Source organism: Crinia signifera, chromosome 6, assembly GCF_055691185.1.
Source record: "Crinia signifera chromosome 6, ASM5569118v1, whole genome shotgun sequence".
Classification (NCBI taxonomy): domain Eukaryota; kingdom Metazoa; phylum Chordata; class Amphibia; order Anura; family Myobatrachidae; genus Crinia; species Crinia signifera.
The window spans coordinates 229062541-229168287 of record NC_139222.1 but is presented as its reverse complement, the minus strand read 5'-3'; the positions used below and the strand labels follow the sequence as shown (position 1 = coordinate 229168287).

At 45.0% G+C, this 105747-nt stretch overlaps 1 protein-coding gene across 2 annotated transcripts; it reads left to right on the top strand.

Moving 5' to 3' along the window:
* Positions 1 to 15524: 15524 nt before the first annotated feature.
* PAPSS2 (3'-phosphoadenosine 5'-phosphosulfate synthase 2) lies at positions 15525 to 105394 on the top strand. 2 transcript variants are annotated; one of them, XM_083149066.1, is made up of 13 exons: positions 15525 to 15681; positions 63444 to 63561; positions 64947 to 65182; positions 67038 to 67176; positions 69276 to 69394; positions 72449 to 72562; positions 73796 to 73907; positions 74950 to 74991; positions 76801 to 77006; positions 81369 to 81504; positions 92606 to 92874; positions 95033 to 95262; positions 103593 to 105394. In XM_083149066.1, exons 1-13 carry the CDS (start codon positions 15670 to 15672, stop codon positions 103732 to 103734), a joined length of 1875 nt encoding a protein of 624 aa, XP_083005192.1. In that variant the 5' UTR covers positions 15525 to 15669; the 3' UTR covers positions 103735 to 105394. The 2 variants fall into 2 exon arrangements, with proteins under 2 accessions (XP_083005192.1, XP_083005193.1); XM_083149067.1 differs by lacking the exon at positions 74950 to 74991.
* The last annotated feature ends 353 nt before the right edge of the window (positions 105395 to 105747 follow it).

The following is a 105747-nucleotide window of genomic DNA, read 5'->3' as shown; positions in this document are numbered from 1 at the left end:
AGACGCATGAAGTGCCCCAGAGGCTGCATGACATCACACACACATGCTGCGACCAAGAACATGAGCAGGGGGCATTCAGTCATGTGCGAGCGCTTCATTGTGGGGCAAATCGCTCGCACTTTAGCGATGTGCCAGGTAGGTGGGCTTGTCCTGTACTGGGCAGCCCCTAGCAGGCTTACACCACTAGAGGTTCTCTTTAAATAGGAGGGCACCCAGGACAGCTGGTCTTGGAGTCAGGTTGGAGGGATGGAAAGAGAGATGCGGTTGATTGTATAAATACACATATATACATTTATACACACACACATACATAATATATGTATACACATACCCTAAACACACAAACACACACACATCTATATATACCGTATATTCAGGGGAGCCCGAACGGATTTATGTTGGGGGGGGCCAAGATATAATTTTAATTTGGCACCCCTTAAATTGCTATATGCCCCCTCTCCCATCTCCCAGAGAGAATGCTAGGAGATAGTGACACAGGGGAGAGGTAGAGGGTAAGGCAATGGGTGACAGTGAGAGGGCAATGGGTGTAGCCAGAAAGTGGCTGATGCCAGGGGTAAGCAGTAGGGGAAGTAGAGGAGGATGGTGAGAAGCAGTCAGTGACAGGTAGAGATATTAAGAAATGGAGAGGCAGTGGGTTAGTGGGAGAGGCAAAGGGTGATGGTAGAGAGGAACAGGGAGAGACAGAGGGTGATGTGGTTGGTAGAGAGAGGCCGAGGTGTTGGAAATATATGGTGTCTGAAATATAGTGGGCAACAGAGAGGAAGTGGGTGACAGGGCGTAGGAAAGGGTGACACCGAGATAGAGTATGACAGGGAGTTAGTGGGTGCCCGATGAAGCAGCGGGTGATGTTGGTGGCAGAGAGAGGGAAAGAGTGAAGAGGAGAGGGTGACAGGAAGATAGTGAGTGACAAGGAGAGGGTAAGGGTGACATGGTGATAGCAGGTGACAAGGGTGACACAGAGAGGGAAAGGGTGACAATGGAGAGGGTAAGGGTGACATGGAGAGGGCAAGGGAGACAGAGAGGGTAAGGGTGACAACAGGGGGGGGGGGTAAGGGTCACAACAGGTGGGGGGTAAGGGTGACAAGGAAATAGTGAGTGACATGGATATGGTGGGGTGACACAGAGAGGAGAGGGATGACAGGGAGCTAGAGAATTCCCTTTCCCCCTCCATGTTAGCCACTAAGTTCAACACCTCTTCTCTCTTCTGCAGCAGCTAACAGCCCCCCCCCCCCTCCACGCTACAGGCATCCCACATCGGCACCGCTATTTCCAGGGCCTTACCTCCTGTGTCCTGCTTGTGCCTTGCTGCAGCATTTGGGCTGACTTTTTCCTCGTGGCCGGCCCGGCTCTGGCTGGGAGTCCCTCTGAGCTCTTAGGAGTGCCAGTCCGCCTCCTCCAGAGCCCGCGCTGTCATCTGCTGGAAGCGGAGCTGGTGACAGGAGTCCAGCCATCAATCAGTAGTAGCAGTAGCAGTAGTCAGCGTTGAAACAGTCTCTGCCAAGTAAGTCAGGACATAGTCCTGACTTACTTGGCAGAGACTGTTTCAACGCTGACTACCTGACTCCTCAGATGGCTATGCTCCTTGATAATGGTCCATGATTTGGACCGAAACGTCGGGGCTGTCATACATTGTACCCTTTTTGTCTCTCTTGGATTATGATGACTCTCTAATAAACTATTATTGACTACCTTGGATTTCACAAAATTTGTTTTGTGACTGGAGAGTGCTCTCCTTTCTGCTCCTTGCGTGCAGATACTTGGACTATTTTTGAGTGCAAGCCTCTTTGGCCTGCATTTTTGGTTGGGCACCCCACTGCTGTTCTTTTTGGGTGAGAGTGCGGTCATTCTGTGTGTATATATATATATATACACTATATATATATATATATATATATATATATATATATGTATGTATAGCTTGTAGAAAGAATTGAGGACACTCACCGGACTTTCAATTTGGATTTTCAATTCTATTTAATCCATCTCAATCCATCAAAGTATAAAGTGCAATGTGCATGACAGTGGGCCACAGGCCAATGTTTCGGTCCACCTTTGGACCTTTCTCAAGGCCCCCACTCTCACCTCCTAAAGTGCACTTTCTGATGTTCTTGATAAAAGTGCACGGGCACTGAAACGTTGACCACTACATGGGCATTCGTTGTGTTTTTTCAAAGTCTGAGAGTGCTGCCGTCCATACATCGCTACATATGCCCGACCGGTTCGGAGGGGTTATCACGGAAGGCACCGCGCAAGCTATAGTCCTCAGCACACAGAGGGGCAGATTTATTAAGCTTGGAGAAGAGGTAAACTGGAGATAAAGCGGAGAAAAGGTAAAAGAAGATAACGCATCAGCCAATCAACTCCCAACTGTCTTTTTCAAACACAGCTGATTGGCTGGTGCGTTATCTCCTTTTACCTTTTCTCCACTTTATCTCCAGTTTATCTCTTCTCCAAGCTTCATAAATCTGCCCCAGAGTGCCGGCCAGCACCAACAAGTTGTATATATATATGTACTCATGAAAAAAAAAATTTTTTATGATGGCGCTTTTTACCTCCAGTTGGCAGGCTGCGCTATGGGGGCGTCGTTAGCGCCAGCCTATGCCAACGCTTACATGATAAGTGTGGAGCGTGATATATTTTTTTCTTCTGAGTCCATTTCCCGTAATATCATATACTATTCAAGGTATATTGACGATATGATATTGATATGGCGAGGTGGCAGTGATACACTTGAGCAGGTTATCAAAGAGCAGAATGGTAGTGACAGTCCGGTGAAATTGACCCACAAGATCTCCAATACGTGTATAGAATTCTTGGATGTTAAAATTGAGAAACATGGCCAATCGCTTAAAACTAGCCTATTTGTAAAACCTACTGACTGTAACATTCTGCTACCCCCCTCCAGTTTCCATCCCCCTCCAGTGCAAAAAGGTTTACCACTATCACAATTCCTGAGAGTTAGGAGGATTTGTAATGAGGATGCAGAAGCGGAGAAACAACTTGACCTTATGATTGACAAGTTTGTAGTCAGAGGCTATGAAAGGTCACAATTACTTTCCATCAAACATAAAGTAATGAATAAAACAAGAGCCAGTGTTCTCCAGAAAAAACCCAAGAAAAGCATGGCCAATACACTAATATGGCCCACTAGGTATAATCCCTACAGCAATCAGGCTAGGGATGCGGTCAAAAAATATTGGCCCATCGTTAGTTCTGACCCTCAGCTTTCTTCGCTGAACTCTAAAAAAATTATGCCTACCTATTCTAGAGGTAAAAACCTGAGAGATTTTGTGGTCCATGCCGATGTGACAGATATGGGCAAAAAAACTACAGCCGGGTTTTGGGGTACTCCCAAACTTGGTTGTTTTAAGTGCACAGGTTGCACAACTTGTGGGTACATGCTCACGGGTAATGTCATTAAACATCCCTCTTTGCCCAAATCGTTTAAAATCTATCATCGGCTCACATGTACCTCTAGTTTTGTCATATATGCTTTAATTTGCCCGTGCGGCAAATATTATATTGGCAAAACTGACTGTCAATTTAAAACTAGGATGGCCCAGCACAGGCAGGCAATACGTGCAGCAGTTTTGTCTGGCAACAGTACACAACCGGTTGCTAGGCACTATGCTGAGGCCGGCCACTCCCCCACTGCTCTGAAACACATTATTATAGATCATGTCCCTCCGCTACGCCGTGGGGGCAATCGATCTAAATGTCTACTTCAGAAAGAATCCAAATGGATTTATTTGTTGGACTCATTAAGTCCAAGTGGTCTGAATGAGACCTTGGGTTTGAGTTGTTTTTTATAAACTTTTTTGTATGATCCTTTGTGCTTGATTGAGGACTTCTGCATATATCTTTCCCATGTCGTGTATAACAAGGTACTGCTTGCCAGTAGTTGTCTATATTAAATATACTGTTTTCCAGTTTTCAAGATGGTGGTGAAGGTTTCACGGGGTGACAACTTCCGGTGGCGACTCCGTCAGTGTGCGGCGTCCGCCCAGCGGGAGGATTCTTGGTGATGGTCTGCACTACAAATTGGTGAGTTTTTTAATGTAATATGCTGCCCTGACGAAAATATGAATAAATATTGAAACGTTGGCGTCTGAATAGGCTGTGAGTCAAGTTTCCTATGTGACTGAGTGCCGCCGCACCGACAAGATATTGCAGGATTCTCCTAGGCTGTTTGCCCGGAGGGCCCTACGGAAGGCACCAGACCCGTTTGTCCCTGTATGCAGTGAGTGCCAGGATTACAAAACTCTCTATATATATATATATATATATATATATATATATATATCTGGGGTACTTCTGTACTTTCACGGCGCCAGCATGGCGCCTCGCGTCAGAGTCCCCTTGCGGGGCTCGCTTCGCTCGCCCACGCTGCGGGCTCGGTGGCTCGCTACGCTCGCCACGCTAATTAAAATCAACTCCATGCCAACATGGATAGTGGAGGTATGAACTATCCATGTTGGCATGGCGTTAACTTAGTTTATTTTACTTAGTTAGTGGCGAGCATAACCCGGAAGTACGCGCGGCGCCATGCTGGCGCCGTGAAAGTAAAGAAGTACCATATCTGGTACTCCGACAAGCGGGGGGGGGGGGGAGCGGCACTCAACGGTCTTCAGTGATAATAATAGTAAATCACAGCAAGATGCAGCAAATCACGATCAACGTTTCGGTTTTATTTAACCTTTGTCAATAAAACCGAAACGTTGATCGTTATTTGCTGCATCTTGCTGTGAATTACTATTATTATCACTGAAGACCGTTGAGTGCCGCTCCCCCCCCCCCCCCCTGCTTGTCGGAGTACCAGATACATTGTGGCTGCCAAGCCGTCTGGAGGTGGCACCAGGGCATCTATCTTTCTGTGATTTGGAGTGCCGGATCATCCCTGTACTATATATATATATATATATATATATATATATATATATATATATATATATATATGATGGCTTTTAGCTTAATGGCCGGTATAACAGCAATGTTGCTGATATTGTCGAACTCATTACCAAGCATGAAAAATGGATGGTCATTGCCGGAGACATTGCTGCTACGCTGACTGTTGCGCTGTGCTTTTTATGATTTATTATTATTCATTAACAGTTTCTTATATAGCGCAGCATATTCTGTTTTTCAACATTGTAATATTATACAGCATATTAAAAAAAATTGCATAAGGGACTGATAAGGGTGGCCATTGTGCTGTTACATTCAAGCTAATATTTACAGGAATAAGGAAATAATCGTAGGTTTGAATCTTGCGATAAAACATTTTGAAGTGATGAATATGAAGTTACTCTGTGTGACTCATGCTTCCAGGTCAGAGTATCTACAAATGTTATCAAAGGGAGAGAGTCCCAGCTTTTGGAATATACCCTCAGAAAAACTCTATGTCAGACAGAACCTGAAATATCTGACTGGGAAGAGCAATTAACAGGCTTGGATGGGGACCACTGCTTTGAAGTCAGATATCTCCGGTTCCCAAGGGCCGATTTTTAAAATACTTGTACCCATGGAAAGAAGGGACCCTCAGCTTTCAGCATATGGCTTTTAGACTCATAGGGGGGTTTCTGGGTACTCATAAACCCCCCCTGCGTGCGCCACTGCTATAGCAATTTTTTAATAATAATTAAAGGTAGGAGGAGAGGGTATACTGTAAAGTGGGATGCCTCTGTTGGTCATTTATCAGCCGGCATCTTATCCTCTGGTCATGCATATTGAATCCAGTTAAGCAATGTGGTACTTATGTAGTACCAGGGCGCCCACGAAGCAATTTGCTTAGTGGGCTATTCTGCGTAAGGAAATTGCATCGCATCGCATGTCCCATTTTAGTACCATACGATGCGTGCGATACGATGCGATCTTCCTAAGTAATTTATTCACTGCTCTCTCGCCCTGGGCTTATTGCATCGCATGCCATTGCACCTGACCTGCGATTGCATGCGATTTTATCTGGTGCAATGTCATTAACTTTACTACACTGCAATGACATGCAATGCGATTTTTAGGCCCCCCACTATCCACACCATCCTGAAGTGTGGCGAGCGCAGCAATGCCCTCGAGACCTCCTGACCTTTTCATACCCCCACTATCCATGTTGGCGTCGAGTTGAGTTTATATAGTGTGGCGAGCGCAGCGAGCCACTGAGCCCGAAGCATGGCGAGCCCCGCGAAATTGCGTCCCTGTGTGAATTTGCGTTCGAGTGACTGAACCAGATCCTTAGGTAGGTCCAGATCCTTAGATCCTTAGGTAGGTCCTTAGTTTCAAGCAATCTGTTCAGTTCTAAATCATCTCCTAGATCGGTCCTACATCCATACACTATGCATTTGCTGAATTATACCAAAACAATGTGAACAACAAAGCGATGCACGGCTCTGCAGCGTCTCTATCGCCTCGCCAAACAGACTGTGCAGGCAAGGCAATTTACACTAAAAGCATCCTGCCCCAGTGTATTTAGCCATAGCTGTGGGAAAGAAGGGTGTACTTAGCCATCTATCTATGATGGCTTAACTACATCTTGATTATCATCTTGATTAGGACTCAGCTCAGTGAAAGTCACTGAGCCAAGTCCTTTGTGTATACTCCTTAAGAAATGTCTACCCGAAATACCCAATGAATTAAACTTCTGAAGAGCTCAGTTAAGTACCACAAATGAATACTGATGCAAGTGTGGCAGCAGCAGTGCAAATCACCAAATGACCCAAGTGTTTGTTAGACACCAGTGGTGAAAACCAGTGCTGACTTTCCATATGACTCTGGTAGGGAGGCTTTTCAGTCATAGGCAGCCAATATTTATACTGCAGATATCAATTTCTCCTGCTATTGATTTTATATGTAACATTCTCTATTGTGCCATGAGTTTAAAGTATGCCTGGCATCAAGGGCGTCTCAGCGGTTGACACTTGTGTGCAGTGCGCAACCCCACCATAGTGATAACATTGCCTGGTATATAAAACTTTAAAAGACATCTACTGCAGGAAAATTGTGTCCTCCAGGTGACAAAACAGAGCTCTTAGTGGTTTAATACTACTACTAATAATAATACTACTGTGAAACACCAGTTATTGGGTGACCTTAAAGCAGTAGGGTCATGCATTTCTTACCATGATCCTAAGTTTCTAGAGTTTGTTTCTTCTCTTAAGGCCCCCATATACTTGTGCGACTTCTCCAAGGGAAGACGTTGCACGTGATCTCCCTTAAACTGTACACCATATGCGGTCTTTTTACATACAATGGATTGTATGCAATCCCAGCAAGTGCTGTGTATTATGACAAATCCTTAGTGCAGCACTTGCGATGAGCATGGGACGGCACATGGGATCAGAATCGGAGATGGAACACATACGATTTGCATTTTTCACCCAACTTCTTGGCCCGTTCGGTAAAAAATCAGGTTAAAATGGCCCAAATCCAGAGGTGGGATTCAGCTGCTTCTCACCGGTTCTGCAGAACCGATACCTAATATACGATCAGTTCTGTAGAACCGTGTGCTAAGGAGCACCGCTGATGCTCACAAGGTCCTGTAAGGAGCTGTGACAGCCGGGCAGAGAGCTGTGTGCTGCCCGGCTGTAGTGTATGGATGTACACAGCAGGTCCGCGGGTATTTTCAATGCTACTGCTGGACCGCGAGCCAATAGGAGCTCGCGGTCTGGCAGCCAATAAGGAGCGGCAGTGGTGGCTCATTATTGGCTGCCGGGCCTCAAGCTCCTATTAGCTTGCGGTCCAGAGAGAGAATTCAAAATAGCCGCGGTCCTGCTTTCAGTATACAGCCGGGCAGCATGCAGCTCTCTGCCCAGCTGTTACAGTACCTTGTGAGCGGCAGTGGTACTTACACAATGCGTTTCACTCCCCCTTCACAATGAGCAATTTACTTCCCCTTGGTAACCAGCATGTATTCCCCCTTGACAACGAGCAATTTACTCCCCCTCCACAACCAGCTTGTATTTTCCCTTGTCAACGAGCATGAAGCCCCCTTGGCATCTAGCATGAAGCCCCTGGCATCCAGCATGAAGCCCCTGGCATCAAGCAAACCCCCCCCCCCCAGCAATGAACTTGTAGGTAAGTGGCACTTATGTTTCAAATATGTAATGGGCATCATGGTGTGCGGCATAATGTGTAACTGGCATCACGGTGTGTAGCACAATGTGTAATGGGTATTACGGTGTGTGGCCTTATGGGTAAATGGCATTACAGCGTGCGGCTTTATGCGCAATGGGCATTAGGACATAGAACCTGTTGTTAATTTATTTGAATCCCACCACTGCCCAAATCGTATACGTGTATGTAATTTTCCCTTCAGTCAGGGATTAAGGGCCTGATTCGCCTACAAGTGAAAATACATTCTTCTAATTGTCCTTTCCTAAACTGTATTATCCTTCCAAATTAAAATTTAATTCAAGGGAGATGCAACCAGGAATCGAATATGCACAAACCGGAAAAAAAGGGGAAAATATTCCTCTATGGGACACTCACGGACTGATTTTTTTTTAGGGATGCAAAAATACATAGAATAAAAATAAAAATATAACCTTTATACTATTTATTGTCAAAATTCATTAAATAACAACCTCATGTTATTGATGTACTACTATGCTTTTAATTGCGTTATGATGTACTACATGTTATGCAGTTTTCTTAAAAATAAATCATATAAAAATGTGTTGCAAAAAAAAAAAAACTCAACTAAGGCATACAATAGGGTTAAGCCTGTAATTATTTTTGGTCACAACATTATTTGCTAAGTTGTAATCACCTTTATCATAGAAACCTATGATAAAGCTGACAGCAAAACGCGTGTCAGGACTGCATATAGGTTTTTAGTGCAGATTATCTCTAACTGTATTTACAATTTGATAAATATGATAATAACTTAACACATAATGTTGTGACCAGAAATAACTACCAGCTAAACTGGGTGCTGTAGTACTCTGAGGTCTTTATAGCTCTTGCAGAAGTGCCCTGGATTGGTTGTCCAGGACCAATTCAAATCATTTGTGTCTCTCACCACAAACTGAATCTATGGATAACAGATAACCACAAATTACTTAATTTAATATGTTTTTTTGGCTTAGGCTTTTATGTTTTTTGGCTTAGGGGCAGGGCTCTTTCTTCCCAATATTGCTTGCAGTTCGACAGGTGGGAGGGCAGGCCAAAGGTCTTTGGCGGTGGATGGCAAGAAGTAAGCAGATACCATCAGGGTGACAGCAGCCAGAGGTCATTTCACTGCTTAGGGGGACTGTGAAAACAATTCTGGTACTCTACAGCACGCGATTCAAAAGATGTGGGAACCACTGTTTAGACGATGTTGTTATGATATGGTTTTGTTATATTGATATCAACATGCAGGGAAGGGGGCAACATATAATGATACATTTGTAACAGATCTCGGACCCCTTCAGTTCAAAGAATAAGATACCACTGAACAAAAACACAATTTACATCAATGCTACTTCTTTTACATTTATTGTTCTAATAAGAAGCTTTGATTACACAATAAATTCCAAACAAAAATTGTATTTCACAAAGGTGTATTTTAGGAATTGTTATATCCCCATGAGGTATGAGAAGTGCTATGGTCCGGCAGAATATAGGGACGTGTCACTCAAGTGTTAAGGTGCCCACACACTAGAACGATTTTTTGTCCGATTGTCCGATTTCCGATAAATCGTCTGATATATTGTCCTATGTTTACCGATAATCGGTCAAAAATCGGTCGATTTCGGTCCAATGCCCACTCCCGTGGATCTTTTGCTTAATCTTCTGATCTTACATGCTGCATGAAAGATCAGAAGATTTAACAAAAGATCCATAGGAACGCACATGGGATCTTAAGAAAAATCTTTGGTAAAGATGTGCGCTTGCCTGAAATCATTTGTCAAGGACAGACAAAAGATTTGAAGGCTAATTTATGCGCACATCTTATGATCGCAGATCCTTCTAGTGTGTGGGCACTTTTATGGTCCGGCAGGCGGTCTCCTGGTGGCTCCCGGGGTTGGGCACCACCATTGTGGCCTGGTCACATGATTACCAGTGACCAAAGCTAATTATAGTCTTTCCGTTTACATTCGATCATTGGCAACCCCTTCTAAAGTTGCCCACAAACTAGAAAGATCTGTGATCTTAAGCCTAATCTTAAGATTTCCCTTGAAATCCCTGTCAGTCTTGGACAAAATAATTTGTGCAAAGCATGCATTTTGACAAAGATTTATCTTCAGATTTCAGACCCCCTGAGTGGGTATGCCTGAGTGGTATGCCTGGAAATTTTCCTGCCTGAGCTGCGCTTCCTGCGCTGGCTCCCCCAGAAGATTTCCGTGCATTTCACTGACATGTAGGTGTGCACTGTCGTCACCCCCCACACACACACACATCGGTCATCCTATTGACTGCCACCCTCGCCACTGATTCCTTCGCTGATTGCTTGAAAGCCCAAACACCCAAACACAGAGTGCCCGAACACGCCCAAGCACTCCAATACCTGAGTGCTCGAGCGGGCCTGAATACCCGACCACCCGAATACCTGAGCACCCGAACAGCCAAGCGCTCCAAACATCAGAGCGCCCAAACATGCCTGAAAGTGCCCCAATCATCCGAATACCTGAGCATTCAGACATACTTATATGCAATCGAACACCTCAGCGCCTGAACTCAACGAACACCCAAGCACATCCTAACGTGCCCGAACTCAGTGGAACACCCAATCATGCGAACACAGCCTAACGCATCCTAGCAACTGAACTTCCAAATAACCGATTGCACAAATGCACCCGAGCATGTAAACATACCCAAACACCAGAGTGCCCTAACTTGCAAGGAACACTCTATTGTGTGAACCTGTCTGAACACCTGAATCCCTGAGCGCCCGAACATTGCCAAGCATGCCCAAAGTCGTCCAAACACCTGAGTGTGAGAACGCGCCTGAACACCCAAATCCCTGAGCATCTGAACTCGCTTGAGCATGTGAAAGTGCCTGTACTCACTTGAGCATGCAAATGCTCCCAAACACCCAAGCACGCAAATGCACCCAAACACCCGAATCCATGATCGCAGACCTAGCCCAAACACCTGATAATGTGAACACGCCCGAACGCACCCTAACACACAAATCCATGAGCACCCAAACTCTGTCAAATGCACGAATGTGCCCATCACCTGAGCGCATGAACGCAGCCGAGCGCACCATCTCCTAAATGCCCAATCATGCCATCAAAACCCACGTGCCTAAATATTTGAGCATCCAAATGCGCCTGAACACCCGAGTGCCCGAACACAGTCTGATGCATCTGGCCGCCCCCAACACCCTACTCCCAAATATTCGAACGCACAAAGGGCGGCGATGTATACATAGCCGCCCTTCGCGGCCCCCCCGCCGTGATGCCAGTGCATATGTACTAACATATGCGGCTGGCATCGCGGTGCGGTGACGGAGCCCCCTCGCGATACCTGTACTCTGGTGTGCGGGGGTCTCCGTCACCTCCCTGCCACCTGGCTCTCCCTCATGCCGGGGACAGCTAAGCAAGCCCCGGCGAAGGATGTCCGGCTGCTTCACTAGGGGGAGGAGGGGTTTACCTTCCAGGGTCCAGGAGGACCCTTCAGGAAGGTAAGCAAGAGGGGGGGTCGGCGAGGCAGCGGGTTTGCGTCAGCAGCGACGGGCGGCGAAAAGAAGCCCATAGGCCAGGGCCGGTGCAAGCCCTGTTAGCGCCCAAGGCGATCCCCCACCCGCCCGCCCTCTCTCCCCAACAGGCACTGATCGCCTGGGGGGGGGGCAGCGGATTGCCGCTACACTAGCTCCGGGGGGGTAGGTGGTGTGCCGCCGCTACAGGGTGCTGTCCAGCCAGGGGGGAGGGGGGGACTGCGAGCGCTGTCCAGCCGGGGGGGGGAGGGGGGGACTTCGGGCACTGTCCAGCCGGGAGGGACTGCGGGCACTGTCCAGCCGGGGGGAAGCTACAGGCAGCTAAGTGCTGACTATGTGGCGGGGGCTGGGGCGGCACCCACCCGCCGCCGAACACTGCCCCTGGCCTGGCTGCTGACGACCAGTCAGAGGCAGCAAGTTTTTTACGGGGGTTCCGGCGGGTAGGAGGAGGGATATAACTCACCAGAGTAGATCGATGTTGCTGCAGCTTCTCCTTCCTCCGGCTCTCCACTGCGGTAGCTGGCCTGCAGCTCACTACCGCCCTCCAGTGGCCTGCCATAGGCTTCTATAGGATATCGCCACCCAAAGGTGCGGTATCACCAATGCGGTATCATTTTTGATACATTGGAAAATGCTGTAAAACCGGGGTTTTACCTCATTTTCCGCTTGATACATCTCGCCCAAAGACTTAAATATCCAAGTCCCACAGACCTTCAGCTGTAACTTCTGATCTTCTATGCAGTAGGTAAGATCAAAAGATCAAGAGTGCGCATCGGATCAATTGCCCATTGGTCGAAAAATCGCTGTAGTGTGTGGGCACCTTAAGGGTTTAAGATACAGCTACAGGATTTCCTCCTCGATTGTACATTATCCTCTATAGCTTGATACATGAGTTCTGCTGCAGAATCACTGTTACTGAGCTATTACTGCCCCTCCAGTATCCAGTTAGCTATCTGGTCGCTACATGTGTCCAGCTGCTATCCAGTATCCTGCTGCAATCTGGTATCCAGTCGCAGCGTGGCATCCCCAGATTCATTTATTCCCCAAGTCGACTATCCTAATTTATTTTTGGCATCCCCGAATTCAGTGATTACCCAGTACTTTTCTGGCACCCCTGGATCCACTTACCGCATATACTCGAGTAAAAGTCGACCCGAATATAAGCCGAGGCACCTAATTTTACCCCAAAAACCTGGGAAAAATCATTGACCCGAGTATAAGCCTAGGGGAGGCTGTGGTGGCCCCTGAAAGGGTGGAAAGCTCAGGCTGCAGCTGTGTGAGGGGGACCCAAGGGGCCACAGTACCAAGGAACTGCACAGTAAGGGACCACATGGAGGAAGAAGGCATCCAGGCACGTGTGATAGCACGTCCAGCACCAGCGACAGAGGACCAGTACCCACTGAGGGTCCAGTATCAGGGACAGAGGAGAGGACACCTTACACCTTGAGGGACTAGAGGGGGTACCCAGCACCGGGACTAGAGGCAGACAGTGAGGGAGCAGTACCACAGTAGACCCCTGGGGCACAGGGCAGGGAGCAGAGCCCAGCTGGGGACAGTAGGTGGGTCAGTCCTCTCTATCTCCCTGACATAGGGATCAGCAGCACTAGGGGTGTGCTGTTTAACGCTTCCCGGCTGTCGCACATCCCGGCCCCACACTTCCGGCAGTGGCAGCTGCGTCCTCCCTTCTCTGTGTCCCTGCAATGTAACCCTCACTCAAGTATAAGCCGAGGTGGGATTTTTCAGCACAAAAAAATGTGTTGAAAAACTCGGCTTATACTCGAGTATATACGGTATTTGCCAAATTGGCTATTGTCAGTTATTCCGGTATCCCCGGAACCATTTATTATCCAGTGTTATTCCAGTTATATTGTCAAGTCGGTCATACTAAGTTGCTACGGCATTCTTGGTTCTGGTCTACAGTTCAAGCTCCTAGAGTCGCCAAATCTGAACCTGGTCTATAGCTACAGTAGTTGCCTTACTCTGCCTAATGGTGGGTACCACCTGCTTGCCAGATGCAGCAAAATATAAACTTCCTTGTGGCGGTCCCTGTGGAAGACCATTGGCAAGTTAAACTCTGCGCCTCTGTTTGGAAGTTTTGCCATCTTTCCATTAGTCTGGTCTATGCACAGACAATATATCTGGCCAGTTATTTAAAGAAAAAAGGGAGGGGAGCAGGGGATTGTTTGGCCCGCACCAATCTTTTTCATGGGAAGTTTACTTCCTTTCTACACCTAAAATATTGGTGTTTCCTGCTGTTTTAAGTTGTTGTATTTTCCCCCTGATGGTGCTCCCTGTCTCTAAACATACATAATCCAAAGAGAATCCTAGCACTCATAGGATTATATTTTTAGGCTTACTTGAAGAAAAATATGGTAAAAATGTACTTTTAATATGTTCCCATAAAACTTCCATGTATCAAAATGTAATTATTTTTAACAAAAATTAAAAATTCAAAGAAGTGCATCAAATTGTTGAAAACATATCTTTAAAAAAAAAAAGTTGTATACTGTTTGTTGATGGTGTCTTTTATTTATAAAAATGTATACATTATATAAATGATAAATTTATATAAATACAAATGCGTAAACTGCAAACATTGGGGAAGGGGCCGAATGCAGCCCGCTATTTGGTCTGAATAGCCCCATAGTGCATACATACTAGACGATATGCACAATAATACCGTTATTGTTATCATTATCGTGCATATCGTTTACAAATATTCTTTTAGTGTGTTTGTGCCTTTACTGTGTGCTCTAGGTTTTCATTTTATGTCTGTGTGACTATTGCTGATTTGTTGTATATCTTCTGTACCATGGGCTTGATTCAGACCCACTCGCTAAGCAGTGTTCTTTGGCTACCTAGCGAGCGCGTAAATGCCACCCACCTGGGGAGCGAACGCCCGCCCCCCCTTTGCAGACTGAATGCTTGCGCCAGCATGTGAATGGACGTGTGCACTGACACATCCATTTGCATGCCGGTGTAAAATCATTCGATGGTCGCCGACGGATATGGCCGAAATCGGGGCGGGCGCTGACGTCATGTAATATGTTGGCAGCCTGCCCCGTGCAGACTTTGACCAGCCTGCGATGCATGGGGACACCCAGCGGTTTTCTTCGCGCACCCACCATTTTCATGGGCACTCTTAAGAAATGCTGGCTGTTCCCATGCAATAGCCCCCTGCCCGTTCCTCTCTGTGCAAATGCCTCGGCCAGTGTGATACTCACTGAAGGCGTTCACGCCGATATGCGCAGACCCAAAATTCGCTTTTCAATGAGTACACCTGAATCACCCCCATGTGCATTGTTCATGATACCTGTAAAACATATTAATTCCTTATAAAAAAAAGACAGGGCTATATAAATAAAATGATTATTATTAATATAATGACACTTTTTTGGATAGAACAAAAAAGCCACCCTATATTTCACTTGCTAATTCGTGTTAAATAATGCCAGTTAAAGTTACGTTTGAATGAAATGTATCTCTGAATTCCTATAGCAGTTTCTGCACTTATTGCATTAGGCCAGGGGAATAACCAGCCCGTGAGTGCCCCACAGAGGAAACTCTTACTATTCCACACAGTGACACTGAGTAGATATTTCCCCAGTGGAAGGAATGGCAGTGCAGCCGTATCTATCTATGCTGCTGCTGCGGTCTGTTTGGGCAGAATGCATGGCTATAGTAGCTGGGACTGTAGGAGGAGACACGGTAGGGACTGGCCGTAGGAGAACAGACACCCACCCAGCCGCTCTGCAGCGCCCCCAGCCCCTCGCCCAACCACTCCGGCCACCGCTGCTGAATGTGTGGGCGGGGCCGGGGGAGAGGAGGCGAAAGGTTGGCGCAGGGACTTTGCTACGTGTCTCCCCGGGCGGCTATATACCTTCTCCTACTCCGGGAGTGCTGCACTCTCACAGGGCTCTCCTGCAATCACATCCTACCCCGGGGGTGCTGCACTCTCTCTGTCACACAGAGCACTGTCTCTCCAGCCAGCACATCCTGCTCCTGCCACTATGTCCAAGACGGTAGGGAAGTTTTTCTACAACTTTTCCATCAGATCTGCAGCTTCCCTGATCATCCTCTCCTATCCCATACATTGTAACAATAATACAGTGTGCACAGTCTCCTGTCATCTCTTCCTGTACCAGCAGCTTATTCCAGGGGAGTGAAACTCACTCCCCACAGCTGCTGCAGAACCTCTTTAATGCCTTAAGGTGTAGAGGGCGATGTGATGATGGACAGTTCTTTCTCCTGTCACCTCTGCAGCAGCTGCACTCTGAAATCTGTATTCTCTCAGGTAACTGTGTCAGCTACTCTCTCGCTCTCTGTGTCCTGTCTATACATTCCATTCATTGGGGAACCTGATTTGTATGAATGGTCATGTAAGCTTCCTGTAGTAGTATTATTATTATTATTAGTGTGTTCACACATTTATGTTACAGATCTGACAACATAGGTAAGTATCCGTATTATATCACACCTACATAATGACACCCTCTCTCATACTATTGGGGTCATTGTCATGCATGGGTGCTCATTGGCCAATATTGAAAACAGCCAACATATAATAACACCACTGGGCAATATTCAATGCTTTTTGCGAGCTGTGACAGCGAGCAGTGCTGACTGCTCGCTGTCACAGCTCGCACGGCCAGTATTCAACTGACCTCGCTGCACACGCCGTTTCCACCTCGTTGGGTTTTTACAGCAGCTTGGAAACGGCGTGTGCGGCCACCAAAACAGCAAAGCTTGCGGCTAAATGTAGCAGGCTCCCTGCAATTCCCCCAGATCGTTGAATACGGTGAGCGGCCGGCGCGGGGGTTAAACAGCGAGTGTCGCTTGTTTTCAGCGATCTTCGCCGTTTAAACCCCTCGACGGTCACATTGAATACGACCCTTAGAGGTAAGAGGGAGCACCCAGCAACATAGGGTTACAGTATTGATATTATAGTATGACTGACTACGTGTTCTTTTTAATGTTTAGTTCTTACTTGGTAATAAATACATACATAAATAATCATTAAATCATGCATTAGTTTATAAGTTAGTGATAGATGTCATATTTTGCTGCTACAGACTGACCTGGATAGTCTTCTAAGCAAATTATCCAAAATTAACACTGACTAAAAGTATTAATTTACAGATAAATAACCTTGCTGTAACTGAAGTATATTGAAACTGGTCAAACTGTTCACAACTAAATAAAATATGATAGAAGTGATGTTTAACCAGAATCATCCCACCACTCACTGTGGAGGAATGTCAATACATCTGTTTTGTGTGTTTCTCTGGAGTCTGACATGTATAGTCTGTGTATGTTGGGTGATTTCCTGGCTGATTCATCCTGACTTAACTTTAGGGCTGTATTTACAGTAATATAACACAAATTAATGTGTAGCACAACTCTGCTAAGAGGTGGAAGTATACAAATGGTTGATATTATATATAATTTTTCTGTAGTTTTGTTATTCACTATCCGCATTGTTTCTGAAAGTAAAAATACAGGATTACATATTGGTTTCATTAGTTACTGTACTTTCAATGCCAATACAACCATTGCATGTATACTGTATCTAGCACACACATAACCATTTCTATATGCCATTATTCGATGTACGGCATATATTGTAGGAACTCCAAAATATGGTTTGTGTTGTCATTGTCTTATAAAGGGCTGTCTTGTGATTTCAAAGAAAAAGAAATTGCTTAAAACAATGCTAATTTCTGTAATCTCTTCAGGCACATGGTACATTGTGATGTAGTAAATATTTGAATGGGAGATTGTGGTTATAGACAGAATGGAGAATTCTTACTATCTTATGACAGAATTCAAGATTAGTTTATATGTTAATATCTTAATATATATGTTAATATCTTGACCAATGTCAACTTAATTTAAAAACAAAACAAAAACTTCTGTGTCCATTCCGGTTGTTCCCTGTTCCACTAATAATGTAAAGTTTATATGCAAAGTGCATCCTGATTATCTGATTGTATATAACAATACATTGTGGAGACAGGGAGGCTGCTAAGACATTACTAAATAAAGAATGTCTTATCAGTATGCTGATATTATGTAATAGTATGTTTTCTTTAGATAACTAGCTAAGGTATATAAACAATTACCACGTGGATTTTTGCAAATAATGTGTAATACAAGTTGAGTATCCCATATCCGGATATCCCAAAACCGAAATACTCAGAAAACTAAAATGCTTGGGGTTCCAAGCGTTTCAAATAAGGGATACTCAACCTGTATATCTAATGGGGCCTACGGACGTAGAGATTTTGCTGAGCAATCTGAGCAATGCTAGATCGCTCAGTAAGATTGCTCAGCACACAACGCTGCGCAGCAATGTGTCAGCGATGTGTGCTGAGCGATCTTTCTCACCGGAGAACACTGGCCCTGACCAGCGATCTAAATAGATCTTAATCTGGATCTTAATCGCTATGGCCCCTACACACGGAGTGATCAAATTAAGTTAGATCACTTAAGGCCCCATACACTAGCCGATTTTGGTCAGATTTCAGCCAGATCAGTCGGATCTGGCCGAAATCGGACCAAAATCGGCTAGTTTTGATGTCCCCTCAGATCCGATGCGCGGTCCCGTGCGCATCGGATCTGCGTCGGGTGGTCGGACCTGCTGCACGTCCGACCACCCGACTTGGGACCTAGTGGGGCAGCGCGGCGGTAGAGGGAGCAGGGGGGGCTGGGGACGCTGCGGGGGACAAAGGCGGCATAGAGCCGGGCAGGGGGAGCCGGGAGCTGTCAGTACTGAATAAAAAAAAAAAAGCCCATACAATGAATGGGCGGCCTGTGATTTGCTGAGCGCTCTCTCAGCCAGTCAGCAGGCCGCCCATTCATTGTATAGGCTTTTTTTTCTAGCACTGACAATTCCCGGCTCCCTCTGCCCGGCTCTATGCCGCCTGTGTCCCCTGCAGTGTCCCCAGCCCCCCCTGCTCTGTAGCCCCCCCCTGCTCCCCGGGTTTTTTACATGTGATAAATCGAGACGATTTATCACATGTAAAAAATGGCACATCAAGTGCCAATCTAATCAAGCTCCCCCGGGGAAGCTCAGGGGGAAGTCGGGTGCGACTTGTCCTAAGGACAAGTAGCCCTAGTGTATGGGGGCCTTTAGAAAATGCTCTGAAATCGCCCGTGTGTAGGCCCCATTAGAACACAAGTTCTTCAAATACAATGTATCGGTGATGCAGGCGATTTGCCATCATGACTGTGCTAATATGTCGATTACACAACCCAACCAGTATCGGATTTTATATAGTGGCTGGCTTCACCCCCAGCGCCCTAGACCCTAGCAGCCATTGTTTGTGCTCAAGTGCTGGTCACGGTGTAAGTGCTGCAACACCACCCAACATTACTCTTACATTATGTATCTATTTTGCAATTCAATAAGGAAAATGCACAATGTTGAGTTACCATGTATTGTTGATGTGCACAATATACTGTACATTACCCTTGATGATAGCTACTTATCTCTAGTGCTCAATGGCTGCTTGTCTCTAGCACCTGATGGCTGCTTGTCTTTAGGGCATGGTGGATGCTTGTCTCTAGCGCCTGATGGCTGCTTGTCTTTAGGGCATGGTGGATACTTGTCTCTAGCAACTGATGGCTGCTTGTCTTTAGGGCATGGTGGATACTTGTCTCTTGTGTCTGGTGTATACTTGTCTGTGGTGCCTGATGGAGGCATATATCTAGTGCCTGATGAATGCTAATCTTTAGTAGAGGATGGCTTCTTCTCTTTAAGCATTTTGGCTGCTTCATTCTAGTACAGGGCTGGGCAATTGCGGCCCTCCAGATGTTGATGAACTACACATCCCAGGATGCTTTGCATTAGTATTGCAATGTGGCCATGCTGAAACTGATGCAAGGCATGCTGGGATGTGTAGTTCATCAACATCTGGAGGGCCGCAATTGCCCAGCCCTGTTCTAGTACTTGTTTGATGCTTTTCTCTAATGCATAGTTGCTGCTTGTCTCTGGTACATAATGTTTTTTTTTATCTTGATGGCTACTTGTTTCAAGTGCCTGATGGATGCTTGTCTCTAGGACAGGGGTGGGCAATAAGCGGCCCTCCAGCTGTTGATGAACTACACATCCCAGCATGCTTTGCATCTGTTTCAGCATGACCAAATAGCAAAACTAAGGCAAGGCATGCTGGGATGTGTAGTTCATCAACAGCTGGATGGCTGCTTATTGCGCACCCCTGCTCTAGAACCTGCTGGTTGCTGGTTTCTAGTATTGGCATGACGGCTCTTTCTCTCAAGTGCTTGGTTTCTGTTTGTTTCTTGCTCTTAATGGCTGCTTGTTTCTAGCTTTGGATGACTGCTTCTCTCTAGCACCACTAAACATTATGCAACACATTAGCAACAAATCACATTTTGACATACAGGCGGGAGGGGGGGTATTCAATTATGTCCGGATTGTTTGGCTGAAAAATCTGCACATACCTATTCAATGCGTTCATTTTCTGGCTTTTTTTTTTCGAAGTTCGAATCTGCATCGGCGATGGGTTTATTCTTTTTATCTATTGATTATTTGATCGCAGGCAACTGCTTTTTCTCTTATAGCAATCCATTTTGAATTAGGCCCATTTTTTTGGATCTTGTTTTTGATGGTCATATATGCTGGGGTACTGCAATTTGGCACATAGGGCCCCAAAATGAGATGACAATCACCTTTGTGCTTGCCTACACTGTATATCAGTAGTTGGGTCAGTGGGACATATTTTAAAGTTTTGTTACATCTAATGATAGGCAATCCTACTAGCGCCGCCTGTAGGGTAGTGTGACTTAGGGCCTTATTCTCGTTGATGCGGGCGGACCGCCGTATGTACGGTCCATACGAGCAAATACCGCGTGATTCCGCCCACAACACATCCGCACACGGACGGAGTGAGCACTCGACAATGGGGAGTGGCGTTCATATGAGCGTACGCTCCCGTGCACGGACGGTCCACAGCCTCATCGTTCAGAGACAGAACGCAGCTCCGATCAGAGGCGGTGGCGTACGCCCGAGCACAGGAGCGTACGCGTCACTTGTCTGGACCAGCAATTGGTCTGCTAATGTGAAAATTGGTAGAATCCAACTTCAAAGGGAAATAGAGCTGTGTAAATAATTTTTTTGAATTGTATGTTTGTGTTGCAGTGAAAAAGTTGACACATGTCAACTCCTATGAATTGTGTATCCTGTTTTCCTTAAAAGTACACTTGCATTAAGGGTGTAGATGGTTAAAAAGTTACTAAATGGACACATTGAAACATGTGTATTTGGATTAATACAACATAAAAAGAAACATACCTTAAAATGGTGAGAAGTGTAGAAAGAGAACCTTCCTATGTATTTCAGTGCTGTGTATGGCTTGCAGGTACTGAAACTAGTTATTTCACTAAATAGGCTGCAGTATTGGATAATATTGCAGTCAGGTGTATGTAATTCACTTGCATTTGGCGTTAATTAGCAGACCCAGGGTGTTCGTACTCCGGCGGAAACTGTAAGAGTGGTATTGAGCACTCTTTGGCGTCCCACTGTTTTGGGCCAAAAATGCACTGTGCGCTCGCCGAGCGAGGTGGTTGTCCCTCCGTGCATTTTTATTGCACACCCCCGTGTACGCCCAGTTTTGCCCACTTTTCTGGCCTCTCCCCGAAAAAGCCCACATCACGCCCACTGTGACCGTGCGCTTGCAGATAGGATTTTTTGCTCGGGAAGGTCCGTTCGTGCGCGGTGTGCTGTCGCCGCACATGCGCATTGCGAATGGTACGCATGCGCAGTTGAAAAAAAAAACCTCTGTACTGTGCGAACGCGGTCCGACCGAACCAACCAGAATAACCCCCTTAATAACAGAGTTTGCAAATGGTGGGCCGGAAGGGTAGGTGCCTCTAAGTGGGTGGGGGCTGTACAATAGATAAGAGTTGCAACTTCATGTCTCACTAACAAATCCTGAGCATCTTTATATATTAGGATGTTTGTCTATTAATTGGCAGTGTGGAATTTAGTTCCGAATATGGATCTTTGCAGCAATGACCAAAGCGCTGCCAGTAACATTCCATGAATCAGGTTGATGTGTGAACAGAACATCAGAACTCCGGGTGTGCAGAAGTAAGCTTTTAGACAAGGTGGGTCTGAGAAATGTTAATAACTGGCAGCTTCCCATAAAGGCTGTCTCCGTCTTTCATGCATCATACATGGCACAAAAGAGAGAAAACAGCGGTAACTACAAAGTAAGCAAATTAAGCTCCAGTACTTACAAAGGATTATTATAGCACAAAGGATAAAGATCAGTGTATACAAATAGGGTATATATGATGTTCCTTCTAGTGCAGGCATGTCCAAACTGTGGCCCTCCAGCTGTTGTGAAACTACACATCCCAGCATGCCTTGCCATAGTTTTCACATTCCCTATAGAAAAACTGTGGCGAGGCATGATGGGACTTGTAGTTTAACAACAGCTGGCGGGCCATAGCTTTGACAAGCCTGTTCTAGTGCATATGTGCCTACGCATGCACTATAGAATTTCAGGGTGATTGTGAGAAGCACTTTAGGGTAATTGTGAAAATAACATCTATAAGCCCTTATGTGTACTGCTACATCTCATGGGTGTGTCGTAGAAATTACATTCAAATGGAAATAAGCCCCGGTACTTGTTTCCTAGCACGGCGCCCAGATTTCCTACGTACGACACCGTAGGGAAATCACATCGCATGGGCCATTATAACGGCATGCGATGCAATGTGATTTTTTTAATATCATTTTTTTCTATGCTCATTGTACCCACAGCAGAGAGTGACACACCAGGGAGAAAGGAGGAACTGCAAGTGTTTTACAAGGAGCAGGGTGCTAGAATTAACACTAGGATATGTAAATAAAACAATTTATTAAAACAATAATGCAAATAGTGGAAAAAATGGAAAAAAGAAAAGGCAGTTGATAGAAATGGTACCATTAGCAGCAATTTTTGTCAATCTCTCACCCAGTAGTTTATAAAAAAAATTGCAGTAGTCTCCCGTACCTAGTTATGAACTTAATTCATGGGAATATCTAGTCCATATTATAGAACCTTGCCGTCGGTGGTCTCTGACACTCACCAGTTGTAGGACCTCTCTTTAATTTGGTGCTTGCATACAGCCTTGGAGCGGAGACAACAATCCTTGCTGGCAGGTAAGTGGTAGTGTAGCAAATGGGTCCCAAGGTCCGGGTAGATGGTGGAGTAATTGATAAAAACAAAAGTCCAGTTGTCCAATGGGTGATCTAGATTCCAAGCTGGAGGAGGCTGCAAGGAAGGTACTCAGTGGTACGGGTCACCGCATTTCTGTCTGCACACCCATGACCGGACCATGACAAACTAATGCTAATTGCGAAGCCCTGTTGCTGTCCAGTTACACCCATATAGCCACAAGTGGAAGTCCGGATAACTTCCATGATATACTGGATATCCCTGCAATAATAATATGACATATGTAAATATATCTCGTAAGTCACTTGACTCTATGACACATGCTGCAGTACGTCCTGGAAAAGTGGCTTCAAGGGAGGGGGGGGGGGGGGCATGACTTTATGGGAGGGCTGTGGTTTTGTGTGCTGAACCGCCATTTGTCAGCACTAGCAGGGTTTGGGAGGTGTGGGCTGCCCCTTAGGAGACCTGTGGCTGCAGGTGCTAGCTCCTGCACAGTAACAGGAGCCAGATGCGGCATGTAATGTTACAATGCAGCCCTAGACACCTGTCACTTAGCAGGAGCTGGCACTTTGGTGTCACCTCTCGGTAAATGTGACATTAGTGCTCATTAACATGGACAAAGTGATATTTGCCCTCCACTGATTCCCCCAACTACAATTTCAAGTGCACAGTGCTGGCGTTTTCTTAACACCAGCGGTCTTTTGAAGTAGTGTTTCAAAGAAAGAAAAATCCATCAAGTGAACCCAATACATTCATACAATACATATTGTTATTTTGTCTTATTACTACTACACTTGAGCCATATACTGTATTAACCATTATCCCAGCACCAAATCTGGAAAGTAGAGCTCTGTCCGATATGTTCGGGAGTGTCTGAGGAACCTGCGGGCGACTCTACAGCAGGGCTACTGGTTGCAGGGTGCTGTTCCAGGCAGGTGCCATAGGGCAAGGGCGACAGCTCCACCCGCACACTCCAGGGTACATCCCTGTAATAGCCAACCTGCTACTGTAGACTGACACTTAGACATTGAGGGCCTTATTTTGGTTCATTCTTTCTGACAAAATCCTTCTTAGATGGACAAAACCATGTGCACTGCAGGGGGGCAGATGTAACATGTGCAGAGAGAATTAGATTTGGGTGAGTAATTTTGTTTCTGTGCAGGGAAAATACTGACTGCTTTATTTTTACACTGCAATATAGATCTCACTTTGAAGTAAAACCCCACCCAAATCTAACTCTCTCTGCACATGTTACATCTGCCCCACCTGCAGTGCACATGGTTTTGCCCATCTAAGAAGGATTTTGTCAGAAAGAATGAACCAAAATAAGGCCCTGAGTCTTTATGTTTGACACAATATACCTATTTTCAATATCTCCTTAATGGTGGCATGTAGCGATGAGGGAATGCTGGGTAGTAAATGGGCAAAAGTTTAAATACGCCTGACCTGAACGGACATAACCCCTCCAGTTATATACATTAGGATTTAAATATGCAAAGTTTATTTATTTATTTACAGTTTCTTATATAGCGCAACAGATTCCTTTACAATAGTAGACAGTGATAAAACAAACTGGGTAACAACAGACAGACTTGGAGGTAGGAGGGCCCTGCTGCAAGCTTACAATCTATAGGGACATAGGAGGGAAACACAAGGACAGGCACCAGTAATAGCACAGCAGTCCCACCAAGTTACAAGTTCAGAATGGAAGCTATATGTACTAAGTGCCTCAAAGGGTTATGCTTATTGTGCAGTGTAGCCACTCCCAGTGATGTCATATGTAAGCTGGTAAAAGGAACAGTTAACATGACTCAGCTGAACAAGGCTTTTATAGTGTTTCCTTGTGAGAAATATGTAAGAGCAGTGAAGCAACTTTCTCAGTGTAAGAATCTGGTGTTTTAGCCTATAATGGAACAAAAAGATGGGCGTTTTGTTGCAGTGATAAAAATATGCTGTTGCCTTTTTGTTATAGAAACCTGTCTGTCCTCAAACAGCATATCGTATACAAAATGATGCATGTATAAACATACATACTGATATCATGGGGACAGCTGAAATGTAACTTACTGGATGCTGTTTTTTTCAGACACACCCAGAAAATGGCAGGTTACCGCCCTTAAACGTCGGTTTCCTGTCAGTCACACTGAGAGAGGATTACAATTACGATTCATATGCATTTTCTGTCGCTAATTCCCCACGCGCAATTGTTCCATAATTGCTAGATTTGCAAATTCTGTAATTAGCGCTCCGTGCTGAATTGCCCCTTTGTAAGGAGTCTGCTCCACAGATATGCTTTTCATATGAATAACGTGTACAGAGGAAGACATGGCCTATGTCCCCAGACAACTTGTATGTAATAGGAAACATTTTGATCAGGTTACATTTTGACTAGTGAGGAAAAGAGTCCCTGGACATAGATTAGAATGTACTGCAGTTGGGAAGTAACATCACGTTTATACTTTGCAGAATGCAACACTTTGGGGTGTATTCAATGATTTTTGCGAGCTGTGACAGCGAGCAGTGTTGGCTGCTCACTGTCACAGCTCGCAGGGTCAGAATACTGACCCCCTGCACACGCTTAGTTTTTGCAGTGAAAGGGAAACGGTATGTGTGGCTGCCAAAACAGCGAGGCTTGCGGCTAAATGCAGCGGGCTCCCTGCATTAGCCACGAGCCTCCCTGTTTGGGGGAATCCTCGCTGTCCTGTGACAGCGAGGATTTCCCCAGAATGTAGAATCGGATGCGCAGCCGTCGCGGGGCTTATACTGCGAGGATCGCTTGTTTTCAGCAATCCACGCCGTTTAACCCCCTCACCGGCTGCATTGGATATGGCCCTATATATGACAACAGTGAGTGTGGTATATTAGGTTGATATATTTGGTCGATGTCTAGATTGACACCAAAAGGTCAACATTCTCAAGTCGACAGTGGCAAAATTTGACACATAAAAAGTTGACACAAGAAAAAGTCAGCGTGAGGTTTTTTTTGTGTCAATGTCCACACCTGCTCGCCATGCTTCGAGCTACATGCTTTGCTCTGCTACCGCTGCTCTCAGTACACTTTGCTGTTCCCAATCATAGTCCACGTGGATGGTAAAGTATGAAATAGTTAAAAAATGGGTACTAGTTTCCTAGCAGGGCGCCCACGATTTTCAATCGTATGGCATCTTATGCATTGTATCCCATCGCATGCCATCTAGCCGCATGCGATGTGATGCAATTTTAAATTGTATAAGCAACCTAATGGGTGTTTTCAATGTTAAATGGCCCCCCTTATACGATTTTTAATTGTATAAGCACGCTAATAGGTGCTTACAATATTAAATGCACCCCCACGCCACCCAAAGTGTGGCGAGCGCAGCGAGCCCGCGAGGGGCGGCGGTACGTGTCCTCCAACCTTTTCCTACCCCCAGTATCCACGTCGGCGTGGAGTTGATTTTATATAGTGTGGCAAGAGCAGCGAGCCACCGAGCCCGAAGCGTGGGAAGCGCAGCGAGCCCCGCGAGGGGACGCGTATGACTTTTCATGTATTTTGCGTCCCCTCGCGGGGCTCGCTACGCTCGCCGCGCTTCGGGCTTGGTGGCTCGCTGCGCTTCTAAAATCAACTCCACGCCGACGTGGATAGTGGGGGTATGAAAAGGTCGGAGGACGCGAACCAATGGCGGGTTGGAAGATACATTTGCAGTGTGTACGCAACCTTACAGAATTATTATCTGAAACAGATTGCTAACATTTGGCTGGACGAGAGCTTAATAAACTGGACACAATTCCGTACTGTTACCAAACAGTGCTCAAGACAAAACAGTTCACAAATAGTCCATACAGCTCCTTTGTCAGAGAGGCGGTATTCACTTTATTTTTATTTTTTCTCCACGTGGTTGACATAGAGTCCATATAAAAAAATAAGAAATGCAGAATATGGTGGAATATGTATTCAAATCTCTATAGAAACAATAAATACAATAATAAAGTGTTTCCTATGGATGGCGTACTGTACTCACACGAAAGTGGAGTTAGTTTCACATAGAAAGGTATCTTTGGGATGTGAATATATGGGTGGCACACACAGCCACTAAGTGATATATTGATATAAAGGTTTATTTTCCAGAAAAGTAGCGGTATTTAACAGTATAACACCCAATGTTGATGAAATTGTAGAAGGAGGGGGCATACCCAACTTACAACCTTACTATCTGTGTAACTCCTATAGCGGTGGAGAGAATTGGGACCCTGGTGACTATTTGTTTATGCCTAAAAGTTATTGACACTCACAGGCAGTGTTCCCTCTAAGCTGTGCGCACGTGCGCGCGCACACAACTCGACGAGTGTGCGCACAGACATTACAACAGAGCGCACAAAGCAGCAGTGGTCTCTTTTTGCAGTTGTGGACTCAATTAATGTGTGTTTCACCCATTAACTACATTGTGGGCTGTGTTTTAAATGTTTAATACCATTTTGAAGTAAAGTTAACACAAATGCTGAACGTCATTTTCCAGTTATATATATGACGCACAAAAATTTAAATTTCCTTCCAAAGTTGCACAAACAGAATATTTTGCCGCACACAGCCTTCGTAAAATTAGAGGGAACATTGCTCACAGGGGACTCTTACCCCTTGAAAAAAGTTAAGTGTAGTTTTTTTCCATCCTTTTTGGCATAGACTATCCTCAGTGGTTATCTATCTGTATATGAGTTTTTATGGTCTATTTTAATGGGGTATATTAAAATACTTTTTAAGCGATTTTTATTCCTCCAGTTTATATGTTGAGTGATCCAGAATCGGCGGCAGTGTTTGTTATAGCAAGCTTTAGAACATCAATGCTTTTCCCAACCCTGCCATAAAAAAAAAATGTAGTTGAAAGGTCGTCATTACTCTGTTCTCTGCTTTATATGCTACATTCCTGTTTTCTTTTAGGACCATACAATATGTTTTGTTTGTCTCCCTTATATAGTATTAATGTCAAGTGCAAGTAGCTGAATTGCAGAACAACTACATCCAGGGCCACCGACAGGGGGGTCTGGGGGTTTTTGAGTCCTGGGCCCCACTGCTCTGACAGAGGGTAGGACCCTGGCAGCTCTATCCCCAGCACCCCTGCCCCTTCACTTAGCTTCCCCTTCTGCACTGCCGCTGAGCTGCAGCCGCCCGCACCGACGCCCCCTGCAGTGAGCCCGCCCGGCTCCGAATTGAGGTACACTGTGACTGCACCTGTAGGAAGCTGGTGGAACTCGGAGCCTCCACACAGGAAGGCCCCCCACACACACACAAACCGCGGCGTGACGTCATTATGAGGAGCAGCAGCCATGAACCTTGCCGCAGCACAGTACAGTCCAGCCGCCCCGGCCCGCCCTTCCTGCCCTTGCATGGACTGGTGTCTGACAGATGATTGAGAAGGTAATATGACTTGGGGGAACGAGGACCAGGGAGTGCTGTATTTATATGCCCACTTCCCACCAATGTTTATATATTTATATATCCACTGCCCACCGGGGGGGGGCTTCCTGTTTTGTGAGTCCTGGGCCCCACAATTTCTGATGGCAGCCCTGACTACATCCAAACACCCTGATCTTAAAGTGTCTGATCCTATAGCTGCCACGGTGCGGTGTCACCAAACTCTATATACTCACCCAGGAGCGTAACTAGAGGGGGGCTGGGGGGTCACACGCCCCGTGAGCTGGAGTGAGGGGGCATGAAATTGCCAGGCTAGGCACTATCTCTCCGGATAAAATGTGTGCAGCATATGCAGTGTGCCCCCCCCCCCCAAGACTCAGGGGCCTGTGTGCATCAAGCACACTGCACCCATTATAAATAAACTGCTTGTTCTTCATCTATGCAAAACTATATTTTGCATGGCGATGATGCGAAGAGTAGACTGGAACTAGAGTGGATGTGGACATTGTACGACAAGGTATGGGCCAAAACCAATTTGCCCTGTTAACTTTTCTACCAAATTTAAAAAAAACAGCAGATTGCAACTATGACCGATCGTTATTATAGGGCTATCCAATTATAGCCTGAGGCACACAAAGCATAATCCCAGATAAGTATCGTGTATAGGAACTAATTGGATAGCCCCGGCCTAATCCATTAGCTGTGGTATTGTTATTATGTCTATAAGTCACCATTAAATTACATTCTCTAATTATTAATTAATGGCCAAACTACATATATAAGGCAGCACTTCTAGGTTGCAAAAGGAGAGCAAATTTAATTCCACATTCCAGTTATGCGGACAGTAAAAATGGCTACTGACTACAGTTATTACTTAAGGTGCATTGAATTCACAATTTGTGCTTGCTAGGAAAGCCTCAGATATTCACACCTACACAGTATACAATTGTTTCTTCCAATCCTACTTATACCCCGTTCTCACTGCACTGCAAATTATCGGATCAAGCATTTTGACCCGGTAATTTGCCTTCAAACACGGATCATTTTCTAATGGTTGAAGAATTGGTAATATCAACCCAGTTTGTTCCATTCACACTTGAAAAAGCCCGGTATTGAAAGTAAATTACCGTAATGGTTGACCCTGGTAAAAGCCAGGTAGTAAACACTAGCAGTGTGAACATAGTAGTATCAATGATTAGATGGAGAAATTGTCCCTGTACAAGCTGCATAGATAGCTGTCCTCAGAGAGTACAGAGTGCAGAAATGCCTGGACTAAAATGTATCTAATCTCTTGTGCATGCTTCAAGTGCCAAAGTTGCTGCCAGAGATGTGCAAAACATCTGCCAAACATTCCATCGTTGCTCATAGCGAATGTTCTTGCCTTAGCACAGTTTAACAAAACTTTAATTTGTTGACTTCAGTGATAACTAAAGTGATTCATATTCCTCGACTTCGACCCTGGCATTTTTTTGCGGATATTTTGCACATCTCTCAAAGGGTTAAGGCCCATACCCACTAGGTGATTTGGGCTGAAAGTGGTTCATTTTTGGTGTTTTCAGCGACTTTTAGCTCAAAATCTGCTAATGTACAGTATATGGCCGGGAGGTGAGCGCTGATGCACGCTCCCGCATCATTGCCGACTGCCGCTGTCCGTTGTGCTTTTTTACCAGCTGAGTGAATGCACTTTTCCAGCCAGCAATTTTACACCATCGCTGTCCATACATGCTGGGCACAGAATGTCCAGTGTGTATTCACCTTTAGGGGTGTGTGTATGAAAGCATGGAGGGAGATACAGTGCACAGATTTAAAGTACTAAACAGTCAGCTTCTAGCTCTCAGTTTAAAAGCTGTGTTTGAAAAATAACAGCTAGGAGCTGATTGGCTGATACTTTATCTCTATCCATGCCTTTATATAAAAACACAAACAACAAACGCCCCTTTCCCTTAACTGCCAGACAATGATGGTTTGTACTTTTATGGACTAAGCATTGTAAATGTTTTCGGTTTATTAATTCATATGTACTGGGATAATGGATAAATACGCAGGAGAACTAAAGTGTACAATGCTCGGGCTATTTCAATTTCTGACTTATTTGTGTAATATTGCGAACATGTTTTATCGGATGAAAACATGGCGCAATAAAGCATTGTGTCGTATGAGCAGTTTAATTTTCACAGTGGTCGATACTGATGCTAAGTTGCATATTGCTGCATCATTTTTGTCATAGTTGACAGTAAAAGCCCGAGGGGTACAGGCCTGCCTATGAATCTTACCATTGGTCCCATGCTAGGTGCATATTGTCTGTAAGATGATGCTCTCCAATGTGATTGGACGGTATTCTATACTTACAGGCTGAGGCAGAACTCATCTGTAATGGATCCTGCATGAATCCTTGTGTGGATATTTGTCATATACAGAGCTATGTGCATCTATGCAGTCTCACTGAGTGCCCATATCCATACACCTGATTTAATTAGCCCGTACTTGCACAGCCACATGGTTAATGCAAGAGATTGGTCAGAAAACAGCCCTATCTCTGCATATGCTCAATACTCCATAGCCAGCATTTGCTGCCACATGCCCTCATTAAACTTTACCTCAGTGCCTTCTTAGCGGCATTGTGGTGCCTAGGCAAAGCAATGCACTGGGCCCCTACTTATGTAAAAAAAAAAATCCACCTGCTGTCAGCCATCCAGCAATTAGCATCTTAAAGTCAGTAACTGGTTGGCTGCAGGCTGGTACTGAATGTTTCCTGGCAGCTCTGATTTTGTGTAATTCACAGCCACAGCAGCTCGGGAGCAATCTCTACCAGCCTCACATGATACTCTGTAGGCACCAGCAAACCCCTGCTAGAAGGCCCTAGAGTTGTGGAGCCCTAGGGCAGCTGCCCAGTTTGCCCATGCATTAAGATAGCCCTGCTTTACCTTTATGTGAATACCCCATTTCCAGCTAGCTACACTCTGTCTGCCACAAGCGCAGATGTGACTGAGTGAAGTAGGGATTTACATGACAGGGTATTGTCTAATCGCTGTGCCCAATTAATCCCCCCAAAAATGACATAACTCTCTTGTTGGATAAAATTGGCCACAGCAGCCATATTTATTAAAACAATACAAATTTAACAATAATCAAAAACATTTCCCACGGAAGGTGGTCCCCGAGGCCCTCAATAAATCTATCCACACCTCTGAGCACTTCCAGGAGTTGTTACCCCCAGCCGATAGCGATTGGCTCGAGGGCACCAATTGTCAACACCCAGTGCTCATTAATTAAATCTCACCCAGGGGAGTCCAGCCCCCTCATGGGGCCCTCCCCGCCGCATAATTAAGCCTCAATGCCACTAACCTCGAGGACCCCCCTCCGCACAGGCCACTGTGACAAAACACAACCTAACAAATAAGTCTACCTAAAAACTGTAAAATTAGGGAGGGTGGGTGGGAGCTGTTAAGAAAAATCTCCCAGTGACCCCTATTTCCTGCCTGAACCCTGCTTATATACCCTTACAACACCCCGTTAAGCCCCTCCCCTTATGACCCTCTCCTTAGACACCCCTTCTATGACTGTCCAGCTAGTCAGCTCCCTACAAACCCTGTCAGGGGAGCCTCCCCCCAGGCTTTGCCTCCAGTCCAGCTCCTACATGACAGGGTATTGTCTAATCGCTGTGCCCAATTAATCCCCCCAAAAATGACATAACTCTCTTGTTGGATAAAATTGGCCACAGCAGCCATATTTATTAAAACAATACAAATTTAACAAGAATCAAAAACATTTCCCACGGAAGGTGGTCCCCGAGGCCCTCAATAAATCTATCCACACCTCTGAGCACTTCCAGGAGTTGTTACCCCCAGCCGATAGCGATTGGCTCGAGGGCACCAATTGTCAACACCCAGTGCTCATTAATTAAATCTCACCCAGGGGAGTCCAGCCCCCTCATGGGGCCCTCCCCGCCGCATAATTAAGCCTCAATGCCACTAACCTCGAGGACCCCCCTCCGCCACCAAGCACGGGGTTAAACCCTTGACCCCGAGCGACCCCCCCCACATCCGGAACGCTGTTTCTATCCCCTCTTGTAGTCCCAAAGACCACACATCTATCCCTACAGCGTTCAAGTGCACACCGTCACCTCTCCAAAAAGCACCGGCACCAGACTCGAGTTCCCTGTGCCTCACCACTACCGCGCCGTTTCTAGCCATAAAACGCCCAATTGCCCTGTTAACTTTTATCCTTGCCTTATTGATCTTGTCAGCCGACCTTGCATCCCTCCAATAACGGCGCGGCACAATATCCGACCAAACCGTGATTACCTCCGGAAACATTGCCCATAAACGTAGGAGATCAAACTTGATATCCCGTATCAACTCCCTAAATGGTCTGCTCCCGAGGTCATTCCCTCCCACATGCAACACTAATATGTCGGGAGCTCTATCGAGCCGAACAAAACGGTGAAATTCCTGTAACACTCCACTCCATACCATACCGCGTTTCCCCAGCCAGCGAACCAATGCCTCTTCTCTATCCAAACCTAGCTGGCGGCCGTTCGGTCTGACATCAGCCCGCAAAGCTCCCCAAAAGACATATGAATGTCCTAAAATCCAAATCAGGCACGGGGACTGCCCTAAAATAGAAAGGACACAGTCAGCCTCAAAAATCCCCTAAACGAACATAGGAGCGAAAACGAGACGATTCCCACCGCCCAATACGCTTAATTAACTCATCTCCAAATCCCATCCTAGCAGCCTCAGTTGCGGCCCCAATGCGGAAAGAGTGACCCGCGTATTCCTCCCCCTTGAGGCCCAACGTCCGCAGGACTGCTCTAAACACACTTGTGAACTGGAACCGTGATAAAAAGGATCCATTCGCATGCATCAGCAACGGATCCCTTTCCCTGCCCACTCTGACCTCCTTAAATATCCTTAGCCATGCTACCGGGCACATATCCGAGCCGGGTACGGAGAAGAGAACTACCTTCTTCCCCCTCCCTAATTGATCCGTCTTCGACCTCCTCACCACTAGCTCCACCCTATCCGAGTATAAATCCACATCCTCTCCTAACAAACCTCCCGGCCTGGAGACGCTTGGACTTACAAGCTCGCCAATCCGCAGTGCCCCGAAGAAGGCAAGCGAAAAGGCTACCCCGAACAACCTCTCCTTGAAATTGGAACTACAGACCTCCCCTAACTTTCTACCCATATTCTGCAACAGCTGGAAGGACACTGGCCTTCTCTGATCCTGTACTACGTGTCCTCTCCTCCAACCTTTCAAAGCTTGCGCAATCAGGAAATTCTTGGTGACGTCAGGCCTACCGCCTGCACGAAACCCAAAAGCCAAGCCCGCCATGCAGCGCGTGATTTTTGCCACTGACCAACCAATCTCCTTACAATGGCCTATATAAAGCAAGACAGCCAACTCGTCATCATCCTCCTTCAAACCTACTACCTCACGCCATTCTAGCCAGCTCCGCCATTCCTGATTGTATGCCGACCATGTATTCGGGGCCAAGGATTCCCTGATGAGCTGATCGACTACCCGTCCAGCAGAGCCCAGAGCCGACTCGGGAACCCGGTCCCCTCCCTGTCCGCCTCTGGTGCCAACTCCCGGAAACGTTCCCACTGTGAACGAGATAAAGAATCCGCAATGCCGTTAGAGACACCGGGGACGTGCCTAGCCACAACCCACAAATTCAAAGCCAGACATTCCAATACCAACTGCTGCAAAACGATGACCACTGGCGGTGAAGATGCCGACAATTGGTTAATAGCCATGACAACCCCCAGATTATCGCAGTGAAAACAAATCTTCCTGTCGCGGAATAGCTCACCCCAAACAACTACTGCAACCAAAATAGGAAATAACTCCAACAATGCTAAGTTTTTTACCAAGCCTCTCTGCACCCAAGACTCCGGCCACCTGCCCACACACCAATGTCCCTGGCAATAAGCCCCAAAACCGCCACTCCCAGCCGCGTCTGTGAACAGGTCTAGCTCAGTAGCGACGCACGTGTCTGACATCCACAACGCCCTGCCGTTGAAAGTTTCCAGAAAAGTTGCCCACACCCGCAAATCCCCTTTCAACTCACTACCTAGTCTGACAAAATGATGAGGAAGAACCACCCCTGCTGTCGCTGCTGCCAGTCTCCTGCTGAAAATGCGGCCCATTGGCATAATGCGACACGCAAAATTCAACTTACCCAGCAAAGACTGTAATTCCCGCAATCTAATTTTCTTCAACTGCAACGCCCTCCCCACCTCGGCCTTCAAACCCAGCAATTTTTCCTCGGGCAAACGGCACTCCATATTCACAGTATCAATGACAATACCCAAAAAACTGATCACAGTCACAAGGCCCTCCGTCTTACCTGGAGCAAGCGGGACTCCAAAATCCGCCGACACCCTTTCAACAGTCCTCAACAATAAGTCACATACTGTACACCGGTCCCCCCAGGACCAATACATAAGAAGTCATCTAGGTAATGAATAACTGAATTGCACCCAGAGACATCCTTAACCACCCACTCCAAAAAAGAACTAAAGGCCTCAAAATAAGCACACGACAAGGAGCAACCCATCGGTAAACATCGATCAACAAAAAACTTCCCATCCCAACAACAACCCAACAAACGCAAACTGGTTGGGTGAACTGGCAGCAATCGAAATGCCGATTCAATATCAGTCTTTGCCAACATGGCCCCATTCCCAAACCGCTTTACCCACTGAACAGCCGCGTCGAACGATGTATAAACCACCGAGCAGATGTCGGGGTCAATGCCATCATTGACCGACGCCCCTTTTGGAAAGGACAAATGGTGTATAAGCCGAAACTTGTTTGCCTCCTTTTTTGGCACCACCCCCAAAGGAGAGACTATCAAATCTGGCCATGGTGCCGCCTTAAAAGGTCCAGCCATACGACCCAGTTGCACCTCCTTAACCAGTTTTTCCTGCACCACTTCTGGATGCTCTCTAGCAGACTTCAAATTCCTCCTAAAACTCCCTGACACCTGCACGTCAGAAGGTATCTTAAAACCTTCCTTAAACCCCTCCTCCAACAAGGCGGCTGTCTGCTGATCAGGATACCTACGCAGATAGCCCAGCATCCTTTCCAGCCGAACTGGTGTCACCCCCTTTTGAACTACCGTCTCGTGACTTCCCTCTGAAGCATTTATTAGCACCATGGTTCCCTCCACATGAGGAACATTCATGCTTGAATTTGCATTTTGCCCCAAACCGGCATGACCCGTCATTAAAGGCAAAGCAGAGTCCCTTCTGCATGGCCGTCCCGCTTGTGGCCTCCCTCGGCCCCCCCCGTCCCCACGAAAGGGCTGCCCACTTTTTATGGGGGCCGTCACCTTTAACCATAAAGCAATATCTTTATGGTCCCAACGAATGTTGGGACGCACCGCCTTCCTCTGTCTAAATTGCTCGTCGTACCGGAGCCAAGCCAAACCCCCATACACCCGGTACGCCTCTCCTATCGCATCCATGTAACAAAATAAGCCTGAACAATTGTCAGGTGCCTTCTCCCCAATGACGCTAGCTAAAATAGCAAATGCTTGTAACCAATTCGTGAATGACCGCGGTATCAACCGGTACCGCCGCCGTTCCTCTTCCTCTTTTTTCTCCTCCTTGCGGGGCCTATCCAGATTAAAACGCTCTAAAGGGAGCAATGAAAATATATCCACGTATTCCCCATTCCAAATCTTCTCCCTCACCTCCTGCTTCAGGTGGGCCCCCAATGGCCCCTCAAAACATACGTAAACCTCCCCTTTTGCGGTGTCACTAAGCCTCCCACTCTCCTCCTGCGTCCCCACACTGCCCCCATCAGCCCCCGCACTACTGTTACTTTGCTCACCGCCGGATACCGGCACCCCGCTGCTCCCCGGCACCCCAATGCTAACCGGCACCCCACTGCTAACCGGCACCCCACTGCTAACCGGCACACTATTACTCACTGGCACACTAATGGTAGCTGGTGTGCCCGAATTCTGCGGCGCCCATGCTGCCGCCGGGGACGGCCCCGCCCCCTGCCGCAAACCCACCAACCAATCTGCAAAACCACTCAATAATTCAGTAAAGCCCCTACTCATTTCCCCTTGGAGGGCTAACCCTCCCCCCCCCTGACTCTGTGCTAAAGCATTAACAGACATAGAGACAGACTCACCAGGCTGCCTGGGGGCTGTGAACCCAGCAGCCGCAGGTCCAGTGTCCTGACGAGACCCAGCCAATGAAGAGGGACCAGGTATTTCTCCATCATCTGCTGACGCTGCCATCTCTCTTCTCCTGTCATCCCGACCCTCAGGTATAGCACCAGCCGGCGTGACCTCGTTGGAGGCGGAGCCAGCTGTGCGTCTCTCGCTCCGTGTACCAGGCCTGCGGTCCTCAGCCTGTACTTCTGCCCCCCTGGCACGACTCACCCCGCGCTGGGCAGCAGCATGCCCCGCATGCCCCGCCGCTCCAGGTCCAGTACCACGCACCGCCGGATCTTCTTGCACGTGGGGGGGGTCCCCCCCGCGCGGAGGGTTCCGCCTGCTGGTTGGATTCCTCCCAGACCTGGTCCTGCGGGCGGAAGGTGCCCGGCCCGCAGCCTGGCCTGGAGGGTCCCTGACGGGGCTCCTTGAACGGCGCTGAACCCTGGGGGACACAGATGGGCTGAAGCGCTCCGGAGGCCTGGACCTCCGAGGCCGTGCGCCCGCTGGAGCAGCCTCCTGCGTTGCTGCTCCCAGTCCCCCCAGCAGACCTGACATCTGCTGCTGCAGCCACTCAGCCCCTCTGGTGCCTGCTGCCTCCCTGAGGGCAGCCAGCGCTGCAGATACCTCAGCATCAGCGTTTGGGGAAGCCATGGGAGATGCAGTGCTGCTTAGCTGTTAAGAAAAATCTCCCAGTGACCCCTATTTCCTGCCTGAACCCTGCTTATATACCCTTACAACACCCCGTTAAGCCCCTCCCCCTTATGACCCTCTCCTTAGACACCCCTTCTATGACTGTCCAGCTAGTCAGCTCCCTACAAACCCTGTCAGGGGAGCCTCCCCCCAGGCTTTGCCTCCAGTCCAGCTCCTACATTACGCATAGATGCATGTGCTTGGCTACAGAGTATACACAGTGAGCCTGATACACATGTGGTCAGAGGAGGCATGGTAATACCCCAGGAGGTGTCTGATATACGTAGATGCATTGTGCTTGCATTAGTAATTTGGGCTGTGGCCTAGGACGGATGTGTGAAACTGTCCCCTGTGTTTAAGTTAGATAATTAGGGCAATTAAAACACCCCTTACATTGTAAAAAATGTGATGGCAACTCTTTTCCCATCCCAGGTATATATCAGATCTCACAAGCCAATCTTTAATGCTGAGTACACACTACATGATGTGTGTGACAGCAAGACTGTTAGAGATGGGACCCTGCGGTGATGCCGCGAGTGATGAGCAATGGGGGGGGGGGGGGTTGAAGCATATATATATAAACTTGGAGGATCAGCACTCAAGTTTGTTGAAGGTAGACGGGTGCAAGGTCCTTTTTTAATTGATAGAGAAACTTGATATACCAGGCAGTACTCCTATTAATAAAGTAAAGACAATTTATTTCATGTGACCAGAGTCAGCATAACCATATCCGGACTGGGATACAAATGATGGCAGAGTTAGAAGTTATAGAACATGGGGCACAATCATATTCACCAAGCCAGAGAATAGACTGCCGTTCTACTGTATTCTCTGGCTTGGTGAATATGATTGTGCCCCATGTTTTATAACTTCTAACTCTGCCATCATTTGTATCCCAGTCCGGATATGGTTATGCTGACTCTGGTCACATGAAATAAATTGTCTTTACTTTATTAATAGGAGTACTGCCTGGTATATCCTTTGGATATCAAGTTTCTCTCTCTCTTTCTCTCTCTCTCTCTCTCGCTCTCTCTCTGTATCCTTACAAATGTGTATAGACATATATTATCAGTGTTAAAGAACTCTTATTACACTGTTTTTATATATATACTGTATATAAAAAATTGACTTTGACTAGTTATTTATCCACGATATTGTGAACTATTACTGCTCTCAGTGTGTATTCAGTTTGGTTTTCACTTGAACTCAGTGGCGGAACTCCCGGAGGCAATGGAGTCATCTGCCGCCGGGCGCCAGCCTCAAAGGGGGCACTGGCTCCATTGCCTCCTGGGAGTCCAGCCGGAGAGTCCCCAGCCCCTGTGAAAAAGTGCCCCAGCACAAAGGACCTGCTAGCATTACTCGCTAGTGCTACTACCAATAGTAGCAGACAGTGCCCCGTCCATCCGTCCCACTCCCCTGTCCCCTCAGCAGTTATTGGCATTCGGCTGTGAGCCTCTGACGCACTCCCTGCCGCCGCCCCTCCCACATCTCGAGTCTCTCCACAGGTGGCTTCCCACTCCCCCAGCGCCTCTCGTCATGACACCGAGACTAGGTCCAGGACCTGTCAGCCCACCCCCAGCCATGATGATACCCAGCGGGGGATCAGGAACTGGCTGCTCCTCACTCCTTCCAACTCCACCGGCCGTGATGATTACCAACTCCCCCGTCCCTCCCAAACCGCGGATAATGATGAGCCCCAGCCAGCGGTGGGAACAGGAGTGGCGGCTCCCCTCTCTGTCCCTCCCCAGCGCCGGCTCCAGCGCAGATTGTGATGTTAAAGCAGCAGCCAAAGCTGAGATGCTGCAACGTGCGTGACCCTGACAAGTAATCCAAAGGTTGGTACTGCCATCACCCATCCCTAGCCCAGTGCCCCCCCCCATCTAGCAAGCCCAGTGCCCCTCCCCCATCTAGCCATCCCAGTGCCCCTCCCCCTGTAACTTTAACCCTCTGTGTAAGCTTAGCTAGTGGTCTTGCTTTCTACTGTGTCATGATGGCTCCACACTATATATATATATATATATATATATATATATATATATATATAACCCCCCCCCCCCATACAATTCCTGCTATGAAACAAAGAGGTGCAAGGAGTGAGAGGTGTAGGGTGAGAGGTCGAAGGAGATGGGGGGTGAAGGAAGGAGAGGTGCAGGGGAGGTGGGAATGAGAGGTGACAGAAAGGTGCGGGGAAGGAAGGAGTAAGAGGGGCAGTGGTAACAGGGAGATGGAGAGGTGAACAGAGTGAGAGATGCAGTGGCGACAGGGCTTGGAGGTGGTGGAGTGAGAGGTGTAGGGTTGAACAGTCGATGGTGAGGTGGAGGGGTAACAGACGGAGGTAGAGGAGCAAGGAAGGAGGGAGTAAGAGTAAGTTAAACTATGAATATATGCTGAAGTCAGTGGCACAGTAGCATATTGCATTATCTATAATAAAGTGTGTGGGGGGGGGGGCAACATTCATCTTGCCTCCGGGCACCTGGGACGAACTTACGCCACTGCTTGAACTGATATTTTGAACATTTTTAAAATGAGATATAACAGTCTGATTCCCTGGGAGTGATCTGGCAGATCTCATTATTTACAATGGCTGGATTGGAGAGAGATTTTATTTCATGTTAGTATAATGCCCCCTTGTTTCCTGGGGATTGCCTGGGTACATGAGCTATATTGTACTTCAACAATACGGAGGCTATAAAAAGAAAAAAAAAGTATTCACATACTTTGGCATTTTGTGTAATTTTATTTTATTTCATTATGGATTTACTTGTTTCTATGTAACAACTATCAAAACAAAACACTAATACATATTTAAAGCTACATTGATGACATAAGTATTTAGGTCTCTTAATTATCTATATATTTATATATTTAGCTATATTAAAATAAAATACACCTAAATCATACTTAAGGTCCATAAACCCTGGGTGATTATGCCCAGCGTGTATGGACAGCACTGACCGCTGGGGGGATGGCCGCTCAGTGCATACACACTGAGCGGTGTCCCTCCTGCCTGGCAGGGTAGTCGACGGCTTTTCATAGCGTAGCGTTATGCAAAGCCGTCCTCTAAGCTGCTCATCTTCTGGTGATCATCAACAGATGAGTGTCTTTCCCGGCAATGATGCGGGAGTGAGCAGCAGTGCTCACCGCTCATTGCCGGTCCATACACACTGGGCAGCTTTGAGCTGAAAGCCACTCAAACTTGCTGTTTTGAGTGTCTTTCAACACAAAGTCGCTCAGTGTGTATGGGCCTCTACAGTACCTACTTTGTAAGATTTTTCTCTGGAAGAAGTCCAGAGAAGGGACACTGCAGGGCTATTCATGGGGTGGGGCATGAATGATCTCATCAGTAGACCCCACCCCCATTATAGGAAAACACCTGTGACTTGCGGGTCTGTGTTGAGGGGGCAGAGCCAGCCAGTTACCCCTGCCCCTTCCCTGCAGCTCCTGTGATTTCCAGTGAGTAACATTCAATTCTGCATGCTTCACTATGAAGTGGGCAGGATGCAGGAGAGACACTTACTCTTCTAGGGCTGTGGGCGACTACCCAAAGATTTGTGATCCCCCCACAGCTTCTGGGTGGTTAGGCAAATATAACCTAAACCATGCAGTGCATGGGGGATTGCTAAGAACATATAAACATACATGTTATCCTATATTTAATATATGTGCTGGATGGATCCCCTGGAAGATCGTCAGCGCTGTACGCATCAGACACCATGCTGTGCTCAGGAATCAGCATAAGCCTTCATAGTACTGCTAATTGGTCCCTGTCTCTATGCCCCGCCTACGGGTCGCAGTGGGTGGAGGCAGAGGCAGAGGCAGAACTCTGGGAGGCAATGGAGTCATCTGCCGACGGGCTCCTGCTCCCAAGGGGGCGCCTCTCCTCCCCTGTGAGTTCAAATTCATTAATTGAAAGCCATTAATATGGCATCTGTGGCTGAGTTCTGAAATATATGTTCTCTCTCTCTCTCTCTCTCTCTCTATTTATCGATATATCTATATATAGATATATAGATCTATATTTCATAAGATACATTTTATATATATTTTATGTAAGATTGTGTGGGTATATGGGGGGCACCAATATACATCTTGCCTCCGGGCAAATGGGATGAACTTACGCCACTGGGTGGAGGGGAGCAGTTGACAGAGCCAATGATCACTGAACAGATGCCATGCACATTGCACAGCACCTGTAAGTACAGGGAGGGAAGCTGGGGTCTGCCCAGTTGCTCTGGGAATGCTGGGCAGGCACCCTTAGCTGGGATTGTGGTTACCTTTGGTGGAATTCAAATCACTCGGGCAGCCAAGACTATATAAATAAGTCTTTATAATGACAGCACAATTGATTAAGATGCTCACATGGTACACGATAATTTGTAGCATAGATTCTCCAGCAGCCTCTTGCAGTCATCACCCTGAAATACTAATCTCAGTCATCTGCAGCTTTACCACTACCATTAGCTAGACAGTTATGTGTCCCACAGCCTTGGGTTCTGGCTCACACAGACCCTGTGATGTCTGGTATACAGGAAACATCAGGATAGATAGATAGATAGATAGATAGATAGATAGATAGATAGATAGATAGATAGATAGAATCACCTCTATTGAGGAACTGTTCTCCTTATATACTCAGGAGGTTGGGTCAAATATCCCAATGCTATGTCAGCCAGTATAGTGCTGGGGGGGACCCATTGTATATCCTCTGGGAGGTCTAACCTATTGTATTCCAGGTTACCTGCTGACCAAGAACAGAATCTGGGTCGCTCCACCAGGGTTACCCGATCATACTGCCCAGCAACCTGGGTCGGACCAGGGTAGATCCCTTCTGTTTACCCAGGTCGGATTGCTGGGTTGCTGGACACGATTATTTTCAAATGCCCTTTCACACCGCACAGTGACCCGGGTTGACCCAGCAAGAACGCGGGTCGGATCCAGGTTATTTGTGCGTTGTGTATAAGTGACAATTCTAAACAAAACAGACATGTATCTTTGTTGTGAGACCGAGTTACAATATGGTAACACTTAAGATTTACCGTATATACTCGAGTATAAGTCGACCCGATTATAAGCCGAGGCACCTAATTATACAACAAAACACTGGGAAAACTTATTGACTCAAGTGGGACCATCACTCGAGTATAAGCCGAGGGGGGATTTTTCAGCATAAAGGCCCTTATTCTAATCGGAACGGTACGGCCCGCGTGCGGCCGTACCGCCGATGTTTTAACACTGCACATGCGCAGAGGTGAATCTGCGCATGTGCAGCCCCCTTCGCCGCAGACGGATTTCGTCCGCCGCAAAGGGGGCGGATAGGGGCGTGAGAGGCATCATGCCCTCATTTCCCTATGTGTACGCCCCGCGTTTCATGGGCGTTCCCATGCAAACGCGGGGCGTATGCATGGAAATGAGGGCATGACGCCACTCATGGGGGCGGAAAGCTGACGTCGCCGGATGTCAGCTTTCAGCCCCCATACAAGCTACCACACGGACGTGCGGACGTGCGGACCTGCCTTCGATGGTCGACGACCATCGAATGCAGGGGGCAGCTCCCACCATGGTGGAGGCGTAGCCTCCACCATTTTAATGCGGATCGCCAGCCGTCCGTGTACGGACGGCCGTGGCGATCCGTAGGGTGGGCGGGGATTGGTTTGTGCGGTCGGAGCCCCGTGTGCGGCTCTGACCGCACCAACCAGAATAAGGGCCAAAAACTGTTCTGAAAAAGTAGGCTTATACTCGAGTATATATGGTATCTTAAAACAATTGAAGTAGCCGATGAAAAAAACATAAATCAATATAATCAATGTGAAATTATATCCTTGACCTTTTAGCTAGCTTTAATTAACAATGATAAAATACAGATTAGACTTTCATTTTACCTATTTAATTTCCATTCTAAAAGCCCATAAGGATAGTAACCAATGTGTTATAATAGTTTCCAGGTACAGGGAGGGCCCAATTTATCAATGCAATGTAATATCAGTGGTATATTGTGACACGATACTGCTATGCAGCTGATGTGTAACATTCCTTACCTATCCTGCGTGGTCCAGCGATATCTTCCCCTTCAGTGGTGTCTTCTTTATGCTGCCAACAACAGGATACAGAGGGGCCCATTTATCATTCTATATTTGCGGCTAAATCCCCCAAAGGATTAGCCGCAAATATTAAGTATCCCCCGAATGTATCAGGCGGGACCGCAGCAGCAATCTCCGATCCCTGCTGCGATCCCTCCTGCGCTGCTGCTGGCCGCCTCTCCCATAGGCTTCTATGGGGGCAGCAGCGCATTGCATCACTGGGCTACCGCCATTCTGAGATGGTGGTAGCCCATTGTAGCCTATGGGCTACACACCGCACTGCTGAGATGCTCGCTCTTGCACACAGCTCAGAAAGTATGTGCTTCACATACTTTTTGTACTCGATTGCAAAACGTATGCGATACTGTCTAGTCCAAATTGCATACAATAATTGTACCATGTATGGGCAACTTAATGTTTAGTTCTGTGTATCCTGTATTTTTCTAATGTATGCCATGTGTAAGGCACTGACGTGTTTGATAAATGACAGTTGAGAGCTGATTGGCTGGAGCACCATATATTATATTAATTGATAAATGGGCCTCTAGTGAGTGACAGCGTGTTATTGCGTTATTGTCTCTGCAGAAAGTGGAGCACAACAATAACCATCATGCCATGTTGACTGAATTTGATTGGTGAATATTTTTTGCACTTTATTATCATCAGGTTTAATTGAAAAAAAAAACCCCACAAAGACACACATATAATATATACAGTATAATACCGAGCGGCTAGACTGGGACCTGGTTGGAAATTTGGGGAGTTCTGATCAAGTTAGTGTGTGCGGTACACACAGCGCAGTTTGTTTCTATGGACACAGAGCTATTGAATTTTTTTGTTAATTCTAAAAGGCAAATGCCCAGCAGTCTCTTCTGGGCTGTCTGTCAGGGCGGCACTTCATAAAGCAGTGCTCAGGTTTACTACAGTGAAGCCTTCACAGTGCACTTACAAAAAGGAGCATTGAGTTTTTACTCAGAAGAAGACTGCAGCTGAGACCAGTCCTGGAATTGTGCCAAGCCATAGTTGTATGAATAGGACTGTTTGTTGCAGGGATTCTGCTACCGATTATTCCGTCTCCTCTGCAAAGCAAACACTGTTCAGCATTAATTGGCCTGCATTCATTTGCAGTGCATATTTATAAACCATCATATATATCTGTAATACATACAGCAATAGTCGGGGTGTGGTAGATTTTACCTATCAGAAACTGGCAGCCATCACTGTCATGCTTCCTTTGGTGTCGGTCTGTAAGGGGTAAACTGAGGTGACTGCCACGTTGTATAATAGACATGGGAGCTTGTAAGAGTTGTACTGAATAAAATGATGGTAATAAAAACTACTCAAATTGAAGAAAAAAATGTTTTTCTGCTTTGCGCTTGATTAAAAATAGGTTTTTATTATTATTATTATCCTTTATTTATATGGTGCCACAAGGGTTCCGCAGCGCCCAATTACAGAGTACACATAATCATAAACAAGCAATGATGGGATGAAGTTGTTTCACAATTTAGGGTAATTCAAGTTTGCCACAAATCGATGTTCCTCAATTTAACCAAGATCCAAAACAACTTTTTTAACTGCATAATAGTCAAATTTTGGAGCTTTGTGTTTGTATGCACTGCATCCAATAACATAATAATAGCTTTGTTTGCACTAATATTTTTTGGGCATTACACAAAGCGCCTTGAGTCCTATTGGACAAAATGCGCTATAGAAACAAAACTTACTTACAATGCACATTGCTTGCTGGGTTTTTTTTTATTATTATTGTCACCTTGCTCTTTTTTAACAAAATGTATTCAGTTATTTTGGTGATGTAATGTACTTTCTAGTTTCTTATGTGATAATTTTGCAAATAAGTGATTGAGCTGCTCAGCTACAGTAGTTTGAGTTAAGGTGCATACACAACGTGCAATGTGTACTTTCCATTTTTACTTGTTTATATAGCGCGGGCTCGGACTCCTCTCCCAGCGGCAGGGAACAGGAGTTCCATGTGATACTGTCTATGATGATCCTTGTTGTACTACGTTCCATGTGATACGCGGGATCGGATGGCCATACGCTGCTGCAATACATTGCAGTAGTACATTGCAATCTTATGATTGCATGCAATGATTACAGTGGACATCCTCTTTAACCCTTTAAGTGTCAAGTGAATTTGTCAAAATAGGTGTGAAAATTGCCAAGCAATTCATCACTAGCGACCCGCCCCGGCTTCGCACGGGAAGCACTAATTATCTATAGCCAGATGACTTCTATTGGATGGATGGGGGCGGTCATGTGACAAAGTTTTAGCAGATATCTATAGGTACAGTGTAAATGGTCAATCTGGTTCCGTTGCACAACTTTGGTGCATTTAAGTTGCGAATAAGCATCACCGGTGATCCAGCCTCCAATGTTAATACGTGCGGTGGCATTCTGGGTGGTTCCAATGAATTCAAAAATTAAATCGGATAATTGGCGGCTTGTTCTTTGTCCGTTCTATGGTTGCTTTCAATGTTAATTGGCCCCCATATAAGATTTTTAATTGTATTAACACCCTAATGGGTGCTTACAATGTTAAATGCACCCCCACGCCACCCCCACTATCAACGCCAACCGAAGCGTGGCGAGCGAAGCAAGCCCGCGGGTGGCGGAGGCGGTACGCACCCTCCGACCTTTTCATACCCCCACTATCCATGTCGGCGTGGAGTAAATTTGATATAGTGTGGCGAGCCACCGAGCCCGAAGCGTGGCAAGCGCAGCGAGCCCCGCGAGGGGCGGCGTTTTACTTTACATGTATTACGCGTTCCCTCACAGGGCTCACTGTGCTCGCCACGCTTCGGGCTCGGTGGCTCGCTGCGCTCGCCACACTATGTAAAATCAACTCCACACCGACATGGATAGTGGGGGTATGAAAAGGTCGGAGGACGCGTACCGCCGCCCCTCGTGGGCTCGCTGCGCTCGCCACGCTTCGGGTTGGCGTTGATAGTGGGGGTGGCGTGGGGGTGCATTTAACATTTTAAGCACCCATTAGGGTGTTAATACAATTAAAAATCTTATATGGGGCCAATTAACATTGAAAGCAACCATTAGTGTGCTTATACAATTTAAAATCGTATCTCATCTCATTGTATGCCATATACAATGGTATACAATTTTAAATTGTATAAGATCGGGTCCCATCGCATCGCATCTCATCTCATTGCATACCATATTAAGCATTATGGTATGCAATGCGATGGGCGCCGTGATAATACACAAGTACCTCTTTCACTTTATGAATCTCTCATCCTATTAAATTTCACCCACATCTTTTTTACACAACTTTTTTTTTTTTATATTTATATAACAAATGTGAGCGATGCTGGCTTTTTTTAGAGGATATTTTGAACATCTCTCACAGAGATATTGGCACTCAAAGGGTTTATGTGTAAAGCATTCAACAATAGCATTGTGGCAGAATCCCTATGTAATATGGTGGATGGCAGCTGGATACATGCACCGTGTAGATTGGGCGAGGTGTCATCTATAAATTAGTAATTGCTCTTGTTATGAGCTGATAATGTCAGCCGGTATCTCCAGTAAATGGTGTTGGTGTAAGGGTGGTGTTAAAGTCCAATATTTGTTATTGGAACAGAGTATATATACTCTTTACTGCTCAAGGAATTACACACCCTTAAGTGCTATCGGTGAACTTGCTTGATCCACCTTTCTCATATGTATTGTAACAGCAGCGCTGTGGCCTCTAACACAGTGTAATACACACACATACAAACACACACACACACACACATGTATAAACCTTTTTTATGAAGCATATGGAAAAATAAGAGATGCAATCAAGCTCATAGCTATGTTGGATACAAGCAATAATCTTAGCCTTAAAGTGCGTGCACTCTACACGATAAATCTGTAACATTATGCACGATAACGACATTCTTAACTATATACTGTATCGTGCATATCAGGGGATATTCAATATGGGATTCCGATAGCAACTTAACAGTTGGAATTCAATGTTCCGGCTGTAAAGTGTCGGAAAGTCCGTGAATCACCGAAAATGGCCGCGTATTGTCAAGAAACGGCCATGAAATCAACAATCCGCAGCCGTTTGCGACAAAACAGATCCGACTTTAAAAAATTTCAGATCTGACAGCCTTCATTGTTGTCATTAACAGCAGCATTGAATAGGTGAGTGCCGATATTTCTCCTGTCGGGAAATATCGGCACAGATTTATCTTACAAGATGTGCACTCCCGTGGGTCAGTTATGATTTCCCCTGTCATCTGAACATGCTGACTACATTGTCAATGACTGCATGTTCAGTGGGGGTGGGTGATGTCACTGAATGATATTATAAGCAATATTATTCAGTGTGCTTGTGATATGTCATTCGCCCAGGAGTTCAATCAATATCGTTAGCAATATTGCTCCCTACTGGTATCGACTGTCATTTATCTACCACAGTCTTTAAATGACAAAGGCCCAGATTCACTAAGCTTCAAAAGTAATAAATTGGAGAGTGATAAACAACCAACCAATCCGCTCCTGCCTGACATTTTTCAAACACAGTTTGTTACATGGCAGCTAGCAGCTGATTGGTTGGTTGTTTATCACTCTCCATTTTATCACATTTGAAGCTTAGTGCATCTGGCCTTATGAATGTTAACATGATTAATGCATCTGGCCCATAATCCTGACACAACAATGTCGACACTAGAATGTTGACATGGATCAACATGTCGGGAGATATCATACCGACATCCTGAGAATATTGACATGTTCACAATATCAACGTAAAATGTTGCCATTCTGAGAATGTCTATGGTTAGGCTTAGGCACCGTCAGCTTAATCCTGGCTGCGTACCATGAAACCAGTTAAAAGGCACAGAACTATAACGCACACAAAGGTGAGCTTTGTGACTAACACTGCAATGCTCCAGATGAGAAGACACACTAGGCCACAATCTGATAACGCCTAGTAGCTGCAGATTTGCAGCTCCCATACAGAGCACAAAGTGGGCTGTGTTTCACCAGATGAACCCATGAGCAGTTTTCCCTTCTTCATAGAGTCCCTGAATTCCTCACAGGAGAAGTGAATTAACTTCCTGCAGCCAACAGGACTGTAGGATAAATGTTTGCTTAGGCCAGAGGAGAGACAGAGCTCACACAGTGCAGTGACCTCACTGTCTTATGAGTAGTATGGAAGCAGTCCGCCTAGCTCTGGGGGAAATAAGTGCATTTAAAACTCATTTTGCCACATCACCAGTTTTTGGCCATTTAAGCCATTACTAGCATGTAACTGGCCCTAAATATGGGCAAGAAAATTATTCCTTGGCATCCAAATTCACTGCCTGAGATAGTACACAAACTTTGTTTCATGTTTTGAAACCTTGTTTCTGCTCAAATAAAATATATTTGTGTGTATGTCATGTGTTTATACAACATAAATGAAAGATACCTCATTGAAATATAAATATATTCCGAAATACGGAAAAATCCATTATCCAAAATTATTCTGGTCCTGAGCATTTTGGATAAGGGATACTCAATCTGTACAATAGTTTTTGTCTTTTTTTTTTTCTAGAGTGGTGAATGAAAAGTGAAGAATGGTAGCGATTACTGATTAGAGCTAATTTATCACAGCTTTATTATATATTATTTTCTCCCACAATAATAATATTAATAATAATAATAATAATAATAATGATAATCTGAGGTAGTAAAGGTGCCCATACACGCTGCGATGCTTAGGGCAGTATTCAATGCGAAAATTCTCCGTGCACGGCGAGCATTTTTTTTTGCTCGCCGTGCACTCTCCGTGTTCCGGAGGGCTCGTTGCCTCTCCTGCTGCCACTATTCAATGTTTATAAGACTCGCCGCCACTCGCGGCGAGTCTTAACCCCTGCAGCGGACGAGCGTCCGCAGCAGGGAGCTGACAGGGACGTGGCATCCAGGGAGATTAAAGTCTCCCTGGATGCCACAGAACATATGTGAGGGTAGGGGGCCCCCCTGGGACCCAGGCAGCACAGGCTGCCCCCCTCTATAGCCAGCGGGGGACCCAGTATTCACTGTACCCGAACGTGCTTCGGGTGCAGTGAATATATGAATATCTAATGAGCGGCTCGAGCGCTCTGGCCCCCTGCTGGCTGCACTGTGTAAAAAAAAGAAAAAAAAAAAATGTAAAAAAATATTTTTTTAAAAATTAAATATATATTCATGTGCTATAGGCACATGAATAAAAATAACATGGCCCTCCACAGAAAAAAAAACCTGATTTTTTGACACCAAAATTAAAAAAAACACCCTTTTAGTTTAAAAGTTCACATTCCTGCTCTCCATCAAAAGATGGAGAATTTCTTCACGGAGAGAGACGGCGAGAATCACTAAGAAAGACGGAGAATATTTCACATTGAATAGGGTGGCTCGCCTTTGGAGAAAAAAAACCTCTCTCCACGGCGAAAAAAGCACAAGTTCTCCACAAAAGACGGAGAACTTTTCTCATTGAATACTGCCCTATGTCTGGTGCGTTTTGAGCTATACACTAGTGCTATGCATTTTTTTTCTGCTTTAATGTGATGCGATCTAGTACAAAAAGAATTGCCTGCACATACTTTTTGAACTGTGCAATATCGTGTTCGCGGGAGTGCGCATCGCATCGCAAGCCCTACAAGAACACGGTGCAATTTACGCTAAATGCTATGCATCTTTAACTTAAAAGTTCAAAACACATATAATAATTGTAGCTTATCTGCCACTCGCTCAGGAATGGCGGGAAGAGACTGGTATAGCAGCACGGACGGTGTAATGGTTAGCATTACTGCCTCACAGCGCTGAGGTCATGGGTTCGATTCCCACCATGGCCCTAACTGTGCAGAGTTTGTATATTCTCCCCGTATTTGCTGCGTGGGTTTCCTCCGGGTACTCCGGTTTCCTCCCACAATCCAAAAATATACTGGTAGGTTAATTGGCTTCCAACAAATTAACTCTAGAATGTCTGTGTGTGCGTGTACATGTGGTGGGGAATATAGATTGTAAGCTCCACTGGGGCAGGGACTGATGTGAATGTTCAAATATTCTCTGTACAGCGCTGCGGAATATGCGCTATATAAGAAACTGTTATTAATAATAATAATAGCAGGGAAAAGTAATGAGACAAGTATGTGAGGATGAGAGGACTGGCCAGATGTATCAAGCTTCAAAAGTGAAAACATGGAGAGTGATAAACAGCCAGCCAATCAGCTCCCACCTGCCATGTCACAGGCTGGGTTTAAATAATAACAGGCAGGAGCTGATTGGCTGGCTGTTTATTACTCTCTCTCGTTGCCCTAAATTTATCGATGCTCATATTTTACTTTGTAAGGTAAGAACCACCTTAAGTGACAAGAGAATAGAACTGCAAATCAAGGTGACATCTTACATTTCTTTGCTCACACATTGAACAATAAGGGAATTATTAGCAGTAATCCCACCCAGTATCTTGTAACATTTGGAAATCATTGAGATCTGTTTACTCTGGTGGCCTGCGTAATGTTTATACACTTCTCCTGTAAAAGTCTGTAACCCTTGGTCTACTGAAACTATGCAGGATTTCGTACAGGGGAGTAAAAGGTTCTTTTATTATTATTATCGTTTATTTATATGGCGCCACAAGGGTTCCGCAGCGCCTACCGATACATAAATGAGCAAATAGTACAAGACTATTTAGGACAAGTACATGGAAAATATGGATAGTTACATCAGGGGACAGGACACTGAAGCAATTATCAGGGTGGCAGAGGTTTATATATTCTAAGACAGGTACATGAGGAGAGAGGGCCCTGTTCGTGAGAGCTTACATTCTAAAGAGGAGGGTAGGACAGACAGGAGTGACACAGAAGGGGTAGCAGTGAGCATAAATAGACAGGATGAAAATATTTCTAAATATTCTTTCGATATATGATGTAGCTCTAAAGGATGTATAGTGTAAAGGCCCATACACGCTGGGTAATCTTGCTCACTGTGTATTGACAGCGACGTTGGGGAAAATCGCTGGGCTGAAAAATCACACAGAGCATTTTTCGCCCGTTTTAGCAATTTTTCCCAGGAGTGGAGGACTTTCCATAGCAGGACACTAAGAAAGCCGCAATACCAGCAGATGAGCCCCCGGGGCAGCGATGATGTGGAAGCGCACCGTTTATCACTGCCCTGTACACACAGGGCAGCTTTCGAGCTGAAAGCCGCTCAAACAAGTAAAGTGAGTGGCTTTCAGCTCAGAGCCGCCCAGTGTGTATGGGCCTTTAGCAGTCATACTGAATTAGGGAATAACAACAATCGAGTTTGTCTAGAGTTAACCCTGTTCTGTAATGTACAGAGGGTGGGATGCATCAGGGGGATGCGGCCATTTGGTCTACAGCATGATGGTCAACAGTCATTAGGTCGGCATCATTAGGTCGACATGGTTTTAGGGCGAAAGGTCATTAGTTCGACAGGTCGTTAGTTCGACAGTCATAAGGTCGACATGGGGTTTTTCACAGTTTTTTGAGCTGACATGTGCCAACAGGCGGTATTTCATGTCCTACCATCCACTAGGGCGTGGTGGGAAAATAAAATTGTGTGCCGAGCGTAGCGAGGCACCGTGCCTGACGCATTGCGAGCGCAGCGAGCGATGCGAGGGGGATGCGGTGCACTTTAAACTGTGTCCATGTAGACTGAGTTGACATTCAGGTAAAAAAACAGTGAAAGCCCCCATGTCGACCTTTTGACTGTGGACCTAGACATTGTCGAACTAATGACCTGTCGAACTAACGACCTGTCAAACTAATGACCTTTCGACCTAGAACCATGTCAACCTTTTCCCACGTCGACCTACACAAATGTCGACCTTTTCACATGTCGACCTAATGGTGTCGACCTAATGACTATCGACCATCATGCTGTAGACCAAATGATCCCAACCCATTACATTTCGTATGCAAATCCTTCATAGTATGTTGTGTTGTATGCTCAGAAAACATTGCCCAGCCTCGTGTAATCACAATTAGGTTTAAAAAAGAAGCAGTATAAATGATATTGCCCTATGGCTTCTACTCTATAGGTGCGTACACACGGGGGGCGATTATAGCAAATATCACTGGCAATATGGTCGCTGAGTGACCATATTGCCAGTGATTGAAGTGTGCACCAGCGATAAATCGCCGGGTGCGTGCTCCCGTTTTCAGCCCCTGAATGGTCGCATGCTCCTCCGACTTCCACTGCCTCTTCTCCCGGCAGTGTGACATTTTCATCTCTGGTCGCAGATGAAAACAGGACTCTGAGCAATATGATTGCTGAGCAATATATTGCGAGCAATATATTGCCAGCGATCATATTGCCCCGTGTGTACGCACCTTATGGCTTCTACTCTCCATGTCATAATTCTTTTGGCATTCTTTTAGATGGATAATTGCAGTGACAGCTGTAATTTATTTTCTTTAAACCTTTTTGAGGCATATTTGATGTCATGATTTAGGGCCTTATTCTAGTTCACCCTTAGAGGCAAATTCCTTCTCAGATGGACAAAACCATGTGCACTGCAGGATGTAACAGGTGCAGATAGATTTAGATTTGGGTGAGTTATTTTGTTTCTGTGCAGGGAAAATACTGACTGCTTTATTTCTACACTGCAATATAGATCTCCCTTTGAAGAAAAACACCACCCAAATCTAACTCACTCTGCACATGTTACATCTGCCCCCCTGCAGTGCACATGGTTTTGTCCATCTAATAAGGATTTTGTCAGAAAGAGTGAACTAGTATAAGGCCCTAAGAGTGAACTAGAATAAGGCCCTAAGAGTGAACTAGAATAAGGCCCTATGTGAGAAATTTACAACTTGGTATTGTAAGGTCAGCTGTCTTTGGGCAAGATGTACTAAGCCTTGAAAAGTATTAAAATGGAAATGGTGATAAACCACAGATCAATCAGCATCTGTCAGCATCTGTCATATTTTAAATACAGATTGTACCATGGCAGTTAGCAGCTGATTGGCTGGAGTTATATCACTCTCAATGTTATCATATTTCAAGCTTAGTACATCTGGCCCATTATAAGTTGATAAATAAATAACTGTTTGACTCGGGGTCTTGTTTTACTTTTTTGGAAGCATTAACCCAGCATGTATTTTTATCCAGTATAATAATAATATTAATAATAATCATAATAATAATAATAAAAATAGTAATGTTATTTATATAGCACTTTTCTCCTAATAAGACTCAAAGTGTTTGCATTAGTGCTTTTCTCCTAATAAGACTCAAACTGCTTGCAAACTTAAAAACTTAACAAGGGTCATTATTGAAATGCTTGGGTGAACAGGAAAATCTTGAGTCTATTTTTGAATGTTTCCAGTGGAAGCTTCTCGAACTGAGCAGGGAAGTGAGTTCCATAGAGTTGGAGCCACAGGGCTGAAAGCTCGACCCCCAGATGAATTCAGGGAAAATCTAGGTACTGTTAGTAGTCCTTCATCAACCGATGATCATGGGTTAAACAATGCATTTCCTTTGTGATTGTCAGAGTCATGTGGGCAAGTTGCTATTGCTGCTGCTTACATGGAAGTGTAGGACCGCACTTATTTGGTAATGCAGCATGATGCATCACACTTCCTGCTTGCATTAGTGTTCTGAGCTGCATCCCAGGATTGATGGTTCATCAGTGACACCATCAGCTGGATGTGTGACCCATAGAATTGTGCAAGTTGGCCACTGCAGGTCCTACCAAGAGGTTGGGAAATCTCTGTCATCCAATGGAGAGCTTGGCCACATCCCTCCCCCACAAGAAACGGAGGCCATCAACGGTACTTCCCCACCCCAAAAGATCATCAGACTGTCAAGCAGTCTGCTCCCTATCTGTGTGTTATATCGCAGACCCGTACTACATGTGCAGTATGGGTCTGGTCCATAGGCAAATCATTGAACATTTGTACTTTGCGCCATGCGCCACTATTTTAGTGGGATCCGGAGCAGCACATTGTGAATGTTGCGGACTTTGTCAACAAGTATATCAACAGACTATTTTTAGTCTTAGAATAGGATTAGTCGGTGGTTAGGGTTGAATGCAAAGTGAATATAAACCAGATTTACCTACATGCCAACTGTTGGTGTACAGACCATGGGGGGGGGGGGGTAGTCAATATTTCGATTCCAGGGAAAAACAGCAAAAAACATTTTACAGTTTACGCAAAGAATAGATGGAATTCACATTCCCTCCATTCAATGTTTTTCCTTTTTTTACGATATTTTGGAAACAATCAGAAAATAAATGGATCTGCGAATCAACGTCTTTTTTAGCGGAGACAGACACTAATTCAAAAATTTAGCGCCAATTTCCGCGAATGCAGATTTGGCTTTCCAAAGACCCGAATCTGCAAACGAGAAACCCAGCCATTTTTCCTTTATTTCTAGCTTCAGATTTTAGTATGAATTTGGAGAGACAAAGATTGTCTCACTTCTTTTTTACTACATCCTTGAAACTCAAAAATTAGAATATCGTGCACAAGTTAATTTATTTCAGTAATTCAACTTAAAAGGTAAAAGTAATATATTATATATACTCATTCCATGCAAAGGGGCAGATGTATTAAGCCTGGAGAAGAGATAAAGTGGAGATAAAGTGAAAGGAGATAAAGCACCAGACAATGAACTGTTTGAAAATGACAGTTGGGAGTTGATTGGCTGGTTCTTTATCTCCTTTCACTTTATCTCCACTTTATCTCCAGTTTATCTCTTCTCCAAGCTTAATACATCTGCCCCAAAGTAATACCCCTTTTACACCCAAACGCCGGGTCGCACCCGGCTTTTTTAGACCCAGGTTCAAGCCTGGTGCGACCCGGCGTTTAGTGCCATTTACACCGGGTGGACAGCCCGACCCAAACCCGCGCCCGCCCCCCCCCCGGAGCTTGGAGATGAGCGCGATGTCATCTCCAAGCGCCAATCACCGCCGCGTGCCGCCGCCGGACCGGAACGCTGCTGGGGGCAGCCCAGCACTAAGGTAAGCTGCTAGGCTGCCCCCAGTCTTCGCGCACACTCCCCCCGCCGTCGCACAGGAGGTGAATGGATGCCGCACACAGGCATCCGTTCACCTCCCTCCCCCGCCGCCGCTGCTGCTGCTGTCTGCAGAGTATAGCAGACAGCAGCGCCGGCTGTCAGTGACTGTCAGGCTGACAACCCGTCCAACCTGCGGACGCTGCGGTCCGCAGGTTGGACGTTCCCCATTCATGTAAATGGGAGCCGGGTCATCCGACCCGGCGTTCCCATTTACACCGCCCTCTACCCAGGTCCTAGCCGTGTTCTACCCAGGTCAGGACCTGGGTAGAAGTCCCGTGTAAAGGGACACGGCGTTAGGGATTTACACCGCCGAAGAACCGGGTCTGACCCGCCGCTGACCCGGATTTTTCGGCGGTGTAAAAGGGGTATAAGATATTTCCACCTTAAGACCCCCATACACTAGGGCGACTTGTCCTAAGGACAAGTCAGCCCCGATTTCCCCTGAGCTTCCCGGGCAGCTTCCCGGGGGAGCTTGATAAGTTTTGGCACTTGATGTGCCATTTTTTACATGTGATAAATCGGATGCGATTTATCACATGTAAAAATCTGGGGGGGAGGCATCAGGAGCAGGCTGGCAGTGGGTACCTGCCTGGGGAGCGGCAGGAGCAGGGACTGGTCCGGGGAGCAGCACAAGGTGTAGCGGCAGGCAGGGAGCGGGGAACGCGGCGCAGATGCTGAGCAGAGACCGGGGGCGCGGCGGGAGAATAGAAGGAAATCCTATTCAAAAGACTGAGCGGCCGCTGATTGGCTGGGAACTCAGCCAATCAGTGGCCGCCCGGTCTTTTGAATAGGATGGTTTCTATTCTCCCCCCCGCTCTGCGGTCCCCACGGCGAGCGGTAGAATAGAAACCATCCTATTCCTAGGATTTCCTTCCATTCTCCCGCCGCGCCCCCGGTCCCCGCTCCCTGCCTGCCGCTACACCTTGTGCCGCTCCCCGGACCAGTCCCTGCTCCTGCCGCTCCCCGGACAGGTACCCACTCTGGGAGTCAGGAGTCTGGGAGACAGGTACCCACAACCATCCGCTGCCTGCCGCTACACCTTGTGCCGCTCCCCGGACCAGTCCCTGCTCCTGCCGCTCCCCGGACAGGTACCCACTCCCAGCCTGCTCCTGATGCTCCCCCCCCCCCCAGACGGCTGCACATGATTAATCTTATGTGCAGACCGTCCGACATCTGGATCTGATCCGATGCGCACGGGACCAGGATCAGATCAGATGTCATACCCTACGCAATTTGGCCAATTTCACCTAATTTCTTGGTCCAATCCTCCAGAATCGGGTGAAATCGGGGCCAAATCGCGTAGTGTATGGGGACCTTTTGGTTTGTTATAATGTTGATGATAATGGCTTATAGCTTATCAAAACCCCAAATTCAAAAACGTCGAAAATTAGAATTTTACATAAAGTCAATAAAAAAAGGATTTTAAATACAGATATATCAGCCCTCTGAAAAGTACAATCATGCATATGTACTTGGTTTGGGCACCTTTTGCATGAATTACTGACTCAATGTGGCGTGGCATGGATGCTATCAGCTTGTGGCACTACTGAGGAGTTATGAAAGACCAGGATGCTTCAATAGCGGCCTTCAGCTCTTCTGCATTGTTCAGTCTCTTGTCTCTCATCTTTCTCTTGGCAAAGCCCCATAGAATTTCTATGGGGTTCAGGTCAGATGAGTTTGCTGACCAATCCAGCTCAGTAATCCAATGGTCATTGAACCAGGTTTTGGTACTTTAGGCAGTGTGGGCAGGTGCTATGTCCTGCTGCAAAATAAGGTCAGCGTCTCCATAAAGCTTGTCTGCTGAAGGAAGCAAGAAGTGCTCTAAAATTTCCTTGTACACTGCTGTGTCGACTCTGGACGCAGCAGTCCAGAGTCGACGCAGCAGTCTACAAGGACATTTTAGAGCACTTCTTGCTTCCTTCAGCAGACCGGCTTTATGGAGATGCTGACCTTATTTTGCAGCAGGACATAGCACCTGCCCACATTGCCTAAAGTACCAAAACCTGGTTCAATGCACAGTGGACCAATACCAGAAGATGACATGGCTCCCCAAATTAACACAGACTGTGGAAACTTCACACTGGACTTCAAGCATCTTGGATTGTGTGCCTCTCCATTTTTTCCTCCAAACTCTGGGAACTTGGTTTCCAAAGTTTGCTCTCATCAGAAAAGAGCACTTTGGACCATTTTTTTCTTTAGCCCAGGTAAGACGCTGCTGACATGGTTTGTTGTTCAGGAGCGGCTTGACAAGAGGAATACGACATTTGACGCTCATGTCCAGGATCCGTCTGTGTGTGGTGGCTCTTGACGCACTAACTCCAGCCTGAGTCCACTCCTTGTGAAGCTCCCCCACACTTTTGAATGGCCTTTTCCTGACAATCCTCTCCAGGCTGTGGTCATCCCTGCTGCTTGTGCATCTTTTTCTTCCACACTTTTCCCTTCCACTTAACTTTTTATGAATATGCTTTGATACAGCACTGAGAACATCCAACTTCTTTTGCAATTTCCTTTTGAGGCTTTCCCTCCTTGTGGAGGGTGTCAATGGCGGTTTTCTGCACAACTGTGAGGTCAGCGGTCTTCCCCATGATTGTGAAGTCTATGGAACCAGACTGAGAGATCATTTAAATTAGCTGATTAGAGTGTGACACTTTGAGCCTACAATATTGAATCTTTTCACAATATTCAAATTTTCTGAGATTTTGGTTTTGGGGTTTTCATAAGCTGTAAACCATAAATCATCAAACTGATATTAAATAAAGGATTGGAATATCTCACTTTGCATGTAATGAGTCTATATAATATAGATTGTCTCTAGATTGTAAGCTTGCGAGCAGGGCCCTCCAACCTCCATGTCGGGTTGTATCTACTCAGTTTGTTTAACCACTGTTGTTTCCAATTGTAAAGCGCAACGGAATATGCTGCGCTATATAAGAAACTGTAAATAAATAAATAAATTATATAAGTTTCACCTTTTAAGGTAATTTAACTTTTGGATAATATTCAAATTTTTCGAGTTTCCCCATTTATAATAAACATAAACAAAATTTCCAGTGCATATAGCAAAAATTGCATCATGGGTATATATATGCCTTTTAGCCAGCCCTGTAATCTGCTATCAAATGCATTCACTCATATAAACAGTTAACAGAGATTTTAATGATGCAAGTGCCAAGTACAAGCTATTTTGCAATTGTCAGAATGACATACTTTAGTTGCAGTGCTCAAAATGTAACTATTGCAAATACGAACATTTAAATATCTCTTTTGAGATACAAATAAACTCAGGAGTGTGTGTGTGTGTGTGTGTGTGTGTGTGTGTGTGTGTAGTGGGAGGGGGGGGAGACAATAGGGTGGGTGTTGAGGGTCATTGTAGTTGTCCTCTCATTTTACCTATTATTCGTAGCTATGATATTGAGTACTGTATTGTTTACATAGAAACATTGAAACATAGAATATGACGGCAGATAGGAACCACTTGGCCCATCTAGTCTGCCCCTTTAGTTTAAATGTTGTTTACTACTCACCCAAAATGTCAGAACTTTAGGGTGCTCTCCCACTTCCCCAGTAAAGTAGGTGGTCCAGAGGTTTGATGACGCCGTACACATAGAATTACACAACAGACGATTGACTCCTAAAATAGATTATAATGCATAATCTGCCATTGCATAGTTTGGGTAGAGGGGGATGCGGTCATTTGGTCGAATGCATTATGATCGAATGTTATTACATCGAATCCATTAGGTCGAATTGCTAAAAGGTCGACATGATTCTAGGTCGACATGGGAAAAGGTCGAAATGATTCTAGGTCGAAAGGTCATTAGTTCGACAGGTCATTAGGTCGACAAGGTCATTAGTTCGACATTGTCTAGGTCGACATTCACAAAGTCGACATGGGGTTTTTCACTGTTTTTTGAGCCGACATGTGCTGACAGGCGGTATTTCATGCCCTACCATCCACTAGGGCGTGGTGGGAGAATAAAATAGTGTGCCCGACGCATAGCGAGCGATGCGAGGGGATGCAGTGCACTTTAAACTGTGTCCATGTCGACTGTGTTGACATTCAGGTAAAAAAACAGTGAAAAACCCCATGTCGACTTTGTGAATGTCGACCTAGACAATGTCGAACTAATGACCTTGTCGACCTAATGACCTGTCGAACTAATGACCTTTCGACCTAGAATCATTTCGACCTTTTCCCATGTCGACCTAGAATCATGTCGACCTTTTAGCAATTCGACCTAATGGATTCTATGTAATGACATTCGACCATAATGCATTCGACCAAACGATCCCAAACCGGTAGAGGGATGCAATTTATCATGCTATGGGCAGGATGTGCTAAGCAATTATGGTACATCTTACCACACATCGCATCTGTACTAACATATGCGATTAGTATTGCAAAGGACTGCTCTTGTGAAAAGAGCTGCCCTTTGCGAAGCCACCACTACGCTAGGTGAGAGGGTCCTGGCAGGTCCCTCTCACCTTCTACATCCAGGAACCTCCTGCTGAAGATGGCAGGGGATGCAGAAAGAAGCCCATAGGCTTCTATAGGGTAACGGCAGAAAAAGCTGGCATTACCCTCAGTGTTGGAACCAGAGTTTTTATCGTATTTTTCAATTGATGCATCTTGACTTATGTTCCTACCACTACCCACTAAGACATCATATCCGGGATCTCCCACAGGGGGTATTTAAAATGTAGGCAAACATATAGTGTGCTCAGTTATTTGTAATTTCTATTTCTACCACTGTCTGCAGTATTTCTAGGAAAATCTTGGGTTCCAGATGACGCTCCATTAGTCAGGATTCCGATGGTCAGTACGCCATCATCGGAAACCCGACTGCTAAATGCGCAACAGTCAGGATCCCAACTAACAGGGGCTATTCTGGAGGGAGAACCTGTGGCCAGCGCAACTGCAGTGGGATGGTAGGAGGTTGGATGATTTGTACTGAATCACAACATCTTACCCACAGCTCCCCTGTAAAATATAGTAAATCATATTTTTTGAAATGCTAAGGGCCAGGACGAGGATGTCAAAAATGCAGCACAACACCTCTCCCCACCAGATAGGGCTGCAGTGGCATATTTATTATGGGTGCAATGTTTGCAGTGCACATTGGCCCCTGAGTCCCAGGGGGGCACACACTGCACCCATTTTTAATACTTACCCCTCTGGATTCCCACGATAAAGCTAGCAGTGCTCCTGGAATTGCAGAAAAACAGCACCATTTTTTGGGAGTTCTGCGTCTGGGGAGTCTGAGCCCTCTAGGGAAGAGAGGAGGGGGCCTGAACAGAGGAGACTTCACACCGGCCTCCTCCTCTCTTAAAGCACCTCTGTAGGGCTGTGTTCATTTGGAACTTTACTGGAGAAGGTTTCTGGAAAGTCTGAAAGTATACACTATCTCACACAGGAAGAATTTATCAAAGATTTACCAGAGATAAAGTGGAGAGAGATAAAGTACTTACAAATTAGCATCTAGATGTTTTTTTACAGGTGTGTATTTGAAAAATGTCAGAATCTGATTGGTTGTTTGGTTCTTTATCTCTCCGCACTTTATTTCTCTCCAAAGTTTAATAGACTTTCCTCTTCCTTGTCAATGAACTTTAGTGAATCCTGGGTCATTAACTGTGCTCCAGTTAAAAGTGACGTAGAAAGATATATAAAAAACTGTACAGAGTTATGTGTGCCACTAGTAACTTCAAAGGCCAAAGTCAACTTGGCCATAAGTGAGGATTTTTTTTTCTTTAAACCCTTTCCAATATACCGCTAATAATATCTTAGTGTCATGATTGAAGGCCATAACCTTGATGCTTGTGGAACTGCTGATGTACCATGCAGTGGAGGTAGTAGTGGTGTAAAGAGAAGAATAGTAGGAGAGACAACATTCAACACTGTATTCAGTATTAAGTTAGTGAACAACACACTGTTCAACTGGAATACAATTGAACAGAGTCCCTCCTAATCAGCCAGAGTGGTGGAGCCAGGGATGGTATCCAAAAAGGGCTCACCCTATTGGCTCCACAAGTTTTGTGCTGGGATAGGTCCTTTGTAGCTAGTTGCAATCCTGGTTTCGAGTCAGTGGACTCTTTATCAAGGCTAATGGATTGCTGTTAGAGTTCCTTATTTATGGTAAAGAATGGCGGGAAAACGGGGGCGGTGAGCGTGCCGTAGTGTAGCTCCTCCCCTGATGTCTGGGTAGCGCACCCTTCCTAGTGTGAACCACAATCCGGGCAGGGATGACGCGGCTTCCGGTTCAGGCACCTGAAGTCAGCGTCAACGGTCAGCTGATGTAAACAGCTGGACATTTGACGGCCATCTTAAGTGTGGTATCTTTATTAAGTGTTGTAAGGTAGCCATCTTTCATGAGGTAAAAGGAGGCAGGAAACTGTACTTGTTATCATTATTAGTAGGATACCTCAGGAAAAGATATAAAAGAAATTAAACACAAAAAATTATTACATAAATATGTAACCAATAAAAACATCATTTTGGGAAGGATATTTGAAGAGTTTAAGCCGGGAAGCAATAAAAATATCACAAAAAACATTTAAGTTCTTGGGTCCCTGCGGCTCTCCCCCTCCTGCTGTGCCCGGAAGCCTCTTGCTCAGACAGCTGCCAGGCTCCTCCTCCTTTGTTCACCCAGAAGGTAATAGGGAGGAGGAAGTCACTGGTCTGCGCAGCACAGCAGGAGGCTGCCCGGACATCAATGTGACAATTGTCAAACACACAAAAAAGTCAACATAAGTTTTTTTGTTTAAGCTTTTTTTGGATGTAATTTTGTATGCTTAACCATATCTAAGCATAGTCAATGGAAGCATATATACATTACACCAAATAATATCCCCAATTCACATTGTGACATACAGTGGCCCCAGTTCATATTATGCCACATTACAATGCCCCAGTTTATATAATGCCTCCATTTAATTTTGTGTTATTATGTAACATTATAGTTCCCTCCAGATCATATTGTGCTACATTCAGTTCTATGGGTCCTGGGCCCCTCCATCAAAGTGTGCCCTCATTGAGTAACTACTAATGAATTACATAATATACAGTATACAAAATGCACAAACTAATGTTCCTTTTATAGATCATTTTTACCAAATACAATGTCTCCTAGTTATTGTGTTCATTATTACAACTAAACAGTTGAGAGTACCTTTAACCCATATAGAAATTAACTGTTTATTGATAGTGATGATTAAAAAAAAATCCCCTGCAGTAGATTGTGGCAGCATTCTGTTATATACTGTACACCTATGTTTGTATATAAATGATACAGACATGACACTACTATTAAAGATTGTGTTTTTATTAATATTTCAACAAATATATATTTCAAGGCTCTATAAGTAATGCTAAGGAATGAATGTGTGTTGTCAGTCACAATGCGCTAGCACATACGTGTGGCATATAATTGTCAGTGCCATAAGTTGAAACAACTGTTGAGGTATTGCCAATGCTTACAAGCATTACATAGCGGTACAGAAGTTTCTTTGGACTAATGAACTTCAACAAATTTGTGGTATTTAAGGAATACATTTCAACAACAGATAGCTTCTTAGGAGGCAGATGTAGTGCTATATACATACATGGTTACTGGTGTTGGATTAGAAAATGATTTCGGTAAATAGGAGTGGCCCCATCATGGTAATGTTTTGATGCACACTCCATGGGGGAGATGTACTAAGCCAGTGGTCAGGGAACTCGGTCCTCATTACCCCACGCAGTGCATGTTTTGCAGGTCTCCTCACAGAATCACAAGTGAAATAATTAACTCCACCTGCGGACCTTATAAAATGTGTCTGTGAGTAATTAGTACACCTGTGCACCTGCTGGGTTACCAGCAAATCATGCACTATGTGGGGTAATGAGGACCGAGTTCCCTGACCACTGTACTAAGCCTTTAATAGTGATACAATGGAGAGTGATAAACCACCAACCAATCAGCTCATAACTGCCATTTTTCAAACACAGCCTGGGCAAGATGTACTAAGCCATGAAAAGTGATAAAATGGAGAGTGATAAACCACCAACCAATCGGCTACTACCTGTCATTTTTCAAACACAGCCTGTGGCATGGCAGTTGGGATCTGATTGGCTGGTGGATTATAACTCTCCATTTTATCACTTTTCAAGCTTAGTACATATGGCCCCGTGTAATAGCAGGAACTGAATGTACAGTTTAACTGACCTTGATCTTTCTTCACACAGAACCAAATAACGAAGTCCACAAATGTTGTTTACCAGTCCCACCATGTGAGCAGGAACAAGAGAGGTCAAGTTGTAGGCACCAGAGCGGGCTTCCGTGGATGCACGGTTTGGTTAACAGGTATGTAATTTTATCTTTGGAAGATTTAGAACCTGAGCTGACACCTGACACCACACAACATACTACCTGACCCTCTCCATGAGGGAGAAAATGCTCTGTTCCTGGACTTCCCTGGTAATGTATGATTGCCAGCACCTGTGGTGAGCTAGTTAATTGATGAGAAAGGTGTTTCATCACAGGTGATGGCAATCATACATTACCAGGGAAGTCCAGGAGCAGAGCATTCTCTCCCTCATGGAGAGGGTCATGTAGGCAAGTATGCTTACTAGTTTCCCACTATGTAAAAATCGCATACCACAGAGCTGGACTACAACTCCCATTATCTCCCAAGGTACTAAGCACAACACATCCAAGTAGTAATAATAGGTATGCTGTGCTAGAAGCCTGGTTGTCATGGTGATTAGCTATAATAATTCAGTACAGGTTAAGTATCCCTTATCCGAAATGCTTGGGACCACGAGCATTTTGGAAAAAGGATTTTCCCGGTTTTGGGAATAATTTTATTTAACATACTTACCTGGTCCCCTGGTGGTGCTCCTATGGTCCCCCAGTGTCCATGGTGTCCCCCGGCATCCACGGCAAAAGGTTAAAATCCTTTTTTTTGTGTTAAAATGCACAAGTGAGGCAAGTAATGATTCTTGCCATAAAATGTGGCCAATAGTCCATTTTCGGGCTTTGACCACATTTCCCTGATGTACTATGACCCGGACATTATGTATTTGGTGTGGAGGGTTTTCCTATAGAAACCTATGTTTTTTTTCTGGATCCATGATGTCAGGGAGATCCGATGGGATCCCTCCCATCATCCCTGTGGCCATTGCATCATTTTGTGCATGTGCAAAAAAGCCTCCCGGGTCATAAAGACTGGGTCTCATCGCATAGCTCTGCTCTTTTTGGGAAAGATTCTCTTTTTGTTACTAATCCTATATGTTATTACATATTGTAACAGGTTTCTTGCTAGAGTGCGCTCTGCTACAAAAATCCACCAGCGACCGACTCCAGGCTTGTGCAAAAAAAAATACCTTTTATTCAGGTTGCTCAATTACAAAGTGACAAATAAACAATCAAGGAGCTTAGGCCTTCCTCACTAGCATTCACTTACTCAGGAACCCCTCAGGTCCCTGCATCCTGACACTAGTGCCCCAGTCTTCTGGATCCCACTGTCCCTAGCAGTCCTATCATCTGGACACTAGTAGCTTGTGAGTAGCTTCCACCAGCCACTCTATCAGTGGCACAAGACACTATTAATTCCAGGTGCCACATACCTCTCCTGCTACATTATGTGATTAGTTTTGGCGCGATGGGCAGCGAGATCCTGCCACCTGTCCGTAAAACAACCTTATTTTAATAAAACAAGTGAAGATCAATGATTTTCCCTAATGCAGGTTTGTCGGGAGCTGGGAAGACGACGCTTGGATTTGCTCTGGAGGAATACCTGGTGACTCATGCTATTCCCTGCTACTCCCTGGATGGGGACAATATTCGTCAAGGTCTGAACAAAAACCTGGGTTTCTCCTCTGAAGACCGAGAAGAGAACATCCGCCGTATCGCAGAGGTTGCAAAGCTGTTTGCTGATGCAGGTCTGGTGTGCATCACCAGCTTCATTTCTCCTTATACCAAGGTAATCATACACAGTGCAAAATAATCTCTTTATACCAAGGTAATAACACACACTGCAAAATTATCCTCTTAATCACCGTGATGATAATTCTGTAAACAGAACACAAAGGAAAGCTAAGATCTGTAATTCAGTACTAATAATCTTTAGTCCCCTTGGATGGATTCAAAGCTATAATCTGATAATTACATGTATATGAGACCATGGTATTGATTTTTTTGTTGTCTAAACCCTGATATTATTCTATTGGAGCCTGCAATGAATCTCTTACTGTAAAGGCCCATACACACTGGGCGACTTTGAGCTGAAACTCGCTCAAAACAGCAGGTTTGCCAGCTTGTATTAAGGCTTAGAGCACCATAAGCTAAAACAGTATTGTGATTATTGTGTTACTCAGCTGTTGGTGTCGCTGTACATAGACTAGCAAGTGGTACAGTGTTGACTAGTCTGTCAATTATGAATAATGCAGCATATCCCATCTCTAAAGACAGAAAAAATAAACGACACACAGATCACTTATGTTATTAGCATTATGGTTTATTGGTACTGTTGCTGGCATGGCATTGAAAGCGGGCACCAGAACTCTTCTAACAAGGGCAGGTTGAGTATGCCTTATCCGTAGGTTTTTTGGAATATCCCATTTTTCTTTAGAACCCCACACTGAGGTTTTTTTTGTTTTTGTACTCTTCAGAGGCATTCCCAGTCCCAATGATGTATAGCACGGGTGCTCCATTGACATCATGATGTCAACCACGCAATGCATCATTGGGACCAGCAATGCCTCGAAAGATGGATGCGATGGATGCCGGTTGATACCATGAGAAACTGGGGATCACCTGGGGACCAGGTGAGTATGAAAAAAGTCCTGGTCCCATTCGGATAAGGGATACTCAACCTGTATTACAAACAGCTGGATAACAGATCATTTGTCATCCTTATTGTTAAGGTGCCCATACATTAGGGTGAATTCTCCAAGAGGAGACGTCAACCACGATTCCCCGTTGAACCGTCAAGGAACCACCTGACAGGACTGCATACAATACACTGTATGCAGCCATTTTTGCAAGCAATCCCAGCCAAGTCTGCTGAAAGGCTTGGTGACGTGATAAATCTGTCATGCTGCCTTTGCAATCTTCACTCTCTGATGAGATGCTTGCCTCGGACGTGATGTCAAACACATGTGATTTGGTCACTCTTCATCTTACTTTTCGACGAAATCAGATGACCAAATCGCAGTGGAATCCACCTAGTATATAGGCACCTTTAAATGCTTATTACAAAAAGGATCATCAGAGGTGTAGCTAGAGCTTTATGGACCCCATAACAACATTTTGACTATTCCTCTTCCTCCAGAGAAACACACCTTGACATAGCAGTTGCTTGTCTTATTCACCATAGAAATGCCTAGTTAGACTTTTGGACTAAAGTGGTGCCCTGGTGAATTATAATTCACATTGTTCCAAACAGTACTTCCATTTCATATTATGTCACATTATAGTTCCCCAAATTAACAATATGCCACATTGTACAGGCCAAAACACATGACGCACACATGACGCACAGGTTCATTATTCACTATTATTATTATTATTAGGTTCATTATTCACTGTTATTATTATTATTATTATTCACTATTATTATTCATTATTTATAGTTCACATTATGCCACACAGTGCACAGCAGGAAAATATACAGTGTACATAATAGTTTAACTATTTAATTATTATTTTTTTGTTACATCTGATGGCATTGTCATGTTTTCCATCCAACCAATTCCCAGATCTCGAGGCAAACATGACCAGCATTTTACTGTATAAACCTGTGTTTGAATTGTTGTCATCATTTTGCTTTGGCTTAGGATCGTGACGAGGCACGTACAATACACGAGCGCGCTGGGCTGCCATTTTTTGAGATCTTTGTGGATGCTCCTTTAGACATCTGTGAAAGTAGAGATGTGAAGGGTTTATACAAGAAAGCCCGAGCTGGACAAATAAAAGGTGAATATGAAAATGAAATATGTGTGTCATGATGATGCTCGTTTCAAATGTATGATCGTAAACCTTGGTAGACCGGCATGTTGGCCAATTGGTGGTGGCTTCTAATATATAAAAGTTATATGTCAGGAGATAACGAGGAAAAACTATTTCCACCTCAATTAAAATTGAAAAACTATTAGTTTTGAATCCATATAAGGTAGCACGGTACTTGTGTATTTTGACGGCGCCCCCGATGTCCGTCTTACGATGAACGGATCGCATCGCATGCCATGTACCCGATGGCATGCGATGCGATGCAACGCGATTTTGACCCCCTATACGATAAAAAATCGTATAAGCACCCTAAAGGGTGCTTTTGAGCACCCTAATGGGTGCTTACAATGTTAAATGCACCCCTTCGCCACCCCCCCACTATAAACGTGAACCCGAAGCGTGGCGAGCGCAGCGAGCCCGCGAGGGGCGGCGGTACGCGTCCTACGACCTTTTCATACCCCCACTATCCACGTCGGCGTGGAGTTGAGAATAGAATAGTGTGGCGAGCGCAGCGAGCCACCGAGCCCGAAGCGTGGCGAGCGCAGCGAGCCCCTTCACAGGTAAACGCGTCTCTTCGCGGGCTTCACAGGTATCCGCGTCCCCTCGCGGGGCTTGCTGCGCTCGCCACGCTCCGGGCTCAGTGGCTCGCTGCGCTCGCCACACTATTCTATTCTCAACTCCACGCCGACGTGGATAGTGGGGGTATGAAAGGTCGTAGGACGCGTACCGCCGCCCCTCGCGGGCTCGCTGCGCTCGCCACGCTTCGGGTTCACGTTTATAGTGGGGGGGTGGCGTGGGGGTGCATTTAACATTGTAAGCACCCATTAGGGTGCTTAACATTGTATAAGCACCCATTAGGGTGCTTATACAATGTTTATTCGCATCGCATCGTATGGCATTGTATGCCATGTACAATGGCATACAATTTCAAAATTGTATGCCATTGTGCACTATCGTACGATATCGTGTCGCATCGCATACCATCGCATGCGTTATGGTATGCGATGCGATGGGCGCCGCCAAAATACACAAGTACCGGTAGCACACTTGGCTTCAGGTCAGGTTGGCAATACATTACATATCATGTACAGCCCACTGCCAAAGACTTGGAATATAAGTTCTGACTTTTTTTTTAGGAGAACTAAGTACACCTCCAATTACACTGAATGCTCTAAAATCTGGAATGTAGGAAAAAGATAACTGTTCATACACAAAAAGTGTTGATTAACTGTTTCTCGACTACTGTCACTTAGTGGAGTGCTGATAACCAATTTAAGGCCTGATTCTGGTTCATTAGGGCCCCGGCATATTCACACTGGAGTCCGATGTTTAGCCTCTGGGCTGCTGTGTGGACACCTTCAGGAACTTGCACAGGGGGGTGGGATGGAGGCAGGCAGGCGGCGTTCGCATGGGGACGCCATGCATTCCCTGGGTGTTCACACAAAAATGGTGGGTATTTATGCAAAATGTCCATTCGCAATGCGGCGGAGATGTGTGCACGGCGGCGGCAGTAAAAGACTCCCTAGACAGCAAATTTACGCTGCTTAGTGAGTAAACCAGAATCAGATCCTTAATGAGATGGGAATGTCACAGCAGTATGAAAAAATGGGCCAATCTAAATGTACTTTGTTAGATTTTAGGCATACTTCATAGTCCAAATTACAATTAAAAAATTCCCCAAAAAATATATTTTTCAAAGCGCTGTGATTTCCTTCATGCATAGGATGTTGGTGATCACCGATATGCAAGCTGTGTGTGGCGGATGCGATTAATTCATCCTGCCCCAAGGCTTAGTACATAGACCACTATATTATCTTTAAACAGCCTTCCACACCTTAATACATATCCCTATAAACTTACAAGTTGTGAGTGCGTGCGTTTTGTGGGAGCACAGGAACAGCTGAAGGCACAAATGATGAGATATTTAGCACTTTGGAAAAAACTCTTCTATATCACTTGCAACCAGACACGATTGCCTACTGCATGTTACCTTATTTATAAATGTTACCTTATTTATAAATGTAGGTCCTCTAGCTACTGACATACTATATTATGTGTGTTTGTAGGATTCACTGGAATTGACTCTGGATATGAGAGGCCAGATGCCGCAGAACTTGTCCTGAAGACAAATCTTCACAGCGTAAACGACTGTATCCATCAGATAGTGGAGCTGCTACAAGAGAAGGTGAGATAACATTTGAATGCATTAGCAAAGATTGAGATATCAACTTCTTCTACAAAGTCTTCCTAAGCATATAAACATAAGACATGATTTTATACTCTGACATACTGTAAACACTAGCAAGCCATGAGCCAGCAGGGCGGGGCCTGGATTCTGTATGGGGTGTGGCCTAACTGCAGGGGTAAGTAGCACCCACATAAGGTATGCCAGTGCTGAGGAGCATGGGCATGAGAACCAGGGCTGGTGAGCATACTTGCATACGTTTTTAAACTCCTATTTTTTTCGTACAGTTTTCTTTTTGTGCCCTAAAATCCTAAAATGCTAATATAACGAAGCAGCAAATTATTTGCTTAAAAACAGATTGTTTTTGTACTGTAGCTGACTAGGTAAAGTAGAATCCTACAGATTTATTGTATCATTCTATTGGCATTAGAGGGTGCTCCTGTGCTATCTCCACATTACCTTTACTGAGGCATAGGGTATCCTTACCAAGGTGGCCACCAACGGTTGCTACTGCGCATCTTTCCACAGTTGTGTAGTACTCAGCTCCAGGAAACTATGGGGCAGAAGTATTAGTAGCCTGGTAAGGTGATAAAGTGGAAGGTGATAAAGCCAATCAGCTGTGTTTGAAAAATAACAGTCAGAAGTTAATTGTCTGGTGTGTTATCACCTTCCACTTTATCACTAATTTATCACTGTACCAGGTTTATTACATTTGCTTGATATGCTGCATATATCGCTAAGCGGATGATCATCTGTATGGTGTGCTTCAAATCCGCTATCTGCTGTAATTATTGTTAGTACGGCTGTACACCTGAATACTGCAATAGGCCCATTTGTGCAGGGTATGCATCTGTGTATGTAGGCCTGCTCATATACAGTAGACATAAAGCCAGAGTCCATGGTAGTGCAGCTGGTGCCTGAAAACTTGTTTAAAACTGGGCACACGTTAGACGATGTGAACCCGGTCAGTTGTCCTGAGCGACGGGACCTGTTGGAGGACCGCCATCTGCAGGTGCATACAGACTTGCTGATGCCAGGCACGCGGATCGACGATGGTCGTTATTGTGCAATAAAATTAGGTTCGCTGTATTACGTTACTTCCGTTGGTGTTTACTTTTATTCATCCTGTGTATACCACAAATAGTACACACATATCAAAAGTTTTAAGGCACATCTAAGACTTTGTGGTAAACACTGTTCTTTCAGAAGTAATCATTGGGATGTTTATAGCGCTGAATGTAAAGTATTGCGATTTTGTTTAAGATGCTGACATATGTTTTTTAACCTGCAGATAAATAATCAGGAAACTGCTAAATCCTTTCACGGAAATAGAACTGTGATTCATTCATTTCAATCAATACAGAAATGTCAGATTAATTACATTAAAGCATCAAAGACAATTTATCAAGACTAATATTCCCACAGAGAATCTTAACATCGACTAAGATCTTTATTAATGCAAGGCTGCATTTTAATTTAATATGAATGAGAGCCCCATCTTAAGCTACCACTAAACCTGTATTTCAATATGCTATATTGGGATGTTCAGCTGGTGGGCCCCAAGGACTCATGGGGTGCGTGTACTGTGCTAATTTCAGCACTTCAGTTGCTGTGTGGATGTACTAAGATTTGAGAAAATGGAATGTAATAAACTACCAACCAACTAGCTCCTAGCTGTCATTTTTCAAACACATTGTGTAATGTGACTCTTAGGAGTTGATTGGCTGGTACTTTATCACTCTGCACTTTATCACTTATCAAGGCTTAGTACATCTGGCCCGATAAGGCACGGAATGGTACATTAACTCATGATTATGCAGTTCTAAGTAAGAAATTGCTGCAGATTCGCATGAAATTGTTAACTGGGTAAATTAATAATATTGTGTGGCTTTTTTTTGTTGCATCCACATATACATACATATACATACATATATCGGGGGGGGTTTAATTGGGAGTAAATTAATCTGCAAGGTGCAGTTTTGCCCCTTGGCAAAAATCATGTTGCAGGGTGGGAAGCGGAAATTAAAATGTATTGTCAGGCTTGTTGGGGGAGAGATTCTTGCTAAGCAGTGACGGATCCTTCTTGAATGAGTGGGGGCTGCCCGTGATGTCTGTAGACTGTACCCGCATTGGATCTTGCAGGTGCTGATGTAGTGCACACACTGTGCAATTCTGACTAACGTTCTATTAGGTTTTGACTATATAGTCAAAATCTAATAGAATTCGACCCCGATGCGCGCTCCTGTTTAGTGAAAATCGAACAGAAAACATAGACTGTGCAGGTAAGATAGCTCTGTACTATATACTCGAAATCGAATGCGTTTTGCTTGCCGTGCGATTCGTTCCTGATACAATACCGATCTAATCGGGATGGAATGGTAAGGCAATCGCATCGTGTGTACACACCTTGCGCATGCACAGAAACACCTGGCAGTCTAGCACATGTGCATCAGCACCAGCTTCTATGGACTGCATCTGCTGGGGTACAAGCTATCAGAGAAAATGGGAGAGGCTTCTTAACAGAAGCATTCTATTTTTGGATTGCAGCCTGGACTGGCAGCCCCAGGTGGAGAAGGTACCTCACCCTGGGATTGGCTTATTTGTGTGTGATTAGCAGAGAGTGCTGCCAATGGGAGCACACTGCCATTGAAGTCCGTACAGCACAGTGTTTGGGATACATTTACTAAAGCTTCTAAAAATGAAAAGATGAAAGAATGATTTGGAGTGTACACGCAATACTACGGCACTCTCAGATGCCTTCGTTTTGCGTGTTCCTGTATATTTCAACAGCTTGTCCTACATTATTGTGCTCAGCGTCAGATCACTATTCCTTTCTCTAAATTTATTACCTTGGTTATAGCGCGGTGTGTACCTCCAATGTACAACTAAAATGAAGAAATATGTTCACTTAATATATACCATATACCGTAGATATATATCATTACACTAATTAGCATTGCCATTTCAGCCAATGAGTACAGTATGTAAATGATTTGGATTGGGACATGTTAGTGTTTATAACAAGGATTCAGATGATGTACATCTTCTATGCAGGCAATTGTCCCATCAGGAGCTACAAAGGAAGTCCATGAATTGTTTGTACCTGAGAATAGGTTTGATCAGGTCCTAGAAGAAGCCAATAACTTGCCTTCAGTCAAGATTACAAAGGTAAAATGTTTCAAAATCATCTCTGTGAGTGAAGAGTCCTGAACCTATATACCGGTGTTTCTCCAAATTCAGTGGAGACAATGGGGGAAATTTACTAAGATGGGAGTTGTAATTTACATGGGATGTTGCTATGGGCAATCAAACAAAATCTACTTCTTATTTATTCAGAACCTTCTAGTGGATAATAGTATCTGATTGGTTGCCCATAGCAACATCCCATACAACTCTCATCTTAGTAAATTTTCCCCAATGAGTCTTAACAGTGCAGGATATTCCTATGCAGCAATCATTACTGACCGACACATTTTAAAATATCCACAAGTGATACTAATTATCTCAATAATGGTGGGGCACTTCATTTTTCTTTATGGTCCAAAATGCAGGTTTCAGCATATATTTTGTGACAAATTTATTCAATATTAATGCCCTGATAGGGCTGCCGAACCAATGTCATCTTCAGATGGTGTTGATTTCTGGAGTCCCATTACTTCCTATGGGTGGAGATGAATGTCACTGCAAGCTCTGTGGCCACATGCATGCGCGACCACAGATCAATTTGTGATGAGTTAGATATTTAGTCATCGGGGGGGGGACCTTATGGGGCTCCACATGGGGCAATTTCAGGGCATTTTCTAAGTGATCTCACTAGATTGCTTAGAAAATGCCCCTACACCGCTTCATGTGTAGGGGCCATAGCGATACGTGGCCCCGCACATCGGCCTTACCTGTGAGTGCTTGGCTCTGGGGCATGTGCAGTTTGACAAACACGCAAGAAGCATCTGCATAACAGACTTGCATTCAGCATTGGCCCCTGTATGTCACAAAAAGGGGCCAATGCTGAATGCAAGTCTGTTATGCACGAGTCGGACAGACCTCGGTGCATGCAATGCAAATGGCCAGTTTTTGAATCTTACGTATGCATAGACACACATTTACACATTTCTATGTATCAGAATTATACAGAACTCTGGATCTGACTTTATGCAAAAATGGGTGTTTCAGGGCGACAACCATGTGATCTTATGGTACCACCTTGATATCTAGAAGTGTGGTGGGCAATCTCTTATGAGTCATATGACTTTAGAAGGCAAACCTGTCTCTGACGATGTTGCAGCTACTGTAATATATGATTTTATCATAGGAATATGGGCGCATGCAGTTATTTTATATACAGCTTTCTACCTGTATTAACAGATTTGGGGATTTTAATTAAATGCCATCATGTTTGTCCAGGTGGACCTCCAGTGGGTGCAAGTGCTGAGTGAAGGTTGGGCTACACCGCTCAAGGGCTTCATGCGTGAGAGAGAATACCTGCAAGTCCTTCATTTTGACACCCTTTTAGATGGTAATGCTTATTTTGTTTTATATTGTGTTCTTTATTGTTTTGAATCAATATGTCAGTGTCATGAACAAGCACAGTGCTCATAACATGGCAAATACTGCCCTATGAAGGGTCCCCTTTATGGTGTAATACAGTAAAGTAACAGAATATCTATATCTGTAACAGAATGATAAAATGATTGCGTTTATGGCTACACTTATCCCTTTAGTAATATGAGGCCTATCAGAATTGTTAGCGCAGTCACCAGTAAGAAGATACATGTTCATTAGTTTCATTCAGTAGCTTTATGCTGAATGGTTGTGCGTAGCCTTGGCTATCCTGCATACTAAGGTCGGGATGTATTAACATACATTGCCGCCCTCGCCACGCCCCTGCCACGATGCTAGCGCATATGTACACCTCCTGGGCTCTGCGGCGGTACCCGGCATCTCCTCCTCCCCCCTGCAGCCGGAAGGACATCCCGGCTGTGACAAGTTGCTGAGAGGGGGAGGAGCAGAAGCACGGAGGACGGGGAGGGGGGGTAGGAGTCTGGAGCGGGCAGCTGGCAGCGATAGAAGCCCATAGGTTTCTATAGGGTATCGCCACCCAAAGGTAGCCCCCACCGAATCCCCTAACTAGCATGCGAGGGGATGTGAACTCGAAGCGGAGAGAAATCACCCCATGGTTGCTGAGTCTGAACTGACCTTTATTTCCGCCGTTGATATATTTATACCGGTCGACCTGCATGTTCTAAATGTCATAGATAAGAGTTGCAGTCTCCCCTTTCCACCTTCAGACAACTCTAATCTGTTACAGGTCTGTATATCCTCCCCTGCAGCTTTCTTTACCCTCCCTTATCGATAACGAGTGGATTGTGATTGGATTTCAATCATAATCAATAGCTCACCCATGGACAGCTTTCTTGTGTATATGTCAGTCCAGCGTCCTAGGTTCTAGAATGACAAATATTTATTTCTACTACTCAATCTAGATAATATTTGCTGATTAGATGTTCACAGTATACGTTATCTATAATGCGATTTATCCAAACTGTACTTTTCTTTAGATGCCATGCATAACTCAGATTTATCATTCCCAAAGTTTCTTGGTGAGTTTACTTTGTTGTACAGGTATTTGTACCAAATCACGTTCAGCCGCTTAAATTCCAAAGATCCGCGTACAATGGCAATGCCAGTCATTTAATTTTGCTGGCACATAGATTGAAGTGAGTTGCACTTGTAGAATAATAGCACAGCATCTTCCTAACGAAGACCCATTCTGTAAATGCAACTCACTTAGTGTAATGACAAGTACTATCTGATGTAAAGATGAATGTTCTAGATCAATCCTATTGCACGTCATACGTCAGTTTAATTTCATTATTTTCAAATAACAAATGCATCAGTATAGGGGTGGTATATATTACATTAGTTATTACACAATTTAACAAAAAACAGTGAATTTAAACATAAGAAATCTATTATAATGCAAAACTCATTACAACAAATGTACCATCCCTATACTGTATTCATTAATTCTTAATTTTTTAAGGATGGCCTACATCTAACATAGGGGGAAGATGTAGAGTCTCTCATTAGTCCACTTCACCCTTTGATGGATTAATGCCACCTTTCAATAATCTGTGTACCAAATGGAGCTTCATATTAACATTTATAGTGTACAGCTATCACAATAAAGGCAATTGCTCGCTCAACACTAATATAGCACAATACTGTAGTTCTGTGACATTGCCATAAAATTGGACACGTAAAACAGAATCATAATAACTGTACACTATAAATGAGCCATGTTCCTTATAGATATGGAGCTGCTACAAAATCGGACTATTGATGATTAGCAATGCATTTTTATTATTCGGAGTTGTATGTGTTTAACTTTGTTTATTTATTTTCAGCATTTCCAACAAGTGTCCACGTCCCTTATTAGTATACTACTAAGCCCGCTCGAAGCAAATGCATCGAAAGCTAGTCCGCTACCTTGTGATTGCCCGTATTTGTGCATGTGTGAGATAGATAGAGATGCAGTTTCACTCGCTGCCAACAGATGGCAGTGTTTCCAAGACACACAAACAGACACTAGACATATACCTGTATATAGATGATCAGCAAATACAGGGACAGTCATACCAAATTATTGGGATCTTTCCACATTTGGCCTGTTGAGAGATACTTACAATATCTGCATATTAAACCAATACAACTTCTGACACTAATGGCAGCTTAATACAGGTCTTTTTTAGTAAGCAAACTAATTCCTATTATTTTAGACTAGAGATGTGCGGTTCAGTTTGGACTTGGTTCTTCCCGCCAAATTTGAACCTCAAATTGAGGCTAACATCATCTTTCCACAAATACTTTTTGGGATAGCCAGTGAAAATCTAGTTGTCCCTGAAAGATGACGTTTAGCCTCATTTTCAGATTACATTTTGGCATGAAGAACCAAGTCAAAACCGAACCGTCATGTCTATATTAGACTGTGCTGCATAACAACCTCAAAGGTCATACTATAGCTTTAGGTGATCTAAATGATGAGTGTTATATATAATTAAGGGATACGGTCCCTAGTATGAAGGTCGACATAAATAAGGTTGTCCACTGAAGCTCGACAGGGTTGGAAGGTCGACAAGAGTTTAAAAAAAAAGAAATAAAAAAAAGGTGGTATTCAATACCCTACTAGGGCGTGAAGGGATAATTTTATATTTAATGATGAAAGTAATCTCAGCACTGCAGTACAAACCGGCCATTTATATCACAAATGTAAATGTCAGCAGAATCCTGGAGCATTTATTTAGTGGCAGTGAAATGAGCGGAATTCTCTTTGATTCCGTCCGTGGACAGCTGCTAGAACCTTTGTCCTGAACTTGCACGTTGTATTAATAAATAGATTGTGTTTTCAGGGGGTGTCATCAACCTGAGCATTCCCATTGTGCTGCCTGTCACCAGCGAAGACAAGGAAAGACTAAGTGACAGTAAAGATTTTGCTCTGTCGTATAATGGGAAAATCGTGGCTGTTTTGCGGAACCCAGAGTTTTTTGAGCATAGAAAAGAAGAGAGATGCGCACGAGTGTGGGGCACTACTTGTTCTCAGCATCCGCATGTCAAAGTAAGTGTACACGGTGACTACAGTTATATGTGTTAGAATAGAATATAGTAATCTAACGGGTGCTGTAATGGATTGTTACCTGGGATTAACTAAAGTATCACTTATAATTAAAAAATAAGACTTATTAATATACTGTATATTATACTTAAAAATATAATTAATTTGTGTGTAAGATGTGTAGAAATGGTACAGATACCAGGGAAGAGACCAATCCCCCAACAAATGTCAAGAGTGTTCACACCTAGTTCCAAAATACTTATGGAATAATATAGTGCCATGTCAGTACACAGGGGCTGTGCAAAAACATGTAAAGGCCACAGCTGCCGGATTGTGTATTGAGATGCCCACTGGAGGCGTCTGAGATCTGCCGTTTTTTTTTTAGATGCAGACATCGGACCCTATGGTCATGCAGCATGGTCGTCAGAAGATTTGAGAGCCATGTTTTTTGCAATGGGATCGCAGCCGCAGCTTGTGAAACAGTCATGGAACAGTCACAATTTAGTCTTTTTTGTTTTTTTTTGAGACCCAAGTGCATGATTTTAGATTTTTGGGCATTAAACCATGGTCAGATGTGCAAGGAACCAATAGGAAGTGTGAGTTCAAAGCCTACTATAAATTGCTGTAAGCAGTGCATACATGGTGAATGTGGCTTGGAGAAGGGGAAATGCTTGCAGCAAGTATTATTTAGTACAGTCGGCACTACACGTGCAGTGTAAATAACTTGCCCAGGTGCCATTAGAGGGTACTGTTAGACGCCGTCCCAGGCGCCGCCGCTGTCCTAATCCATCAGCAGCTTCTGCGCTGCTAGGACGCCGGCCATCTTCCTGGGACGCATCACTGGCAACGCCCCGAACTTCCGCCGCGGCCGTCTCTGCAGGGGGAAGACTCTGCAGGACGGACCGGATGTGACGTCACACAGGGGGCGGCAAATTCAAAATATAAGCCGGCGTCTCTCTCAGACAGACGCCGGTTATAGCGTTCTGTCAGCCTGTGTCAGATCGTGTTCCTGGTCCTGGTTCCTGCCGGAAGCCCCGTCTTTCTCTTTACACAGTTTTGACACACGGTGTCACTGGGCATTATTGCCATTTCTTTATATAACATCTCATTAGCATTGTTGCCATTTTACGTTATCTTCTTCTGGGCATTGTTGCCATTTCTTTATATAACATCTCATTAGCATTGTTGCCATTTCATTATATAACATCTCATTAGCATTGTTGCCATTTCATTGTATTATATCTCACTTGCATTGTTGCCAGTCAGTGTCACCCGCTCAGCCTTATTTCTTCTTTGGGCTTCTGGGAGTACCCCGGTATAGGGATTTAGCTAGCTTGTGCCCCTTGCTCTCTCCTGGCCTCGGCGGACGTGTTGTCATTTCCTAAGACCTGCCTGTAGCGGAGTGGGGCGGACCTAATTCGCCCTTCAGCCGAGACGGGCCCAGGTGAAGCCTAGCACCGCACACGTCCGTCGATTCCAGTCAGAGGCAACGGAGTTAGGGTACCGGGGATACTCCCAGAATCCTTACAGGTACACTAGAAAAAGAAAAGAAAAAACTGCGGCACTCACTTGACTTTGAAGGAAGACAGGACATCAGTGTCATGTCCTGAGTTTTCCTTCAAAATCCTTCAATGTCCTGTGACGCATCCATACAAACACATATATATTTTGAAAATCCGCCCCCATATTGATAGAAGTAGATAAGTAGATAGACAATAGCCCACAATATCAAAACACAGTAAGTAGCAGTAGCTCTCTAATTCCAAAGCCATCCTCTACTCATTGCTCTCCCCATGTTCCTACAGATCACATCAGCGCCCTGGGTTGACTCAGGGCCGGCAGAACCGTTCAGCACAGGGATGCAAAGCAGGGAGGAAGTGGGCTAAGGAGGTGATCATCCCGCTGTGCAGTCCTGCTGCTGTCCGCTGCACCTGTCACACTATATGACAGGCAGCTATTCTTGTAGTCTGTAGTTCCAGCGATTCATCATTTGGATTACTTTAGCAAGCCACCAAGCATATGTATAAAGCAGGCATTAGATTAGCTCAAACAGAATTGTAAACATGACCGCTTGAGGTCTTATCTTTAAAATCCAATGTGGAGACAGAGCTGAAATCAAAAAGCACACATCAGGTTCCACCCTTTTTTTAAATCTTGTATGATGATAGTTGCCAATTTGGCCTCACACCAGGAGGGGTCATGGGGGTGTGTATGTACTCAGCACCTTCTAACAAATTTTGGAAAAACACCATTCAGGGAGCTTTAATCATTAACTAGTTGTTATTTTTTTTTAGATTTGATTTTGCAATGTGAAATAGGCCTTAAATGAACTTACACACTTCTATTTCCTTTTATTAAATGTATCTAGAGTGACAAAAGATATCACAGCACTAAAGTGTCACAGATATAACCTAACAATGGCTATAAACCAATAAGTCATGACTGTAATCAAGAGTAAAAGCACAATGATATAGCAAACAATAAACTCATTAAAATTATATATATGTATAACCAATGTAATGGGGACTATAAAATAAAATTGAACAATCATGAAATAATAAATATAACAAGACAAAGGAGATATTTATTAATACCCCTTTCACACAGAAAATGAAATACCCGGGTGAAGCAGTTCCACCCGGGAATTTCATTAAATACACGGGTCCTTTTTCTGTGTGAAAGGGCACACCCGTGTCGTAAATTGACCAGGGTCGAGGACACGGGATTTATGACCCGTGTTGACCCTTTCACACAGAAGAAATACCAGTGTTGTTCAGCAAATTACCGGGTAGATTTTCAACCCGGTAATTTGTTCTTCTGTGTGAAGGGGGGTCAGGCTGCTCCCGGCAAATTGACACGGCATTTGAAATGCCGTGTATTTGCCGGGATTTCCAGACTTTTCTGTCTGAAAGGGGTATTAGTAACATTTGCTTAAACAGCACCTGCATATTCCTTTGTGCTTTAAAATTTGAACAATCAATTTGATTAGGAACAATGCCAGTGCCTATAACATTCAGTGCTGTAACACATACATCCCCATAGATGAAGAACCATGTACAATGTCCACTTTGGGGCTTATTCTGATTTAATCAGTCCACCGCGCATTTGCATGGGGCGAGCGGCCATGGCGAACTGCCTAGCAGTGCGAGCGAGGGGCATGGGGCAGCGGCAGGGGGCAGAGCCCATGGGAACACCCAGTATTTCATGGGCGTTACCATGCAAATGGCCCGGGTGACGCGGGTGCTGGGGGTGGACAGCTGATGTCAGCTGCCCACCCGCTTCCCGCACAGGGCGCTTGTAGAGGTAAGACGCTGCGAGCGCTGGAAAAATCATTCGATTGTCGGAGACCATAAAATGATTTCTCCCCAGCACCCAAGGTTGCAAATGTATGGAGATTGCGGTTCGCAAACGGGGGGGGGGGGGGGGGGGCTGCCATGCGTGCGGCTTTTGGTGGACTCGCAAGGCTGCGAAATTCTCAGCCTTGCGAGTCAACCAGAATAAGGGCCTTTATGTCGACGGCACACAATCCCATAAAGTATCAAGTGGGACAAAGGGCGAATTGGCCATAGGTCTCACTGGGAAGATTCCTGGTTGGATTACATGTATATGACGCCTGCATTCCGTACTTCCATTTCTGCAGTACAGCAACTCTGCCATCCCGTGATGCTGCCATGGCTACACCGCATGTCATACCTCTGGCCACAGTCAGGCCACAGCTACAAAATTTTCCAGGGCCACTTTTAGTTCCCAATCCGCTTCTGGTCCCGAGCATTTCAGATAAGGGATACTCAACTTGTATTAAATTTCATTTAGGATCATATAACATGTAAAGTACATTATAATATTATAATTTGTACACTATGACAGACAGTTAGCATTCTAGTTACTGATCTGCAATACAAGGAGTATGCTAGTAACTGACATACAATACATGGAGCATTCTAGTGACATGTACAATACAGGAAGCATTCTATTAACTGACATAACATACAGGGATCATTCAAGTGGCTGTCATACAACACAATAAGCATTCTAGTGACTGACATACAATTCAAGGAGCATTCTAGTGACTGACATACAATTCAAGGAGCATTCTAGTGACAGATGTACAACACAGGGAGCATTCTAGAGAACAATGTACAATGCAGAGATAACTCAACTACCTGTATGTGCCAGGTTCTAGAACCCTTTATACAATTTGTCCCATTATAAATACACAGAGCATTCTAGTGTCATCTTTACAGTACACACAGCATTGTAATGTGATATGATATTTGTTGCTTATATTGCAATCCTTATAGAACCCATTAGGGAGACGCACCAATAATAGACAGTGAAGAATAAACCAAACATTTTTCCTTTCAGATGGTGCTGGCAAGTGGAGATTGGCTGGTTGGTGGAGAACTTGAGGTTTTGGAAAGAATCAGGTGGGAAGATGGTTTAGATCAATACCGTCTTACACCTCTTGAGTTGAAACAGAAAGCTAAAGAAATGAATGCAGGTAAAAGAATGTTATGTTGGCTTAGTCTCTCACTTGTTACAGGATGGTTATTACAACATACAAAAGTTTGCAGTTTGGTGGGCACAAGGATATTTGAAAATCTAATTTATTGAAGACGTTGAAGTGGACTACTAGGTTTATTACTAGAGCTACCAATTTTTTCAAAGCTGCATCCATTACATCTCTAGTGGCTTTACTTCTTTAAAACTGATCTTGAAGCGTGTAGACCAGATGTTCCCATACGCGGTCCTTAAGGTACCCCAATGGTATATCATGGCTCAGTACAGGTGGTAATATCAGATTGATTGAGGTGCTAATTCAGTCACCTGTGGCCAAGCGTGGATATATATTACTTAAACCCTGGATCGTTCGGGTGCCTTTAGGACTGTGTTAGGGAACCTTTGGCAGAGTCTATATGGCCAGAAGATGCATTTATATGTGAGCATTGATTAATGCAAAACTAGATTTCCTACACTAGCCAGGAGCTACAAAGAGCAGTACAACAAACAATATAAAAGAGATTCACTACAAGAAATAGGGGAATCCCAGGAAGTAGAAATGAAGATTGCAGACATTATATAGCATTCCGTGTATTGCTGTGACTGTGTGACCACCTGCTTCTTTGTTACATACATTTATTTACCCCTAATATGAACTGGAGACAGACAATACATGTATGATACACGCATTTATCATGCTCCTACCATTCATTCCACATGACGGGCTGGATGTAATGGGGTGTAATGATCTCAGTTTTTTAAAGGATCAGAGTCACGGACCTACCGGACGCTTCTCCAGATACGTCAATCTGAGTAGCATCGGCTGTGACTTGGGGTCACAAGGGGTTATACATATACAGTATTTTGCCACCAGCAAAGCTTGGTTTAGTGCTACCACTGCACAAGGTACGCTTTGCTCGCACCTGAACACACAGTATAACGGGAAAAACTGGTTAGAATAAGCCACACTAGGCTTGAATCATAAGAGCACATAATCAGGACTAGAAAAGTAAATTATTTATTTCCAAGAAAACTCCAGAGCTTTAGTTACAAAAATGGTTATATATATTTTAAGAATATACACAGAGTAGTACAATCTCAAACAAAATAAAAGGACATAAAACCTAACTCACTTACTCAAATGATGTTAGGTAATTCTGTTGTGGGGGACTTTCACTAAATGGGTGGTATGCTAATTTCGAGTGTGTATCTGTGGTCCCTAAGAAATGCACTCCATTCCCAGTGAAAAGGGACAGATATAGCCCTCAGCTGCAGCAGCTCCCACCCTTGGAATTTTAACCAGCTCACTGCTGGACAATGGACCCTGTAATAAGCCAACCCCCTCACCTAAGTATCTGTCATACCACTTTCACACCAGAAAATGCAGGGACTTAAGGCCCCCATACACTATGCGATTTTGGTCCGATTTCATCCGATTTCGGCACTTGGTGCCGATAATCGGATGAAATCGGCCCAAAATCGTATGTGTGTGATGTCTGATCCGATCCGATGCGCGGTCCCGTGCGCATCGGACCGGATCAGGGAGGTCGGACGGTCTGTACATACGATCACGTCCGACCTCCCTGTATGCATATGCCTGCCACCTGACAGGCATATGCATGCAGACACCGGGCGGGCAGCGGGTCCCTGAGCACCGGCTGACTGACCTGGCCGGGCGGTGGTGCGTGCGGGCAGCGGCCAGCGGTGGTGGGGGCGGGCGGTGGGTGCGGTGAGCGCTGCTGACCTGGCCGAGCAGTGTACTTACTTACATAGCAGCAGCGGGGACGGGCAGCGCAGTGGCGGCTATTATATTTTAAAAATACTTGTCAAATGACCGGCCGCTCTCTGATTGGCTGAGAGCTCTCCGGCCAATCAGAGAGCGGCCGGTCATTTGACAAGTATTTTCAAAATCTAATAGCCGCCACTGCGCTGCCCGTCCCCGCTGCTGCTATGTAAGTAAGTACACTGCCCGGCCAGGTCAGCAGCGCTCACCGCACCCGCCGCCCGCCCCCACCACCGCTGGCCGCCCCCACCACCACCGCTGGCCGCCCCCACCGCTGGCCGCCCCCACCACCGCAGCCGCCGCTGCCCGCCACCGCCGCCGCTGCCCGCCCCCACTACTGCCGCTGCCCGCCCCCACTACTCCTCACCGCCCTGCAGCTCCCCGGGTTTTTTTTAACATGGGATAAATCGCATGCGATTTATCCCATGTAAAAAATGGCACATCAAGTGCCAAATTGTATGTGAGCCTCCCGGGGAGCTGCCGGGCGGCTCACAGGTAAATTGGGTCCGACTTGTCCCTAGGACAAGTCGGCCTAATGTATGGGGGCCTTTACAGTCCAGGTCTCTAGCAGGGACGTTCCCGGGTTGGCCCCTTTTCACACCGGCCTAGTCCCTGCTTTTTTATTGTGTGACGGGGGCAGCTGTGTCCAGACAGCAGGGTTCATGCGGTGGGTGGCGGAGAGCGTCCGGCCAGTCTTTTCAATATGTTTTCAAATCCAGCAGTGCTTCCCACCCCACTGCCTGGCAAATAGAGCTGCAGGTTCCCAGCTGCCGATGCGCTGATCCACGCAGTCTGAACCACAGGTCCCGCCACCTGCTGCCCGGACCCCCCTTCCTGGGTAATTTTCTTTCACATCAGCCAGAGCAACTCTGCTAGCTAGTAGGGTCGAAATTCTGGCAAATTTTCCTGGGAATTTGGCCAGGGAAACTTGCACACCAGCGCTAGTCACGGGCTGTGAGTTACAATGTTTTAAAAAACAACAACCCAGGCCTGATTTATGATGAGACCTGGTTTACAAGGGGTCTCAGAGCCTTATTTGATAACCTGACTCCTCCAGGAAACCGCTCCACATCTGTTCATCCCCATTGGGTTCACAGATAGGCCACAAGCTATTAATCTATTGAGGCGAAAATGAATCAACCTTTTACATACAATCACATAAGGCATTTGCAGAGATTTATCAATCCACTTATTATTTCTAGTTATGCTGGCATCAAATGGCGTCCAATCATGACAATCAGTCATTTACAAGGCAAAACCATGGCTTGTAAATGACATCCCCTTTAATAAAACGCATGAGTTTGGCCAGCTGGAATCGCACCCCATTACATCTGGCACAATAGAGCTCAGCATCAGTGTTTATAATCTCTTCTAGAATGGAGCAAGGAATTAAAAAAGTTACAGTAGCATGTGGTGATGGCCTATTGCAATGTGTACGTATAATATGGACAAATCTCCCTGTTCCAAATGATATATATATGCTGTATGTTAAACACAGTATAAATGTCATAGGAGTAGGGTTAATCCCAGGAGGGGATATGATTATAGTACATATAACATTTACTAGTAAGCCCGCTCAAAGCAAAAGCTTCGAAAGCTAGCTTGCTACCTTGCGCCTCTGTCTTTTTGCATGAGTGAGAGAGAGAAAGAGATGTAACTTCACTCACTTCCAACAGATGGCAGTGTTTCTGAGACATATGGATACTAGACATATATATATATATATATTTCAACAAGTGAGTATAGGCGCTGAACAGTTCACTGAAAATATCTCTGACCAGTGTTCCAAATGCCTCCTGTTCAGACAAACAGGGGTTAAGCAAGCACTCAAGCCGTTAATTTGTTGGCTGCAGCACCCTTCTCTGTGTAGCAAACTCCAGGATCCAAGGAGTGGAAAATCTGTACAAATTTCCCTGTTTGTACATATATATATATATATATATATATATATATATATATATATATATATATATATACATGATATTGAATACAAGTTTGTGCCATCAGAGTTTACCCAGAAGCCAGGGACACTGGCGTGCAATGGCACAGTGTAACGATCCCTTGTCAGTGGTATTTACCTGGTGATACTATACCTGTGTCCCATTCACATGCAAATTTAGCACATGTCATTAAAGCTGGGTACACATCTATACAATTCTTTTTTTTTGCAAGCGTTCGGCCGACCGTACTCCCGTCGGACCGTCCACAAACAACAGCCGACACGCGCGTACACACCTGTACAATTTACTTGCGACGTCTGATGTACTCCCGTCCAAACAGTCGCAAGAAAAGGATTGTACCACCGTACACACTCTCCCGATTTGGGCTATTCACACTTCACATGTGACCAAAATTATAATAATGGGCTGGGTTAGGGCAGCAGTCACCCTTTTACCTATTAAAAAAGAAACCGGCGTGGGGTCCCCCCCACTGCTGTAACCAGCACCAGGCTGAAGAGCCGGGGCTGGTATTAAAAAATCAGGAAACCCGACAAATAGGGCTTCGCTGATTTTTTAAAACCAGCCCCAGGCTCCAGGTCTGGGGCTGGTTCCCAAAATACGGGTGACAAAATGACTAGGGGTCCCCTGTATTTTAAGAACCAGCCCCAGGCCAAACCAGCCAGCAGGGTAATGTCACAGCCGGGGGGAGACTTTTTATACAATAAAGGGGTCCCCCCCCTCCAGGACTTACCTGACCAGGCTGAATCCTGGTGCTGTCCCCGATGCCCCTGGGCGGTGGGCATCGGGCTGATGGAATGGTGTAAAAAATAGAATAAAAACTATTGTCTTTTACTGTGGAACTATGAGTCCCAGCAAGCCTCCCCCGCAGGCTGTGACTTGGAGAACCACAAGTCCCAGCCTGCGGGGCATTAAAGGGCCCGCTGGCACTTGTAGTTCTACAGTAAAAGAAAGAGTTAAATAAACACACACTGACAACACAGAAAAAGAAAAATTTAATACATACATTACACACACATACTGATACTTACCTATCTTGAGCCCGTAGGTAGGTCCCAGGGTCCGGGGCTCCAGGGCTGAAGAGTCCGGGGTCCTGGATCCGTAGTAATCCAAATGGGTACCTGGGGAAGCAAATCCTTCTCACCTCTCCTCTGGCGTCCACCCCGGCATCTTCAATTCAAGACCTGCTGCTCCCGGCTGCTGGTACCCGCTCTGCTCCGCTGTATACTAGAGATGCAGAGGTCCTTCTCCCTCGGCGTCTCTCCTCAGAATGATTTCTGGCCAATCAGGAGCCAACTTTCTCGGCTCCTGATTGGCCAGAAATCATTCTGAGCAGAGACGCAGAGGGAGAAGGACCTCTGCATCTCTAGTATACAGCGGAGGCAGAGCGGGTACCACAGAAGCCGGGAGCAGCGCGTCTTGAACAGCAGATGCCGGGGTGGTCGCCAGAAGACAGGTGAGTTGGATTTCCTTCCCCAGGTACCCATTTGGATTACTATGGATCCAGGACCCCGGAATCTTCAGCCCTGGAGCCCCGGACCCGGACCAGCCCCGGAACCAAGCCACCGGACCAGACTCTGGGACCTACCGACGGGATCAAGATAGGTAAGTATCAGTGTGTTTGTGTAATGTATGTATGTATTAAACTTTTATTTTTCATATGTGTCAGTGTGTATTTATTTAACTATTTTTTTTCTGTGGAACTACAAGTGCCAGCGGGCCCTTTAATGCCCCGCATGCTGGGACTTGTGGTTCTCCAAGTCCCAGCTTGCGGGGGAGGCTTGCTGGGACTCATAGTTCCACAGAAAAAAACAATAGTTTTTATTCTATTTTTTACACCATTCCATCAGCCCTCTGCCCACCGCCCAGGGGCATCGTGGACAGCACCAGGCTTCAGCCTGGTCAGGTAAGTCCTGGAGGGGGGGGACCCCTTCATTGGGGGGGTCCCCACTCCCCCAGGGCCCCTGGCCAGGCTGACTGGTCAGTAGGGATGAATGTTTTGGCCGCGGGACCTTATATAATAAGTGTCCCCCGGCTGTGACATTACCCTGCTGGCTGGTTTGGCGTGGGGCTGGTTCTTAAAATATGGGGGACCCCTAGTCATTTTGTCCCCTGTATTTTGGGAACCAGCCCCGGACCTGGAGCCTGGGGCTGGTTTTAAAAAAATCAGCGAAGCCCTATTTGTCGGGTTTCCTGATTTTTTAATACCAGCCCCGGCTCTTTCAGCCTGGTGCTGGTTACGGCAGTGGGGGGGACCCCACGCCGTTTTTTTTTTTCAGTCAAAGCTAGAACGCCCACATGGGCGTTCCAGCTTTGTCAGTATAGTCGCAAGGATGGCAGCATATCGGTCGGACGTGCGTACACACTGCACTTTTGTACCGATATGGGGCCGTCCTGTCGGATGAAAATTAAACAGCAAAGAACCGTCGACCGACCGAGTATGGACGGTCAAGACAGTTTTTTGCCGTTTATCGGTTGGTAGGGACAGTGTACACACATATACAATTGAACGGCTGTCCGAACCAGAACGGAAGAACAGCCCGACAATTGTATATATGTGTACCCAGCTTAAGTCCTGTAACTTTCTCGGCTCCTGATTGGCCAGAAATCATTCTGAGCAGAGACGCAGAGGGAGAAGGACCTCTGCATCTCTAGTATACAGCGGAGGCAGAGCGGGTACCACAGAAGCCGGGAGCAGCGCGTCTTGAACAGCAGATGCCGTGGTGGTCGCCAGAAGACAGGTGAGTTGGATTTCCTTCCCCAGGTACCCATTTGGATTACTATGGATCCAGGACCCCGGACTCTTCAGCCCTGGAGCCCCGGACCCGGACCAGCCCCGGAACCAAGCCACCGGACCAGACTCTGGGACCTACCGATGGGATCAAGATAGGTAAGTATCAGTGTGTTTGTGTAATGTATGTATGTATTAAACTTTTATTTTTCATATGTGTCAGTGTGTATTTATTTAACTATTTTTTTTTCTGTGGAACTACAAGTGCCAGTGGGCCCTTTAATGCCCCGCATGCTGGGACTTGTGGTTCTCCAAGTCCCAGCTTGCGGGGGAGGCTTGCTGGGACTCATAGTTCCACAGGAAAAAACAATAGTTTTTATTCTATTTTTTACACCATTCCATCAGCCCGCTGCCCACCGCCCAGGGGCATCGTGGACAGCACCAGGCTTCAGCCTGGTCAGGTAAGTCCTGGAGGGGGGGGACCCCTTCATTGGGGGGGTCCCCACTCCCCCAGGGCCCCTGGCCAGGCTGACTGGTCAGTAGGGATGAATGTTTTGGCCGCGGGACCTTATATAATAAGTGTCCCCCGGCTGTGACATTACCCTGCTGGCTGGTTTGGCGTGGGGCTGGTTCTTAAAATATGGGGGACCCCTAGTCATTTTGTCCCCTGTATTTTGGGAACCAGCCCCGGACCTGGAGCCTGGGGCTGGTTTTAAAAAATCAGCGAAGCCCTATTTGTCGGGTTTCCTGATTTTTTAATACCAGCCCCGGCTCTTTCAGCCTGGTGCTGGTTACAGCAGTGGGGGGGACCCCACGCCGGTTTTTTTTTTCAGTCAAAGCTAGAACGCCCACATGGGCGTTCCAGCTTTGTCAGTATAGTCGCAAGGACGGCAGCATATCGGTCGGACGTGCGTACACACTGCACTTTTGTACCGATATGGGGCCGTCCTGTCGGATGAAAATTAAACAGCAAAGAACCGTCGACCGACCGAGTATGGACGGTCAAGACAGTTTTTTGCCGTTTATCGGTTGGTAGGGACAGTGTACACACATATACAATTGATTGGCTGTCCGAACCAGAACGGAAGAACAGCCCGACAATTGTATATATGTGTACCCAGCTTAAGTCCTGTAGCTTTTCTGCCCGCATTCCAAGGACTTGCCATTGTTCATTACTCTGCAAAGTACAGCATATATTTATAGTGTTATCTTTAGTTTGGTAGTTTGTGCCCAGCTATCTGAGTTATCAAGTGAAACCTAGATACTCTATAGTACCCTTTCACATTTGTACAAAGTACAGAGGAGAAACACCTTGGCATTCTACTTCTGTCACATTTATAACAGGGCATTAACTCATGTTACAAAGTACAGAACACAATGATAAGGTGCCTTTAATTAAATTGTTACAAAAGAAAAAAAAACTTGAAGGCAAAGTTGAAACGTTCTCATGGTCATGGTTTATAGGGCAAAATCAATGGGATGCAGTTTAAAATCAGCTTTATTGTACACAGACACATTGATTTGTGCAGGTGCACCTGCACTTTTTTTTATTAGTTATTATTTTTTGTGCATATAATTCCTATACACCAGCAGTTTCCAAACTCCGTCTTCAAGGAGGACTAAAGGTCACATTTTAAAGATCCACAGATGACCTGGATAACAAAAACCGTTAGGGGTCCTTGAAGAATGAGTTTGGGAAACACTGCTCTATACCATACAGAGCAAAACTAAGCACTGGGTAAAATGGGTGCTGGATGACTGACTGGCAGTCGGGATTCCAACCGTCATTACACCTACGTCGGAATCCTGACTGCTAAAACCCTGACAGACGGGTAGCGGCTATTCTCCCTCGTGGGGGTCCACGACCCCCATAGAGGGAGAATAGTATAGGTGGCAAGCGTAGCAAGCCACTGTGCCCGCAGAGAGCCCGCAAGGGGCTTCGTTGTGCTCCCGTCCCCCATAGAGGGAGAATACAATGGCCCCCCCCCCCCCCGCAGCGTGGCGAGCACAGTCAGGATCCCGACTGTCTGTGTTTTATACCACACTGGGGTAAAACACAATTGTAATCATATATAGAATTTGTTACAGAAAAAAGCAACGTAATATAATAAAAGTAGCAAAACTGAAAGGGCAACAGCAGCAGGAGTTATTATAGAAAGAAATTTCAGGCAGGTAGCACCATACGGCAGATAGCACCATCAGGCATTTACCACAATCAGATAGGTAGTAACATCAGGCAGGTAGCATTGTCAGGCAGGTAGCACCGTCAGGCAGGTAGCACAGGCAGGCAGGTAGCATCATCAGGCAGGTAGCACAGACAAGCAGGCAGGCAGGTAGCACCATCAGGCAGATAGCACTGTCAGGCATTTACCACAATCAGATAGGTAGTAACATCAGGCAGGTAGCATTGTCAGGCAGGTAGCACCGGCAGGCAGGTAGCACAGGGAGGCAGGTAGCATCATCAGGCAGGTAGCACAGACAGACAGGCAGGCAGGTAGCACTATCAGGTGAAAAGTCTTTCATTTTGTGTAAATACTCCTATTCTTTAATAAGTGCATTGCTACGCTCTCTGTGCATTCTGTGCCGCATTCCATCCCTCCTTGATGTAATCTCTCACCCCAGAAACAGTTTCCCCCTGTATAAGTGACTATGAGGAAAATGTATGATGCAGTAATAAGAGAGTGAGCCAGCGGAGAAGTTGCCCATGGCAACAGATCAGCTTTGAAGCTGATTGGTTAATTTGTATGCTATAAAATTATGTAAAGCAACTCGTCCACTGGCACACTTCTCCACTCTTATCTTATTATTGCTTCATACATTTACCCCTATGGGTCAGATGAAATAAGTCTTGGAGAGTGATCAACCCCTAACTGTCATGTTACAGGCTGTGTTTAAAAACGACATATAGGAGCTGATTGTTGGGGAGTTTATCTCTATCCATTTGATCAGTCTCCAAGGCTTAGTACATCTGCCTCATGGGAAAGATGTAATAAGCTTTGAAAAGTGATAAAGTGGAGAGTTATAAAGTACCAGCCAACCAGCTACTAACTGCCATGTTACAGGGGACATAATTAGTAAGCTTGGTGAAGTGATAAAGTGTCTGGTACTTTTTCACTGGCCAATCAGCTCCTAACTGCCAAGTTAGAGGCTGGGTTTAAAAAATGGGTTACAGTTGAAGCTGGTTGACTGGTCATTTAAACCTGTCCAAGTTTTAGTATATTTGGCCTTATGTTACTAGTTCAGTGTTTTAAGTGAACCCAACAGTTGGCGTCCCCAGCGCCTGGGATCACCTACTCTTTGCCGGTCCTTCTAAGCATTGTAACGTATAGCTACACCCACAAAAGTTCCACACACGCTAAACACTGTTCTGTTTGAACCTCATTTTTAATATGAGCCTAAATATTAATAAGAGTAACAGTATTTTCAGGGGGACCCTGACAACTTTATTAATAAAGGAGGTTGTAATAAAGTAGTGGGATGGTCTATTCCAGTGATGGCTAACCTTGACACTCCATCTGATGTTGAACTACACATCCCAGCATGCCCTGCATCAGTTTTAGCAGGGCCAAATAGCAAAACTGTGGCAGGGCATGCTGGGATGTGTAGTTCAACCATCTGGAGTGTCAAGGTTAGCCATCGCTGGTCTATTCGGTACTTTTCATGCTTCTGCAGAGTTTGTCCTTTTATAGTTTGCAGACACGTATAGACATGAGCCTAGTTTGGTCCACCCAGTACCCATCTTCTGAGCTCACTGGCTTGACTATCTAGGTTCCAGAAGTAAAACCAGGGGCCAAATGTAATAGGGTGAGAGTTTCAGAAACTGAGAGATTTGGTAAGAAATCACCATTTTTTAAAGCGGCAATCATTTACACTTCAAAATCAAACTGGTTTTGCAGTGTAAATGTTTGCAGCCTAAAAAATAAAAGGAGATTTCTTACCAAATCTCTCACTTTCTCAATCTCTCTTCCTATTACATTTCACCCCTGGGCTTTCTGCTTTGTAAATAAGATCTTTGCTGCTTTTCATTTGTAAATCATTTTGCAAAAATCTATTTTATGGGCTTCCTTTATGAAATTAATAAAACGAAAAAGATACTTCCAGTGATCTTAATACATTTAAAACAATATTTCATAACTCGTGTTTATTGGACAAGTCCCCAATCCTCCTCTAGTCCTTAGATGAACTGGTGAATGCAGCCATTTCTCCCAAACTCCTCCTCTTCTCTTACAGCATTGGCTAAAATCGAGGGTTTAGCCGTGTCATTTGTGTAATGAGAAATTGCAGAGCCTGGAATGTACTGCTGTTTCTTTTTATTTGCTTAATGTAGTAAAGTGGAGGAGGGGGAAATATGTCACCTGACTGTAATCTCTGTCCTACAGGCATTGTACTAGGGGGAGTTCACTGCTGTTCCGTGTTTGTTTTATGATAATCTTATCTAGTGCTGACTGTACAGCAGTGTTGATCAACATGTCCTTATATACCTCTGAGTAACAGAGTGTGTGTGTTTTGTGTTTGATCTGTAACATTGAGTAATAGCACTGCAGATCATTTTATTTACAGAGTTCTAATAACAGTAACCGTTAATAAATGCGTTTAATCACCTTCCTTTCTTTTATTTTTGTGTCCCTAGATGCAGTTTTTGCTTTTCAGCTCCGGAACCCAGTTCATAATGGACATGCTTTGCTGATGCAGGACACAAGACGCCACCTACTGGGTAGGGGCTACAAGTGCCCTGTGCTTCTATTACACCCTCTGGGAGGGTGGACAAAAGACGATGATGTTCCTTTGGAGTGGCGCATGAAGCAGCACGCAGCTGTACTCGAAGAGGGCATTTTGGATCCAAAGACAACCATTGTGGCCATATTTCCTTCACCAATGTTGTATGCAGGACCCACTGAGGTGAACTAATGTTCTACAATTCTATACAACTTTAATAATGCATGTTTGTGCATAAATGGCCACAAATGCAGAGCTGGCCCTAACCAATTTGATACCCTAGACCAGTGTTTCCTGAACCTTTTGGAATCATGGTGCCCTAGAGTGTTATCATTTTTTTTTCAAGGCACCCCTAGTATAAATGTTTCTTATTAAGAAATATAGCATATTTTTCTCAAGTAAATTGTGTTTATTTGTCACCCTTAGCTTCAGTTATGTGGTAAGGGGACAGGACTTACTTCTGTTTGTTCACATAGTTTGATTGGCAGCCACCAGCACTGTTTTTTGCCTATCACAATGACCATAAATAATTATGATTGGTCCTGGAGCACCTACCCGAGCACCTCTACAAGGGTCCCGAGGCACCCAGAGTGCCATGGCACACAGTTTGGGAACCACTGCCCTAGGTAAAAGTTTAGCTGGTACCCCATACCACCAGCCATAGTTCCACCTCTGACCTAGCAGCACCCCTCTCCCAGCAGCACAGATCACAAGAGAAGCCAGCACCATCCCTCACCTCAATGGTGTTCTCTGACAGCAGGAGATTTGGTGCCCCACCCCCATTATTTATAATAATTCATATAACACCACACCATATTGCTCCTTACTTATATTACACCACCCCTTATTGAGCCTTACCCACATTACACTACATAGTATCGCTTCTTATTCATGTTACATCACACTGTGCAGCTCCTTTTTAACATTACGCCACACCATATTGCTCCTAATTGTCATGAAAAAAGGGGAGGGTTAGGCTTCAGAAAGAGGGCAAGGGTTAGGCACTAACAGGGAGGGTGAGGGTTAGGCTGCAGGCACTGTTTATCACTGTATATCTTGTACACAGCAAAAACAAAACAAAAAATACAACAGAAGTAAATGTTTTGGAAAAAAAAACAAAGCTTACAATATATAGATAATATAAACAATTAGTACTATTTTACTGTCACACACCCACACAAATACTAGTCTATGTCACAGCCTACAGACACAAAAATAATAATAATAATAATAATAATAATAATAAACTACCGCACTGATAAACAGTACTCACCGTAGTAGCCCATGGCCGTGCCAATACCAAGATGTAGACTAGTGTCACAGGAGGGCACACAGCAGTAACCCCTGGGAACCACAAAATTAATAATGCCCAAATTACAAACCGGCAACAATATGGGGCCAACAGGGGCATTCCCTTGACAGAATATGTATTATATCAAGGCTGTCTTGTGACCTGGATACTGCGATGCTTGCCACCATTAATAACAAACTGGATGTATAGGCAAGCTTTTTACAAGGACATGCTATTCGGCTATATTTGTTGTTGTGCCTTGATACCCCTTATGCATTAAATGGATTGAATTCTACTTAGGATGGTGGTGTGCTGGTTTTATATGTCAACTTCACTGTCAACTTCACTGCATTATTTCGCTCAGTGCCTAAAACTACGGCCATATACTCCACACACATGCAACACAAAAGGGCTAGCAAAGAGACGCTCCACTCTGTAGAGCTAGTTCAACATTTCAATGCCCTTAAAACATTGTCATCTGTAATACAAACATACAATAAAACACATACCTTAAATACACAAAACAATGGGGCAGATGTATTAAGCTTTAACAAGAGATAAATCCAAGGGTGATAAGTAGAGATAAACGTCCAGCCAATCACCTACTAACTGCCATGTTACAGCCTGTGTTTGAAAAAAGTCAGTAAGGAGCTGATTGGCTGGACGATTATCTGTCCTTATCACCCTTGGATTTATCTCTTGTTAAAGCTTAATATATCTGCCCCAGTGTCACATAAATCAGCCTTCATTTTGATGTTGGTATGTTGGAATAATTGGCTCTATGGATACATCTGTTTTATGGCTCCAATCGTTTAGTGTTGATAATCTTGGATATCGCAGAGACCTACAGTTTTCTTAGTACATAACATCTACACATGTAGGTCTGAAGTAGGGTAAAATGTCCCTGGCTAAAGTTTTAACACACAAGCCACAAGTTGAAATGCTGTCATTGAGCTCACTAGTATGTATAAAATCATATATCTATATTTTACATGTATGTACCAAGAGAAGCGTTTATATCATGTCTTTGTAACCCTGTATCTGTCACAGGTTCAGTGGCACTGCAGGTGTCGTATGATCGCTGGGAGCAACTTCTACATTGTAGGTCGTGACCCAGCTGGCATGCCCCATCCTGAAACCAAACAGGATATGTATGAGCCAACACATGGGGGGAAAGTGCTGAGTATGGCCCCAGGACTCACCTCTGTGGAAATCATCCCATTCAGAGTGGCTGCCTACAACACAAAGAATTCAGCTATGGAGTTCTATGATAAAGAAAGGTAAAGAGGATTGATGGTATGCAGATCACATGACAACTTCTGCTTGGACAACTTATTCTGCAGGAGTATGCATCAAAGATGATTAATGCCAACAAGGTTTAATAGGCTGCTTTCAGGCTGTAAATGCTGTGTCGCAGCTGGGATTTGAACATGGGATTTGTCCCAGGAGCGACATGCAGGCCCGGCGACAGGGGGGGTCAAAGGGTACAGCTGTGACGGGCCCCAAGTTCAGCCCCCGCTTGGCCGCCGGGCCACTCATCCTCTGACTGTTAGCGTGGCCGTGGTGCCGCTGAGACAATTGAGCCTGCAGTACATGGGGGCTGCCTGGGGACATTCGCCGGGACACGCAGCTCTTGGCTGCCGCGCAAACAGCCTGTGGATGATCCGCCGGGACACGCAGCGTCCGGCCGCCGGCGCTTACACACACTGACATGAGCCGGTGCTGTCAGTGTATCTAAGCAGCGTCTGGAAGCTGCGTGTCCCTGCGGACCGTCCACAGGCTGTTTGCGCGGCAGCCAAGAGCTGCGTGTCCCGGATGTCCCCAGACCATTGTGGGTGCTCATTATAAACATCAGCATCTAAGGTGAGAAATCTTTATATGTGGGGTGCACTTTGGGTCTCTACTGCTGCTTCTCGGGGCCGTGTCTAGTGTTAGCTCAGGTCTGGATAGCAGTCTCTTTAAATGCTTTGATTTAACATACTGCACTTGAATTGATCTCTAAGGACGTATGGCTTCAAACTGGCAGTAAATATCTGAATTTGGTCACACACGTGTATATACACATACACTCCACAAAGGCCGCACATGGATAAGAAAGAAGGAAATCATGCAGTTGAAGTTCAAATGTTTTCGATGTATTTTACCACATCGTCATCAGGATAATACACGGGTGAAAATCACATACCTTTATCATACCAGCACCAGTGAGAACACCGCCCCCGCATCATCCGTACAGAGTGGATGCGCCCGCTGATGACATCATCCTACCCTGTCGGTTACTATGGAAACGCGTGTAACACCAAGCACCTTAACTCACGCCACTTGAAAGGTGATGCAACCCTGGTTAGCATCATCATCGTGCGGCGGTTGCCATGGTGCGTAACATCAATTGTCTAATGGGCATTAAAGTGTGTGGTATAATATGTAGTAGGCATCACGATTTGTGGCATAATGTGTATTAGATGTCAATTCAGAAGTGAGACTATCTGCGCTGGGGGCAGCAATTATATGAGACTCCTTGCCACCAATATGCCCACCATTCCTCCCTGCTCCACACAACTACTAGTGCTTGAGGGGGTGAGGGCCCCCAGAAATATCAGTGTATGGGGCCCCAAGATTTCTGTTGCCGGCCCTGGCGACATGGCATTTTTGCGATAAGTGCGGCTCACAGCGAACCAGCTTATTGCTGGGTCACTGATGTCATCTGGTGGGCAGGGTGGAGTGTCAGGCAGGGGAGGCAGCACTAAGGTAATGCTGCTGTCTCCTCCATAGAAGTGATCAGGATCCGGGACGCTCGACCCGGGTTACCCATTCACACTGCCAAGCAACCCAGGTCCAACCAGGGTAAAAACCATTCTTTTTACCTGGATTGGATTGCCACGTTGCTGGACCCAGGCTTTTTCAAAAGGCCCTTTCACACCGCACAGTGTTTTTGGTCGACCCAGCAACAACCTGGGTCGGGTCCGGGTTATTTGTGCGGTGTGAAAGGGGTATAAGGGTGATTAAGTTATCTTTAAACATTATATACCTTTTATGGAAAATGCCATACAAATCTGTATAAATGGATCTACACATAGACCACAGGTTCTCAAAGTCGGTCAACACAGTGCATGTTTTGCAGGTCTCCTCACAGAATCAAGTAAAATAATTAGCTCCACCTGTGGATCTACTAAAATGTGTCAGTCAGTAATGAGTGCACTGGTCGGGGGACCTGGAAAAGGTGAACTGTGTGGGGGAACCATGGAGCCCGAAGAAGAAAACAAGAGTTATAGTTAACTCTCTTTCTTCGAGGTCCATGGTACCCACAGGGCAACATCGGGGTTGTAGGCAGATTCAGAGAACTCAATGTCACCATGGCCCTTATTCTGATTGACGCGTACTTTTCCGCATACTTTCGGATCGCGTCTTTACGGCGTCTGCGCATGCGTGGAGAACGCCACGCGCATGTGCCACGCCTTGACTCCGTACCTGTTCGGCCAAATCCCGTACAAAACTGTTCACCGCAATCAGTCGGGAAATATGGGCGTATTATGGGCGTCATGCGGAATGACACATGGGCGTAGTTTCAAAGTGGGCAAAACGGGGCGGAAACATGGGCAGACACGGGGGAGTACACTTATGTTGGGGGGCGTGCATTCGGATACCACTCCGAATGCACGCGAACAAAAAGGGAAGAAATGTGCGGTGTCCAAAAGGCTACTATTGCTTTGCGGACACCACACGTTCCTGCGGTAGGCGAACGGACCGCCTAATGACTACAAGCATTAACACCTGAACCCAATAGAATCGACTCCTTTACTCATTACTCACTAATAGGACGCTTGTCAGTGCTTTAATTGAAACCATTGCACTTCAATTGCTGTAAGGGTTAATGTGTGCAATGCATGTGTTAGGCATGCTTGTAAGGATATATTGGCATCTAATTGATTCCAATTCCAAATAAGCATTTTTGTATGAGGATAGGTAATTGAATAAGTGGGTCATGTGATGTATTGCAGAATAGACATAATAGTGGGTTGTTTGGCGTAAATACTCCGCTTACGTGCGGAAGCACCGCTTGACTCCCGTTCGGATGCGGTATTCCCGTGCATACTCTGTAATACTCTGTAATACCGTGCAGAATCGGAGTGTTTCTCCCGCACACGCATGGTTTGTATGTCGTCCGTAAACACGCCCTGTTCTTAAAGAGTGAGTCCGTCCGAATGCGGAGGACACGTGGGCGTTTCTACGGACGATGGCCGCACGCGGCAGCACACCGTGGCGTGCGGGCCGCACTGTAAGAATTCGGGAATATCCGCACCGATCAGAATAAGGGCCTATGTGGGAACCATGGAACCCAAAGCAGAAATCTTGTTAAGAACAGTACAGATGTGTCTTCGTGCAACTCAGTCTGTTTTGACGTAAATGCTTCTTATCGCAATGCGACTAGGATACACCAAGAAATAGAAACAGGCTGCATCTCATATATTGTTGAACTTTACAGACAGATTCAGTCGCACACAGATATACAAGTGTCCCATATCAGCATAGTCTCCTGGTGCATGCTAGCTACATCGCTTTGTGACTAAAGGGGTATTCAATTTTTGATTCCAACTGTTGGAACGTTTCCGACAGTCGGAATCACGGCCAATCCAATGTAAATTCAACTGTCTTCAATGATCCTCTTCCGGAAGTGTTCAGACAGTCGAAATACACGTGGATTGTCAAAAATCCACATGTAATTGGTTGAAAACGTCCGCGGATTCGACAATCCAGTGGCTGTTTTCGACCATGCAGATTCCACAGAGACTCATGAGGCCTGATGCGCCAAGAGTAGCGGTTTGGATCTGTACATGTCATCTCTCATTCTCCTTGTCATCTCCCAACAGCCTTTCTCGCTTCATTGTTCTACGTTAAATAGTTTATTGATCAATAGAGAAAACAAAAGAAGTGGTGGATTGCACTAAAGTAGTGATGAATAAAATGACATTAATATATTAAAAAGAAAAAAGTGGGAGTGGTCGGGTGTGTACATAAACAGGGTTTTTTAATCATGCAATATTATGAATTACAATACATGACATAAAGCACTAAAAAATACAATAAAAATTGAATTAAAAGAGTAACAGTCAGATCAATAGTCACCCAGATAGATCCAGAGAGCCAGTGTATGGAATTTGTCGTAGTGGAAGCCACACTTGGGAGGGATAATTTGTAATCCAAATGTTATGGAAAAGCTGATGCTCGAGTATTGCTGAATCCTCAAACCCCAATTTTGTATCCCGGCCTTTAGGAGGTGGCGTACCCCCAGATTTTGTTTGTTGCCACGGAGTCGATGGGTGGGTCAGTTTTTGGAGCTTGTGAGCTGTAGCAATTCCAAAGTTGGAGCAGATGTAATCCCTCTGTGGATTCTGTTAGTTTCCACTTTTTATCAGGAATAGTAGATGTAGCTGGCAAAGGGTGTAAACTCGATCTGCAGTCACTGGGAATGCACCTACGCGTTTCGCTGCGCTCAGCAGCTTTTTCAAAAGCTTTGTAATTTTATTCATCACTACTTTAGCGCAATCCACCACTTCTTTTGTTTTGCATATTGCAGGGGTTCCCAATCTTTTTTGAATCACGGCACCCTAGAGTATTAGAATTTTTTCACGGCACCCCCAAGCCAAAAATAAAATAATTAGACTGGGTTTATATGTGATTCTTAAGGTCAGTTATGTGGTAAAGGACAGGATTTGCTTCTGTTTGTACACCATTTATGATTGGCAGCCACCAGCACTGGTTTTGCTCATAAATAATGAACCATTAATAATCCTGGACCACCAACCCAGGGCACCCCTGCATGTGTCCCGAGGCACCCCAGGGAGCCACGGCACACAGTTTGGGAACCACTGACATGTTGTATTGGGGCTGACTCCCCCTTTTTCTAGATTGCTGCTTTAGCCAAGCACACTCACACCTAAGCGCCTTAGGTAGATATATTTATATATCTCTTTCTCTATTGATCAATAGATGTTTACTACGTAAAAAACATAGACATCATCATAATTATACTTACTAATATGTCATGGCACATCCTTTTTTTCCAAGAATATTTGAAATATTATTGTAAGATGAAATATTTAATGATATTATCTCATGGCTATGCCCTGTCATTAAACTGAATATAAGTGGACTGTCACTCAGTCAAAGCCATACGTATGGCGATAGCGGCCACTGTGGCCTCTAATCAGTCTCCTCACTCTAAAAACATGTTACTTAGCTTAGACACAAACAAAGCGTTCGATACAGTAGCCTGGCCACATATGTTTTCGATTCTGGAAACTCGAGGTTTTAATGCCACCTTCATTAACCTCATTAAATATTTTTACACTAACCCCATGACATCCTTAATAATAAACGGCCAAAAAGGGATCCCCATCAGAATGCAGCGAGGTACAAGACAGGGCTGCCCTCTCTCCCCGCTTCTTTTTAATTTATCCATCGACCCCCTCTTTAGAATACTGGAGACCTTTACTCCTTTCAAGGGAATCAAGATAGGCCACACAGAGATAAAACTATCTGCATTCGCAGACGATGTTTTATTATATATAGGAAACCCAAAGGATTCGATTAAAGAAATTCTTGATCTACTATCCAAATTTGGCAAAATTTCAGGTTTCGAAGTAAACTTCCAGAAATCCAGAGGTCTCTTTTTACAACCAGGAATAGCTAAACCAGGTTGGGGTAGAAACCTACCATTTGCCTGGGCGAAATCACACATCGTTTATTTGGGAATTAAACTTCCCAAATACCCTACGGAACTCTATCGAAAAAACATTCAAGAAACTATCCAATCGTTGGCCTCAGAACTGGACAGCTGGAAACACTTAACATTATCCTATTTAGGGAGGGCGAATTTAATTAAGATGTCAACGTTCCCTAAATTGCTGTGTATCCTACAATCCTTGCCACTCCTAATAAGCAATACTGATCTTAAAAAAATGAACACCTTATTTAGAACTTTTATATGGAAAGGGAAAAAATCCAGGATTGCACTGAATAAACTACAACAAGCTAGGTTCAATGGAGGAATCGGCCTCCCCAACGTCCAAGCTTACAATTACGCATCCCTCACCAGATTCTTGAGAGACTGGCTTAAAAATACGGAAGTATATGCCAACACACATCTGGAATCAGCCTTTTTAGAAAAAGACACACTAATTTCCTTTCTACATAAAATAAAAGAGGAAATCCCTACAAATCTATCCCAGAACCCACTACTGTGGTCTACATATCGCTTATGGCATATATTACGCCACTCCTATAAATTAAATCCACATAAAAGCTTATTCCTCCCATTCTTGGGCAACCCTGATTTCCAGCACGGGGAGGCTAGCTTCCCTTTTTCAACTTTAAGTAGAGAAGGCCTGACAAACGTTGGCGATCTTACAGATCCATCCAGCGGTAAACCCCTGACGTTCTCCCAGGCACAAACTTCCTTTCCAACTCTCAGAAATTTCCCAATAGCGTTTTTTCAAATGCAACATTACGTAAGCTCAGTGTTGAAGTCTTTTTCAAAACAGGACCTATCAAACACACTTGACAGGGTTTTGCGCGCCCAACAGATCACTAGAAAAGCTATCTCAATACACTATAGGATATTCAATCCTCTCCTTGATCACTCTAACTCAGAATCAGGTATGAAACAATGGTTAACGCACTTCCCCACGTTTTCCTGCGAACAATTAATTAAACAGCTATCCATATCTCGCAAACTGTTCCCAGCCGCCCAGTACCAGGAACTATTCCTGAACATCACTCACAGATCCTATTATTCCCCCAAGAGACAATTTTTGGCCGGCATGCCAAACACAGGACACTGTGGTAAGTGTCAAGCTCCACAAGCCGACCTATTTCACTGCTAGTGGACGTGCCCATTTATCCGCAAATTTTGGCTACAGGTAAAATCTTTTGCCCTAGACCACCTATTAAACTACATACCATTTACTGCGGAGTGGGCGATTTTTGGCATCCTCCCCGAACAACAGAGGATAACAAGAGGCTGCAAAAAACTATCAGTTGCAATCAGTGCAGCAGCTTGCAAGGCTATTTTACAAAATTGGATTGACCCCTCCCCCCCTCCCTTAGAGTTATTCAAGGTAAAACTCCACCATCTGTTCATGATGGATTGGTTGGAGACCACACTGCATAAAGAAAAACTCACAAAAACTTATTTTAACACCTGGGAGAGTTATATTAATACATTACCGAGAGATTTTCAGGGCAGGATCAAGCAAACCCTCCAGAACACAGAATATTTTGAAACAAGAGTGGTACAGGGAGATCCACCAATTCCCTAGGAAATCGACAAGGAAGAGGGTCTGGAATGGGGGATGGGAGTTTCTAAGGGACGCGGCCTCCCCGCTGATGATATATAATAATTGAGACTAAATTGGGACAAAACGAATAACACAGAAAACAAGTGTCGAACAATGACTGATGTGGACACAGGTTAATTGTCAATGTTGTTTGTATTTTGAATTTCTTTTATTTTTCTTATTACTCTTTATTGCGAATCAAGCTAATATGTATATCAGTAACTCTGTGTTCATGGCAACATCACAATTATTTTGTACATATAATGCATTTGACAAATGTATTGTAAGGTGAAAGCATAATAAAAAAATAAAACTTAAAAAAACAACAACTGAATATAAGTATTATAGTGGTGAACATCCTACTACTGTATATATTGTACTACAATCTGCCATGGATATTTCTAGGAGTAAATGGTCATAATGAAATCTTAGGTACTTGTGGATTATCACGGCTTCCACGATGGCCATCGTATGCGAAAAAATCGCATCCCATCGATTTTCGAGGCTGTACCACCCCCACTATCAACGCGAACCTGAAGCGTGGCGAGTGCAGCGAGCCCGCGAGGGGCGGCGGTACGCGTCCTACGACCTTTTCATACCCCCACTATCCACGTCGGCGTGGAGTTGAGAATAGAAAGTGTGGCGAGCGCAGCGAGCGGACGCGGATACCTCCACAGGTATCCGCGTCCCCTCACGGGCTTCACAGGTGTCCGCGTCCACTCGCCACGCTTCGGGCTCGGTGGGCTCGCCACACTTTCTATTCTCAACTCCACGCCGACGTGGATAGTGGGGGTATGAAAAGGTCGTAGGACGCGTACCGCCTCCCCCCCGCGGGCTCGCTGCGCTCGCCACGCTTCGGGTTCGCGTTGATAGTGGGGGTGGTACAGCCTCAAAAATGCCATTTGGGGGCCATTGAACATGTTTAATACTCATTCCAATGCATTTGGATGCTTTTCAGTGAAAAATCATATGCGATCGCATGCGATGCGATTTTGACAAAAATCGGTAAAAATCGCATTGCATCGCATGCCACTATATATGGCATGCGATGGCATGCGATGGGAGCCGTGATAATCCACAAGTACCAAATCTTATTGCAATATTTCTTTGCAGACTTTATTATATGCTTTGTAACCTAACCTCAAGATTTTTTTTTTTATATATATATAGTATGTGACATTGCAATGTACTAATTATAATATTATCCACAGCAGATTATCAGTTGCCATAGTTAACGTTGAAAAATAAATGTTCTTGTTTTTTTTCAACTCTAGACACAGTGAGTTTGACTTCATCTCTGGAACCCGGATGAGGAAATTGGCACGTGAGGGAGAAAACCCCCCAGATGGCTTCATGGCCCCCAAAGCCTGGAAAGTTTTAACAGATTATTATTGCTCACTAGATAAAAAGCATTGATTTAAGAGCACAAATGGGAACTCAAATAGAAGAAACCAAGATTCTAGTTTGTTTTTTAATTGAAATTATTAAATCCATTTATATGATAATTAGTAGGAAAAACTATTTTATTGCTTTTAATACATTTCTATAAACAAAAAGTAGTATTTTTTTTTACCAATCCTTATAATCAATTTATTTATAGACAATCAAATATTGAATGCAAACATTGAATGCTGAGACCCGTAGAAGATGGCAGGGTACCGAGAGTGGGGGCAGGCCCCAGTACTAGAGTGGGGGCCTGGCCAAGCAAGCACGACCCTAGCCCCTTTTGGTGCCCTCTTTTCCATCATCCCCTGGAAGATGTGACATTAGGTGTTAATGCTATTTTAAAATGGTACACTAATTAGAACAAATGGCTGTGCTTTTGGTGCTATTTCTACAGGAGACTGGATAATAATTACATGCAATATATATTATTTATTTTTGTGCCATTGAATTGTGAACAATCATTATTCTATTGAATGGTGAAACTGCTGAGGACTGTGTGTTTAGTAGGATAAACTCATTAACCCTCTCCGCTGTTTTGTACTGCATGACACTGGAGGGGGGGGGGGGGGGTTATTCAGATGATAGCGCGACAGTTAATAAGAAGATATTGACAAAAGGACAGACTGATAATCCTTTGTGAAAAAACAATTACATTATTTATGAATTATAAATGTTTGGCTTTATTGTCTAATAAGGTAAAACGGAAAGCAGGCTTTTTGCAGCTACTGCTACTTGTAAATTAATATGAACCTCTCCTTGGGCGATCCTACATTCCATGGTGAAAGGAATTAGGATTGTTGATTGGAAGACAGCATCGCATGTTTTGGAAATGTATGGCCTGGGTGAATAGGAAGCAGGGTGTAAGACATGGATGTGACGATAAAGAGGCCTTCAACACATATAGAAATATATTTATCACAGACCATGCTCCCCTCATGTGAGGTGACATCCTGTTTTAATTAGATTGCCCAGTTCCATCTTGCTCATCTACCTCTGGATCCTGAGAATACACAGGACAGCTCCCTAAAGCCACAGCAGAGTAAAGCGTAACGTAAACTGAATTCCACGACTGTACGAACGTGTTTGTGACTTGTAAATAAAAATCATAAATGCCCGAGTAGCTTATACGAAAATTAAATGTCAAGATTTTTATATTCTAGAAAAATGAGATCGGTATTTTTATAAATTGTTTAAAAATATGTATGTTCTGTTTGAGTTTAAATGTTATGTCCCATCGTACACGTTGTATTCTGGACCAAACTTGCCTTGTGTTAATGAAGAGACTTGCGCGCTACGACTGGGAACGGAGCAGTTACTGATGTTCTGACCATCACTCAGTTCTGTCCTAGGATACAGATTACTATATATATTCCTCTGACAGTACGGGATGGACTTAGCACTGGTTCGCAGTAATTATGAAGGATCTGTTATAACCAGAAACCTATATTAATGCTCTGTGTAACATTTTGATTATAGTGTAATTTGAGTTATTTGATAAATCTTATATGTCGTAAAAGAGGAGACAGAAGATTTTAACCTTTTAAAAATATATATATTGCTTGCTTATGTCTCCGAAAATATCCTATGTATACTGCTTACTTTGCATATCTAATAAATGTTTATATATTTACCCTATGTCTTGTGACTGTTTTATATAAAATGTTCTGTACATGATTTTTGTAAATTTAACTTGATGCACCACTCTTAGTTGAATAGCTCGATATACAAACATTGAAACAGAGGGGTAGATGTACAGGATTCAGTATGAAATCCCGGCGGTCGGGATCCCGGCGTTCAAAATCCCGACGCCGAAATCCCGACAAGGGGGAGGGACGTGGATCGCCCCCCCCCCCCTTGCGGGCTCGCTGCGCTCGCCACGCAGCGGGCCCGGTGCCTCGCTACGCTCGGCACGCTAATTTATTCTCCCTCCAGGGGTGTCGTGGACACCCACGGAGGAAGAAACTGTCGGGATTTGGGCGGTCG

What these genes read in the sequence shown, in the direction of transcription:
- PAPSS2 (XM_083149066.1), top strand. An exon ending in CCGAGCTGGACAAATAAAAG is followed by an intron (nt 67,177 to 69,275) that starts GTGAATATGAAA and finishes GTGTGTTTGTAG; the next exon opens with GATTCACTGGAATTGACTCT. An exon ending in AGCTAAAGAAATGAATGCAG is followed by an intron (nt 81,505 to 92,605) that starts GTAAAAGAATGT and finishes TTGTGTCCCTAG; the next exon opens with ATGCAGTTTTTGCTTTTCAG.